At 40.8% G+C, this 114,622-nt stretch overlaps 1 protein-coding gene across 1 annotated transcript; it reads left to right on the top strand.

Moving 5' to 3' along the window:
* The first annotated feature begins 13,570 nt into the window (after positions 1–13,570).
* Positions 13,571–77,485, top strand: Nlg4 (Neuroligin 4). The gene is made up of 7 exons (XM_065223529.1): positions 13,571–13,790; positions 13,857–14,006; positions 14,083–15,145; positions 18,908–19,026; positions 19,114–19,374; positions 30,453–31,226; positions 76,653–77,485. The coding sequence occupies exons 1-7, from the start codon at positions 13,691–13,693 to the stop codon at positions 77,009–77,011; spliced, it is 2,826 nt and encodes a 941-aa protein (XP_065079601.1). The 5' UTR covers positions 13,571–13,690; the 3' UTR covers positions 77,012–77,485.
* Positions 77,486–114,622: the final 37,137 nt, after the last annotated feature.

Raw genomic sequence — 114,622 nt, 5'->3', positions numbered from 1 at the left:
TGCTGGAGCAACGTGAAAGCAGCCATTAACAGCGCTGCTGAAGGCGCCGTTGGGTTCGTGGAGCGGAATCGACGGAACAATTGGTTCGACGAAGAGTGTCAGACGGTTTTGGACGAGAAGAACGCAGCGCAGGCGGCGATGCTGCAGCAAGTAACCCGTCATAATGTGGAGCGATATAAACAGAAGCGAAGACAACAAACCCATCTTTTCCGGGATAAGAAGCGCCGTCTGGAAGAGCTGGAGTGCGAAGAAATGTAGCAGATGTATCGTTCTCACGAAAAACGCAAGTTCTACAAGAAACTCAACGCATCCCGCCAAGGGTTTGTGCCACGAGCCGAAATGTGTCGGTATAAGGGGGTATCTTGAAGGACGAACGTGAGGTGATTGAAAAGTGGAAGCAGCACTACGATGAACATCTAAACGGCGCAGAGGCGGAGGACCAAGGCGGCAGGAGGAATGGCTTCGTCGCTACAGCGGAGGAGGGAGACATGCCAGCTTCCACGATAGGTGAAGTTAAGGATACTATCCGACAGCTTAAGAACAACAAAGCAGCTGGGAAATATGGTATCGGAGCGGAACTTATCAAAATGGGTCCGGATAAGTTGGCCACTTGTCTGCACCGACTGAGAGTCAGGATCTGGGATACAGAACAGCTACCAGAGGAGTGGAAAAAGGGAGTAAAATGCCCAGTATATAAAAAAGGTGAAAAACTAGAATATGAGAACCATGCTTAGGCCGACATTACCTGCATTTCCCCTATGTAAAAAAAAGTAGATTTTAATGCTAGTAGTAAACTGTATTTTTTTTTTTGCGTTGTAAAAATGAGATGAGAAATGCTCACTACACATCTCGGAATTTAAGTGTTAAATTGGTTACTGTTGATTCAAATGTTAAACTTTACCTAATCTTCGCATATCTATAGTAAACTATGAGCCTACTCTATCAATTACTTTGAAGAAAAGTTATTACCAAATGAGCAGTTGGTGTGTACAACTGTGCATGCCAAACATGTCGACAACGGACCAAATTTTTACGTTGCGGCAGATCCTCCAAAAGTGTCGTAAATATCAAGTCCATACGCACCACCTATTCATCGATTTCAAAGCCGCTTATGATACTATTGACCGTGAAGAGCTATGGAAGATTATGGACGAGAACGGTTTTCACGGGAAGCTGACCAGACTGATCAGGGCTACGATGGATGGTGTACAGTGCTGCGTGAAGACATCGTGCGTAGCAATCATATTTCACATCCAACAGTAAAAACCTGTTCTGGGTGTATGACAACTGCGCCGAATTGTTTCAAAACTCTCATTTTCGAGTTATATCGAGCCAAGTTGATGAAAAATCACCTTTAAACGCGCTTTCGACTGCTATTTCTGAGCTACGAACCGAAATTAAGCAAATGAATACAAAGCCCATTGCGCAACTCCTACCAGCTACAAACTCTCTCTGGCCAACTATCGATCAACGTAGGGGAGCTAAACGTCCCCGTGAAATGGAATCAACTGCACGGAATCCTGATAACTGCCAAATTGGGGCAAACAAACGCAGGATAATGTTATGACAGTTCCCATTTTCAAAAACGGTTTGGAATCAACATTTTGGCTATATCTGTCCAGAATTTGCCCAGACGTCACTGTGGAAGCTGTGCGCGCCATGACGAAAGCCAATCACGAAATTGACAGTGATCCACCGATAGTGAAGATCGTGCCGAAAGACAAAGACACCAACACGCTTTCATTCGTGTCTTTCAAAATAGGACTCGATCCTTCGCTTAAAAGCAAAGCACTTGACCCTGCTACTTGGCTACTGCTACTGCTGTTTCGAGAGTTCAAGGATTGCGGGTCCCAAAAATTTCGTTTCGCTCTGAAGACCAAAAAACCAATCACGCCGTTAGTACCACCGGAAGCTTCTTCATCCCCGATTACTCCCATTATGGATCTGAGCTGATCTCTTCTAGTCCGGGACGCAATAAATCAAGCGATTTGGAAGACCTTCATCCCCCCACTACAGTCCAGCCCCTCCTGCCAGCGCTCTTCAGTCGTCCCGGCCCATACCACAGAACAAACTACGGCTACAGCAACCCATTCGATTCGTGTCTTCGTTTGTTCAATGTTGTCGGTGACGAATTCGATTTTAACTTGACTAAAAACTTTTTTAGAAATAGGATTAGTAGTAATTTCTAGTTTATAAGTAAAATAGTTCAATCTGTACGACTAGTCGAAGACGGTGATAAATAAATAAAATTGTTTGCGATTCTCGCATGGTTTTCTAATTTCATCGAGTGTTATCAAAGTAACCCCGAAACAAAAATCTGATGTGCGTTCATAAGACAATAAAAATAGTGCAAATGCAATAATTGCTGGTAAACGTGTTTCCAACGAATTGACTCTAGGATTCCCAGTACTTGTTTTAAAAAATAAAAATTTGAAAAGCATTCATTGTTGTAAAAACTGTTTAGAATATACTTAAAAAAAAACTTTCAAAGTTACCCCGTTTTACGGTACCTCTCAACGCGAAACTTCCAATTTTCAAATCAAGTCCTGGAAAGTTTTCCATAACCCTAGAGTAAATAAACAGCACTGGTTTGGAAACGGGAACCACTCGACAGTGAGCGCTCAAAATGGCCTAATTGCAATGTTCGATTCTCTTCGTCGATTTTCTCTTTTGTTAATAACTCTCTTGGATTAACATTTCTCGAAGCGTTTGCTGTTGCTTTTGACAGCCAATACAACCTGTTACAGCACTGTATTGGACAAATTTTAGAAAATTGCTTTCTAATCTTACACGTGACGGAATCCATCTTTGACATAAAGGATGAGACGTAAACAAAGATGTCATGTAAAATTAAGTGCTCCGTGACTGAAAAGTTCGAAAGAACGTTTGATTGAACTGATTTTTGCATCTATTATGACTCAATTTTATGGAAATCAAAATAAAGATATGTTCCAAATCTTCTCTCAGGATCAAGATTTTGAAACCATAGCTACAGTTCGGATGCATATAACATGTCCAATCTACCCAAAGGTGGATCTATTCTGTGTGTGTTTTTTTTTAGAATAACGGTTATATTATTATTCTTTTTAACGGTATGTTTTCATCGAGTCTCAGTCTCCACTACATTCAATGTACCTTAATAGCCTGAATCAACCATCATTATTTGCGCAGAGAGCCAAAACATTATCACTACCCAAATGGAAACCACAATAAGCCGCACCACACCACCCCCACCAGAAACCATCAGACGCCATTGCGACGAAGATATAGACATTTTTGTCGTTTATCGGAGAAAGCAACGCGTTCTAACCCTACCTGAGTAGATGTAGAGTCCAGTTGCAATTCGCTTTCTCGTTTTCCAGTTTTTATTTTACCTTTAATGTGAATCCCAACCCCAGCGCTTCTGCCCGAGGGTACCGGGTAACTGCTGCGGCTAGTGACCGACGCGGTGCGGTATTTGCCAAACGTGCAAATGAATTTCCCTCGGGAGCTGTCATTGAGCAGAGCAGAGAGCAATATCGGACATGGACAGTGAGTTTTTTTCTCCATAAAATCGTACCTCCGCGATCATTCTGACCACATTTTCACTGCACCTTTACGCCACTGTTCGAATGGGTTCCCATCAGCGCAAACCGCAGGGCACCATACTTAGATGGAGATGCTAATAAAATTTCATTCCGTTCCGGAGCTATCGGGTTCGGTTAGCGGGGAGCGCCACGGGGGTGTGAGTCGAACCTCGGTTCAACACGTGCAATACGGTAACCGCGGGAAGAGGGGCTCGTAGCTCGGATCGAAAGTAAAAGATTCCCCACCGGTGGGGCCATATTTTACATTTAAAGCTCAACGTGTCGGAATTTTTTATTTTCACTTTGCATCTCTCACGTGCCGTGTTCTATCTCCATTGCACTGGTTTTTGCACACCGGAGAATGCACATTGCACACGACGACGAACCTTGAGGTGTGCGAAATGACCTCGCCTTCGATTCACTATGTAGATGTGGTGGTGGTCGGTTTATGCTGCAGTGCGCCTGCTGCCGTGAGATGCCATGCAAACCGAGCGTAAGTAACGGAGAGGGAGACCATACGTTCGTTCAAGGCGTTAAATGCAAATGAAACATGTACTAGCGCTGCAATTGATCCTGGAACTCGGCGGGAATTTTCCAGCGGCTCGGCAGGGCGATCCGGTGCTACCGGGAGGGCCTCGCTCTCGGTGGGAAAAATGGAAATTAATTGAATTAGTGTTCGGACAGGAGAGAATATTGCATAGTGAGGAATAAATTTGTTTCCTTGTGAAGCGGCGAGCTACTCGCATGGTTGGGCGGCTACCGGATGCGCCAAGTGAGGGGAAGGTCAGTTGGTGGGCAAAAATTGCTGCCTGAAAGATAAATGACACCCTACCAGGGTGCTTTTGGGCGAATCGGTTTTGGGGAAGCGTTAAGAGGAATGGTCATAGTGTCGTTTAATTGACGGTTGAATTGGCAATCAAGGGCAGTTTTGCTTGACTGCACTACCCGTAGGGAATTGTATGGTACAATAAGGTGAAGCAGATGAAAAAATATTCATGCCCATTAGGCCGCGTCGATTTTTGCATACTTAACAAAGCTTCTTCTGAACGCTTGCCCGTCGCTACGCTCCTCTAGCTAAGAAAAATCACAGACAGGACAGAAAACCTGAGTAGCGTTAGACTGGTCGATGACCACCAGATCTTCGACCGCTACTTACCGATGGTCCAAGTCAGTGTTGGAAAAATATCAAAAAATTAATTCTCACCAAAGAGCAAAATCACGCTTGATTTTCGGTTTTTGACGAGAAAACCGCAGCGTGGGCGGCGATGCTGCAGCAAGTAACCCGTCATAATGTGGAGCGATATAAACAGAAGCGAAGACAGCAAACTCATCTTTTCCGGGAAAAGAAGCGCCACCTGCAAGAGCTGGAGTGCGAAGAAATGGAGCAGCTGTATCATTCTCAAGAAACACGCAAGTTCTACCAGAAACTCAACGCATCCCGCCAAGGGTTTGTGCCACGAGCCGAAATGTGTCGGTATAAGGGGGTATCTTGAAGGACAAACGTGAGGTGATTGAAAAGTGGAAGCAGCACTACGATGAACATCTGAACGGCGCAGAGGCGGAGGAGCAAGGCGGCAGGAGGAATGGCTTCGTCGCTACAGCGGATGAGGGAGACATGCCAGCTTCCACGATAGGTGAAGTTAAGGATGCTATCCGATAGCTTAAGAACAACAAAGCAGCTGGGAAAGAAGGTATCGGAGTGGAACTTATTAAAATGGGCCCGGATAAGTTGGCCACTTGTCTGCACCGACTGATAGTCAGGATCTGGGATACAAAACAGCTACCGGAGGAGTGGAAGGAGGGAGTAATATGCCCAATATATAAAAAAGGCAACAAGCTAGAATGTGAGATCTATCGACCGATCACTATTCTCAACGTGGCCTGTTTCCCAGATAATCTTTCGCCGTCTATCGCTGCTAGCAAGCAGATTTGTGGGAAGTTATCAAGCCGGTGTGGACGGGCGATCGACAACGGACCAAATCTTTACGTTGCAGCAGATCCTCTAAAAGTGTCGTGAATATCAAGTCCCTACGCACCACCTATTCATCGATTTCAAAGCCGCTGATGATACTATTGACCGTGAAGAGCTATGGAAGATTATGGACGAGAACGGTTTTCCCGGGAAGCTGACCAGACTGATCAAGGCTACGATGGATGGCATACAGTGATGCGTGAAGGTATCGGGTGCGTTATTGGACCCGTTTGAAACTCGCAAAGGACTTCGACAAGGCGATGGTCTTTTCTGTCTCCTGTTCAACATTGCGCTAGAAGGTGCTTTGAAACGTGCGGGCTTTAACATGCGGGGCACGATCTTCAATAAGTCCAGCCAGGTCATCTGCTTCGCTGACAACGTGGACATTGTCGGAAGAACGTTTCAGGCCGTGGCGGAGCAGTACACCAGGCTGAAACGTAAAGCAGAGAAGGTTGGATTAAAGGTGAATACGTCGAAGACAAAGTATCTGGTAGCTGGAGGGCTCGCATAGGCAGAAGCGTGACAATCGACGAAGATGAGCAACTACAGCAGAGAAATTCGTCGGCGTATTATTGCCGGAAGTCGTGCTTACTACGGACTCCACAAGACCCTGAGGTCGGGTAAACTTCACCTCCGTACTAATTGTACCATTACAAGACGCTGATAAGATCGGTAGTTCTCTACGGGCACGAGACGTGGACGATGCTCGAGGAGGACCTGCAAGCACTGGGTGTTTTCGAACGATGAGTGCTTAGGACCATCTTTGGCGGGGTATGTGAGAACGGTATATGAAGACGAAGGATGAACCACGAGCTGGAGCAACTCTATGGCGAACCCTGTATAAAGAAATTAGTGAAAGCTGGACGGGTGGGACACGTTTTAAGAATGCCGGACAACAATCCCGCAAAAATTGTGTTTGCCTCGAATCCGGCCGGTACAAGACGAAGAGGAGCACAGCGAGCAAGGTGGTTAGACCAAGTGGAGCAGGATCTTGGAAGTGTGGGACGGTCAAGAAATTTGAGACAAGCAGCCACGGACCGAGTGAATTGGCGGATCAGAATAAGTATGTTGATTTTCGAAGGCAAAAATCAACAAGCAAACAACTGCGGTTGATATGCAAGTTGTGATATCACAGCACGGAATATCAAGCTAACAAAACTCACCAGCTGCATATCTCTTTCTATGAAAACGAGGTGCAACAGAATCATTTATACGTCGATTCAACGCTCAGCCTCAACACGTTGTGAATAGTCTCGCAATATCAAAGGAGCTTGTAATATCAATATCAAGCATGATATTTTGCTCCAATATTAAGCGTGATATTGAGAACACATGAGAGCGGGAAAATATCAATATGCTAATGTATATTACCATTCCATTAGTGTCAGAGTAGTTTCAAGAACATCATCAGTAAAATTGGGAAAACTTATGCGAGGTTCAAAAAATTTCAGGAAAGCTTGTGGAACTTCTGAGCAGTCCCATTAACTTTACGAAACTTGTTGGAACCTTATAGCAGTTACGAGGATTGAAAGTAAATTAAGAAAATTTCAGGGAAGTTTCATCGACAGACAAACTTTCTATTCGGAATACATCTAGTAGATAGCTTTTTCAAATATGTCGAGGGAGTTTCAGGTCAAAATGACCACGTTATGAAAAAGAGCACTTTTTGATCATTTAGAAACCTTGCCTGTACTCACTCATCTGGTCATATCTCGTGAACCATATTTTCAAATAATTTTCTTTTCGGAAAACGTCTAGTGGATATGTTTTCCAATATATGGATGGAATTTCTGATCAAATAAATTTATTAAATTCTACATTATAGACCCATCAAAATGGTGGCTCAGCAAAACAAAAAAACTTGTTTGCATAGTTGAAGCTGCTTAACGATAAATATCAGACTTAAAGTGTTCATTTTAAACGATAGATGAGGAGATGAAAGTAAAAAGTTGATAGTTCAGTCCGCATCGTGCTCTCTTGCCGTGCGGATCTATTTGCTTTTTGCTGAAGGAAGTGTTACTGCTACCTAACGCTACAACAAATTTAAACAGCACTTTTCAGTGCTCAATATATCTGTAAATTTTCTACCTTGTTCGACTCTTATCGCTCTTCGATCCTTGTTTGGACCCTACCCGAGGTAATCCTGCTTGGATATCGATTTGGAAAATTCCTCTTCGATCCTTCAGATTCTAATAGTAATCTGCTTGTAAGTCGATATGGATAAAAGTTTTACTGCCGCCATGGCGCCTAAGCGCAAAAGAAAAGGGCAATCTCTTCATCCCCCTTCTGATGAAATTCAATTGAGCAATCAATTTGATTTGCTCACGGATGATGAGAATGATCCATCATCCAGCAAAAATTCTAGTAAACTTTCCCGGCTTAATGCCAAGAAGAAAAAGATTCCCCCTATTGTGATAACTACTTCCGATTTCCATGCGCTTCGCACGGAACTTTTGAACTTTGGGAAATTTTAGATTTCACTGCAAATTGGCCGTCGGGGTGAATGCCGTGTATTAGCTGAAACCTTGGACGGATTCAAATGTCTTCTCAAGTATATTACTGAGAAGCAGCACATTTTTTTTACTTACGACACCAAAGCTGAACGTGTGTTCAAGGTTGTCATGAAAAGACTGCCCAGTGGTGAATCCCTGGATCAGATCAAAGATGAACTGGCAAAATTACTTGGAGTTGTGCCGCTCCAAGTAATCAAAATGAAAATGAAATCCCGACCTGGCGAATCGCGCAACGGGATTTCTAATGATTTTTATTTAGTTCACTTCAAGTCTAGTGAACTAAACAACCTTAAGGCCTTAGAAAAAGCTAGCCTTATGCTCCATGTCCGAGTGAAGTGGGAACTCACCCAGTGCCGTAAGTGCCAGGGATAGGGTCACGTAACAAACCTTGCTACATGCCAGCTAAATGCATGAATTGTGGTGATTCCTCTCACGTAAAGGACGACTATCCTGTGAAGGAAGAACCTAAGAAATTTAAATGTTCAAATTGTGGTGAAAACCACAAATCCAATTTTTGGGAATGTAAGACCAGGTACAAATTCCTCTGCTGTTAACAACGGTCAGCGAGGAACAAATTCTACATTCGTACCCGTATTTACAAATATCACCCCTGCTTCAAATCTTTCATCTATACTTACTCCCCTCGCTACTGACAATATTCAGCGAGTAAATGGAGCTACCTATGCTGCTATTGCAACGGGTAGAAATCATAATACTACCCACCGTTATTGTAACGGAAATTTTGAAAATTTTGACTTAGGAAGCTTCCTGCTCCTAAAATGGAATTTTTACAGAAATCATCAATGGACATGATTACTGATATGCTTAAATTTAACTCCATGTTTGATGCTATTCAAACTGGAGTAAAATTTGCAAACAATATTGTCATGACTTTGAAATTCAGTAATGGATTTTTTTTAAATTAGAATGCTCGATCTCTTAAGGATAATGAAGACGAGCTATTTAACATTTCGAGAGTTCATAACGTGCATATTGTAGAACGGCAACTGGAACGTTCCTTAAACCTGACCATAAGGTTGACAGGGACGCAAATTATTTTATTTATAGAAATGATCGTCTTGATGGAGCCTGTGGTGGCGTTGCCATCATTGTTCATAGACGAATCAAACATAAAATTCTTTCTTAATTTGAAACCAAAATTTTTGAACTGTTGAAACAAAATTTGGACAACTTTTGTTTATAGCTGCCTATTTGCCATTCCAATGCGTAGGCCAGCAAAAGAATTTTCTCAAGGGTGACCTTCAGAAACTTATCCGTCATAGGTCTAAATTCTTCATTATTGGTGATTTTAATGCAAAACACCGCTCATGGAGTAATGCTCAAAGCAATTCCAATGGTAATATTCTGTTTGATGATTGTTCTGCAGGATATTACACTATTCAATATCCAAACAGCTCAACATGCTTTTCTTCTGCAAGAAATCCCTCCACTATTGATTTGATCTTAACTGATTCATGTCAACTTTGTAGCCAATTGGTTACCCTTGCTGACTTCGGTTCTGATCAGCTTTCAGTAACTTTTTAAATATCCCAAGAAATAATTTCTAATTCCAACAGCTCTACTTTCAATTACCATAGAGCAGATTGGGAGCAATATCGGACATTTATGGAATATAACTTCGATCCAAACATTCCTTTGTAAATCAAAGATGATGTTAATTATGCTCTTGAATCTCTGACTACTTCTACAGTTGAAGCAAGAGCTGCCTCATTACCAAAATGCGAGTTTAAATTCGATTCAATTATAATAGACGACAATCTTCAGCTCTTGATCCGTCTGAAAAATGTTCGCAGGAGACAATATCAAAGAACACCCGATCCTGCCACGAAAATTATCTGGCGGGATTTGCAAAAACAAATTAAAAAGCGATTCTCTGCACTGAGGAAATTTTTTTTTTTTTAAATAATGTTTCTAAATTAGATCCGAGTTTCAAACCTAAAAACCCTATTCCAGCACTTGAAGGTGGCGAAATTTTGATCACAAATTCGAAAAAAAGCCCAGAAACTTGCTAAGAAATTCAAGAGCTCCCATATTTTCAGTTTGGGTCTTACTAGTCCTATTGAGAATCAGGTTGCGCGGGATTATATGAATATTTTCTCTCGAAAACTGGGGGACTGATTTGGACGAAGTAAGATCTATAACTAAAAAGTTTCGTAATATGAAAGCTCCAAGTTATGATGGAATTTTCTATATCCTCATCAAAAAACTCCCAGAGAGTACCTTGTCTTTCTTGGTAAAATTATTTAACAGATGTTTCCATTTGGCATACTTTCCTGATAAATGGAAAAATGCAAAAGTTGTTCCAATTTTTAAGCCGGATAAAAATCCAGCTGAAGCTTCTAGCTACCGTCCAATAAGTTTGCTTTCTTCAATAAGTAAACTTTTTGAAAAGATAATTTTAAATAGAATGATGCATCAAATCAATACGAACTCAATTTTTACAGCTGAGCAGTTTGGATTTCGCCATGGGCATTCAACTAATCATCAACTCTTAAGAGTTACCAATTTAATTCGTTCAAACAAATCTGAAGGCCACTCAACTGGGGTTGCTCTTCTGGACATAGAAAAAGCATTTGACAGTGTTTGGCATGAAGGTTTAATTGCTAAATTGAAAAAGTTTAATTTTCCACTTTATATTATGAAATTAGTTCAAAATTATTTAACTGCCAGAACTCTGCAGGTAAATTATCAAAATTCCAAATCTAATCAACTACCTGTTAGAGCAAGAGTTCCTCAGGGTAGCATTCTTGGGCCTATATTGTATAACATTTTCACTTCGGACCTCTCTGATTTGCCTCAGGGTTGCCACAAATCTTTGTTCGCTGATGACACAGGCATTTCCGCTAAAGGAAGAAGTCTTCGTGTTATTTGCAGCAGAAAAGTTTAGACATTTTCTCTTCTTATTTACAAAAATGGAAGATTTCTCCCAACGCTTCCAAAACTCAACTTATAATATTTCCACATAAGCCTAGAGCTTCGTTTTTGAAACCTAGTAGTAGTCACATAGTCACTATGAACGGAGTTCCAATTTCCTGGTCAAACCAAGTGAAATATCTTGGATTAGTACTTGACCAAAAATTAACTTTTAAAGATCACATTGAGGCCATTCAAGCAAAATGTAACAAATATGTTAAATGTTTGTACCCTCTTATAAACAGGAAATCCAAACTTTGCCTGACGAATAAACTTCTAATATTTAAACAAGTTTTTACACCGACTGTGCCCATATAGCCTAGTTGTTGCACTACCAGGAAAAAAGCACTTCAAAGGATTCAGAACAAAGTTCTGAAGATGATTTTGAAGTTGCCTCCCTGGTACAGTACTACCGAGGTACATAGAATTTCGAATGTTGAGACTTTAGAACAAATTTTCAACAAAATAATTAATAATTTCAGGCAAAAATCGTTGCAAACCTCAATTCCAACGATTAAGTCCCTTTGTACTTAGATAAGATTTAGTTTTAGTTTTTAGTTTTTAGTTCTAAGATTTCAGTTGTTATACTGACATGCAGGCTTAAAAAACCTGTTTAAAATACTGAATTGCCAAGGTAGCAACAATGTAAAAACACTTAGATATATATTAGACTGATGCAAAATTTGAAATTTTCACTCCACAGTGTTCAAACGGTTTCAAATCGGGCCCTGATTAGCCTCCGAAAGTTTAAACTCATTTGATAAGAAACTGACTTGGCACAAACCATTTGAAGTTTATATGGAAATTACTATGGGAAAACAAAACTTTTTGTTAATTGTCTTCTAGCCTTTTTACATATTGTACTGTTAACAAATTCAAATGCTATTATAATGGGAATTTTTATCAGCTACAACTTTGCAGAAAATCGTTTTTCAGCCAAACGTCAAATTAAATAGTTATTAATTGTTTAAGAGATTGATAATCTTATGACATGATTGAGCAACTGTATTGTGGGCAACACTGTATTCTGCAGCGTGACATAGTGTCCATGATTTTTGTCCTCTATTCTACGCGCCATAAACACCAATGTTGCCTGCTGAACAGCTGATTGAGCATAATCATAAGACATCAGTGACTTGAATCATTAATAATTTTTGTTCCTTACATTTGGTCGAAAAGTAGTCTTCAACAAAGTTGTTGCTGAGAAAATTTTAAACAAGCTCAGTTATCATTTTATAAAGTAGAGTGAACTGGTGAATTTTGGGATATATATGAACCGAAATTATGGTTTCTCCATAGTAATTCCCATATAAACTTCAAATGGTTTGTGCCAAGTCAGTTTTTCACTAAATGAGTTCAAATTTTGGGAAGCTAATCAGGGTCCAATTTGGAACCGTTTGAGCACTGTGGACCGAAAATTTCAAATTTTGCATCAGTCTAATATATATATCATAACAATTAAGGCTGGTAAGTAACTGTTGTAACTGGAGCATCTAGGTTAAAATGAAATGAATTTATTTTGAAATTGGAACAAATAAAGAGTTTACAAAAAATGGAAATGTGGCTTTGGCTTGTTTTGTTTGGTACCAACTATGTGATGGCTCTGTTAGGAAAGACACCATGTGGTCTAAGCATATGTATGGGAAATTTTGATGCTTCCAATGTTAGTTTTTTTTTTAGGTATTTTCACTATTTGTACTGTACGCCAGAAAATTGCTGACTAACTACGCCGTCGAATGGTATATTGAATGACATAATTCACATTAATGCTTTGGAGAAATATGCGTTTGAAAACACCTCCTTTTTTCGTTACATGCCTCATTTTTGATTTCTTAATGTGACCTCCAGAATAGTAAAGAAAAACGTAGTTCTACGTCAAAAAATTCTAAAATGAGAGTGTTAAGATATGGCAACAATGTTATTTTTACAAAATAGCTTTAGAATAATGCGTGTCTCTATTTTCAAAAATATAAAAAATGACATTTATTTGAGCCCCCCCTTATTAAAAAAATCCAGATAAAGAAATTTGACCCACCACACGAAAAGTCTAAAATTTAAGACAAAAACACACTTGCGGGTAGTTTTTCCATCACATGACGGTCCTACTTATCCCACTTTGGAACTCCGAACCCAGATACCACCAGCTCCGGCTTGATCCGAAGATTCGAAACAATATTCAACATGAAAAGATCGTCAATCGGATCAGGACTCGAACCCACCACCCTTGGTATACTTTACAACCGAATCACATTATTTACGCTTACGACTATTAGCAGGTGGCTACAACTTAAAGCAACAAATGAATTCAAGCTCAAATTACCAAAAAGCTCCCCGGTTACCACCATTAGAGATACCACATAATTCCACCAGCGGGAAAAAAAATAAACGCTCCCAATAAAATGCACAGCTAATTATTGTCATTTAGTAATTCGATTATGTGATTACGCCAACCGGCCGTGTATGAATACATATCAATCATATCGGCGAGATCAATAAAACAAATAAATTACTCTCATTTCCCGTGGCACCATTATGCATAATTAATTTTTGCTTCCGCATTTTTCCTACCTCTCACCATCTCTCGCAGATTTAGTCCAACCCGAACGCCCTCGCCGTGGGACGGCGTCCGGATAGCCGATAAGTTTAGCCCGGTCTGCCCGCAACGGCTGCCGAATGTAAATAACGAAACCGCAGCTTTAGATAAGATGCCAAAAGGACGACTAGAGTACTTGAAACGTTTGCTACCTTTTTTAATCAACCAGTCGGAGGATTGTTTGTACTTGAACGTGTTTTCACCGGCACACGGTAAGTTACAGATAGTTCTCGCCCATCGAAGTCTCGAACTAATGTCGCAATCTTTCCCACCAACAGCCGCTCAAAGCGACAAGAAGCTACCTGTTATAGTATTTTTACACGGAGAATCATTTGAGTGGAACAGCGGGAACCCCTACGATGGGACCGTGCTGGCCAGTTACGGAGAATTAGTTGTAGTTACATTGAATTATCGGTTAGGAATCTTAGGTAATACCAACGCCCTGCACTTTCTGAAACCAACTTTACTAACCTTCTCTCATTCTCATCCCACCGAAATGCTCAGGTTTTTTAAATGCCAATCCAAGTCCGGAGATACGGGCCCGGGTGGCCAACTACGGTCTGATGGACCAGATGGCGGCCCTGCACTGGGTCCAGCAGAACATTGCCAAATTCGGCGGTGATCCGTCGATCGTGACGCTGGCCGGTCACGGAAGCGGCGCAGCATGTATCAACTTCCTGATGACTTCGCCAACCATGGTGCCCGGGTTGTTCCATCGGGCCATCCTCCTGTCCGGGTCTGCCTACTCGTCCTGGGCCCTAGTGGAGGACCCCGTGATATACGCCCTGCGGCTGGCGAAAGAAGTCAATTGCTCAATACCGGAAGATCTCATCAAGAACCACGAACAGATCGTGGACTGCTTGCGGGACGTCCCGCTGGAAGACTTATTCGCGGCGGACATCCAGCCTCCCAGCTTCCTCAGTGCTTTTGGACCATCAGTAGACGGAGTGGTGATCCGGCCGGGCCGAACCAATCAGGACATCGACGAAACGCCCATCCGAGGTACATCGAAACGGTCGCAAGGTGCAGCAGGTCGGTACGATCTGCTCTTCGGAGTGGTGACCGGGGAAGCTCTGTGGCGGTTCAGTGCCGCCGACATTCAGAGTGGCTTCGAGGGCGAACGCCGGGATCGAATCCTGCGAACGTACGTCAGGAATGCCTACACGTACCATCTGAGCGAAATCTTCTACACAGTAGTTAACGAATATACCGACTGGGAACGAACCAGTACGCATCCGATCAACACGCGGGACGCCGCGGTGGCAGCTCTATCGGACGCCCAGTTCGTAGCGCCCTTGGTGCACACCGGAGATATGCTGGCACCTACTCCGCCCCTTCCCGGACAGGAACCATCCGGTCCCAAGTGTTTCTTCTATGTGTTCGACTATCAAACCAAGGACGGCGACTATCCACAACGAATGGGAACGGTGCACGGCGAAGATTTGCCGTACGTGTTCGGTGCTCCGCTGGTCGATGGGTTCAGCCATTTTCCGCGGAACTACACCAAGTCGGAGGTGGCCTTGTCCGAGGCGATCATGATCTACTGGGGCAACTTTGCCCGGACGGGGTGAGTATTTTACCAGCTGTGATGACGCACTGCTAGTTGAATTCAATTCTTGAGCATTTCTACGCCAACTGATTTCCCTCATTCGTCATTCAAATTTGTTCTTGAATTTGGTAATTTTAATTTTTGGTTTATGTAGGTATCACAACGACGTTTTCGCTATTTATTTTTTAATAACTTCCAATAAAAATGTTTTAAAAAAATATAATATGGAGTCTTTCAAAGTAGGGTAATTGTCGACTTCAGCATCCATTGACCAAAATTTATTCGCATTGCATTTTATCACTAAATCACTTCGCTGAATGTGTTCAAACGATTCCTTAGAGTTTCATCTTCAATCTGATTAGGTTTTTACGATTGAGCAAACGCATTTTGTCAGATTTTTCTTTGAATAAAACATACCCACCACAAAATGCTGCTGATTTTGAGTTGCCGATAATAGAACAGTAGATTAACACGCAGTTAAAATGGAAAGGTTGCCGAAGAAAAAGAGGTGGCCGACAATAGTCACGCTCACCTGAGAAGTTTGGAGCGTTGTAAAAGCGATTCAAAATAGTGTTGGACAATTCTATTAATTGGAATGGATAGAGCAACATGCAGCAGATGAATGTAAACAAACAAACACAACCACAGCAATAAATTGGTCCTATCTTAAATTTCACACTGTATCAATCTTTTCATTATTGATTTCCAAACGAGGATAGAACATATATTTACGCAAATAAAACCATGACCCTAGGGCCACAAACTGAAGCACTAGTGCCAAAAGTAGAACACATACCCTAGTTTCATTAACATTAGAAAGATCACCTTCAAAAAGTTCTGAGAGCTTCAGGATAATTCGAATCATTTCAATGAAATTACGAATACTTCAGGGTTGTTCCAAACGCTACAAAACCGTCCAGAGCGTACAGAGAAGTTTTACGATCCTTTATATTAGGTTCCATAGGTGTCAGGAAAATTTCGAGTACCGTAAATCCTTGCCATCTAGGAAGTTGCTTTCTTCGGCGAAGTTGTTCAGTGGATCTAGACCAATATGCATGGAATATGGATATTTTCGGAATCAGTATGACGTCTAAAACCCGTAAATCGATTTCCTACGCCATTTTAAAATCCAATATGGTGGCTTCCGGCTTCAGAAAAAGTGGGAAATACTGCTAAATACCCTTCAATATGGATATTTTTGGAATCGAGATGACGTCTAGAGACTGAAAATCGATGTCCAGCACCATCTTGAAATCAAAGATGGTGACTGCCGATTTCTGAATAAGTGGGAAATACTGCTAAATACCCTTCAATATATATTTTCGGAATCGGGATGACGTCTAGTGACCAAAAAAGGATGTCCAGCGCCATGTTTAATTCCATAATGGCGGCTTAAGGTTTCAGAAAAAGTGGGAAATACTACTAAATACCCTTCAATATGGATATATTTGGAATCGAGATGACGTCTAGAGACCGAAAATCGATGTCCAGCACTATCTTGAAATCAAAAATAGCGGCTGCCGATTTCAGAAAAAGTGGGAAATAAAATACTCTACAATTTGTGTATTTTCGCAACAAAGACGACGTGCAGATGTCAAAAATTAAAATGCCGAAATGGCGTCAGCCATCAATTTACCGTCTTTTGTAGGGTATTTGACAGTTTTTTAAAAACATGACTGCCATCGTAGATTCCAAAATTGCGTCGGACATCGATTTTGCCTCTACATATCGTCCCCATTCTGAAATACCCATATTGTGGAGGTATTTAACATTACTATCCAGTTTATCTGTAACCAGATGCTGCCGTCTTGGAATTCAATATGGCATAGGACAGTTATTGCTAGTCCGTAGCTATCACCGCGAATCCCACAATACCCACATTCATGGGAATTTGCCAGTATTTCCAACTTTTCCTGTATCCTGTAGCAGTTTTTCCGAATCTGAGATCCACTGAACAACTTCGTCGAATAAAGCCACTTCTTAGATGACAAGGATTTCAAGATATCACAAAAACTAGGGCATCATTAATTCATGCACGCTAGCGCCGCGTAGTGAGAAAATCCGAACTTCTATCCACCAGCCTATAGGTATCCACTGAACAACTTTGCCCAAGACAGTAACCTTCTATATGTCCAGGATCGAGAGATATTCCATGTTGGTCCCTATTAGGTCAAATCCCATACGTGTATTCCATTTACGCGATTCCCTCGAGTAAACGGAATCATCTGAGACCAACGTAAATGGAATTCGTGTAGACCGAGTTTGCGTTTTTCGGGGGAAGAGTGTAGTTCCAGGATAATTAGGAAAATTTTGCGAGCCTCAGGGAAGTTTTGAGTGCTTCAGGTAAATTTCGAGGATTGTAAGGCAGTTCCATTCAAATCAGGAAAATAGCGATGGTTCAAATAGCAAATAGAAACTCCAATTTCCATATTAAAGATAGTCTAGAGAGCATCAGGGAAGTATAGATAACTTAATAAATAAAAATCGGAAACGGGGGAAGTACTGAAAACGATTTTTTTTAGAAACTTTAAAGATGTCGCTTGATGAAGCTCTGATAAGGTTTTTAAAAATTTGGGCACTTCAGAGTAGCTTGCAGAACTTCAAGCTAATGTCATAAGCTTTAAAAGAACAGCAGAAACTTTTAAAAGGTCTACAAACTTCAGGAATATCCCGAGACGTTAAGGGAAGTCAAGGAGCTCAGAGAAGCTACGTCTATAGGTCTTAGGAAAAACTCAGAGATCTCAAGGGCTGCCTCAATAGATTCAGTCCAGACTTTTGGGTATGTTTATAGATATGTAAAGGTTGGTTCCGATAAATTCTTGGCAGCTCCATGAACTTCTGGAAAATTTCCAGGAATCTTAAGAAATTCTGGAAATTTAATCGAAATTAAGAAGAACAAAAAAAAACTTCACGACGGCTGGGACTTGAGGGGAAATGCTTGATTTAACGGCTTTCTCAGTATTAAACACTCTTACGACTACGATGTAATCTGTCTATCGTTATCGTCAATAATATAGTCGTTGTTGTGGTCGATTTTTTACAAATTTTGGTTTCATTGGCAGGATTTAAGGGAAGGAACTACTTGGTCATAATTTTGATCACCACTGAGGACAACAATAATTTAGTTACGATAGTTCCTTCCCGTAACTATCATTAAATGAAACCAAAATATGTAAAATCGACCACAACAACGACTAAATTATTATTTTCCTTTTGAAAAAGGCCCCGCAGCAGATTACGTTGTAGTCGTTAGAGTGTTTAAGACTCAGAAAACCAAATGGAACTCATATTCGATTATAGTCAGCCTTCTTGCCCTACTGACAATCCATGTTATATAGTTTATACGTTGTCATGGACAAGTTGATACAGCCCATTTTTAGCATCTTGCTGATTTTGTTTCGATGTAGGAAAAATAAGGAATAAATTTAATGTTTGCCATGCCTCGAAAATCATACGTCCAATCAGTATACAATTCAGTACTGTTCTATGGGAATAAGATGCAAACATATTTAAACCGCTTGCACTAATATCTGTTCAGTCATCTTCAAGGAAAGTGCGTGAATTCTACACACATCCATTATTCGAGCTCGTCGAGCGGAATGATTCAAATAAGAATTAGTAATCACTCAAATGTCCAGAGTTTGAATCAGAACTAAATGTTCAACTGCAAAATTCACAGCACGAACAAGCCGATTTGAAACCCACTAAGTTCCCCCCACAGAAACAAAGGCCAGCTGCTGCACCCATGTAATCCGCGTACGAAATTCTCATTTTTCACAGGAACCCCAACGAGCACCACCGGCAGGATTCCATTCTCATGGCGTCCAAGGAGCGGAACCGCTTCCGCAGCATCAACTGGGACGAGTACGACCCGGTGCATCAAAAGTACCTCGAAATCGGTTCGTACGACAGCGACGACCGCATAAAAGCTCATATGCGAGTGATTTTTTTTCCACTTCTTTTTTTTTATTCACACACACACACAGGCATGAAACCCCGCATGAAGAACCACTTCCGGGCGCACCAGCTTTCGATCTGGCTCCGGCTGATACCGGAACTGCACAAAGCCGGCATGGAGGACGTGGTGGCGAGGCACAATCTATTCAAGAACCATGACGACCTGGACATCTACGAGGGCATCGTCAAACCGAACCCACTGAGCCGGTTGTCCTTCCTGGAGCAGGATCTCAAACGGAGGGGCATGGGCGGCGGTGGGCCCCAGTACGGACAATCACTGCACAGCAATGGTAAGTTTATCATGCTTTGATGGTCGAAAATCTTCTCAAAATAACGCTTACAATCTGGAAATTTGTAACCACTCCCGAGAAACAGAAATTATTTACACCACTAGGCTTTGATACTTTGTCCCCACTAGTGGGACGACGACAACATCAACGAAATCTGCACAACTTTGGTGTACCGGGAAAATCCTTCATTCCGACGTCGATGCCGGAGCACCACTTATGCGTACCAACGAGCTAGGGATGCTCACTTTCTGTCCCGACCATCAAACGCTTTTTCCAGCGACACATTGAACCACCCCTCTTTTACATAACATGAAAAAAGGAAATCCCATCATCAAGCATTCTTCGAGCGGAATTCCCTTACACACTGTAGATACAACAGTTTCGAAAATAGTTGCTCGCTCTGTCAGCAGCGGAGAAACAACAGAATTAAAAACTAAAAAATCAACAAAGCTGAAGGCACACTCACCCACAACTTTTTGCCTTTGCTGTGCACTTGTTTTGTACTTTAGGAGAAAAGCTTCTAATTTTCTGTTGCTCTTTGCCACAATAGACAGCATTTTCCGTGACATAGTTGTCCGCCCCCTCCTTTGCCCACGTATTTATCTACAGAAGTGTGTTCTTTGTTTTTTACCCCCGGGCAACTTGCTCTTCCTGTACCCCAACTCGATTGTTCGGAAATTCCAAAAGGGTTCCGTTTGTGAGGACGGATCGTGTAAGCATGATGGAATGTTTACTAATTCACGTGTACGAAGAGCAGTGCAGTGTAACGTGTAGCAAATCGTTTCCAAAGGGGATCGAACCGAGCGGAAACAAGAAGATTTTGAATTCCGAAAGCCTGGAGCATTCATAGGTTTGCAATCGAAATACATTTGAATAAGGCCAAACTAGCAAATCAAAGATTGTAGAATTTAATGTGATAGCTCAATATCAGGATTGAATTGAATTTTCTTAATTGATTACACCAACAACTCTCAATCTTTCGTTGATAGCCGCCTATTTCGTGAATTTTTCATAAACGTGTGACGAACCATAATCATCGTTCAAACTACTGTAGGGACGGTGTAAGAACGCCCGGTATGGTAAGACGGACCACAGCAAGTTTTATATAATTTAACTTATCATGTTTGTATTACTTCATGCGTGAAGTTAACCATTTACATAGCTGGAGATGCTTAACGTCAAATATCAGACTTAAAATGTCATTTTATTCGATAGATGAGGATAAGAAAGCATAGAGTTGATGGTTCCGTTAGTGTACGGCTGTGTGAAAATTGTATACAGACAGTAAAAAGCGAGATACACCTGCACTGGCGTGCACAGGGTGGGGCAAGGTGGGGCAATTGCCTCACCTTTTATAAATACGTTTACAAAATTATGATATAAAATTACTTTCTTGATAACTTGATTTGAAGGTAAAATAATTTCATTTCATAATATAAGGGCACTGGAAACCTTTTATTGCGTCAATTCCTTTGAGATGGTGCCTGAAAAAAATGCAGAACAAAGGAGCATGAAGGGACAAACTGCATACAAAAAATTTCTGGTGTATTTTTTTTTTAAGGTAGTTCATGGAGGGTTAAAAAAGAGGGTAAATTTAAGGTTGGAAAAATTCACCTTCGTGGTTGTAAATCGAAGAAAAAGCTTTCTATGAATATATCTGGTGTAAAAATATCATCAAGGTGTGCATGGAGGGACTAATCAAAATGAATAACTCTGGTAGAAAAATTGAATCACGCTAAAAATTTGGAGGTGCACAGTTAACTGAAAATTTCTGGTGGAAAGTGAATGTAGAAGCAAGGTTTATTCTTTTTTCTGGTACATAATTTGCCTCGTTTTGTTGAATGCAAGCTTCATTTAAAATTTATGGAGGAAAATTTATACAATTTTGGTGCATGAAGAGGCAAAGCCTGAAAAATGTACCACAAGGTGCATGGTGAAACAAACTTCACTGAAAATTTTTGGTGCACGTTCGGTGAATGGAGGAGCATGCTTTATTGAAAATTTCTGGTGCAAAATTTGTATCGCTCTGATAAATGAAATAAACAGAATATTTCTGGTGGAAAACTTGCACTCGTTTCTTAAATGAAGGCACAAGCTTTATTTAAAATTAAGCTGTATTGAAAATTTCTGGTGGAAAATCTGCACCGTTCTGGTGAACGGATGGGCAAGCTTTTTGGATAATTTTTGGTCTTAATTTTGTATCCTTCTGCTGAATAGAGAAACAAACTTTAATAATAATTTCTGGTTTAAAATTTGCACCATTCTGATGATTGGAGGGAAGCTGGTTTACTGTAGATTTATAATGAAAAATCTGAAAATAGGGGCAATCTTTATTTAGTGGAAAACCTGCAACATTTTGATGATAGGAGAAGCAATCTTTATTAAAAATGTCTGGTGAAAATGGAAAAAGGAAATCTGCACCAATCAGAAGATTTGAGAAGCAATTTTTACTAATGGTGGAAAATTTGTATCGTTCTGGTCAACTGAAATTTTCTGGTTTAAAATCTCCTGGGGGAAGTTTGTATTGAAAATTTATGGTGTAAGATTTGCAACAATCTGCTACATGGAGGGGCAAGCTGATTTGAAAATTCCTTATGTAAAAATTGCATAGTTCTGGTGAATGGAGGGGCAAGCTTTATTGAACATTTCTGGAAGAAAAACTACAACGTTTTGGTAAATGGACGGACAACTTAACATGGAGAAGAACCTCAAGGGTATTGAATTCTGAGGACAGTTCCAAAAGAAAAGATTTCTGGGGATGGTTTCATGAAAATTCTGCGAATAATTTCTAGTGAATCCTGCAGATAGTTCCATAATAATTTTGAAAATAATACCGAGAGAATCAAATTTTGAATGAAATTCCAAAAAGATGTTGAGGAAAATTTCAAGGGAATTCCGATAGTAATTTTAAGTTCATTCTGGGAAGAATTTCTGGAGAATACAGAGAAAATTCTTCTGAAACTTTGGGAAAATTTAAGTTCCAAGGTGTTCTGAGAAAAAAAAGTTCTTAAATATTCCGAAAAGAACCTCTAGGATATTGAATTTTTAAATCAGTTCCAAAATATTTCTAGGGAGAATTTAAAGAAAATTCTCCGGATAATTTCTAGTGCATCCTGCAGATAGTTCCAAGATAATTCCGAAAAGAATACCGAGAAAATCAATTTTTGAGTGAAATTCCAAAGGGATTTTAAGCAAAATTTCAAGCAAACTCCGAGGATAATTTCTAGCTTATTACGGGAAAAAATTCTGAAACTCTAAAGGAATTTCAGTTCCGAGGTGTTTGAGAAATAATCATGAAAAGTTCTAAGTATAATTCCAGTGGACTTCTGAGAAGAATTTCAAAAGAATTCTTAGAAGAGTTCTAAAAAAATCCGGGAAGAACCTCAAGGATATTGAATTCTGTGGACAGTTCCAAAGGATTTCTGGGGAGTATTCCAAGAAAATTCTACGAATAATTTCTAGTGAATCCTGCAGATAGTTCTAAGATAATTCCGAAAATAATACAGAGAAGATTAAATTTTGAGTGAAATTTCAAAGGGATTTTGAGGAAAATTTCAAGGGAATACCGATTAGCTCATTCCGGTAATAATTTGTGGATAATACTGAATTCTTCTGAAACTCTAGTTCCAAAGTGTTGTGAGGACTTCTGAGAAGTATTTCAAAAGAGCTCAAAAATTTCAAAAAGAACCTCAAGGAATTCTGAGGATGGACTTTACAACTGTACAAAGTTTAAAGACAGCTTTTGGATTCCCTAATTGAAACCTTGGTCTATTGTTGTCTTACTCACTTGTCAAAATAGTTTGTTCCAATCGTTACATATTTTTTAAACCTTTTTAATGATCCTATTAGCCTTGGCATTTAGGTCAAAATTTGAAAAAAAAAATAGAACTACAAGTTTCGCTGAAAATGACCAAGTTCAACGCACTCGCAACGGTAATAGTAAACTGCAACTACAACAGCATATAATACCCCGTACATACTATGGCTTCTATCATGTAATATAGACTGTCTTGCAAAGAGCACTCAAATATAGGATTTCCAGTGAAAACTAGATGTATGAGTGCTCATTGCAAGAAAGCGTATATCACGTGATATACGCTGTAATGTGAACGGGGTATAAAGGTGGCCGACCACTTCGTGAACATTCGGAAGGAGCGGAAAGTGTGCCACCCAGTTGGTGACTAACTACAATCCTGTGCTGGAAAACACTTGGCGGAAGGTGCCAAAAATTGCCAGTACACAAGTAACCGTGATTAGGTCGTTGCACAATGTAATGTTGCGAAAACCTTGCGAGGAAAACCAGTGGCAATCATTGCAGATGAGACGAACGATTGTGGCCACCACGAGCAGTTGGCGATTGTCATCAGGTATATTAATAATGATCGGTCGACGGAAACATTCGTGGGTGTTAGACGGATGTTGAAAACAAACGCGACGACCATCTTCAATAGCATTTCTGAGGTCCTGACAGCGATGCAGAGCGAAAGGAGAATGCGATTCTTATTGGTCATTCATGTCGGTTTGTTGGTGCTATCACCACCATCTGACATGACTTCAGCTGAATCCAACCACCAAGGCAACAACATTGCAGCAAATGTATCATTTCGGTTATTATTGCAACCATTTGACGAACCGATCATCCGACATCGTAGATGGGATTAAATTGCCAATTCCACTGGCTGTCTGAAAGCAGTTTGCATTGCACACGAAACGAAAATCAATTATTTTATTCATGTGTTTCACTTATACATTTTTGCCAAAACATCAGCCTTATACATTCCGTAAGAAAAACCACATAGGTCCTATAAGAATACATAAAAGGTATGTGTGACCGCTTGAACATTTCATTTGATACATGATCTTCATTAACTTTTTGCAAGGCGTCTGCTTATTAGTTGCCTTATACATTTTATGAATATTCAGCAATAGAAATTTGCCAAAAGGTATAAGGAGATTTCTATCCGTGCAGAAGATGAATCACCACCGGAGCAAAACATAAATAAAATTAGCTAAATTGAACAGTAGGGAAACAGTGGTGGATGGACAGCACCATCCACCACGCACTTTGGAGTACTTCCCATCCCCAGATTAAATGCACCATAGAAAAAAAATTGCCCCTCCTTAACAAGATTCCTGTGCACGCTAGTGTACACATGTAAACCATATTGAATCAGTTCAAAGACAGCTTTTACTGTTTGCTCTATGAAAGTTAGGTTGGACGACTTTACCAGTACCATCTTATGAGTCGCGATGTATTTTGATTAATTTAGAGGGGCTCAAAAAACGAAAAGAGTTCGCAATGGTAGCTTTTATGAACGATGTTATTGCGCAAAGAGTAAACTCCACAGAGATTTTGAAAAAATGAAAAAGCAAAAGCTGCTAAAAATGGACCTTTAAATAGAATGATGTTCTGTTATAACATTATAAGTCCAGTAAGAATGGGATAAAATTTTAACAAAACCTGTTACCCACATCCATCATCGTTCCCTCGTGTAACATAATTTTAAGTTACTTGAATATCCTTATGTTTGTGAGTAACGGACGCTCATTTATGCGTTTAAAATCGTTACTCATCCATTGAGTAGGGTCAAGGAGTGGTCACTCTACACACTTGTTTTGCGCCATCTTTTTTCTCAGTGTACCTCAGTGTGCCGCAGTTGTACCGGCAGTGTCAAAAAGTCATTGAACTGACTTTTGATTGCTTGTGAATAATGCCTTGTTTGGCAACCCGGTATTTTAACAGCTTTTATCTTTGTTTTGTTTTTCAATGTTTTCAAAAACGACACGGACTCCAGTTGGGACTACACACTGGATGCATCCGCCTCCAAGGATGCCTGCAACGGACGAGTTTCGTTGCTACACGATCCTTCCATCTTTGGCGGAAGGCCGACCCCACACAACGAACGTCAATCATTAGTCGACCAACCCTTCTGGGAGTCGGCGGAGGAAATGGATTTGCACCGAATTTTTCACCGCCCGAGTACCATCCGTCGGAAAACTGGAAACCAACACCGGCCAGAACACACGTCGGACTGATGAAGGACGCACCGCTGACCCGAAACGGACCAGCCAATTTTCCAAGCTGAACTACTTGTCAGAGTCCACCAACCCGTACACCCTGCAGGACAATTCGATCAGCTTCAAGGTCTACAGCGCCTCCAAGAACAATCGCTTCCCAAGCCAGCAATAATCGCATTCTACACTTCTTCAATAACCCACCCGTATGCCGTCCGAGGATCTGCTGCAGACTGCATTCATCACCAAAGGCTGCCACCCGTCGCAAGTGCGAATGTTCCCGCTGAAATCGGGAAGTTCCTCCTCCGGATTGGTCGAGTTCCCGAGCGTAGCCCTGGCGGTGAACGTCATCATGAAGTGCAACCACAGCGTGATGATCACAAATGCACAAAACTCCCGTTCATTATGAAGCTGTGCTTCTCCTCCTCCAAGAAGATGAACGGTGCGTGGAGCAACGAAAACACCGAAAACACGTTAGCTTTGAAAGAGCGGAAGCTTATTTTCTGAGAAAAAAAGGATTTTCCTTTTTCTGGGTAGTTAATGTTATGATTCGTAATTATAATTTCTTATTGTGTTAGTTGGAAGTGCAAAAAGGAACGAGAGTAAAAATTTGTTGAACTATTTGAGATTTTGCCAAGACGGTCCTCCAACATTATATGTTGGACGATGGAATGGTTGATGTAGCAGCCACCGCCATGGATGTATTCGAGCAGTTCGAATGGTCGGATGGTATAGATTTTGTTTGGTTGTTGACTTTCCGATTAAAACTCAAGCACCGCTTGTCGTGACCGGCCCAATATTTCCAGCGTCGACCACGGCTACACAAATTAGCGATGCAGCTCCCACGGCTGCGGCTGATTCCAATGCTGCTGCTGCTTTAGTTGCTGCTGCTGCTGTTCCTTCTGCTGGTCCGTCTCCTCTAAAATTCGTCAAAAAAGATAGACCAGCAGCAGCATTGGAAGCAGCCGCAGCCGTGGGAGCTGCATCGCTAGTTCGTGTAGCCATGGCCGGAAACCTCGGTTAGGTCGAGATACCGCTGTCAGCTGTTCTTCGTCTGAGAGGACATGTGGATGCGAGGATGCGACTGCCGTCACGGTTGTAACGATTTTGAGAATCCATGGCGAGACTTGGTGGAGATTCACGGTTGTTTTGAAAATAATTTGACTAGGAGTGGCAACGTCAATAACAAATTTTGACACATGCACACTGCGCAGGCACAGAAAAAGTTCAGTGTTGCCAGTAACTTTGAAGATCATAAAAATTGTAACCATGGGTGCCAAACAACGTCAATGACTGCAACCCGATGTGCCCCAGTTTGATTTTGGCACACTGTGTAGAGTGACCAACCCCTTGAGTAGGGTACATGTCCCTAAGCTCGATCTATTATACATTTTATGTCATTTATTATTTAATAATTGAAATGCAAAAGATATTTCACTGTCAACATGCAAGCTTAGATATTCTTATAATTTGGATTTTAATTACGCACGACCGAAAATTGTAAAACTCAGTACTTTAACATGAAAACTTTCCAGGTACCGTATGCGTGATAATGTTTGCACCATCGTACAAATAAGGTTCCCGTTTCACCTGTGCATACAATGCCTTGGTTTTCTTTGCATGCACGTAACCTAAAGCTCATACCGTAGTAGGCTGTGTATAAAAGAAAATGATTTACTTAGTTTGACAGTTGCACCATGACGAAGTGGCAGCGTATTCGTGATTTGTCCCACGCGCAAATGTTGCAAAAAGACATTTCAATCGCCGTGGGAGTGTCCCGGTGGACCGTCAAAAGGGTTTTAGACCGACAAAGGAAAGGATAACTATCCGCGAAGGTGACCACAGGTCGTCCGAGGTCAGCTCGGGTTCCGAGAGTTATCGCTGCTATCAAAAGGAAGATTCGGGTGAATCCAGTGCGTTCAATAGGGAAAATGGCAAAAGAACACGGGATCAGTGACTTTACGGCACGGAAGATCGTAAAGGAAGATTGCGGAGCGAAGTCGAGGGCACGGAAAAAACTCACATGATTACCAACCGCATCCGAGAGCTACGAGTCGAACGATGCAAGAAAATCTTGAACTGCCTTAAGCGAAAAAATCCGGTAATCCTGTTCACCTACGAGAGCATGTTTACCGTCGATCCCGTATCAAATTCCAGAACCGACCGGTATATTGGTTCTCTTCCGGTAAAAGACGTGGCCGACGAGCACAAGATCGTGTATCTGACCAAGCATCCTGCTAGCGTTATGGTGTTTGGATTGGTGGTTTCCGATGGCAAAAAAATGGACCCGGTGTTCATTCCAGAAGGCTACAAGGTCAACACGGAGGTCTACCGCTGGAGGTCTACATCTACCGCTGGATTACTCAATATGGCGCGTCATGAAGGCCAATACCTGTTCTAAACGCCACCCGAGTACAGCAAGCCTCAGACAAACATTGACCCGTACCCGAGAGAAATGGGTCCTGACTACATTATTAGAACCTGCCGTGCATTCCGGAAGCGTGTGGAGGCCGTAATTGCAGCAAGTGGAAACTCGATCGATGATTACAATGTTTAAGACTCTGAGAAACATCTCCCCTTTGAATAAATAAAAAAACTCGAAAACGATATTTTTGAGAATTTTTGTTTTAAATTTTGACATTGCTCAATGGTGCAAACATTATCACGCATACGGTACGTGGATGTAATGTTGGTCTACTGTACTCAAATTGGGTCTATAATTGATGCAACTACGGCCTATCGAAGATGTTAAATCTCGCTTTTTTTTCACTCCTTATCATTTATACATAACCACATTGTTGACGTCACTTACACTTCTCATGTAAGAACTGATGAGGAAGAAAGAGACAGTGTTTTCTTTCCAGTTGATCCAGGTAACATCAATCACGATGCTTCTAGGCTCTGAACCATTTGGTGATTGTTTTAAACTTTTGGTTAAAATTTGACAGATGAAAAGTTATCGATTAACCCTAAGAGGAAGAGGTGACAATTGGCTTCTTCCTTTTTTATTTCTATCTCTATCTCTATCTTTATATATCTCTATCTCTATCTTACACACATGAGTGCGATATACCCAGTCACTAAGTAGCCTCAAAATAGCGTGTACTCTTTTACCTCTATCTATATCTCTACCTAAACCTATCTCTATCTCTGTCTCACGCACTTCAAATCGGCCAATCACGAGCTGGTTCGTGACATTTTCTCCCACCAGATCTGGCCACATCATTTTCAAAGTTTTATTTATTTAATTTTTTTTTTCAAAATTTTTTATGAACCTCTCATCCTTCGTCTAGTCTCCTGCGGAAAGATGGAACTCCAACAAAAGTTTTCTCCGAACAAACCAAAATGTTCACACAAACATAACCTCCAGCAAAGAACGCTCATACAAGCACGTTCTCATAATTTCCACCCATCCTCTTCCTTTTAGACAGATTTCGGGAAAATTGCCAGCAGGAGACACACATAAGCTCTTTCGAACAAAACGAACGGCGAACCAGGCACGTACCTATTCTTTTCCATTCTCGGAAAAGAAACTCATCATCTCCCGCCGTAGTCCTTTGGCCATTTTAGAATGCGTCTGCACCATCCCATCGTCGCTAATTGAGGTTCGGCTCGGCATCGTCAACCAGCTGACTGAAACAATCTTTAATCTTTTAATATCTACTGGCCCACTCACCGTCGTTTGCGCACAACTCGATTGACTGCACTAATACTGCTGATACCGTTTCCGCCGTGTCTGTAGAAAATAGAGATTTACGTAATTATCGCGTAACTGTTCAAAAAGACCTGTGTAACATTTTCGCCGTATTGAGAAAAACGAAGTTGAAGTGCGACAGATTACTGAAGCAATGTGTGGCATAATTACGTTGAATTATTCAAACGACCATCTATCTTTCTCCCATGCAACATTGTTGCATGCTGCTTTCATTTTCAACAAACCTTATTTCAAATCCTGCTTAACTGACAAAACTCAAGTATGTCAATTAAAATATTTACCAAACACTTCAGAAACGCGTAACATACAACTATCCATATCACTTCCTTAAACCCATAAAACCTGAATACCGACGACTTAACATTCTTCTGCTTTAATCAACATCTTGGTAAAAGTAGAACAATGCCTTGATTTATTTTCCATTTACTAACCGAAAACAAGGAAACATGTCCAAGTAAACATTGCTGCTACGTTCCATCGTTATTGCTCCGTGCGCATCGATGTAACGTACCATCAATGTAAGTGGTTCATAAACACTTGAACCTCGCCACTCGTTTTAAATTCAAATATTGTTTTATACCGATGGAAGTTTGTAAATATCCCAAGCCTTCTACCAAAAATGCTGAACAATGAAGAATGCTCCAGAATTCTCTGTTTAGATTTACATACTCACTCTCACTAACAATTATTTCTTAAGTTTATAAAAACCCATCTCCGAACTTAATAAAGACACACTTCGTATTCATTTTTCAATCGTGTACCACACGACTTTGCCTTCTCCCGAAAATCCCACAAATGCAGTTTACCGTAGTCGGTGAATAATACCGGTGAAAATTCAGTAAATCTCAATTTTACATTGAATTTCATGCTACAATATGGGAAAAATCACAAACGTCGTTTTGTCTAGTCAAGTTGAACTTAGGACATGTTACATTGAACGTTTTACCTCAATGAAAGAATCAATGAGTGTTACATTGGACATTATGTTCTGCATTATACTAGCTTCCCTTTCACAGACTTCAGAATAGAGTACCCAATACCAGTAAAATGGATGTTATCATGTTAGGCAGACCAAATGTCTGAAGTAACAACCCATCATTCCAAAGTGTACATTGGACAATTTAGGATTTACAATTATTTTAAATAATTAAAAATATATTTGAATGTGTGTTTTGTATCACAAACAATGATAGAGGAGCAATAGCATGTATCGATTAACTCGATTTATTTAAATGTGTTACCTAGTACCATTTGAAAAGTTAGGCGAGAATTTATTAGACGATCTTACAGTGCAAAACCTGCCGTTTAATTTCTCTTACCGTCTATTTTGTTCTTCCTTTCATTGCAGTGGCCGGAATGACGACGGTGGAGCCATCGTTGCTAACGACTTGCATGCCAGTTGGGAACTACACTGCCTACGCCCATCCCACGTCAACCGTGCTGAATGCAACCACGGACACCCTGGCCGGTCTAGAAGCGGCCGGATATGCGGCATACTCGACCGCTCTCAGTGTGACCATTGCCATCGGGTGCAGTCTGCTGATATTGAACGTGCTGATCTTTGCCGGAGTGTACTATCAGCGGGACAAGACCCGGCTCGAGGTGAAGAGCCTGCAGAAGCAGTACCAACAGCGAGGCGGGATGCACCAGCAGGGCCCATTTGATCCGATTAAGCATGCCCACTACCACCTCGGTCACTCGCAGTCCGCCAACGTGATAGTGGACGTGGAAAACCACGACACCGGAGCGCTGATACTGGCCAGCGATGTGAAATCGCCCCATATCTGCTCCAACTCGATGCAGATCAACGTAATGAAGAGCGGGTCGCCGGGCAACGACGGGCGAGGCGGAGGAGGTGGACCGGGCGATGCTGGCTGTAACGTTCCATCGGGTCAAACCGCAAATAATGCAAAAATCCCACTGGCCAATAACACCTCGTACAAACCCCGAACCGAGCACATTACGATACCAATCAAAAATTCAACCTTCACCGGCGGGACCGGGATGATGACGCTGCCCAAACCGGGCACGGTGCACATCCCGATGAGCTACAACCGGAACGAGTGCATGACGTTGCCACGGAACGCCGGCGGTGGCATTAGCACGTCCAGCACCAACACAGGTGGGTGTGAAGACGCGAGTAGTAGTTGCTCTAATCGAATTATTCCTTTCCGATTGCCTACCTATCTGCTGGACGATGGCGAATCCTATCTGCTCTATCCCATTAATTCCCGATACTCTTAGAATCCACATTCGACCGTCAGTGAGTGCATGGTTGGCTAGGAGCAGCGATGGTTTTGTCAGAAGGGTTTAAATTTGTATTAACGGGGCTTTTTTTTCTTTTCTAGAATTAACACTTTAATAGAACCATGATAAAACAGGGTGGAAGGCGATATTTTGAAATTGTTTCACTAACTAAAATCTATTTAATGGAATCTTTAGAGTATTTGGATTACTTTTTTTTCTTAGGAAATTGATCCTACTTAAGTCTAAATTTAGGAATACAAAACTTCTATGGCAATGTCACTATATCTAGGGTAAGTATGTCAGTTTTCGGCTCCCAAATCTGCCCATTTACCCTATTGCATCTATATCACATGAAACAATATTTCCAACGGTTGACCCCAATCTGCTTCAGATGCATATCCCTTGCTACAAATTTAAAGTCCATGAAAATTTTAGAACTCTCACACTATGTGGCGCTACTGCGCACATGAACTTTCTTTATATGCTGTATCTCGAGATCATGGTTATATAGAAGGTTACTGTCTTCGGCAAAGTTGTTCAGGTGACCTAGACGGATGGTGTTCACATTAGTTCAGAACTCTTTCACTATGTAGCGCTGTTGCTGTGCAATGTGAGTATTTTTGGAACAGGTGGCCGTGTAGAGGCTAGATATCGATGCAAGACTCCATTTCGGAATCCAATAGGGCGGCCATCTGTTTTAGAAATACTGTCAAATATCCTACAATATGGGTATTTTCTGAACGGTGACGACGTGTAGAGGCCTACAATTTATGTTTGACGTCATTTTGAAATCCGGTCTTGAAAATTCTGATCTCTTATCACTTGTTGGTATTTTAAATAATATAGGATTCCTGGTTGATATTTGAGAATATCTTGAATTGTTGGATAGTTGAAGATCTTCAGACTGATGTCTGTTCAAGCTGAAGTCTTAAACAAATATCTTGAGGATATTTTGGAGATCTATGATCACCTGGAGGTCTTTGCAATAACTTTTGAGAAACCTGGTATCTCAGGAGGATATCTGGGCGATATGATTTGAATTGTTGTGCAGTTGAAGATCTTCAGAATGATACCTGATCAAACGGAAAGTCTTAAACAAATATTTGAGGACTTTTGGAGATGTCTGATCACCTGGAGGTCTTTGCAATAATTTCTGAGCAACCTGCCATTGAAGAGAATATATGTAATCTGAAATGTTGGATGGATTAAGATATTCAAAATCATACATGATCTAGCTGAAGCCTTGAACGAATATCTTGAGAACTTTTGGGATATCTGAAATCACTTGGCAATCATTGAAATAATTTCTGAGCAATCTGTTATTTGAGAGAATAACTGGAAAATGTTATTTGAATTATTGGGCAATTGAAGATCTTCAGAATAATACATGATCAAGCAGAAATATTGAACAAATAACCTGACGACTTCTGGGAGATCAAGATGTTTCTAAAGTCTTGAACTTGGTGAGGATTTTTTCTGAAGAATTTTAACTGTTCATCATGCCATTTTGGAACATCAAAGTTCTCCATTAAATTGATTGGATATTACTAAGCCTTGAATCAGGTGTATCAAGTATTATGCTGAAGATCTCCTACTATACAAAAATTGAAATCTTAATGCTTTAATATTCTCACATGTTACCAGAATTCTCAGAATCTATAATCTTCGTAATGCCCTCTGGATTTTTTTTTTTAATATTTTTAGAATTTCTGGTTGATCAGGATTTATGCTGAAGATAATAAACTGTCCAACGTCAAAAACAGTAATCGAACATCTCAATATAATCTTCTGGATATACAGTGAACCCTCATTTACTCAGTTTCTTCCTAACTCGATGGAAATCCAGGCTACTTGGACCATTCTCCCCATACAAATTTCCCAAATTTACCTCCCAATCTCGCTATCATTCCTATCTCAATGGTCCCTTCAATATCGAATTAGGAAGAAATTACTGTATACTAATTTGAATAAGATTTGCATTAAGCCCTCTAGATGTTCGTTCAAGACTTCCAGTTCACCAGGCATTTTTTTTTTTGAAGATCAGATTATGAAGGAATCCAAACTGTCAGGTATTTTTGTATAATAGCTAGCAATAAGAAATTATTGCTAGCTAATTTCTGTACCAGTCGATCATCATTTCAAATAACATTTATTAGATATTTACTCATAACGCCATGTCGACCATTCCGTCATCTTGGATTACAAAATGGCGGCGGACATCGAGTTTTGACATCTACACGTCGTCTTCGTTGCAGAAATATCCATATTGTTCACGCTAAGATGCACATACCTTAAAATCGGTAGAAATTACCAACAATCGAAGAAAGTGCGCATACCTAAATTATCGGTAATCATGGATTACTAATAATTAACGTTAAAAATTAAAAAAAAATAGAGTAAAAAGCAACGATTTTTATCGGTAAACAATATCGATAACTTTTTACCGATAATTATAGGTAGTCGTAGCTAAGAGTGTTGGGTATTTGATAATTTTTTGTTCTAAAATTGATGGCCGCCATCTTGAATTTAAAAATGGCGTCCAACATCGATTTTCAGCCTCTACACGTCGTCTCCGTTCCGGAAATGGCCATATTATACCCACAAGTTTTTTAGAAGCCCGATGGCCGTTATCTAGGTTTCCAAAATGGCGGCAGGCATCGAATTTTGACATCTACACGTCTTCCATGTTCTGAAAATACCAATATTGTACGATATTTGACAGAATTTTTAAACCAACGGCTGCCATCTTTGATTAAAAAATGAGATCCAACGTCGATTTTCGACTTCTACACATCGTTCCCCTTTCGTAAAATACCCATATTATAGGGTATTTGATAGTAGGTTTAGAACAGATGGCAGCCATCTTGGATTCTAAAATGGCAGCGGACATCGAATTTTGACATCTTCAAGTCGTCATCGTTTCGGAAATACTTGTATTGTTGAGAATTGTACAGAATTTCTAAAACCGATGGCCGCTATCTTGGATTCCAAAATGGCGTCCAACAAAGATTTTTGACACCTACACGTCATCATCGTTTCGGAAATACCCATATTGATGATAATTTTACAGGTTTTTCAAAAACCGATGGCCGCTATACGTTTGGGTATTAGAAAGAATTTTTAAAGCTGATGGCCGCCATCTTGGATTTAAAAATGGCGTCCAACATCAATTTTTGATTTCTACTCATCGTTTCCATTCTGGAAACACCTACATATATTGTAGGGTATTTGACAGTATTATAGAAAACCTATAGTCCTCTCCAGGCGGGTTCGTATTGGTGCGATTTGCGTGTGCTAGTGAGATGAAATTTTTTGTTAGCTGTGAGATTTTTTTTGTTTTGAAGTAAAAATAAACAACAAAACGAAAACAAACCCTACGCTTTCACGGTAACAGTCAAATACCCTTTTATGAGTCAAAGTTAACCCATTTTTAATAAAAGCGGCTTTACTCATTAATGAGCAAATTATTTTAACAATAATGAGTTTCTGCCAACAGTAGCTAACAGTTAGTACTTAATTGGTATAATAAATTACTCATTAATTAGCAATTTTTTTTTTTTTTTAATTCTTTATTTAAGAGATTTTTAGCCTTAGGCTAGTTCATCTCTAATTAATTAGCAATGTCACTTTTATCGACAATGAGTTCACTTTTACTCATAAATGGATGTTGGATTCTTACCGTGCACAATACAGTATACGCTAGCGTGTGTAAAATTATATTATTAGTGTAGTGTTCGTGAGATCCTGCTTGGAGAACTCAATTGCCATCATCTTGGATTTCAAAATGTCGGTGAACATCTAATTTTGACACATAAACGTCGCACAGTGGTCCAGCACTGCGAAAAGACGGTCAAAAGTCATTATCTCGTGAATCTTGAATTTGAGATAAATGGTGTTTTCGGAAAAGTTTCTCTGCCAGCGCTTGAATTTTGATGACCCAGTTCGCCACGTAATTTCAATCGTATTCAGCATTCCTCTAGTGGAATGATCGTCATTCCTCATCCACCGTTCCAGGTTCAATTAAATACCTTGACGTTTCGCCACTGCGCCTCGATCCACCCAGTTCCGATTCCCATTCGACTGTAAGCTCAAATTGCTCTTGGCAGCGTGTCTCGTCCGGCGGGTATTTGCTGACAGCTCTCACTTCCTTGCAGGACCAAACCGTTCCATAGATTTCTCTAAATCGAGAAATTCCATCAACCGAGACTTGACGACAGCTTGGATTTTGCGAGTGACTCTCGTTCCGGTTTGTCCGATACCCGATACCCGATATCGAAACATCCAGAGACCTTCATCAGGTGACATAGATTTTCAGAGATGATGTTGCATTCCAACCCGCTGTCTCAACCGATGCGACATTCGCTGCCTTAGGATCAAAACTTGAATCGATTGGCCTTTGGTGATCCATTCCAACTACTTCTTCCTTCGCCCCTGAAGCACAGCAGCGTGTGGTGTCGAGCCTTGCAGTTCCGACACGAGAACCTTGACAAGCAATCTCGAGCTAGATGTTTGAGACAGTTTCGGTAGACTGAGTATGCTCGTATGAACGACTCCCTGCTGGATAGCGACATTTCCATGAAGCCCATACATCTCCGTACATGATGGGCACTTAGTGGTATTCCATTACACGGCATTGCGGCTGACCTTCGGAGAAAACGGCTTCCGTTTTGGTTGTTGATGTTCATATCTGGATTCTACCTTCGCTGGTGGAGACTCGGGGATCTGAAATCTCCGTTGAAGAAACTCTTTTAAGTCTTTCAGCGTGTCAGCGGACGTGTGTTCCTCCCCTGCCATGTCAAGTAGCTGGATTCAGACGAACACTGAGCAGTTCTACCAGCAGCAAATCCCTGTATTCAGCTGATTCGACGACTTGATCGAACGTTTGAAACGCACGATCGAATCCATCCGCCAGTCTGTGGAGATCCGTGATCGGTTCCTTGCTAAGTGAAGGCAGTTTCACTAGCGCTTGCAATTGCTTCCTCTTCAGTAGCTTGCTGCGGTTCCACTAGTGACTTAGCTTCGCCTTCTAAGCAACCCTTGATGTAGTGGAATTTCTCCACTTTCGGAAGAGCTGGCTGCCGTGACCGGACCGAGGTTTTCAGCCTCAGCCACGGCTACACGAATTAACGGTCATGGTAATTCATATTAACCATCCATCAGGTCATGGTAATTCATATTTACCATCCATCAGGGCATGGCAATTCTATCTACCATCCATCAGGTCATGGTAATTCTATCTACCATCCATCAGTTCATGGTAATTCTATCTACCATTCATCAGGCCATGGTTATCTACCATCCATCAGCTCATGGTTAATTCATATTACCCATCAATCGTACCAACTGCGCCATTGTCGTGACCGGACCGAGGTTTCCAACCTCGGCCACAGCTAGACGAACTAATAATGCAACTCTCCCACGGCTGCGACTCATGTATCAGAGACGTGTAGAGATCCCTAAAACTTAGCCAGTCATCGATGGCTCCATCGAAAGTCTGGAGCTCGTGTACTGGTGGCATCCGCACTCCGTGTGGCCTGGTTTAGAACAGATTTATCCTGGAACTCCTTGGCCTTCTCCATCAAGAACAATTTAGTATCGTAAAAGCGGTTCTCGAACTCAAGTTGCTCCTTTTCGAAACCTTCCTACTCTTCGTAGTCATCATGTGATTCGATCTCCCAAGAAGTTTCGCTAATTTGCTCCCACAACAAGTCTACTTGTTCGTCCGCCTGACCTGAATAGATGTCGTACCCTCCTTATAATACCTAACGAACTGACTAATATTACTCAACGACAATCTAAGGCCCTTCAGTTTCGATGTTAAAACCTTCCAGGTGTCGGTTGACATTGTAATCTTCGTTGACATGGTTGCTGTCGGAGGAATCACGGTACGGAAACAAAGAACCAAGATCCAATCAGTTGGTAGGTCCTAATGATGAGTTTCTCCACTTGAAGTTTGGCGAAACAATGGGTTATCCAAGAATCGAAAAGAATCGGCAATGTAGTATACAAATTTGTCTACTTCTGCTGAACATATAGAGGAATTGGATGTAATGTTGGCCTAAATGCCCCTAATTTGGACCCATACATAAATTCAGCAATCGACTTAATTTTCAATGGCGGCCAAAAATAACCATTAGTACCGTCCCAATGACGCGTTCATCTTCATAAAATTGATAAATAGCAGATTTTTAGCGATGGTCCCAATCTTAGAGCCATTTCCCCTATTGTTCAGCTAACCTGTGAGAAGAAACAGTAGTACCATAGAGGTAACTCTTAGACCAGAAGGTCCCGAAGAAACGTGCTCAACTTTTTGCCTCAGCTCTGGTACTCTCTTCGGTCCCAAGCTAATCGATTCACCCCTCAAAACATAGGAAAATCCACGAACCACTCTTTTTATCTGTCAAACTCTCATAGCGAATCAAAACAAACATAGTGTAGTACTAGAATTTCGACTAGAATGGGGCACGTTAATCGATTTGCTTGGGACCAATAGGATAGTCAAGTAGTGAGCCAATTTCAAATCGTTAGTTTCCACCGGTTGGTAGTACTACCAACAATCAATACGAAACTAACGATTTTAAATTGGCTCACTGCTTGACTGGCCTATTGGTCCCAAGCAAACGATTAACGTATCCCATTCTAGTATAAATTCCAGTACTACACTATGTTTGTTTTGAATTCGCTATGAAAGTTTGACAGATAAAATGAGGGGTTAGTGGATTTTCCTATGTTTCGAGGAGTGAATCGATTAGCTTGGGATCGAAGATAGTACCAGAGCTGAGCCAAAAAGTTGAGCACGTTTCTTTGGGACCTTCTAGTCTTAGAGTTAACTCTATGGTAGTACTACCGATGTCGAATGGAGCAAATTCCAAAGCGATGCACCTCAAAAACGTACAATCCGTAACCTCAGATTCGAACACGAACGAGTGAAGAGCGAAGGAGTGGAAAAGCGAATGAAGTATACTATTTTTGAGCTTCGGTTGAACATGTACCGTTCGTCTTACCCGTGTAAGCGTTAGTCCCAACCAACAGCCGAGTTCAAAATTGCCTCTAATCACGATATTGTTCAACAGGAAGAACGTCTCGATTGTTTGATGGTTTAGTCCAGTGCAGCGGAGAAGAAAAGGGCTAATGCAATATAGCAAAATGGCCTGCTTCGGTAGGACAGATAGTTAGTCTCACCTGAAGAACTAAAGATGGTGCTGATCGTTGCAGAGATCGATATTGTTTGAGTCCTCAATCACCACCGAATTTCACGAATGGTGCCCGAAACCAAGTTTTCGCGAACTGATGGTATGTTCTACCTATCTAGCCTTGTAGTAGAACAACGCTCTGGTTGTCCTACAATCCTTTTTGATCCAAATTCCACTCGAAAATGATCGGTTGATGTTGCTACAGACGATTTAGTCGAAGGGCGATGGCGGATATCCTCACCGTCGATCTCTGTTGTGTTTCAAGGTGAGTTGATGATTTTCAGCAATAGTGTGAGTTTCCCGATGCCGGATAATAGGTGGTGCCGTTGGGCGGCAATTGATTCTTTCGCTATCTTTGGTGATGGCGATCGGATCCCTTTGATCCAGTTCAAGGATGGCAATGGGTTTCTACTCAGGGCACTTAAGTATGGCGTGCACCACTTGTTGCATACGAGACTGGTGGTTGCAGCTCGCTCGATGGCGTAAGGTCGATGGTTTTGGCTAGATTGTCGAAATCCGACCGATCCGTAGCCCACCGGCAGAAGGATATCCGGCTTGAAGGACCAAATTATGACGGGGAGCTTCCCAACCGATTGAAGATGATCTCCACTGCCAGGCGAACGTACCTTTTCCTTCCTTTAATCCGTATCCTTTCACGTTATCCTATCTAAGATTCTTCCCTTTCCAATCCGGTTGCCTTACATCATCTGTAGACCGTCCTTCGCGAACAGTACACTTAACGACAATCGTAGTTCATTTATTCTTATAACTAAATATTCAACAGTCGACCGATCGCGATGATGTTCTATCTGGACTGGCTATAATTTACAATGTTTACATTCGTCTTGCTTATTCTACTTCCCACATAAAGTGTATCGTAAAATTGAGCGCACTCCCTAGTGGATTTGTTTTTTTGACGTAGACTACTTCTTATGGGAAGGTACTGGGTGTGAATCGATAATCTAGAATTGCGACCGTCACAAAAAGGTGTAAGGTTTTGAACGCTTATAACTTTCTCATTTATAGATGAAATTAAAATCCAAATACACCAATCGATAGAAAATTACTCTCACAATCTGCTACTTTAAATGTTTTACCAATTTTCGTTACTGAAATCGTTGAAAATGTAAAAATAAAAAGAGATAATGTTATCACTGTTTCAATGAAATAAACGTTCTTCCTAAACCAAGTCGTCATAATCGAGTACCATTTGGTTGCGCATCGTTTTGCTTGAACCTGTAAAACTATGCTGCTGTCGTTCCTCCGCTCATGAAAACTTCGGACGGCGTGGCAAGTAGAACCAGCTAATCAGGAAAAGGTGATTGTTTCCCTCTGCCTCTACTGAACATTACCGCAGTCGAACTTGAGTGCTGCTGATGTGAATCTGCTAATTTTCGCATCGACGGAAGATGTTGCAGCAGTCAGTGTGATCACCTTAATGACAACCAACGATGGAGTGGAGAGGATGTGGAATTTTGGGACATCGAAAAATTGGTCCTTTTCAGGACCACATATATTTATTAGAAACAGTTATTGAGACTATTTTCGGTTCCGTTCAAATAATATTCCTTCGGAAGGGAAGTAAAGCCGTTGGTCCCGGCCCATGTGTGTTTGAATGGGTGCGATATCCTACGCAGGTGTGGAAGCTGCCTTCTTGCACATTCGTTTACCGTCAATGGATGGCAATCGATGTCTGTCGGTGATTGGCACTAGATTGCGGAACAGAGACCGACGTTGAATAAAGGAAAGGAAAATTTCTGGTACCTCTTTATTATATCATACATTAACATCTGAAGTCCATCCTTTTTTACATATTCTGCACAAAAGATACTTTCTGTCCCACCCCATTCATAAAAAACGGTGGGAAATCCTGTCAGAGGCGGGACTTAGAAAGTATTTTTGTGTGCAGAATATGTAAAAAAGGAGAGACGTCGGATGTATTTTTTTTTTCTGCATAATATGTAAAAAAAGGAGGGACTTTGGATGTTGCATACTAATTACAGATGCAGTACTGTAAGAACTGTCAAAATCCTATAAATTTACACGCTAGTGTTCGTGAGATTCTGCTTGGCGAACTGAATTTTGATGATTTTGAGCCGTCCCTGTGTTCATGTGGGATTCAGAGGGACGGTTAAAAATTAATTTATATCATTGAGTAAAGCTATATATTGTTGGCTGGACAAAACTCATGCTCCAAGTGCATTAGCGCGTTTCTGGGTGGCACTGTGTTTAGTTTGGTCCAACAAAAATTAAACCTCTGAAAATGCGTTGGAGCGTCTTTGTGTAAATGCAAGAATGGCAAAAAGTTAAGAGATATATTTCTGAATACTTGTAGTTCTAGTTCCTCATTATGTGCTTAAGAGGTGGATGAATTCGGACGTTAAGCTATCCAATGATCATTTAGAATTATGATTCTGCATGGATGGACGAATTTTTGATTGCTTGAAGTAGCAAATTATGATTAAATGTTGAACTCAGGGTCACATGGACCAAACTTTCTAATTTTGTGAAAGCACAACTCTGAACATCAAAATTTCGATTATGCTGATGGAAAGAAAGTGAGGGGGCAATCGCAAGTAACCAATATGCCTGCTTAGTAATAATCCGACTTATAATGCACCAAAGCCCTGTAGTAGTCGTATGTTAGCTTTATATAACAAAATCAATCCAAATTAGCGGGCTTATTGGTTACCTCCCAAGTAACAGTTTGGGTTTTATAAGGGTACTGTAGACCATGATTTAGACTTGTAGAGTGCTTAAAAAGTTCAATAAAACTTACAATGTTACTTGGGCTGAAATGTGCTATACGTGCTTGTGAACGGTTTCCCATGTATTCCACTGCGATCAAGCGTTTGGTTAAAAGTGTTATCCATAACAAATGTTCAGCGGAGATGGGATGGTCATTGGAGTGTGCACGGGGAATATATTTTATAACGGAAGATTAAAGACATGTGTTTCATATGCGGAAATATCCCTTACGGAAAGTCCAGAAACAGTCAGAAAAATAACTAATAGAGGTGAGGAAATTGACATGTCAAGGAGAGGAAATGGAGTAAATTGAAGAAATAAGTTACTTCTACTGTTAAAATACATCAATATCAAGAAAATGCACGAGAGGTCCACTAAACATCTCAACGTAGTCTACGTCAACCATGTGGTCGTGTCTTGTACATAATCCCACATTTTTTAGAAACATTGTAAATAGATATATTTTTTTAATCTTTGCTGGTGGTTACGCAGATATTTATTAATTTTTCGCTATATGAAGTTAGATTTATTTTAGTAAAACGCTCAATTTTCACCATTTTACGTAATGGACGAATTTAAGAAAAAAATAATGCAATATCAATGATCTTAATTATGACTAAAAATGAGCAAAATTCCAGCAAAGTTTAGTTCATTGTATTTTACGATATTAAGGTATTTCAAGAAAAAAACGTTTTTCTCAAATAGCTCTTACTTTTAAAACACGCAACCAAATAAACCCAATACTGTACCAATAATTGATAAATTTATGATGATGCAGCAATCAAAAATTCAGAAACGTATCTCTTTAAATTGGCCTTATACAGCTGTTTTTCTAAAATTTAGGGACATCTGTACGCTCAATTTTGATATACACTGTATATTCCACCGACGATATCTCTCATTCTCCGTAGAATATTTCGTAATAGTGAGTGACCGTTCAGAACCGGTTCACTGCCACAAGCCACTTCAACCGATTGGTAGCATCATGGAGTACCTAACTCCCAGGTGGTGCGATTTTGGTTGGTTACATCCCAAGTAGCAATTTGGATTTTATGAGGGTTCTGTAGGCCATGATTTAGACTTGTAGAGTGCTGGGATCATGTTGCTCGCAAACAACCAACCTAATGGACTTGGTCACCTGAACAACGTTGCTCAAGACAGCAACTTTCTACATGGCCAGAATCAAGAGGTTTTCTGAATATGTTGGATCTAAATTTCGTATAAAGGGTGTCCCAAATCAAATTGCATCATGAAAAAAACGCTGTAGAAAATTACTCATTGGGTATTTTCTCTTGAAAATTTGAGTAGAAGTAGTTTAGAGTGTATTGTTTACACCGATTTTTATCGCTGTCAGTTTTTCGAAAGTTGAAAAAAATGGCGTCACCCGGATAGCAACGTCGCGAATTGACTTTGCGCAAGCACCTGGAAAATCTCAACTCTCTCATCAGGACATCGGAAAACAACTCGGAATCGTGCAGTCGTGCGATGAAACGTTACGACGAAACTATGATCATCGAACGGAAGGAGAAATGCAATCAGAATGGATGTTCTATTAGTGATAAGGATCACAAGCGTGTCGTGAAAGCGTTTAAGCGGAATCCCAATGATTCGGTCAAAAAGTTGAATCCGTCCAAGTCTTTCGTTCAGAGAGCCAAGGACCGGGAGGGACTGCAGAAGGCTTCAAATCGTGACGAACGGCAAAATACGGTGGGAAAGTCACGGACCAGGAAACTGTACACCCAGTTGTTGATGAAGCCCCATTGTCTCATCATAGATGATGAAACTTACGTCAAGGTGGACTTCCGGCAGCTTCCGAGGCCACTGTTCTTCACCGCCCAGCACAACTTTGATATTCCGGAGGAAGTAAGGAAGCAGACATTTTCAAAGTTTGCCAAGAAATACATGATTTTGCAAGCGATCTGCTCATGTGGCAAACGGCCTCCGTGACTACCGGGACTGTAAACGGGGAGATCTACCTCAAGGAGTGTCTACAGAAGCGTCTGCTTCCTCTGTTGAAGCAACACGAGGGCCCTACGAGCTTGTTGGTCTACTCCAGTGCAACAATTTTTGTCGAAGAAAGCATAGCTTTATATATTGAAACAAATGAGATAATCCACCACAGCCCCTATTAGTGAAAATCACATCAGCTGTGGAAGGATTCCTGACTGTAGTACAAATCTGGGTACGCTAGGCTATATGCGAATGTCCGATAAAATTCCCCGGTAGGTGGATTAATTTGGAGCTTTATTCAATGTTACACAGGATTGACTGATTGCAAGTACGGCACAAAAACCACTGGTTTTTCGTCAAAAGGTTTTCCCGTCATTAATATTTCAGAATTGATTTAACCTTCATTTCGTTTGAAGGGTACCGTAATTCCCGGTACTACTAATGTTCCTCGCAAACTGGTAATAAAATACCCATAAACATCATCATCATCACCATCATCAATCCCGGCTGCAATGATTGCCGATTTACCAACCCCAACCATCAAGCATAGGTACCATGGATCTCCGGGTCCGGTGCCACCCCATTCATTCTCCGTTACTGAGCGGCCGGCAGCAGGAACCGGAAAGCAACCAGCAAGTCAGCAATAAAATAAATAAATTGCTCTGGCCCCCAGTAGCCGGTCGTCCCCGGTGCCCGGAATAAATCAAATTCATTCCGGAGAGTTGATGATGGGACCCGCTAGGAGCGGTGCTAGAGCAAATTGAATGCTGGCTGCTGACGCGATGAGCTACACCAGTAATTTGAACTCTGGCTTTGAAGAGCTTACAACTTTGCGGAACAGCTTGAAGCTCTCTACTATCCGTTGTCTCCTGGGGAAACTGAGGGGGGGGGGGTGAAAAAAGTTGGAGGAAGTATAACCGAGCTGGTTTGGGAAAATTCTTATGAATCTCAACATCTGATGGGTGCTTTCGACACGGCATCATCAAAATGACTGCGATGCCTGGAGTAATGGCAACAGTAATGGTCATTAATCGCAATTGTGAAAAGTGAGAGATTGATCACAGAAGTTAATTCAAAAATGTTTAATTTAAAAATGAATTAATGAAATCAATAAAAAAAAATACGAATTACCAACAAAAATCTTCAAGATTTTTAGATTACTTAATATTATTTGGATAGACATTAATTTTCAAGAGAGTTTTCATTCGGCTGTCGACAGAAGCAGACCACTCTCACGAATACAGATTCGTAAATGCTTTATGTTTATTGTTGACAAACATTCAGCTTTTTTCGTATAAAAGCCATCCGTAAATTTATTATTCCGTGACCCCGTGATAAATTGGCTTACTTGAAGCATATTCGTTCGTGTGAAAATCAGTTTATCAGTGTTTAGTGATACATTTCGAACGTTTTTGTTTTTCGTCATTCGTGGTGATTGTTTCCATTGTACTACTGTACTACCGTGACGCTTTCCAAATCTTCATCTACTTAGCTGCTCGTCGATCAACTTGAAAGGATATCATACGGTCTAAGCAAAGGCGCATTACCATGGCAAAACACTGCGCTAAGTGCTCTGATGCTACTACGGGCATCGATTTCGTAGTCTGCCGTGGCTACTGTGGAGCGATGTTTCATATGAACGCTTGTTCAGGAGTAACACGTGCGTTGCAATCGTACTTCACGTCCACCAGAAAAAAAAACCTTTTCTGGATGTGTGACAAATGTGCTGAGTTATTCGAAAACTCTCATTTCCGTGCGATCTCGTGTCAGGCCGATGATAAATCTCCTCTTTACACGCTTACGACTGCGATTACTGAACTGCGGTCCGAGATAAAGCAAATGAACTCAAAGCCCGTAGCCCAGTTTTCACCAGCTGCAAACATTCGCTGGCCTGCGGCTGACCAACGTAGAGCTACTAAGCGACCTCGTGAGTTCGATGTTGGTGCACGGGCCCCTGAAAATTGCCGAGTGGGAAGTAAAAAGGCACTGGGAAACGTTGTTCGGGTCCCAATTTGTAACAATGACACAGATCAAAAGTTATGGCTATACCTGTCGAGAATTCGCCCTGATGTCGCCGCAGAATCCGTATCTGCTATGGTCAAAGCCAATCTGGAGATTGACAGTGATCTTGCCGTGGTGAAGCTCGTCCCGAAAGGCAAGCAATTGGATTCCCTTTCTTTCGTGTCTTTCAAAATTGGGCTCGACCCCTCGCTTAAAGGAAAAGCACTGGATCCATCAACATGGCTTGAGGGATTGCTGTTTCGGGAATTTGAGGACTACGGATCTCAAAAATTTCGGGTTCCACTGAAAGTAAAGAAGCCAGTGACACCGCTGCTCCCACCAGAAGCTTTGTCATCCCCAATTACGCCTGTTATGGATTTGAGTTAAACTCTTCCCGCCCGGGACGCATCAGCTTAAGCCATTTGGAAGCCCCTTGTCACCCCATCACAGTCGTGCCTTTCCCGCCAGCGCACAGCAGTCGTCCCGGACCTGTGTTTTGGTATGGAAACGGGGTCTTCCAGTCCGTCCCTACAGGCAAGTACAGTTCCTTTGCATACAATTGCGTACCTGATACTCGATACGTTTCTAGCCAAATTTCGTCACCAAACAATTCACCATCATATAGTCATCACCAAGGAATCAAAAATATCTCCAAATGACAAAATAACAAGCGATCAACGAACCGAATAATAACGCTATGTCAGAAGTGAAAAGCAATAATGATATAATCTTCACCGTTCTTTTTCATGACAAGCAGCCCGTGCGACACAACTCATTCGGGGCGGTAGAAGGAAACGAGCAAATTGTTGGCAAGCTGCTTCACGAATTAAAGCCGAAGATGATACACGTGTGTTAATGGGAATTTTTTTGTTATGTCTTTTCCCGATTCATATCAAGCTATGTCCTCATCCGTGTATATTGCAACAAAGCAGGCAAGCAATGTATCATTATCCTTCTACCAGAGCGTTACAGAGCGAGTTTGTCATGGTAGTCGTAGCAACCGTTTTGTCTGTATCGTTGGTTGCTTCATGTGTTTGGATTCGCTGGTCATCACCTATGTATCCGGTCATCAAAATTTGCAGATAACGGAATGCACGTTAAACAGCATGATGGAAGCCCCTAAGCCACCCGACACAGTCGAGAACTGCTGCTTTTCTGCTTACTATTCCTGCCATCCAAGCCGTTCCGTTCCTGTGTTCGGAGTTGGTGAGGGGGCTTCCAAGTTGCTAACCTAGGCAAGTACGATAATATTAGCGCTTTGTCGCTTCCTGAAATCTGCCTCATTGACAGCGCCGCTTTTATGAATGGAGTGGTTGATACTGTACCACGCCCAGATGCTCAGCAGTTACCGGTCATCGAACCAGAGCAAACAGCATCAGCATTCCTTCCAGCCAGTGGACCCAATGCCACTGCTTACGCATCCTTCCTGACTTCTTCCTCCGCTACTGATTTCGATGGCATTCCAGATCTTCGTCCAGGTAACGCTAGAAATAGTGTATGTCCAGCCGAAGCTGTGAATGGTACTGCACGACAATCAAGTAGATCAAATTTCAAGAACGGTTCTTCTGTACCTACTCCCGTTACACTTGCTTGCAACGAACCGGTCTCAGATGCTAATAACAAACTAAGGGTGTACTACCAGAATGTTCGAGGAGTGCGTACGAAAATTGACGACGTTTTCTTGGCTGTTTCGTCATTATGACGTTATAGTGCTTACGGAAACATGGCTTGATGACACAATATTTTCACCACAGCTTTTCGGAGATTCCTACACCGTTTACAGAACAGATCGCTGCAATATTAACAATCATAAATCACGTGGCGGTGGAGTGTTGATCGCTATTTCAACTAATTTCAATTACATTGATCCCACTCCGGTAAATGTATCTCTAGAACAGCTTTGGGTTAAGTTGAAACTGCATCAATGTTCAATCCTTTAAATTTGTCGAATCTTTTAACGGAATCCCTTTATGAAGAGCTCCTCCTCCCATCTATAGTTAAACATGTGGATAAAACGTTGAAAGAGTGCAAGAGTGCGTTCATTGGCAACACTACGAATCAATTGAAAGTTTCAAACCCTATTCTACCTAGGATCAAAGGTTTACCAAAGATTCACAAACCGGGAAACGAAATGAGGGAGATTATCTCGGCTGAAAGATCCCCCACTCATAAGCTTGCCAAATGGCTAGTAAAGGAATTTCAAAATATGCCTAAACCCTTTTCCACTCGCTCAGTTAACAGCACACAGGAATTCGCAAGTCAGCTTCAGGCATCAGGAGAGATTCGGGAAGATGAAGTCATGGTTTCATTTGATGTCACAGCACTTTTTCCGAGTGTATCAGTAAAGGAAGCCATCAGCCTTTTAGAGGACTGGCTTCTGAAGCAACGTGAGGATTCTACTTGGAAAAGCAAAGTTCGGTCATATCTCAAGCTTACTCGTCTTTGTATGGAGGAAAATTATTTAATTTTCAGAGGAAATTTTTATAAACAAACTATGGGCAATCCGCTTTTTTCCATTTTTATGTGAATTGTTCATGGCTAACCTAGAAAATACTCTGGAGGATAAGAATTTGTTGCCCAAATGTTGGTATAGGTACGTGGATGACATCTTCAGCATCTTTAGGAAGATTTATCAAAAACTTTGGAGGCCACAAACAAATTTACTGACGAAGAAGAGAGAAACGGCAAACTCCCCTTCTTAGATCTTCTCATCATCAGGGAAACGTCTTCGTTCAATTTCGAAATCTATTGGAAACCAACAAACACAAAGAGAGTAATACCAAGCACTTCAAACCATTCCCATCAACACAAAATGGCCGCTTTTCACCACATGGTTCACAGGATGCAAAAACTTCCTCTTAGCGATACAGGCAAATCAAAGGAAATAGCTCACATTTTTGAAATCGCTAGACTTAATGGGTATCAAGAAAAAAACAATTCAAGCAGTAATCGATAAAAGAACAAGGGATCATTTTAGGCGTATTTCGACAACTCTTACACCAGTAACTGAGGGTTTAAAATGGGTAGCGGTGAATTTCGACAAAAACATTACCAAACCATTGATTTCAAAGTTTAGAAGTTTTGGCCTAGATTTAATATTCAGCAGCAGGGCAAATCAGCTGAAGTCACTATTAGGGTCAACAAAAGATTCAATAAATGTCTTAGGGAAAGCCGGAGTCTACAAAATCTCTTGTCCATATTGCAATAAAATCAATATTGGTCAGACGAAAAGGACTTTGGAAACAAGATTTAAGGAACACATCGCAGAGGTAAAAAAGGCTAACAAAGAGATGGATAAAGGACTTCATTATGAATTTAAATCCAAGGTTGCGGAACATATCGTTACAAAGGGGCACAATTTGACTAAGGATAACATTAATATCCTGCGGACTGTAGCTTCGACTTGGAAACTAGACGTAGCTGAAAGTTTAGAAATATTTAAACATAATCCATCAACATTGCTTAATAGAGATCAAGGAAACGGATACTCGAGACTCTAGCATGCTACCTAAAACAACACATCGTAGCATGCATCTACCTGTTGGAGTCTGAATTTAGGTACCTGGTTAGGTAAATTTTGACATGGCAGTGGATACCTGCTGATTTTTTAGTACCTATTGATTAGTATATAACTCGTAGATAAAAAATGGATTCTTCAGTGCTGTTGAGTACTTGGCACTGATGAAGTCAGCAAGTAGTAGACGAAATACGCGTATCTGTCAAAAGCAATTAGAGCAATTATAACGGAATTTAAAGGAAATAAACCAACCCACAAGCAGCGATCGCCCTTCCGTAGATGCATTGCAGTCTCACATCTCTCTTGCTTGCGCCTCGTTACTCGATGGTTTCAATCTGCATGGTCTGTATCAAGTTAACTATATTACTAATCAGAACATGCGAATCTTGGATTTCGCTTTGGTGAATGAAGCAACGCTCTCTCGATGCCAGATTGAAGCAGCTGTAGAACCACTCTCTTTTCTTGATGCCGATGATCCCGCTTTTGAAGTAACTATTAGTCTCGCACAGCCTACTGAATTTGAGAGTTTCCCGGACGAACCTGGACTTTACATTCACCGCGCTGATTTTGGAGGATTACTTGAAGCGCTTCGCCAAACTGACTGGCACATCCTTGAATCCACTGAAGATATTGACATTGCTGTAGAGTACGTCACCAGTGTGTTGAAGAGTTACTTGGTTGATTTTGTTCCACTGCGCAGGCCATCTTCGAAACCACCTTGGGGAAATATACATTTACGACGACTCAAACGTCTAAGATCCAAAGCACTCCGAACCTACTGCCAGTTTCGTTTTCCTTTTTCCAAGCAACATTTCGCACGAGCTAGTAACAATTATCGCACGTATAACAGTTATCTGTACAAACGCTACTGCAAACGAACTCAGGAAAATCTACGGAGACATCCACGACATTTTTGGAAATTTGTCGACTCTAAACGGAAGGAGAATGGGTTACGCGTTGAGATGTTTCTGGGCGATGAAGTCGCCACCTCCGCTTTGGAAAAGTGCAATTTGTTTGCCAATCACTTTAGAAGGGCATTTAATGATTCTACGTCGTCTGCACGTCAAATCACAGAAGCATGTAGAGATACACCTAGTGGGGTCTGTTCTCTGAGAAGCTTTGCGATCGCGTCGAATCAGGTGGACTCCGCAATAAACAAATTGAAATACTCTGTGTGCAGTCCAAATGGCATACCGTCATGCATCCTGAAAAAATGCGGCGAAGAGTTGATTTTCCCTCTTACGACACTTTTCAACAAACCATTACGGAAGCGTAGTTTTCCCACAAGCTGGAAAACATCGGTCATGTTCCCCGTGTTTAAAAAGGGGGATCGACAGAACATCGAGAATTACAGAGGAATAACTTCGTTGTGTGCTTGTTCGAAGGTTTTCGAAATCATAAATCGACTCCTGCAAGAATTATATTTCTAAAGATCAGCACGGTTTCTACAACAAAAGATCAACATCTACCAATCTCGTCCAGTTTACTTCGTTTTGCATACGCAACATTGATGCTGGTGCTCAGATCGACACCGCATACACTGATTTGAAATCAGCTTTCAATAGAGTTGACCACGGAATATTACTGAAACGTCTAGGAAGAATTGGTGTATCTGCGGATCTTGTTAGCTGGTTTGGATCATACCTTACGGATCGTAGCCTCACCGTTAATATCGGATTTGAATCTTCGGAACAATTTTCAAACTTATCTGGCGTGCCACAGGGTAGCAACCTGGGTCCTTTGTTATTCTCACTCTTCATCAACGAGCTTTCTCTCGTACTACCATCTGGCTGCCGTGTGTTTTACGCTGATGACGTCAAAATATACATGATCATTAAAGGTATCGAGGACCGATATGCTCTACAATTGCTGCTCAATAGTTTTGCTGATTAGTGCCCCCGGAACATGCTGACGTTGAGCATTCACAAATGTAACGTTATATCGTTTCATCGCGAGCTCAACCCGATTACGTATGATTATTCAATTAATGGTCAGTCACTTGAGCGTTGTCTTCAAGTTCGTGATCTTGGTGTCATCCTGGATTCAGCGCTGACCTTCCGATCGCACTACAACGATATTATCTGTAGAGCCAACCGACAGCTGGGATTTATGTTCAAAATATCCTGCGAATTTACCGATCCTCTCTGCCTCCGGTCTCTGTACTGCGCACTGGTGCGATCGATTCTGGAACCCAACTCTGTAGTATGGTGCCCGTACCAGTCAACCTGGTAGGATCGAAGCAATTCAGAGAAAATTTGTGAGATGTGCCCTACGACGCCTTCCGTGGCGAGATCCGTTAAACCTACCACAATATGGAGATCGATGCAGATTATTGGGACTGCAGAGGCTTGAGCAGAGACGGAATGATGCCCAAGCGGTGTTTGTAGCTAAACTTCTCACAGGAGAAACTGACACACCGGAGTTACTAGGTCAACTTAACCTTTACGTTCCTGAACGATTACTTCGCCAACGGAACTTTTTGCTGCTTGAGCCTCGCAACTCCTTGTACGGCCTTCATGATCCTGTCCGCTTTATGTCGACTAGGTTCAACGAAGTCTACATCCTCTTCGACTTCAACTCTACTGTGCCAACATTTTAGCGTAGACTGACTGAATTGCATTAATGGATCGAGTGAGATTCGTTATTGTGAACACAGCAAAAAAATAATTTTGATATCACATCAAAGTGGATGCACTACAATCATGTCGAAAATTTCATGTAATTTTTATGACCACATAAATAAACAAATGCAGTAAAAGCAGCGTAATGTCAGTTCATGCATTGTATTAATGATAATTTTGTCCTTTTTAGCAAGTAATATTACACCATTTTTTTCGACATGATTGTAGTGCATCCACTTTGACGTGATATCAAAATTATTTTTTTGCTGTGAAAGGTGAGTAATATTCCATTGCTCCTAAATTGTAACGATTATGCTACCTGTATCCTTTTTTTTTCTTCTCGATTCACCACTGCCGACGAGGATTGCTTCGGATGATGGATGTCCAATGGAGCTGATAGAATTATAATTTTTTTATGTTTTTGACTACAGTTGATATTTGAAGCCATGTTCAGTTTATGTTATGTTCACGGATGTTTGTGTTTTGTAATGTTTGTACTGTATTGTGAAAAGATATGGGGTTTTAGCTTTGCGGAGCCGGAATTTATTGTTTAGATCACAAATTTACTTAAAACTATCGTTAGTTATGCGGGGGCCGATTTATCGCGGCAATCTCAAGGTTAGGGGTAACAAATTGTAACAAATGGATGGCATGGTAGGGATTGAGAACGCAAGGTTTGGAGAGCAATGTGCTCTTGATCTCGAACTTAGCGACATACTGATGAAAAAGGCAAACATGGGAGTACACCGATGGGCAGCTTACAACTTGGGGGAACACAAGATGACACTTACTACTAAATTCTCAGATCTATCCGTTTAAAAAACCATAAATTAAATTCAAATAGTCTAAATCTCGGCTAGCCAACACATCTCTACCGGGTTTCGCGGGTGGTTTTCCTCGGGCTCTGAGGGATGTGGATAACTCAGATCTGACAACACGGTGTAGGGTACATGACCAAACAACATGCTCGATATCATGATAACCACTGCCACACCCACATAAATTGCTGCCTGAGAGCCCAATTCGATAGAAGTGCGAGTCTAACGAACAGTGATTGGACATAAGCCTTGACATAACGCGTATAAAGTCGAGGCTCATGTCCAACCCTTTGAACCACGGTTTATTGGACACCTGTGGGAGAATAGAATGTAACTATCTTCCCAAATCACCATCATTCCTTTTTTGTTGCCAATTGATGAGGACTTGCTGACGAGCAATGGAGAAAAATTCGTTCAAGGCAATTCGTCGCTCAAAAATATCGCCTTCCATAGCGCCCACGTTAGCCAACGAGTCCGGTTTCTCATTACCCGGAATTGAGCAATGAGATGGGACCCAAGCGAAAGTGATAGTATAGGAGCAGTTGGATAAAGCACTCAGTTTAGATCGTATTTCAGGCAGGAAATACGAGGAGTGCTTCATCGGCCTAATTGAACGAATAGTTTCCAATGAACTAAGACTATCTGTAAAAATGAAATAATGATAAGAAGGTAGTGAGGCAATTCGCTCTACTGCGTAAAATATGGCTGCGACGTATACGGAGCATGGTTTTTGCAGTTTATAGGGGGCGCTATGGAATTGCTTATATACACCAAATCCAGTGGAAGCATTTATGGTTGACCCATCTAATCTAATCTAATCTAATCTAACACCAACACAGCCAGTTCTTGAAAGCATCCTGGAAATGATACATACCTACATCATTTTTCTTGTCTAATTGATGTATGTTTCACATCGAAGATGCGTCACACATATCAAATCGGCCAGGCCTACTGTGCAGCATTTAAGGGACAAGATGATTCAGAAAAAATCGAGCCTGTTTAAATCGAAGATTTAAAAACGATGCTTCACAATCCAATAAGTGGATGAAACGTGGACATCTTGTACCGTACTTTCCGATTTTGATAATTATATGATTAGTTGGTCGTTGGAAGCATCAAAGCTAGAAAGGTTAAGTGATGCTCGATTTTCTTCCGACGATTGGAGCATGAGCACTAACTCTTGCCCTAGCCTTTTATGACTTATAGCTATAGCGCCATTACTAGCTTTCTGAAAAGAGCAGAGGGAAAGGAAAAGGAGAAGGACAAAGAGAAAAGGATTATGTGAAATCTATGAACATAAACAATATTTTTGATTTGAAATATATAATATAGAAATGCATAACGGCGCGGTGGTCACTACCCGAGTCTTCCCAAATACTACAAAGCAACTATAAAACAGCATTCATAAAACTCTGGTCAAGGCTATTTTGTCAATAATGCATCCACCAAAACCTCATTAAAACTAGCATATGTCTAGTTGGTCCACCCTGGAGAAGGTTCTGAAGGGTGTATTCTCGAAGCTCTTCAAGAATGATTTACTGCAAAAGGTTGTATGACGAACGCATTGAGAACCATTTGAAAGCTACAACAAAAGCTATTTAGCAACAATAAAAACCCTTTCCGAGCCATTTCCCCTAGCTACTTGCTAAATCCGCAATAATAGCATCAATCAAGATAGAAAAGGATTTATGAATCCGATCTTATCAAAATAACTAAAATAGAAACTGATGGTATAAAAATCTTGTTGAATATCAAAATTTATTACAATAGTTCCCATTAAGTGGCCTTGTTTTAAGTGCCTTATTTAATTTTATGTGAAATGTACGTGAAAACATCGAAAAAAATAAGTCCACCCTCGTAGAACGTCGATTTGACTAATTATTTTACAATGACAAAAATAAATGATTCTTCAGATCGAGCTAGTCGAGATTTTTTTTTATGACTTTCGCATTTAAATTGCTAAATTTACCAAAATATAGTTGTATTCAAGGAACTATAGATTGAAAATCGAACATTGTAAAAAAACAAGCAAACTTATTGTAACATGGCGGTGGCATAAAAGTTGATTTTCATGGGTCATTTGTGAAAAAGTTGTTTTGCTTTCAAGAAATCCTCATAAGGTTTTAAAATGGCTTTTATGAAGAAAACTTGCAGGCTGAATTGAATTTATCTATAGCCATTTTGCTTGATCCTAACCCGTTCAGGTTGATGGTAGCATTTATGGAGGCGAAGTAGCCTGCAAAAAGTAAAACGTCAAAGTTTGTTTATCTTGCGATATTTGCACTGTGGGATCCAGGATTCTTCCAGGCGGTTTTGTCCCGATGGATTGGGAGCAGTTACTCAGATAGTTTGCGATACTGTTTTACAACATTTCACATTTCGAACAATTGGAAGCGCAATCGTTCCCGAAAAAGATCCCCTTCTTCCGCATGGTTACAGAAGTTCGCCATCCAACGATGCAGGGATGTACGCTTGAATGAAATTTTCGGAGAGTTGATTCTTTCGCCGAATAAAATCACTGCTATGAATCGGAAACCAGCTATTCTCCGCTAACTAACAGTTTCAGTGGTTTGCTGTCGGTTGTCATCTATTCGCAAAATCTGGAGAAGGCTGGTATGTTTTTAAACTTCCGACGCTCACTTTACTCTTCTCCACATGGTCAGTCGGTTTTTCTAAAGAAGTAAATTTTGCTTAAATGGACTTGAATTTTTTGGCTTTTATTAACTACGAAAAACCATCTTTAAGCTCAATTTATAAATAAAATAATTGGGGAGTCTATGATGCACTTTAAAAAGCCTTAAAAGCAACAATAAATGCTTTTTGCTCTAATGCAAAATTTAATTGTTTTATGGTTGCTTTTATAATGATAGAACACGTTTATAAAGAATTTTATCAAGACATTCATAAACAATTTCTAATGACGTTTATGCTTGAATTACAGAGCAGTTTTCAGGAGGGATTGAAAACTGTTTTAAATTCATTTTTAAAACAAGGCAGTTTTTGACTTTCTTGCCAGAATATAAAAGGTTTTTAAAACAGCAAAAAGCTGAATTACTAAGCAGGAATGTTTTACACTTTGAAATGCTGTATTTATACTAAATGGATTGTTCATTGCCGTTATAAAACCTTCAAAAATCAGAGTGGATGCCATATGGTTACTATATTGTTACTTGGGTTGTCACTATTATCAATTCATAAAAAGTAACAACCACTTAAATGTAATCCTTTGATTACTGGAAAATCCTGATTCCACAAAAAGGTGATCTCCCAACGTTACTGGTTTGAAAAGATAAAAATTTACAAAATGGAACGAACTCACCAATTTTAGCAAATTGGACCTAAAGGCTGCTTGACATGTGTTGATGTAGAAGTCCAAATTGTAGACGAAGCTTTTTTTTTAATAATTCGTTTATTTTTCCAGGCTCATTTGCTGTAGCTTTGCGAAGCCGATATTCATTGTTTAGATAACAAAATTACTTAAAACTAACGTTAGTAAAGCGGGGCCGATTACTCGCGGCTATCTCGAGGTTAGGGGTGACAAATTGTAACAAATGGATGGCAGGGTAGGGATTGTGAACACAAGGTTTGGAGAGCAATGTGCTCTTGATCTCGAACTAGACGACACTCTGATGAAAAAGACAAACATGGGGGTACTCCGATGAGCAACTAACAACTTGGGAGAACACAAGATGACACTAACTACTAAATCCTCAGATCTATCCGTTTTAAAAACACATAAATTAAATTCAAATAGTCGAGGTCTCGGCTCGCCAAGACATCTCTAACGGGTATCGCGGGTTGTTTTCCTCGGGCCCTGAGGGATATGGATAACTCAGATCTGGCAACACGGTGTAAGGTACATGACCAAACAACATGCTCGATATCGTGATAACAACTGCCACACGCACATAAATTGCTGCCTGAGAGCCCAATTCGATAGAAATGCGAGTCTAACGAGCAGTGATTGCACATAAGCCTTGATATAACGCGTATAAAGTCGCGGCTCATGTCCAACCCTTTGAACCATGGTTTGTTCGACACCTGTGGGAGAATAGAATGTAACCATCTTCCCAATTCACCATCATTCCATTTTTGTTGCCAACTGATGTAGACGAAGCTTGACGAAGATCAACATGAACTAGTCCGGTTTATGTTAGTTGGGCGGAATGTCTTCCTTCGATTTGAGATAATCAAATGTTCGGATGTATGTAGTCGATTTTTGATGTGCATTGGCAAGCCTTTTCGTGGTAAATAGTCAGGTTCAACGCTGCAACTCAACGAATGATGGGACGAATGATGGGACGAATTATGGAACAATTATGCCGCATCACAACTCAAGTCGTCCTTCAATCCAGGACCCGATGGCGTTCCATCCGTATTCCTGAAAAAGCATATCGCCAGCTTGCTGATGCCCATGCTTCACCTATTTCGATTGTCCATCTCGAGTGGTACATTTCCATCTTGTTGGAAATTCGCACATATGTTTCCTATCCACAAAAAGGGCAGCAAACGGGATGTGGATGTGGATTATCGTGGAATTACGTCGTTGAGTGCAGTTTCCAAGTTATTCGAGTTAGTCATCATGGAGCCTCTACTCTCTCATTGTAAGCAGTATCTAAGTGGTGATCAACACGGCTTCACTTCCGGTCGTTCTACTTCCACAAATCTGCTGTGTTTGACATCGTATCTTACGGAAAGCATGGCAGAGAGGACTCAAATAGACGTCATATACACCGACTTGTCAGCTGCCTTCGATAAGCTAAACCATGCCATCGCGATTGCCAAGTTGCATAGACTTGGGGTCAGCGGCAACCTCTTGCGATGGTTTCGTTCATATCTCACTGATCGGCAACTGATGGTTGCCATTGGTGACAACCGGTCCAATATCTATCTAGCTACGTCAGGAATACCTCAAAGAAGTCACCTGGTACCTTTGATTTTCTTACTCAACTTCAATGACGTGAACTTGGTCATCGAAGGCCCACGACTATCGTATGCAGACGATGTTAAAATCTACCTACAAATCCACTCGATTGATGACTGTCACTTCCTTCAACGTCAGTTCGAAGCCTTTGCCAGCTGGTGTAATTTGAACCGAATGGTGATTAACCCCACTAAGTGTTCAGTGATCACTTTTACTCGGAAGAAAGAACCAATCACATTTGAATACAAACTTATCGGCTCTGTAATCGACCGTGTGAACCATGTGAAAGATCTAGGTGTTATTCTGGATTCTCAACTTACGTACAAGCAGCACATCTCGTACGTTGTCGACAAGGCGTCTAGGACACTGGGATTTATCTTCAGGATAGCAAAGAATTTCTCCGATATCTACTGTTTGAAGTCACTGTACTGTTCCTTGGTGCGATCTATTCTGGAATATTGTTCTGTGGTCTGGAGTCCAAACTAAAACAATGGTGCTGAGAGAGTTGAGTCCGTTCAACGCCGTTTTCTTCGATTCGCTCTGCGGAAGCTGCCTTGGAGAGACCCATCTGCCCAGCTATGAAAGGCGTTGCCAGCTGATTGATCTGGAGCCTCTCCGAACTAGAAGAGACACCTCTAGGGCCCTGTTCATTGCGGACACTTTACAAGGTAGAATTGATTGCAGTGTAATCTTGGGGCAAGTCAACATTAACGTCCAACCCCGTGAAAAAACAACCGTCAGGTTCGATCACGCGCACAGCCTACTCCCGAAACATTTATGGTTGACCCATCTGTGAAAAAACTTTTGTCATTACTTACATGGTGGTACTTAATTGCAAAAATTTAGGGAACAACCATCGACCGATGGTGATCTGGTAGTCCACGGATTTCTTGCAACATGGTCAGATCAAGACTTACAGAGGAACTATAGAAGGCTTGAAAGCAATCACGATTGGAGATTAATGAAGAAAGGCCAACCTCCAGCGTCATGTACTCATAGTATAAACTCATGAAACTTGTTTGAGGATTTCGGTCGAGCAGCTTCTCACAGTTTTCTATTACCAAAGGATTCATTACTTCACAACGGATGAGAAACCGGAAAGACAGCTCAGCGAAACTGTCAGTGGAAGAACACCCGCGAGTACTTCGAGGCTTATCGTATGAGTGGAGTGCATACAGCCTAGCTTAAGGATGTGTGTTTTTGCTGCAAAAGCTGTCGTACTCTAAAACCGAAAGGATGGTTGTTCGGTACAACCTGATCAGATCTTCCGGGTGTGCTCCCCACCAAGTTCCTGTATTTGTACGAAGAAAAATAATCCTTTGCTGGCAGTTTTGTTTCAGATACGCAATATGTTTTCCCCATGTGCATTTGGAATCGAACCAGACACCTAAATACTTGAAAGATATACTTTGAGTGATTGTTCTACCCTTTAGTTGAAGCAGTAACTGTGCAGGATGATGCTTCCTAGAAAAAAACAACCAACTCAGTTTTCTCCGGAGAGAATTCGATACTCAGCTTCATAGGTCCTTGCAGGTCCGGTGCACTTGGCTCTATAGCGGACACAACGCCGTCATCTGCGTTTTCATCAATTTTCATCAAGACAACCATCAATGCCTTTTACGTGAAAATTTTAAAGAAGGGCGCTTAAACATGCGCCCTGGGGGAGACCCAATGCAAGGTAATAGAATGTACCTCACTAATAATTCTCAAACTCTTAGAGAGCGAGTTCCATTTATATCTCAAAATGATAAAGTTCAAAAAGCTACCTTACAATTAAGTCCCAGATGATTATTACACAGTTTTGAACATTCCATACTTGATGTAAAGACTAGAAATGGTCTTGAAACTAAATTCCCAATGCATCACTGGGAATTTTTAATTTACTACAAATCAAAAATCAACAACCTGCTGGTCTGAAAACTTCCGAGCACCACCGTACTTGTTAGCGGGAGTGGAGTTTATAGAGTTATTAAATTCTGTCATTTGTTTCCACGGAATCGAGGCGTATTATGTTCGATGCTTGTTAGAGTTTTCATTGTAAATATGTTATAGTTTTCAAATGAGTGGCATAACTAATGAGTGACACTGCTGGACTTCCGGGGTCTGGATGATTCCGATTAATGTTTGGACAGCAAATCAGGATGGTCGGCGGAGCTGCCATCAATCATCAGTCCAAGAGAGGAAGAGAGGAAAACAATGCGGCATTACCGCACGATTTAATGAAATCTGTTTCATGGATCGGAAGCAGCGGAGCAAAAGTGGATGGGCTTAGATTTCTGGAGTAATTAACTTCGGCGGTTGCCACAGTATCGTATTTGGCAAGGATCGGCAAAGAGGCGATGAAAGGGCTTATTGGAAAATGGTAATTTAAGTTGATTGCGGTTGAATATTGGCGTTGGGAGGGAAGTTCGTTGTGGCAAATCATGGTTGATGGAAATGTTGTTTCAAATTACAGTTTAATTGGATGTTTTGAGATGGGTGGTGTTGTTTGAATTATTAGGACAAATTAATTGATAGAAGACATCAATCAATCCAATTTATAAGCGTTACTTCATGAAATCAAGAAACATGGAACACTGATGTGCTTAATATCACTCACATATAGGTATATATTTATAATATTTTGAAATGGCAAATGTGATCCTAAATATTTCGTCTGACCACCAATCACCTAGTATTTGCCTTCTCATATGATGTGATGTGCCGCATGATGGGTTTTGACACATGGCAGAATCTGGCCACATCCGCAGAGGTACCAAAAATTCACGTTTTTGTTAATATATCCGGAACCGTATGTCCGATGGGGATAAAATTCTATAGGGCTCTATGGAAGCCAGAAATACACAAACTTGTTCCACTCAAATCGGCTCAGCCATCGCCGAGAACATCGAGTGAGTAACATACAAACATACACACACATTTGACTCGAATCTCGTCAAACTGAGTCGATTGATACACGACACTTGTCAAAAATGTGTTTTTCTAGCCTTTCGACTTCGATGAACGAGAGAGACAAATATGTATAGCAAATAATGGGTAAACATGTGTCTGTTAACTCTTTTTCGTATGTGCCAAAAATAACTTACGTTGTCTGTACCTGTACCCAAATTCAAATTGCCATATCTCAGCAAAGATTCAAAGGATTTTTGAAATTTCAAATGTTTTGTAAAGTAAATGTAATGTACTTTCAGTTTAAATTTTTAAAAGATTATTTTAGGTGGTGGACCTCCCATAGGAAGAGGCCATTGTTAGAATATACCCCATGGTAAGGCATATTTTGGTGATAGAGATGTTTATATCACGAGATCCCAACCAAATAGGAAATTGCTTCCTTCTGCAAAGATATTCAAGAACACAAGGTCTTCAAAATTTGGATAGTTTATGACAGAATTGACTCACTAGACGAAAATGTTCAAGTTGATGATATAACGCTATCTACAGTTCCTGCTCATATGAATGGTTCCCGTCTTCAGCAAAATCCTATCCTATCCTAAGGAAAATAGTTTAGAACAGATTTCACACACCAGGCAGCGCTAGTGTGATATTGATTGTTGGAGAGTAGCAACAGGAGCGATGGGAGAAACAAGGTTCTCTCGCTCTCAGCCAACCAAGAGGTAAAGGGGCTCAGAGGAAAATTCAACACCGATCGACACTTGCACGATTTCCACCGATACTGGAACCGATCAACAAAACTGATGGCATTACTGAATAGTATTGGTGGATAGGAGCGATCGGATTCACCCATGTGGATTAGCTTGAGGACATTATTTTTCGTTAAACTGGTTTGCTATTTGATCACTGAAACGGAAGGCATCATTTGCAACTGCAACGTTGTGACCGAAGGAAACTCGCAAGCCATTCTTTCTTGGCAAACTTCACACCGTACTCCAATGACTTAACACCTACTACATTTGCTGGATCAAACACGGGATATGGAACCAACCGATTTAACTCAGGCGGAATGTCTGTTTCCGCAGGTAACTATTATTTAGTGTGTGTCCAGCCGAGGCTACACGGAATACCACTAACACGAAATTTTACGATTTCCAATCTACTGCAAATCACCGATCCGGAGCGATCAACCGCACTGTTCGACAAGAGTCATCCTACTGGATACATGGAAATCTAGAACTCGATCATCTATTACGGAATGGTTCGGAATTGAACATGGATCACTCAAAACATCTGAACAACGTTCACCACAAATAGTACATCCATCGGTTGGAACGATTCTAATGAACCACAGGAAGGACACCCATGAGCTACGGTCACCGTCGCTTGGATCTCGAAGTTTCATGTTCGATCAAAGTCGGATGTCGTCGTACACGGATTCACGAAGTTTCGGGCTATTGAAATCAATCATCCTAGGAATATCTCGGATCAACAAGGTTCGGAGCAGCTCGTATTAAATGTTACTTACTCCCACTACGTTTGGACTTCCCGGATTGCCGAAATAGCACCAACACAACTATTCAACCCAAATGGACGGAGGAAAATCGAATTAGATTGTCCAGCTGTGCCCCTCTTTAAGGTATATGCCTAGCCAAGCTAGGACTACTTGGCAGAATACTACATACACACCTCTCTTTTTGATACCAACCAAATCGGCTGTTATGCCATCCATCGCCTCGGAGACATCAAACCAAATACCGATAGGATGAATTTCATCTCTCATCTTCGGAAGGTTCCGGCTATCAACGTTACGTTGAACACAGCTACGGTAGCCACCTACACCTATACTCCGACACTTCGACGACAAGATACTGAACGGTGCACGATGACTGGCAAGGTTAAATCTTCGGTTCATTCAGCCTCCAACGGTTTCAGCACGCAAAGGGCAGTCTTGAATATTTGGCAATAAATCGACGGTTCCATTGATTCCCACTTCAATCCATGGTTCCCAAAACTTCCCTCCAACGGACAACGGGCACACTGGGTGTCTGTTTTAATTCCTATGGGTCACTAGCACACAGGGTGTCAGACTCCAATCCAACGGATTACGGACATTTAAAGACCGATTCCAATTCCATCGGTAAGTGGGCACATGGGTGTCCACTCTACCCAACTATGGTACACGGATACAATGGGTGTCCGATCCTTACCCTTCCGAACGGACGCTAAGGGCGTCTGTTTTCATCTCCTATGGTACACGGGCACAAAGGGTGACCGTTTCCTAACCCCTACGGATCAGGACACTAGGCGTGTTCGCTTCATACTCCAATGGTACATGGCTTCCATTAAACAAGGAAAAGCATATGGCATAAAGGCAACGGACGGGTGTTCGTTGTCTAACATATGTAACATAAGTCCTGGGAAAAAATCAAAAGCATGCCATTTGAAATCAAACAATCTAAATTTAAAATCTTCTTCAGGGTATTTTATTCTATTTATAAATTGTTGAAAAATTTATTTACAGTACACTCAATGCCCAATGGTCCATTATCTTCGATTTTTCACAGTGTGCAGCGAAATTGTTGAATCAGGGTTTGGACGGTGTCTTTGACGATTTCTTTTAAATTTTGCTTGATTCGATCAACCAATTGTTGCTCAATTTGAGCTTCCCAGCCGTTGTCGTACACTGTAGCCTTGAGTATTTACACCCGATTGAACGAGCCTGAGGCACATTTGATGGATTGTCCTTTTTCGGTACAAATCGAGGGGGACGACTCTATCTACGATGCAGGAAATATTGTGTTTTGCTGTGGCTAGCTGCGCGTACGCTGGGTAGATAGAAAGAAGCTTTATCACGATTTTGACGATTTCCTGCAAAAAGATGATGTGCGATGCAAGTAGATGCGAGAAATTAAAGAAGATTTTTCGAAGATTTATTCGCTAGTGTGAGATGTTTTGAGCATCTAGTATTGAGATTTAGATGTGTCGCCCCCCTCGGTACAAATGGTATTTTTTGCTCAGTTCCAAAATGATGCATTTTCCATTCGCCAAAGGTTCGCGACGAAGTGCACGGCAATATTTTGGTATTTTTCGAGTTGTTGCTGTGTATATTTTGGAGCACGATGACGTTTCCGATAGATTATGTTGATTTTTTTTTAATCCGATGGATTGTCATGTTTGAAACATGAAATTTTCGTGCTAATTTGCGTGTTGATTGACCAAATTTGTTTTTAGCACACAGCAAAAATATAATTTTGATATCACATCAAAGTGGATGCACTACAATCATGTCGAAAATTTCATGTAATTTTTATGACCACATAAATAAACAAATGCAGTAAAAGCAGCGCAATGTCAGTTCATGCATTGTATTAATGATAATTTTGTCCTTTTTAGCAAGTAATATTACACCATATTTTCGACATGATTGTAGTGCATCCACTTTGACGTGATATCAAAATTATTTTTTTGCTGTGCACTTGACAACATTTTTTGGTTGTTCTGGCACTCAATTTTGTTGGGCGACCGCATTTCTTTTTATATTCCGGTTCTTTACCATCACGACAATCCTTCAAAACACGAAAAATAGTTGATTTTGATATTGGCTTGTCTTTGTACACGCTTAGAATTTCACTTGTACTGAGCCGTCCAAAAAGTTTGGCGACTAGTGCACATAAATCCAGCTTGTACGGCATTTTAAATGGAAACTACTGCGCAATTTGAGTTTGATTGTTCAGTAGTAGTATAGATAAGCGTGACAAGTGCATTCCGGCATTTGTAACACAATCACCATCCAGAGCATCCAGACACTAGGGGTGTCGACACGCTAACCAATTAGCACTGGCAACCGCTCACGGATGATTGTACACTGATGCAAAATATCATGACACTCACGTGACACTCGTCTTCGCATCAACCGACTATCGCTGACAGATCGTTTTGTCACGCAGTGAGAGTTAGAGCCATGGCAAACAACAACCACCAGTAATGGTCGCTGCTCACAAGCAAAACGTTACACTCGCTGCTGATGATGAAAAGCACGACGAAAACAGTGAAGACTTCTGCAGTACGATCATGCGAAAAAGCGAAACGACAGAAGAAAATGAAAACAATGCCTACACATTCCAAGTTCGTCTCGGCAGGCGCCACTGTGTGAGTTACAAACAAAGCAGGCAAAATGAAACGGAAGCTGTTGGTCTCACTCACCAACACACTCACATGAGCAAGCAAAGCAGCAACTGCTTGAAAACGAGCACAGATGAGTGTCGTGATTGTCGGGAATGATCAGATCGGTGATGGATCACAACCGAAGACGACATTCACCAGTTGCTTTTTACTTCTTTCGTCAACTTGATGAATGGTCATGGAGAGAGCTTCGACGAGCACATTGATAGGAATGTACAAAGCGTTACTACCATCAGCTGTTTGGCGATCGTGATTGTGATAGGTCGCAACTCTGATTGTAAGCCACCAATCCTATCAACGCTCATGAACAAAGGACGTTCACTGAGGTCTATACCAACACAATCCGATTGATATAGGATATTCATCACGCCATGAACGCTAGGGGTGTTCAACGGAATCAGGAGCATAGGAATTCGAATCGCATCTAAGTCGCTCAGCCGTCAATCATGCTGAAGACAATCGACTCGCACTACAACACCAACAACATATTTGATTTGATGGGTTCATCTACTGACAAAGGGAGTCAGGATAATAGTTACACGCATGTCAATAGGATCCAACCAACGCTCGATAATAATTCGATCGTGATCAATACCAAAAAAACCTACAAGGCTAAGAAGACTAAGGATTTCCGTTGCACTTTGCGAAGACATATTCAATTGAAATCAACCGAACCATCTTCAAGTAACCACAGCTGAAACCAATTCGAGAGGTGGGTGTAAAAAAGAGTATCAACGCAGGGGGCGACCCCGGCGTAGTGGTTAACATCCATACCTCTCACGCCAAAGTCACGAGTTGAAAACTCACCCCCGAACAAGTCACGAATGACCCAAGAGTGTAAAAGTGACTATAATAATAAAAAAAAAATAAAAAAATAAAATAAAAAGTATCAACGCATTTGTTCATCTCCGATCTCCAACGAGTGGATGGACTGAACCAGGTTGAAGGAAGTAAAGGAATAGGACATAGCAAGGAACAAGGATAGGGATTGGAAATTGCAAGGGTGGATTAAATATCGGATGGACGAACCACGAGTCAAGGCGGACCATGATAAAAGTTCAGAAATCAGGGATTTCAGGGTGGGTGAGGATGTTGGGGGCCTAGTCAGTAAAGGCACGGTATTACCAAGCCGGAGGCGGCGGGTTCGATTCCAGGTCCGGTCGAGGGAATCTTTTGGGTTGGAAATTTTCTCGACTTCCCTGGGCATAGAATGCATTGTGCTTGCCACACAATATACAAATTCATGCATTGGTATTGGCATCGAAAGCTCTCAATTAATAACTGTGGAAGTGCATTTAGAACACTAAGTTGAGAGCACGCAATAAGCTAATATGCGCAAAGCAATAAGCTTGAAATGCGAATAAGAAGAAGAAGAAGAAGGATGTTGGAGAGTAGCAACAGGAGCGATGGGAGAAACAAGGTTCTCTCGTTCTCAGCCATCCCAGCATCCAAAGACAGCGACGATCATGGCAATTAATTGGATCTTTCCTTTATTTAACGTCGGTCTCTGTTCCGCAATCTAGTGCCAATCACCGACGGACATCGATTGCCATCCATTGACGGCAATCGAATGTGCAGAAAGGCAGCTTCCACACCTGCGTAGGATATCGCACCCATTCAACACACATGGGCCGGGACCAACGGCTTTACTTCCCTTCCGAAGGAAGACGTGACCAGAGATTTTTATGCCTCAGAAAAATCCCCCCGACCTCGGTTGGGATTGAACCCTGACCCATTGGGGTGTTAGAAAGCAGTCACGCTTACCACTACACCACCGGCGCCGGCTAATTAATTGGATCATCAGTGCCGGTTAGATATCCAAGGAAGATGGATAGGCTACCGTGCAGAATTTTAACGCGTTCTTTGTTAAAGTCCACGCACATTAGATCCGGATCCGACGCGTTGCGGCAAAGTAACAGCTAAATCTATTGTCTAACTGTCAAATATACGTCAACGCAACGCATACGGACCTAATGTGGGTGGCCCTTTACTTGTGATATATGTAATTTAATTAAAATATATGTAGTTGTTTTATGTTTGAATATAATTAGTGGATAATTACCGTTGCCTATGTGTTTAATGTCTAAGCAGAAAGTGATCGGTCCTGAATATCAGCATGAACACTGTGGAGTGCAGTATTTTCCCTACATCAACCGATCCCAGGTGACGCTAGTGTGACATAAATTTTTCATAGTTTGCCCTATCTTAACATACGGACTAGATAGAAGATTGTCGTCTTCGGTAAAGTCGTTCAGATGGACAAGACTTTTTTTTAATCTAGTTCGTTTATTTGTGAGGCTCAATCGCGTTAGCTTTACGGAGCCGATAGTTCATTGTTCTTTGTTTTTAACAAAATTCACTTAATTCTATGTCTAGTAGGAGTTGGGTCGAATACTTGCGGCTTACCTGAGGTTAGTGGGGTACATTGTCGAAGGATAGGAAAAGGGGAGGAGCTTGGGGTAGGGTTTCATTGTCTCATCAGAGCGATGTCGCCAGTATGAATGGTAGTGTGGTTCTAGATTCGTCTGGAGTTCGACCGGCTATGGTGATCAGTGGGCGACGATGAGACTCATCGAGACGGGGGGACAGGACAAACAAAAACTATTAAAGAGATACAAAAGACAAACGAATTAAATTCTTATACTAGACATTTGCAGAAACACATAAATCGATTGCATATAGCAGAGATCGCGGGTACCCAACACGTCTCTGATAGGGATATACAGGGTAGGCCCAAATAAGTGACGCATGAATTAAGGATCGGATCTCCCAAGGAAAGACAAATGGTTTTAATGGTTCTGTTCTATTCTCTTTATTACATTTTATAGTTAAAATGTACATGTTTACTTTTCGATTCTATCGCCTTTTGCTTTAACTATTGCCCTTAGTCGCTTCGGAAAGGCATTACAAGCGGCACGCACCTGATTTTCGGGAATTTCATCCCATATCTTCTGTATAGTAGCTTTGAATTTTTCTATACCCATTGGCTTAAGATCCCGAAAATGTGCTTCCATGATTCCCCATATAGAGAAATCCAGAGGGTTTGCATCTGGCGAAGAAGCTGGCCATAACTCCTTAGGAATGAAATCTGGCAAATTTGCGGTGCACCATGCTTGGGTAATCTTTGCTCCATGGGACGGGGCAGAATCCTGCTGGAACACCCATTTGCGGTTACCGAACATCGTTGAAGCATGCTTCTTCAAATGGTATTCCAGAACCTCTCTTACATAGTAAGCCGCGTTGATTTTCACTCCTTTGTCAATAAAAAGCAGTGGTAGACGACCTTCTGCAGAAATCGCTCCCCACACCATGACAGAAGTATGATTTTGGAATCGTTGAACTCCGCGAATTGAAGACGGGATATCCTGAATCGTCGCTGCATAGACCCTGTCGTTTTGAGCGTTGAAACTTTGCTGCAATACGAAGTTTTTTTCGTCCGAAAACACGATCAAGGAATCACCGTGCTGGCGAAGCAGTTCACGACAGCGAATAATTCGGTTCTTCTTGTTAGCTTCTGAAAGTCCATGAATTCTTCTTTTCTTGTACGGCACCAATCCCAAATCGTCTTTGAGAACTGATCTGATAACTTTCCTGGAAACCGCCAGATCCTGAGCGAGTTTATATGACGAGCGACAAGGATTTCGTCGAATTCGTTCTCGTACTACCTTCACAAGTTGTTTAGTGCGTACGCTGCGTGGACGACCAGGTTTTTTCTTCGGAACGATGGTCCCCTCCGTCCTCCATCTTCTCAACGTCCGGTCAATTAATGTGCGACATATTCCTTCCTTCCGGGTCTCAGCCAATATCTGGTAGGGACGATTACCCTCCAAATGCAACTGCAAAATCCTTTTTCTTTTGAAATCCATCTCTAACTGAGGCACTTCCTGTTAATGTAATATAGCGCACAGTAGTTTGTTTACATTTTAATCAGTCACTCTTTCATGTGTTAGCCACCAGATAGCTCTCGCATAATCCAGAAGAACTTTACACTGAAGCAAAAAAGTGCGTCAGTTATTTGGGCCTACCCTGTAGAGTTGTCTTCCTTGGGCCTCGAGGGTATTCAAAAGTCGCTCTCTGGCAGCGTCATTATCCGTACATTGCCAAACTGCGTGATCGATGTCATCGTAACTGCACCCTTTCCACACCGACAGATGTTGCTGTCCACGAGAAATAGAATAATTGAGATGCGCATCTAGCGAGTAGTGGTTGGACATAAGTCTACTCATCACGCGAATGAAGTCACAACTTAAGCCCATTGTTTTAAACCACGCTCTCGAGGAATAATTGAATGTAACCACCGTCCAATATTTCCATTGTCCCAATCGGTTTGCCAACTCGAAAAGGTACTCTGACGCACTAAATGGTAAAATTCATCGTGTGAAATTTGCCTGTCATACAATTCGCCTTCCTGCGCGCCCACCTTAGCGAGAGAGTCCGTCTTCTCATTGCCTGGGATTGAGCAATGTGAGGGGACCCGTACAAAGGCATATATGATCTTTGCTCCCTTACCTTTGAAAGGAAATAAGATGAGTGCCTACCTTGTTTCATCGATCGAATAGCCTCGATCGAACTGAGACTGTTGGAAATCATCCGCAATGCGAAGTTGATTGCTGCCAGCTCAGCAAAATAAACGGAACAAGATTCCTGAAGTTTGCGGAAGGCGCTAGAGTTTTCATTGAAGACACCGAAGACAGTGGATCCACTGAGACGAGATCCGTCTGTAAAATATCTGTTCACGCAATTGACGTGTTGGTACTTTTTAGTAAAAGTAAAAACGTCATTTTATAAAATAAGAGCACTGAAAACTTTGTATTGCGTCACTTCCTTTAAGATGGTCCCTGAAAATTGCACCACAAAGGTGCATGAAGGGACAAACTCCAATGAAATTTTTTGGTCAATAAATTGCACCACAGTGGTGCATACAAAAAATTTCTGGTGTAATTTATTTTTTCAAGGTGGTTCATGTAGGGTTTGAAGAAGAGGGTAAATTTAAGGTTGAACAAATTCACCTTCGTGATAATAGATCGAAGAAAAAGCTTTTAATTGAATATTTCTGGTGTAAAATATCATCAAGGTGGTGCATGGAGGGACTAATCAAAATGAAAATTGGAAAAAAAATGTATCACGCTAGAAATTTGAAGGTGCACATTGAATTGAAAATGTCTGGTGGAAAGTTCGTTACACTGTGGTGAAGGTAGAAGCAAGATTTATTCATTTTTCTGGTGCATAATTTGCATTGTTCTGATGAATGCAAGATTCATCGAAAATTTATGGTGGCAAATTTGCAGCATTCTGGTGCATGAAGAGGCAAAGCCTGAAAATTGCATCACAAAGGTGCATTGTTAAACAAACTTCACTGACAATTTTTGGTGCACCGTTCTAGTGAATAGAGGAGCATGCTTTATTGAAAATTTCTGGTGCATAATTTGCAACGCTCTGATAAATGAAATGAACGGAAAATTTCTGGTGAAAAACTTGCACTGGTTTGGTATATGAAGGCACAAGCTTTATTTAAAATTAAGCTAAGTTGAAAAATTCTGGTGGAAAATCTGCACCGTTCTGGTGAACGGATGGACAAGCTTTTTGGAAAAATTTTGGTCTTAGATTTGCATCTTTCTGCTGAATCTAGGGGCAAGACACCTTTTAATCATGAGTAATATGGAGTTAATTTTGAGTAGCTCTGAGTAACTCGAGTTGCTCATTATTGAATGGACGGTAGCCCAGCAACCTGTTTGTGTACGTGTTTGTATCCCAAATGTCGCCGTCAGATGTTTGGCGAAGGAAACATTTCAGCAGTTTCAAACCCATCACCATCCATTGACGTATCATACTGGATCACTACCCTCAAATCCCTTAATCTTCGTAGATTTTTGTTAAACCTTACTAAGTAGTTTACACCTGAATTGAATGCAGACAATCATCATTCAATGATCACCATCAACATGGAGAAGATTCACGCTGAGATGCACATACTTAAAAGTCGGTAAAGAATACCTAGATATCGGTAAAAATTACCGATAATCGAAGAAGGTGCACATACCTAAATTATCGGCTATTAGAGATTACCAATAATTAACGTTAAAAATGTCATAATTTAATGTAAAAAGTAACGATTTTTATCGGTAAAATAACCAATAATTTTAGGTAATCGTAGTTTAGAGTGTTGCATTCGTAATAGAAATCCAAGTATTTTAATGTCTCTAAGAATAGTAAATTAAATTGTCATAATATCTCTAACAGAGTAATATTACAAAAAAAAAATCTTAGTTTTATTCTAGGTAATGCTCCTCGTCAGGCATGGCAAATCATTAACATTCATTTCGTGCATTCATTTACATTGATTAGCCTCTTACTTTTTTTTATCAACAGAATTCCATGAAATAATGTGTGAAACTTTTGTAGGTTTTGATATAAGCTACAACTTTTCTGAATAACTCAAATCTGTATATCTTATGCATGATGAACCGGAACGAACAGAACTTACCAATGTTTTTCAGTGAATGTAAATTACATTCTCTGAAAGATAGTAACAAGTTCTGTCCGCTCTAGTTCGTCATGCATAAGAGGTACAGATTTGAGTAAACGACAAAAGTTAGAGTTAATATCAAAACCTACAAAAGTTTCATATATTATTAAACGGAATTCTGTTGATGAAAAAAGTTAGAGGCAAGTGAATGTATAGGAATGCATGAAATGATTTGCCATGCCTGCTACTGGTTATTTTTTTTTTAACATAGATTTTCCATCGAAAATCGTTTAAAAAATGTTGTAGGTAACCCATTACTTCTCTGGTATAACATCATGTGGCATCATCATAACTATAACTTACACTGAGAAAATTGTGCATATAACGTTTATGTGCCACACTCATAGATTTTTGCAGTGTGATTGCACAAATGAAATTTATGTGTGAGGCACATAAATTGCTTCCAATCGACATTCAATTAATTTTATGTGTGATCACAAATGGGCATTATGGGTAGTGTTGAATAGATTTCATTTGTCTGTTGATACTTTTTATTGTTTATTATATTGAAATTGATGGATTTAATTTTTAACCAGAATGATATAATACTCTAAATTCAAAGCTTCTCCATATATTTCATGTTCATCGGAACAGCAATTCGGTGTATGTATTAATTATACACCGAATTGAAAATATTATTGTTCTTCATGATTTGAGCTCTGGATGCTTTCATGTTCGGGTATTGCCAATCGCTTCATTATATGCCGAGATAGTTCAGGATTTACAGTAATCTTCCGTTTCAGCCTCTGCACTTTTTCTACTGATCGCACAGTGCTTATGGTGTTGCGACCGAGGTTGTGACAAATCAAATATTCGGCTTGTCGATTCCCATTCCAAGTGCACCGCTCGTCACCAATCCAATTCTGGTGGGTTTTTGTGCAGTGCGTCGGATCCGTGTTTTAACCGGGCAGCTCTTCCATCTCTCTCTGCAGCAGCCAGCTAAGATCGAGGAGCAGATTTCATCTGGTTCTGAAAATATTACAGTTAAATATACGTTTCAACATTTTTCCTCATATTTACCTTATAATTATGCAATTGTTCTTCTGGAATATCAAAATACTAAACATTCACAAACTAGTTTTCGGTCTTCATTTTGAAATTCCACTCTCCATCGAGTGTATATTAGTTTTATGTGTGCTCGCACATAGTGTTTTACTATGTACCATTAAACATGCTGTTCATTTGGGGCACACATAGTTGGCATAAGTAAGACACATGACGTTCATATGTTGGTTTTAACATTTATGTGTGGGTCGTTTTATGAAAGTTATGTGTGAAATCATATAAATAAAATCTTTGCTGTTTATCAGTGTAGTGATACTAAGAAAATAACCTTTGTATTTATTTACGAATGCCTGATTCACATCTTGGATTCACGTGGTTTTCTGGAATATTAATTAAAAGAAATTCCATTTTCTAGTAAGTTTGTCACGGAATCGATGGAAAAGAAGCTTTTCATCGTATAGGCATATTTGTTTATTCAAAACTTTATGCTAGGCAAATTCAAGAAGGATATTGAGTTTCCTTCTTCATAAATTCGATCTATGTAATTTGAATTACTGTAGTTTACAGTTACAATTGTAGACCCCAAATTTGCTTTAAACGTCCATCATTATGCACACCTTTCTGGATGTTTCGACAACGAGTTCACATGGCATCTTCTGTGGAGCAATATATCTATCTAGATAGTTTTCTATTTTATTTTCCACTCTTACCTAAAGGCTTCCGCTTGACTCTACAATTCTCCAAGTTAATCATCCAATCCAAGCTAAAATATCTCGTAGCGACCCTCACACGGTTTCGCAGCAGTTTAGGCGGATTTGTGAATTGATTCATTTGGATTGGATAATCTTAACGTCACACAACCTGAACATTTTTTTTTTAAGATTTAGCATATCTGGCTAATGTGCTGTAAATGAATTAAATTTGCATGGTTAATATTACTATCAATATATGAAAATATTACGAAAAAGATCACTCTGACAGTTGATGTTTATTAAAACAGTTTTTAATTCATATTTGTTGATGACTGTGCGACTACTTTGATCAACTTTGAGTAATCATGACCTACTCAAATTTACTCGCTGCAAAAATATTAACTCTGAGTACAGTTGGCTGACCCCTTGTGCTAAATAGAGAAACAAACTTTAATAATAATTTCTGCTGTAGTTATGATGAAAAATCTAAAAATAGGGGCAAACTTTATTTGGTGGAAAACCTGCAACATTCTGATGATAGGATAAGCAAGCCATATTGAAAATGTCTGGTGGAAAATGGAAAAAGGAAATCTGCACCAATTAGAAGATTGGAGAAGCAATTTTTATTGAACATGGTAAATTTGCATCGTTCGCATTAAATGAAAATTTCTGGTGTAAGATTTGCAACAATCTGCTGCATGGAGAGGCCTGAAGTAAAAATTGCACCGTTGTAGTGAATGGAGGGGCAAGCTTTATTGAACATTTATTGTAGAAAAACTACAACGATTTGGTGAATGGGCGGACAACTTAAACTTGATTTCCGAGAAGGACCTCAAGGGTATTGAATTCTGAGGACAGTTCTAAAAGAAAAGATTTCTTGGGATGATTCCATGAAAATTCTGCGCATAATATCTAGTGAATTCTGCAGACAGTTCCAAAATAATTTCGAAAAAAATACAGAAGGAATCAAATTTTGAATGAAATTCCAAAGGGATGTTGAGGAAAATTTCAAGGGAGTTCCGAGGATAATTTAAAGCTCATTTTGGGAAGACTTTCTGGAGAATGCATAGGAAATTCTTCTGAAGCTTTAGGGGAATTTCAGTTCCAATGTGTTCTGAGAAAAAAAAAAGTTCTTAAATATTCCCAGAAGAACCTCAAGGATATTGAATTCTTATGACAGTTCTAAAATATTTCTTGGGAGTACTCAACGAAAATTTTGCAGATAATTTTGAGTACATTTTGCTAATAGTTCAATAGACAATTTCGAAACAAATACCGAGAAAATCCAATTTTGAGTGTAATTTCTAAGGGATTTTCAGTTCCAACGTGTTCTGAGATCACGAAGAGCTCTAATTATAATTCCAGTGGACTTCTGAGAAGAATTTCAAAAGAGCTCTTAGGAGAGTTCTAAAAAAATCCGAGAAGAACCTCAAGAATATTGAATTCTGAGGACAGTGCCAAAGAATTTCTGGGGAGTATTACAAGAAAATTCTGCGTGTAATTTCTAGTGAATACTGCAGATTGCTCCTAGATAATTCCGAAAAGAATACAGAGAAAATTAAATTTTGAGTGAAATTCCAAAGGGATTTTGAGGAAAATTTCAAGGGAGTACCGATAATTTCTAGCTCATTCCAGGAACATTTTTTTTTTGAGGAAATTCTTCTTAAACTCTAAGGGAATTTCAGTTCCAAGTTGTTCTGAGTAAAAGTCAAGAAGAGTTCTAAAAATAATTCCAGCGTTCCAATTTTATTAGGTGACATTTTCTTGCCGAGAGAAAGCAGAAAGGTCTCCCGGATGAGCACCCCACCATGTGCCGCCAATTGAAAAAGTTGATCCTCTGTTGACATTTTTGCTTCAAATACGTAATATGGGTATTCCAAGTGCACTTTGAATCATATGGACAAGACTTATCCTACGGTAAAGAGTTCAGTTCAGAACTCACTCACATTCATTTTGAAATGTTGTCCTAACTTTTATATATGGACTAGATAGACAGTGGTGCTCATCCAACGGCCCACGGCTAACATATGTGGCCTGCCGAGTGAGTTTGTTCGGTCGATGGGATGCTTCAATCTGTGGATGTATACCCGCACACTGACTAAACTCTTCAAAGGTGGTTCATGTGTTTTGAGATTTCATAATTGTCATTATGCCCAGAATTTACTTTGAATCGTCCAAAGAACTTCCTGATGATTTCCTAGGAACTTGACTTAGTATTCCTTAGGTATTCTGTCTAAATTCGATGCTCTTTATAACTTTCTTTGAAATTTTTTAATCATTTCAATAGACTTCGTTTAAAAAGTTTGCTTGGAATGTTTCCAGAAGTTCTTTGATATTCTTCTTCGAATCTTTCTCATGACTCGCAAGATACTATCATTCGAATTGGAATCCGCCTTAAAATTCCTTTGAAACTATTATCAGATTGAAATTCTCTTTAGAAAACCCTCGATTTTTTTTCAAAATATCTATCGAATTTTTCATAATATACGTAGGTGTTCCAGTAATAGTGGTGTACTTATAGTTGCGGTTTGAAGGTTGTGCCGGAATAGTGAGGAGAACCCGGATAAGATTATTTTTCATCGGTAGTTGTCCTAAAATAAAGCATATTTGCATATTTCAAACTTAAAATTAGCCCAAAAATTACAGAAAATCATTAATTTTCCTTAAGATTTTCACTCCTGTGCACCTATAGTTGCGGTAGTGTTCCTATAATAGTGGAACCCATAAGAAACCAACGCCCAATGCGAAATTGATTGCTGCCAGCTCAGCAAAATAAACGGAACAAGATTCCTGAAGTTTGCGGAAGGCGCTAGAGTTTTCATTGAAGACACCGAAGACAGTGGATCCACTGAGACGAGATCCGTCTGTAAAATATCTGTTCACGCATTTGACGTGTTGGTACTTTTCAGTAAAAATACGTGGGATAATAATAGTTCGAAGTTGACCGGGAATCCTATGAGTTGCTTGTTTCATGGTCAGATCTTATTCAATTGAGTAACTGCTAATGGTGAATCCTTATATTCTTCTGTAAAAAAAAGAATTTTGGAATTTGATGCTACTACGAATGAGCCTTAATAAACACATGTTGTCTTGTCACGATGCGATAAGCAATAAGCCTGAAAGACGAATTACCTAAATACTTTACTGGTCTCCGAACTAAAATAACACACTGGAGGCAAACTTCTGCCCATGACTCCATGCTGGGAATTATAGCCATTAACCAGTTGACGAAATACTAGTTTTTACAGATGATTATCATACGCCCAGGTCTGAATAAACAGCTGCCGTTCTGTTTGATGTGTGGTCAACTCTGTACTTGGATAATCATCGGACAGAATTCCACTCCAAATAGAGTTTAGCACCTCACAGTTAGATGGTTTATGGGAGTCGCCAATATTTTAGGTAGACTTGACTTACTCCAGTCTTGACTGATAGGAAACAGTTATATCAAATCCAGCTGAAATAAACATCAGAGGTCGATCTGCGGAGAGCGGAGACATCTGCTCAACAAACTGTAAACCACAAGTTTTTTGTGGTTCCAGGATTATCTCAACATTCCATTTCGACATATTTACAGCTTCCAACTCAAGCCAACCTGGAGTGCCGGACCCAGTCTGAACTTTGTCATGAAAAATCACCTTTGATGGTATGCTCAGCTGGGCCCAAATGTCCTGTCAGCAGAGAGAAAAAATACAACCCATCATTGCCAACGCCAGACTTCATTTCTCAAACCTCAAAGCTCATTAGATTGTGTATAGCCCTAATCCAAACCGAACTGCCCACACAACCACCAGGGTTGGTAGTGTAGCAGCTGCCTAGTGACCCACCAACCCACAAAAGCCGGTTGTCATGCTGCCCTGGCCGGGAGGGAAGAGATATGTAGTTTCATATTTTATTTGTCCCTGTTCCTGTCCGGCTCTACCTTCATTGATGGTAACAATTTTATCACTGTCGGAACCTGTAGTGAAATTTACGACCCAACGAAATTTGTCAGTTTCAATTTGCGCTCTTCCTCTGCGTCGACATGGACCGAATGGTCGATGGTGGGTTTCCGGGCAGATACGTGTGTTTCTACCTAGGTACAAATGATTGCCGTGTCCGCAGGGTGCCCGACCGAACACTCACTGACTTTCCCACGTTTCCTCATCCCCAACCCATCAAACCAACCCATCCACCAACCCGCCATCCAAGCGAAAAACCAAACATTATCATTATCTAATTACTTCTAGAGGCTCAACAAATTAAACTACCGCCAAACGGAACTGCGATCGGTATCCACATGCGTTCGAACGCGGCGGCCACCCTCGGCAGGCCGCAATCCTGTAGTAATAGTTCACCGGAACAGCACCGGCTGCCACTTCACTCGTCATCATCGACATCGATGCAGCATCCGGGTGGGGTCGCGCCGCCACCTCCCAGCATCGCCGCCCACCAACACTCGCATCAGCATCATTCGCATTCGCATTCTCACTCACAGCAGCAACAACAGCAGCAGCAGCAGCATGATCCCGGGACACAACTACAAAATCTCAAAGGGCAGCAGCAACAGCAACTGCCCCAAGCGGCCATGAGTGAAATGCGTGTTTGATTGCATTTTGCCTCCTCCTGCCCTGACTGACAACGACAACGAGGACAACTTCCGATGACGGCAGTGATGGATGATGACTACCATGACGACGGTGGCGACGGCCACCATGACGACGGCTACTACTACTACTACGGTGATGATGGTGAAATTGTTTAATGTTTTATTTGTAATGCCCACGGGCAGCAGTGACCCCGTCCCCCGCCCCCCTCGTGGAGGAAAGTAATGGGCGGACACGGTGGGCTTTCATTACTGCAACTTCCTGGTGCTCTTTTCATTGTTCATCTAATACACGCTCTATCACACTCACATACACACCCATTTCCGAACTCTTGTTGATTGATTATTGGTGTTTGTTAAATGGGGGGAAAAACGGGTCAATGTGCAAGTGGGATAGGTGGACAGTGGGATAAGGAGGTCAAAATGTGGTCACATTTATATCCGAAAGAAGTGGAAGTCAGTGTTCTCATTTAGATAACAGCCAAGAGGTAAATAGTTGAAATGATGAGGCATTTTGGTTCTTCAAATTATCCTGGAGTTAAGAACTTGAAGTTCTGAAGACTCAACACGGTAATCTACGATGACTACAATGATTTTTGGAGCTCCATAATTTCAAAGTGGTAATGACAAAGTATTTTAGGGTCTTCAAATTAGCCTGAAGTTCAGTTCTTGAACAGGCTTAACAAAGTTTGAATTAATTTGACATACAAAACCGTAGAGCTTCATCATTAGAGATAAATAGTGGTGCTCCGAAAATATCCTTGAGTCTCCAAAGCATCCAAAACTTTAGATCTTGATGATTTACCGGACTCATTGAGGTATTGTTGATTGTCCTGACTAATCTGTGAAAAAGTATGAGAATGAGATAGCGGCCACTGGAACCTCCAACCGGGAGTTCGTAAATCGAATCCCTGCGTAAAACGTTTTTATTTTGGATTAACTTTGTGAAAAAAAAAAGTTTTTTTGGTAACATTATCAAATTTCACACAATATGGGTATTTTTGGAATCGAAGTGACATGTGGAGATTGGAAATCCATGTCTGACGCCTTTTTAAAATCCAAGTTTTAAGATTTTAATTGATTTTTCTCATGTACTCCATCTTTTCTAATTCTGATCATTTTTTTAAAGAAGGACAGACTACAACTCGTTATAACATTCCAAGATAGGAAAAAAGTTAGACCATGAAAACTTTTTCGTTTTCGCACTGAATGAAATTTTACAATATGAAAGCGAATAAATTTCACCCAGACCTCTGGTGCAAAGCTTTGGACTACTAAAGCAAGTTAAGCCAAGTGTACATTTTTGTTTCAGTGCAGAAATGAGAAATTTCCATTTTTTCACGAATAACTTTTTTCCTGTTAAAGTTCCCATCTTGGAATGTATGAACGAATTTTTGATAAATAGTCTGTCTTTCTGTACAAAAAATAATCAGAATTTAAAAACGAGTGTGTTGAGGAAAATCAATTTAGAACTTTAAAACATTTGTTTTACAGTGTAGGAATGTGTTTTTTTTTTATTGATTTCCTTTTAAAACTCAAGAAATGTTCTACAACTCATTTCTTTGTTAAATTTATTTTGTTGATGAAAAAGCTAAAAAATAACTTATTTGAAAATCGTCAATTACAAAAAAAAAACAATGTTAAATAATATTTTTCTTGTGAAAGTGCTCAACTTGGGATGTAAGAACGAATTCCAGATAAATAGCCTGTCTTTCTGTGAAAACAGTTTCAGATTAAAAAAAATAAGTATTTTCGGAGTAATTTGAGATTTGGGTGCAATTTCATTTGTAAACAAACACGTAAATCGCCGATTTTTCACGAATAACTCATACGGAAATAAATAAAAATTGTTCTAAGATGAAGCAAATTCATATAAGAAGACTTCAGAAGAGAACAAAACATGCACGTTTCTAATTTCAGAGTTTTGTATGACTTAACACATAAAATTTAAATGATGTTATATAATTCTTATAAAAAATACTTTTAATGAGCAGCGAGGTAATTTGAAAGTAATTTCAATAAATTTGTTTAATTTTTCATGAAAATATCCCTTTTTCTTAAATTAGTTGTGATTCCCCATTTACAAATGTGTATTTTTTATGTGGAATCCGCCATCTTGAAATTCAAAATGGTGTCGTACATCCAAAAATACCCAAATTACGGGGAATTTACAATATTTTTTTTTTCAAAGTTTTTCTGTAACCACAAGCTGCCACATTAGATTTCAAAATCAAAATCAAAATTTCCAGTCCGTACACGTCACCCCAATCCAAAAATACCCATATTGTTAGGTCTTTAATGTATTTTCAAGTTTTGATGTATCAAAATGGAGTCAGACATCGATTTCCGATTTCTACACGTCACCCCGATTCCAGAAATGTCAATAGTGTGGGGTATTCGACAGTGTTTTCCATTTTTATCTGAAACAGGAAATCATCATCTTGAATTTCAAAATGGTGTCAGCCCCGATTCCAAAAATGCCAATTTGATAGTGTTTCCAAGTTGTTTTCTAACCGTAAGCCGCCATCTTGCATTTCAAAATGGTGTCAAACATGAATTTCCAATCCATACACGTCCACGCAATTTCAAAAATTCGATTATTGTGGGGTATTTGAGAGTATTTCCCAGTTTTTCCAAAACGGAAGCTGCCATCTTAGATTTCCAAAAGGGCGTCAGACATCTATTTCTGGCTCCTACAATACCTATATTTATGGGTATTTGGCAGTATTTCTGGTCCTGATCCTGGGCTGGCACTATTTCTGGTTCGTACACGGCTCCACGATTTCTAAAATACACATACTGTGGGTTATTTGACAGTATTTCCCAGTTTTTTCCAAAACCGGAAGCCACCCCAACAAACAATTTTAGCTGCAGCTAAGCTTATACAGGCAAAAATTAGCTGCATAAGGCAAATTTTGGCTGTATAAGCTAATCTGCAGCTAAAATTGTTTGTTGGGACCATCTTGGATTTCAAAATGGCATCAGACATCTATTTCCGGCTCCTACATACAACTCCGATTTCAAAAGTACCCATATTGCGGGGTATTTGACAGTGTTTAGCAGTTGTTCTGTGCCTGGAAGCCGCCATCTTGCATTTTAAAATGGTGTCAGACATTGGTTACCGGTCCCTACACTTCACCCCGATTTAAAAAAAATTCCTATATTGTGGGGTGTTTGACAGTATTTCCAAGTTTTTCTCTGACCAGATGGATTGGTTTTCAAAATAGCCGTTACCGGTTCCTACATGCCACTCCGATTTCAAAATATTGGTATTTCAAAATATTTTCCAGTTTTTCTGTAACCGGAAGCCACCATCTTGAATTTCAAAATGATTTCAAACATGGATTTCCTATCCATACACGTCAATCCATTCCCGAAAATACACATACTGTGGGGTATTTGACAGTATTTCTCAGTTTTTCCAAAACGAAAGCTGCCATCTTGAATTTCCAAAACGCTGTCGGACATGTATTTTTGGCTCCTACATACCACTCCGATTCCAAAAGTACCTATATATTACGGGATGTGACAGTGACAGTGGTTACCCATGGTTCTGTATCCGGAAGCCATCATTTCGGTAACCGGTCCCTACACTTAACCCCGATTCCAAAAGTACCCATATTGTGGGATATTTGACTGTAATCCAAGTTTTTCGAAAACCGGATGCTGCCATCTTGAATTTCAAAATAGCGTCAGACATCGATATCCGGTCCCTACACGTCTCCAAGATTCCTAACATTCACATACTGTGGGATATTTGACAGTATTTCCCAGTTTTTCCGAAACCGGAACCCCAAGTTAACTTGGATTTCAAAATGGCGCCCGACATCTATTTCCGGCTTCTACATACCACTACGATTCCAAAAGTCGCTACCAACATTTTTACCACCTCTACCATACTGTTTCAATGATGCTCCTCCTGCACCAGTCAGTATAGGTACTGCTAGCCGAGCTATTTCTTGTCTTCGTCCTATGGATGTTTTTCTTCGTCCTGTTTGTGTTCCCCGTTCTGCTGGTGTTGTGCTAGATGCTGTAGGGTGTCCGGCCATTTGGCCGAATGCCGTTTGGCCGAATGCCGTTTGGCCGAATGCCGTTTGGCCGAATGCCGTTTGGCCGAATGCCGAAAGAGATTTCCAATTTCTGAACACTACTGGAACCTAAATGGCAGTCCTGTGGACTTTTGTTTTACTTTCCACAATTATGTTATTATAATATGGTATTATAAATATGGGATTTTCGGTTAAATTGTATATTGTATAAAACTAAAAATTTCATACTGTCGATGAATTATTTATGCTTATAACGATGATCTTTTAGTTATGCAATTAGTATTTTTTTTAGCCAAATCAGACAGACAAATCAGAGTTTAATAAAAATATGAGATTTTTCCTTCTTTCAAACATGAGATGTTCTTTTGAGTTTTGTTGTTCGGCATTCGGCCAAACAGCATTCGGTCAAACGACCCAATCGGCCAAATAATATTCGGCCAAATGACCCGGATCCCTGTTGTCATTCCGTGTCCCTTTGTCTTACATACAGGCTTGCAATTGCTCATTACAGCTAAAATGCTATTTTTCGTAATTATGAAACTATGAGATACTATAATGGTAATATGTATTTGTAAGAAGCAAGAATAGGTGGTAAAGTTTGTGTATGACATAAATTTTTTGTCAATTTTGCTTTCAGAAGGTCACAGCTAGCGATGGTATGATCGCTGATTGCTCGCTCATCACGTTGCTCATCGTTACAGTTAATCACTATTGTGACCCTCAGAATGCTAAATTGACAGGTTTTATATGTGATACACACACTTTACCTGCTCTACTTGCATCTTATAAATAAGAATTATCATTAAAATATTTCATAGCTTCATAAATCCGAAAAATAGCATTTTAGCTGTAATGAGCGTTTGCAAGCTTGCTTACATAAAGATAATTTATTTTTATTCCAGTCATAGAATATTTTTCCCTTCCTAGTGAAGAAATTCAGTAAGGAGGAAATCTTCTTTTTCATATTCATGTATACATGTGTACATGTTGAAGCCAACTTTGCAAGGAATTTCTCCCCGAAGACGCGATTAGCTTTCCCGTATTTCACTAACGCGGTCAGGATCGCTGTCAGAATCGCTGTCAGAATCGCTGTCAGAATCGCTGTCAGGATCGCGGTCAAAATCGTGGTCATAATCACGGTCAAAATCGCGGCCAGGATCGCGGTCAGGATCGCAGTCAGGATCGCGGTCAGGATCGCGGTCAGGATCGCGGTTCAGGATCGCGGTCAGGATCGCGGTCAGGATCGCGGTCAGGATCGCGGTCAGGATCGCGATCAGGATCGCGGTCAGGATCGCGGTCAGGATCGCGGTCAGGATCGCGGTCAGGATCGCGGTCAGGATCCCGTTCTGGATCGCGGTCAGGATCGCGGTCAGGATCGCGGTCAGAATCGCGGTCAGGATCGCGGTCAGGATCGCGGTCAGGAACGTCCAGTGGTAAATCGTAAACACGCACTTGTAGAACGTACACCTCCTCATATGACATGCATACCTCCACTGCCTTTCCGCTCACATGATGGAAAATTACGGTGAACGTCAATACGTCGATTCTTCTGACTAGAACATCACGAGAAGTGCTTTCTCCTCCACAATCCGGTAAGTTGCTTCCATCTGATTGAGATTCGCATCCGGTGCTTTCACGAAACTGCAACTCATGGTGAGTTTCGCACTTTCGTTGGCGAATCTGAACTTGATGGTATTCTTAATTTCACACATGTTTGCTTCCAATGGCAACGGCTAAAGCAACCTAAATGCTGGCAATGAACACAGCGCAACGAAACAATAGCATAGAGGTAACTCTAAGACTAGAAGGTCCCGAAATAACGTGCTCAACTTTTTGGCTCAGCTCTGGTACTATCTTCGGTCCCAAGCTAATCGATTCAGCCCTCGAAACATAGGAAAACCAATCACCCCTCATTTTATCTGTCAAACTTTCATAGCGAATCAAAACAAACATTGCGTAGTACTAGAATTTCGACTAGAATGGGGTACGTTAATCGTTTGCTTGGGACCATAGGCTAGTCAAGTAGTGAGCCAATTTAAAATCGTTACTTTCGTATTGATTGTTGACATTAGATGCTATCGAATATTACAACTGCTACTGTCCACTCAAAGACTGAAAACGAACTCACTCTGGTTGTTGTTCACTACTCTGGATTGATTTATGTGGTTGCGACTCGAGCAGTGATGTCAGTTCTTCGGAATTTTTCGCGGAATTGTGGAATCGTGGAATTGTGGGTCTGTGAGCTTTCTTTGAATCGGCTCTGATTTTAGTGTAATAATTAGAGATCATATATCTGGGAAAGTTGTTGAACAGATAGTTGTTCAACCATTGGTTCAAATATTTTATAAAATTCGGCCATGCTGGATCTTGTAAAATTTTCAAAATAACGTCATTGATTTTTTTTAATTGTGGCGTGGAAATGTCATTTCTAGATGAAATTACGTCTGAGTTCCAATATGGCTGGATGTTTTGCAAAAATGTGAACCATTGCCCATTGCAAACAATTATGCAAAGTTTCATGCAAATCGGCGATGGTAAAGTTTTTCCGTTTCGTCATTTGGCGTGGAACTGGTCTGGAACCATTCAAGGCAATATTTAACGTCATAAAGTTCTTGAAAATATCTGTACAAAATTTCAAAAATCTAGAGGTGAACTTAATTTTTAAGACTTAAATTTCTCATTCTGTTGCGTTAAATTAAACTTAATGAAATTCTACCATATGATATCTTGAAATAATGTGACAAACACCAATCTTTAAGCATCCCAAAATATCTATGGATCATTGACAGAGCAATAATTGCATATTTATTTCGATCTAGATTCTATATTCAACTTCAACAATCAATTTGCAATCGCTTACAAAATATAAAGCTATTTGATGAATATTGCACCAAATTTTGACCATATCCGACTGTTCCCTCGCCCATTGTCCACCGTTGACGAGTGTATTTGTTCCCATCATTTCAAACGACCGGCAGAGGCCACCAACCAGGCATCATCGCTGCAGAAAGGATAGTGTTTGATCCTTAAACAAGTGCTGTTATTGATACTAACATCAATAGCTTCCAGGCAAGGCAATTGACCATATGTTAAATAGCACTTTTACGACACCAGAAGTGGATCACTACAATTTCTAGTAGATCAGAGTGCTTCGGTTGGACCTCTCATTGGTTTGAAACTGAAACAAATCACCTCAAATGTTTGTTCTGGATATTTTCAGTCATAGCTTTTATCTGGTTCAAAATCAGAAGTCAAGTTAATAGTGAATCAAATTCATTAAAATCGTTAGATAATCTCACCTAGAGAAATGAAGAATAAAACAGTAAATCATCCATCTGAGGTACCCGTACATATTGACTGGAATTCTTGAAGACGATGCGAAGCGGTTCGAAAGTATTCGGAGTTATCGTTATCATAAGGAAAATGAACAAACAAAACAAGAAAAACACTTTGTAAATTATTTTTTTCTACAAATCAAAAAAAAATTAAACCAAACTATAGATAATATTGAAATTTAGAGAAGGAAAAGTAAACAGTAAAGTGAACCACACAAATCTTGGCGCGAAGAAAAACAAAACATGATTGGACCACCAGAACGGAGGTCCGGAAATCAAAAGACGCAAGATGGTATTGCCATGCACTCTCACACACACACACACACACTCACAAATAGATAAATCTTTACAAACTAATGAAGAGAGAATCACGGCGACGACCATCGAAACGGAATCGGTGGCGAATCAAAAGAGAAGACATTCATAGACAAACCAAAATGTAACAGAGAAAGATAAAAAAACCACAGGCACTGTGAGCAAGAGTCGCAGACTAATGTTAAATGTTGATTGAAGCTAATTTAATTGATTACCAATGAATGTAAGTCTCGAGGTAAAATACTGATTTTAATGAAAATGAAAAACTGTTTTAAAAGAAAAGGTAAAAGAAAACCAAAAACCAAACCCGGGGAGAGTATCGGAAAAGTGAGCGCGGGAGGGAAAAGTTATAGAAAATAAAGAGAGATACAAAAAAAAAACACACACACACTGTAAAAAGTAACAATCTGAAATCATGAAATGGCTGGTGTTTTATTTGCTTTTGAGTTGGATTGCGGCTTTGGATGACATTTTCCTGTCTGCATTCGGGAAGGTAAGTGAAGGTTGTTTCCGATGTTGTCTTTTTCTGTCGATAATTGGGTTAGGCTTAACAGTCTTCGAAAAAAAAAGCTTTGCGGAACCGAGCGACGTTGAATAATTTAGCAATTGAAAGAAAATAAACACTATTTCTTATTGGGAGGGAATTATATTGATTAGTTTAGAATCACACTCAACCCACCGTTACTAGAGTGCAAGTGGTTGATGTTTCTGTGCTCCATTGTCAAACGTTTATCTCCTGACTATAATCTTTTAGCTTCTTCCATCTCCACCACCTCTTGTTCCTGCACCTCTGTAACTTCCACTGTTTCATTGTTTTTGCTTGTCCAACACCCTAGGCGAGTAAGAGAGGTGACACAGTCGGAAGAAGTGTTAGTTTGTTTACTAAAATGAACCGCCCATTTTGTTATGGCAAGTTTTGCTATAAGAAATGCTCCTCGTGTTTATTAGCGAAATTCACATCAAAGATTGATTGATTGCGTAGGAAATCAGTTTGGCACGGCATTTGTGACCAGCATACACCTTCCGGTCGTATAAAACAGGTCAAAAACTGTCCAAATCCGCAGATAAAAATTTTTGTTTTGAATTTCTGTATGGCAAAATAGTGAACTTTTCGTGAACATTAACGGCAAAGAACTCACCAACACTGGGAGACGGTGAGTTCCTGCCCACCTGTCATTTCCCATCTCGGTTTCTGGGCTCATCCGATTGAGGCAAAAAAATATTCGGTGCCCCTCAATCTTGCATAAGAATCATTTGTTTTCTACCCCGTCCACCACACGCACCTGTATGCATTTCGAGGTCAAATTCAGCAGGATATTTTTCTCGGTGACACGCTTAACTTTCCAATATTTCCCCAGCACCTACGCACACAAACCGGTGCCTTTCCATAAGCATAATGGAACGATTGATGGCTGGGGTGGTTACGAAAAGCGTCGGTTTCACAATTTCCGCGACAAAATCAAAAATTTTCTACGGCAGTCCCAACGCCCGTCGAGAACCCAGCAACGATACATTCATCGACCGTACAGCTGTACCGAGGACGAATCAACTGAAAGTTGTTGGCCCGGTCGCTGTCCTTCAAACACCATTGCAAGATATTCAAAACCATGTGCGACTCTAGGCTGCGGATCTTGAAGATGATCGGGGTTGAACTTCCGCGAGGGCAACGCGATTCTCTGTTGTGTATCGAATCAGCAATCGCGTCGCGACTTATCTACGGTGTCGGCCTCGTCAGTAGAACGAAGGATTCGGTGGTACAGACTCTTGCACCCATCTACAACCGGATGGTCCGGTTTTCCTCAAGGGCGTACGTCACCAGTCCGATTGCAGCGATTATGGCTGAAGCAGGCACTTCGATTTAATGGTTATGCAAGCCATAATTCGTGCAGCAATTCGTTTGATGGAGAAGGATTCCAGGAATATCGATCTTCTAGTTGTGGAACGAGCGTCCGATCGCCTGGCGGTGGTTGATGTAGAGCTTCCAAACATCGCTGTACGGACACGTCTCGCCAACCGAGAGTGATATGAACCCAAGCCGCATATTGTTTGGGATGTGAAACGGCAGGTGAAAGCTGGAGATCCCGCTAATACAGTGCGTCCCATCGTGCTGGCTAACCGGTTTAACCGTGATTTAGCTATTTATACGGAGGGTTCTAAATGCGAGAACACAGTTGGAGCAGGTGTATTTAGCAGCAGCATTCAGCAAGCAATAGGTCTTCCGTCACAATGTAGCGTGTTTTCGGCGGAGGCCTTTGCAATCAAGTCGGCCGTCATCGCTGCGAGAGCATCAACCGAATGTGTTATCATTCTGTCTGATTCGGTCAGCTGTCTTTCGACCTCCTTGTTTGGATCCCTGGTCATGCCGGAATTCACGGTACCGAAGAAGCAGACCATCTAGCCAGTGAAGCACGAAACAGTCCACCAATCAACGTCGCCGTACCAAGGATTGATTCCATCAAAAACATCAACCAAGTTTTTCGTCAGCTATGGGGAACACGTTGGGCACAATTGACAGATGTCAAGCTGAAGGGAAACGAAGAAGTGGATCGATCAGTACAGCTCTGCCGATCAACGCGTACTCACTCGTCTGCGCATTGAAGAAAACAGCTCCGCCAGCATGTGAATGCTGTGGGACCGTTGTTGACGTTTGTCACATTGTTCTGCACTGCAGGACATTTGAAGCGGCCAGGATGAAATACGGAATCGATTTCACAAGCCTTTTACGGCGTTACGCAACGACGAGGATTCTGAGAAGCGGTTGCTGAAGTTTCTGCATGAAACCAAACTTTATCGAAAGCTTTGAAGGGCGAAGATAGAATGGAAAGGAAAGTGCAGGATGAAGGAAGAAAACGGAGCGGAGGAAGACCGCCGAAATAATGGATGAAGAAAAAGCAAGCGATGCAAAAGAAACAACGAAGTCTGAATGGAAGAAGATGTCGGACAGGAAATGGAAGAAGATGCAGTGGAAGAAAGTTACCGATGAATGTTGAAAGCAAGTGAGTTCATAAAGAAGATGCTGAATGGAAATCGAAGAAGATGGAGTGAAAAAGGATGAAGAAGAAGCAGAAAACGAACGTACGACAGAAGATGTGAATGAGTATGAAGATGCAGAAGAATGGAGATAAACATGAAGCGCAAGGAAGGAACGGAGATATCGAAAAATAATGTGGAGAAGATATATGGAAGATCATGAAGAATGAAGATGGTGAATATATATAGAAGAACGAAAGAAGAAATTTATGGAGAAGAAGTGTAAAACATGAGATGAGCATGCAGACGATGAACCAGAACGGAAGGAAACGAGCAAACGATAAGAAAACTAAGTGAATTTTGAATTGTATCGTAAACACTAACACTCCCCCTCACATCACTCTGAACACACCCACACACTGTTTACACAAAAACCAATTCAACTGACATGAATGCATCCGCAGGATGTAAAATGTCACTAATAAAGAACAACAACAACAACAACAACCACGTTTAGCAGTAGTTTCAATAGTTTCGACACAGACAAACAGACATAACACATTGAATATTTCTCACTGTAAAACATCGTCGCTAAAACATTACTGCCATCTGTTGAGTACACTGTGGTGGGCACTGCGCTGAACAGATGGCGGTAGTGTGTAAACGTCAAACGCAAGGGAATTGCCTATGCGCGCCACAGGTGGCGGTACTACCAACTACGATACTTTTATATTGTCCGTTAAATGCTTGTTCGATGAACTATTTGCGAGAGTTATGTCTGTTTGTCTGTGGTTTCGATATTCACATATAATAATATTCCACTCTATTTACGTTCTATGTTCGCTGACAGTTCGTCCCAGAGCTGGTGCAAACGTTGATACTCTTCTATTATCAAATCTATAGATACTATACATTCCATAGACAAGTGGAGGCACAAAACGTTGTTTTGGCAACCCTGAAAAATAAATGATCTTACTGGCATCCGTGAAAAAAGTTCATGCCATCATAGAGCTTTTCGTTGTGCAGTTTTGTTTTGTTTCGTGCGTAAAAATTCAAAATGAAATGCAAAGCAAATCTTTGCAACAATGAACCGAGTAATGGTTTGCTTTATCTTTTCTTCTTCCGTTGTCCGCGAAATAAATCGGAATGTGGAGTGTGGAAAGCTTTTTGTGCTCATAATATTACAATACTTCTCCCTCAAACAACACCATGATGACGTCATGCTCGTTTGGCTACACTAACTGACAGTTCGTTTGGCTACATTATACTTTGTCTCCGCTTATCTATGGAATCAAAAGTATCTATAATCAAATCTGCTCCATTCCATTATTGCATGGCCGGACTGCCAACTGGTCGGCGCTTGTGACATCCCCTGTGGCAAACCACAATTATTGTTACTTGAGCACGGTCCCCTAAACAACAATGGTCGCTCTAATATTCCTTGGCTACTCCCACCTGATTGGAAGGACGTGGCTAGCGCCATTATTGTTCTTCGTAATGTATGGAATCACTGAAACATGTACAATGAGAATGTAAGGTACCTCCCAACCCCACTCATGGTACAATTTCACTGGTTCTGATCAATCACGGAGTGGCAACCATTGATATGTGCAGTCAGTATAAGCTAATAAATCCAACCACCAATTAAGCACATATGAAATTTGCCCCACTGAATTCCTGCTTCCAGGCAATGCAAATTAAAGTTCGACATAAATTCACACACGAGCAGAAATTAATTTAACCAATATGACTAATGCACAGTATTTATGATTTGTGTGGTGATTTCATTTATTCACCACCAGTAGGCAAACGTAGGAACCACCACTTCTGAGGGTGAACCCGGTGCAGCTTTTTCCTTCTCTGTCAACGGCAAGGAAAAACCACTCTAAATACCCCTCAGCACAGCACACAGCTGTGGATGACTAAAAACAACGAGGAAAATTGTTTACACATCGTTCATAACTCGGGTGCACTCAAGCATTTTCACAACATTTGCATGCAGGCTGGGGTCGATTTCAGACCATTTGAATGCCTTCGCAGAACCGGTAGACTGGTCCGAAAATGTACTTTCGAGCAAGATCTGCGTGCAAGTGAATACTTTACGGAAGGTAATCACTTGACATGTAGATGTCGCTAGCTCGGAAATTTTGAATTTTCACGTATTGTGAGCCTAGAAATGGACAAATAAAACAGCAATAGTACCTGTGCCAAAATGTGACCCTCTTGCAATCGCTCCGATACATTTATACATTATGCACACATTTCGTCTTGCCGGCCATACCAGAACACCACCGGATCTGGATGGGAACGATGATGAAAAGTGTGTTTAGTGGAAGGGAAAATGCTTTTTGCTGTAGTGCCTGTTTTTCTCACCGGCAGCAAGCATTGCCTAGATCTTTAACCTAACGTAAGCTAACACGGGAACAGCAACAGCAACAACAACAACAACACTGTCTCGAATGCAAATATTAGTCGTCGTATTTACGACTTGTGTGTGTGTGTGTGTAGAAATTTATGGCTGCCGCCGTACATTAGCCGCGGTGTGGCTTCGCTGTTTAAATTGCGTATCGCATAAATATTCATTTCCCACGTGGGGTGAAAACTATTTCGATTAGGGTTATCAATTTTGCGGTCGGATATTTTTGGACGGCTGAGCTATGATTTAGTGTTTCCAGTGGAATCAAAGTGCTTCGCAGAGAGCCCGGAGCTGAGCAACAATGTTGCAGGACAATGTGCTCAATTCCATGCAAAACAGAGCACCCAAAAATTACCGGCTCGAAATGAAGTCCCACTCATCAACTGCCAACGTAAAACTTTAATTACATTTGCGTTGCATTGTTATTCACGGTACGGGATTTTCAGTTTCCATCTCACTACTGGGTCAGCTATGAAAACACGTATCACGAGTGCAAATATGTATCAATACAAGGGTGTGCACTAGGGTGGGTTAACTTATCAACCCCCTACTCGCCATAGTTCTTTCGATTCGCATTGAAGTCCCCAACAACTGTGCGAAATTTGAATGAATTTGAATGAATTGCATCACCTTGAAAAGTTTAGGGGAAGTTCCGTGAGCATTCGGGTAGGGTCGAAAACTTCAAAACAGTTCCATTTACTTGAGGGAAATTGTGGAAACTTTTAGAAGTTCTGAGGACTTCTGAAAAGTGCAGTAGACTACACAGGGGTCAAGAGAATCTCGAGGAACGTTGTCTTAAGCCTTTTTTTTTTTTTTTTTTTATATTAATTTATTTGTACAGGCTCAATCGAATAAACTTTACAGAGCCGAGTTATCATTTGCATTATACATGAATAATGTCTTAAATCTAGAGTTAAAGGAATTGAACCGATTACTCGCGGTCGTCTCGAGGTTAGTGGAGATTTACAATTTTTTGGATGGGGAAAGGGAGAAGGAGGTTTGAAATATGATTTATTATACAAATATTTAATTAATCCTAAAACATGAACTTATTTCTATTCATCTTGAAAACAAACATTAAAAAAAAACTACATGCACAATACACAAACTAAACACACGGTTAATCAAACTTACAATCTAAGGTTAGTATTCTTAAAGTAAACATATATGAGTTTCATAAACTCCAGATCACGTCTAGCCAAAATATCCCGAACTAGAACATTAGGTTGCGTGCCTCGAGCCCGAAGGGAATCGCACAGCTCAGATCTGACTCCACGATGCTCAGCACAAGACCAAAGGATGTGATCGGCGTATTGGTAACCTTGTCCACATTCACAGAGATTGCTGTCTCCCAGCCCAACACGAAACAAGTGAGCGTTTAACGAATAGTGATTGGACATGAGGCGAGACATCAGACGAATGAAGTCTCGACCCACATTCAACCCCTTGAACCAAGGACTCTTCGACACCTTAGGGATGATCGAGAATAGCCATCGTCCCAAACTTCCTTCACTCCATTTATTTTGCCAGCTGGCGAGCGACTGTTGACGATAAATGAAGAAAAATTCATTGTAGGCGATTTGTCGATCGTAAATATCGCCTTGCATAGCGCTCACCTTAGCAAGTGAGTCCGCCTTCTCATTGCCTGGAATCGAGCAATGAGATGGGACCCATGCAAAGGTGATGACAAAAGATCTTAAAGATAAAGCACTCAGAAGCTCTCGTATTTTCATGAGAAAATACGAAGAGTGCTTTACCGGCCTCATGGATCGAATAGCCTCGACAGAACTGAGACTATCCGTAAAAATAAAATAGTGATCTGGTGCAAGTGAGGCGATCGTTTCTAGCGTATAGTGTATTGCCGCCAGTTCAGCAACATATACGGAACAAGGAGCATGAAGCATTCGAGAGGCGCTATGAAATTCGTTAAAAATACCAAAACCAGCGGACGACTCTATTAGTGATCCATCTGTGAAGAACGATCTTGCGGAATCAACTTGGCCAAACTTTGCAGCGTAAATTGACGGAACAATCATGGAACGATGATGTTCTGGGATTCCGCGAATCTCCCGCGTCATAGATAAATCAAAACTAACTGAATTGCCGAAGTCGGAGAAGCATACACGATGGGGATTATGCTGTGAAGGGCTGACATCCTGAGTTATGTACACGTAGTACAATGACATACAACGAGTTTGAGGGTTTAGCTCAAGAAGCTTCTCAAAGTTTTCGATTACCAGTGGGTTCATAACTTCACAACGGGTGAGGAGCCTGAGGGACAATTCCGAAAACCGATCCGATAGTGGCAACATGCCCGCCAACACTTCGAGACTCATCGTATGAGTCGAGTGCATGCATCCTAACGCGATACGAAGACAACGATACTGGATACGTTCCAGTTTGATGATGTGAGTTTTAGCCGCCGACTGGAAGCAAAAACTACCGTACTCTATAACCGATAAAATCGTTGTCCGGTACAACGTTAGAAGATCTTGCGGATGAGCTCCCCACCACGTTCCGGTAATTGTTCGGAGAAAATTGATCCTTTGTTGGCATTTTCGTCTCAGATACTCAATGTGGGATCTCCAGGTGCATTTGGAATCGAACCAGACCCCAAGATATTTGAAAGACATGGAATGAGTGATCGGCTTACCCAAAAGTTGAAGCTTCGGTTGTGCTGGGCTATGCTTCCTAGAAAAAACGACCAACTCAGTTTTCTCCGTGGAGAATTCGATACCTAGCTGGATAGCCCAAGTAGACAAATTGTCTAAGGTATCCTGTAAGGGTCCTTGCAGGTTGACCCCTTTGGACCCTGTCATAGACACTACGCCATAATCTGCAAGTTGTCTCAACGTGCAGTTGTCACTTAGACAATTGTCAATTTCTCTGACATAGAAATTGTACAAAAGGGGGCTTAAACATGAGCCCTGGGGGAGACCCATGTAACTAAATCGAGAAGCTGTAGAGTTCCCATGAGAAAAGCTCATATGTTTCTCTGACAGCAAATTGTACAAAAAGTTATTAATTAATGGGGAAAGGCCACAAGCGTGGAGTTTGTCTGAAAGGACTTCAACCGATACTGAATCAAAAGCCCCCTTAATATCCAAGAACACTGAAGCCATTTGCTCTTTTTTAGCAAAAGCCAACTGGATTTCTGTGGAAAGCAACGCGAGACAGTCGTTCGTTCCCTTACCCCTACGGAAACCAAATTGAGTATCTGAGAGTAGGTGGTTCGTCTCAACCCATTTGTCGAGGCGAAAAAGGATCATTTTCTCCAACAATTTTCGAATGCACGATAACATCGCGATGGGACGATACGAGTTATGATCTGACGCGGGTTTTCCAGGCTTTTTAATGGCTATAACTCTCACTCGCCTCCAATCATCTGGAACAATATTGAACTCCAGGAACTGACAAAACAAGTTCAACATGCGCCTCTTAGCGACGTCTGGGAGGTTCTTCAACAAGTCGAACTTGATCCTATCAGCCCCCGGAGCCGAATTGCGACACGAAAGGAGCGCGAGTGAGAGCTCCAGCATTGAAAAAGGCTGGCTGATTTCGTCTACCGAATTCGTCGTTTCGCGAGGAATCATCTGTGCCGGCACGGAATCAGGACATACTTTTCGCGCGAACTTGAGAATCCACCGATCCGAGTACTCCTCGCTCTCGTTGTTTGAAGACCGGTTACGCATCCTTCGCGCCGTGTTCCAAAGCGTATTCATCGACGTTTCGCGCGATAAACCGTCCACGAATTGCCGCCAGTATCCGCGTTTCTTGGCTTTGATGAGGCTCTTGAGTTCGTGTTCAAGAGTCGAGTACGCTTCGAAATACTCGGGTGTTCCGCGTTTCCGGAAAAGCTTAAACGCGTCGGACTTATTGCGATAAACCTCAGTGCATTGCTGGTCCCACCAAGGGGTAGGAGGTTTCCTACGAAAAGACGTTCCTGGAACCGGCCGAGTTTGAGCTCGAAGCGCGCTGTCCAAGATCAGATTGGAGAGGAAGTTATATTCCTCCAACGGTGGAAGCTCTTCTACCGACGACACGGCTTCATCTATCGCGGTCTTGAACGTTGTCCAATCGATATTACGGGTGAGGTCGTACACGACGTTAACGGATTCCGACGAATTGAACCCACTGGCAATCGAAATGCCGATCGGCAAGTGATCACTACCGTGGGGATCCTGGATCACATTCCACGTGCAATCCAACGATAATGAATTAGAGCAAAGTGTGAGGTCTAATCTACTTCCATTTGAGGATGGACCAGCCAGACGTGTTACTTCTCCATTGTTAAGAATTGTCATATTGAAGTTATCACAGAGGTCATATATCAAAGTAGAACGGTTGTCATCATACAGTTCCCCCCAGCCTGTACCGTGGGAATTAAAATCTCCCATAATCAACCGTGGAGTAGGAAGAACTGAACAGATATCTGAAAGTTGTTTTTGACTAATCGAAACTCGGGGAGGAATATACACAGAAGCAATACAAAGGCTCTTGCCTTTAACAAAAGCCTGACATGCGACAACTTCAATACCTGGAAATTGTGGAAGATTCACTCTATAGAAGGAATGGCACTTTTTGATCCCCAAAAGTACTCCTCCTCCACGCGAATCCTCACGATCCAGTCGAATAATGTTAAAATCATGAAAAGGAAGATCGATATCTGAAGAGAGCCAAGTTTCACACAGAGCAAATGCATCACAATCATTATTGTGAACCAAAAACTTAAACGATTCTATCTTAGGAATAAGACTTCGACAATTCCACTGTAGAACAGTGATCAAATCCCCGACCTCGTTTGGAAAATTATCCATCGAAGGAGATGATTGCTGCAAGGAGGGGCCACTTTAATGTCAACTGCTTCAAGAGGGTTTTCACAGTAGGAAGCATTGCCAGAACAATGCTTTTCAGAGGATCAGAAATATCGAGGTAATTGAGAATACTGTCCACAATGTTATCAAATGAGAACAACCCAGATGAAGAAGGGGCTTGTGTTCTGAAAATTGGGGCATCGGGGGTTTTGGATGTCCCCGGGAGAGGTGGAAAATCCTGGATATAATCAGTTCTGCGGAATCCAGGAGGAGTAGAAGTCTCCTTTTTTCCACCACTCCTTGATTTGGGCAAGCTGATTTGGGGTTCTTGATCTGCAACTTTCCGCGAACGGATGCGTTTTCGTTTCCGGGCAGAACCTTCCGGAAAACTGAAAGAAACTCCCTCCTCAGCCAAGTCAGAGCCAGACTCGTCATCTGACAAAAGAGCGAAGGGATTTGTTTCGTTGGTCGATGGCTTGGCTGTCTTAAGCATTTCTGCAAAAGACCGCCTGGAACGTTCTTTAAGAGAGCGCTCTAGTTTTTCCCCGCGTTGTTTGTACACCGGACACGACGAGAGACCATGAGGAGGAGATCCTTTGCAGTACACGCATTTTGGTGCCGTGACTGTGCAGGCGCCATCCTCGTGCTTCTCCCCGCATTTGGAACAGCGTGCCTTGCTGCCACAGTGGGACGCCGTATGTCCCAACTGCTTACAGTTTTGGCAGTTCATGACCCGGGGAATGAACAAGCGCACAGGAAGTCGAAGTTTTCCCAGCTCGATATACTGAGGAAGGGCTGAACCAGAAAAGGTCACGTGAAACGAGTCTGTGGGGGTAAAACTCTTTTTACCCTCGCTGACAGATACTGAGCCCAGTTTTTGGACATCCAATATCTTCACCGGGTGGAGCAAGGGGTTCTTGAAACGGCCAACCGCCTGCTTCTCCAAGATCTCGGGGGTCAGACTCGCTTCGGTGACCACACCTTCGATCTCCACATCACGAGCTGGTATGTAAACCCTGTACTCAATCGTAAAGAGCTGGGAGGCAGCAATCTCGTTAGCCTGCTTCAGGTTAGAAACGACAACACGAAGTTTATTATGCCTAACCTTCGTGATTTCGGTCACGGCCGAGTATCGCTTCGTCAGATCAGTGGAAATTTGCATCAAGTTCAAAGATTTGTTTTTGGGCTGAAAGTAGACAACCCATGGCCCAGTCGAGTCATCTGGATAGGCTCGCGATCGGGGGCTTTTCTGAGACGAACCATGAATGACAGGACGTTTTCGTCTTTTCTTGCCATCGAGTGGCAAACTGGTGTCATCTTTCGACAAAATGTCCATATCTTTTTCTGACGAGACGTCCATTTTGCCGTACTAGTGGGAGCGGTAAACGTTCTACCACTGAAACGATGCTTAAAACCACACAGACACAATAAACAGAAAAAAACTACAAACACAAAATTAAATTTAACTGATGGGCGAGAGAAAGAAACAGAAAAAAAAACTTATCTGCTATACTACTACCACCGAGTGATTACACAGCAGCAGCGGAGCGACGCGCAGCGTGGGTGACCTTCGATGCGCGTGTGCGGGCGATCTTTGTAGTGGTGTGCTTGTATTAGGCTCGGCACTCAGCTGGACACACGATGATGGATGACCGGTATAAATGCGGAGGTAGATGCTGACACTCGATGACGATGATCTGTGTGCAGGTATGCGTGATCACGCACCGATGGCAAAATGGTTGGCGAATTGGCAATCGCAAAAACAATTTTCCTTCCGATGATGCCGAAAACACACTTTCTTCTCAGAAAAAACTCACTTTCAGATAATTGTTTAGCCGGGTACTATGCCAGTAATCACTAAGCGAGAAAAAACTGATAATTTAAACCAACCGAATACCGAGAAAACTTCCGAAATACCGGAGCGCGAAACAAGTCGACTGTACTTCTTGCTAGGTCGCAGTGGGATGTTGTCTTAAGCCTGTCATGTATTAATTCCACTATTTTCTATCTGGCCAAGTGAGCTTCACAACCAAACGATATTTTCTCTCTATTTGAATCGTTCGGCTTTTCATTCCATTCAACTTTTGTCCCCTTATCATCAATCGACCTTTTACCCCTCTTTTAATCATTCGACGTTTTGTCCATTCGACCTTTCTATTTTGTCTCTCTTGGAATCGATATGTCACCTTTCTCTTCATTCGACCTTTTGTCCATTCGACTTTTTGTTCTTACAACCTTTTTTAATACGAGCTTTAGCCTTTCGACCTTTAGGCTTTCAACCTTTTTTCATACAATCATTACTAAGTTTACAATGAGGGGAAGCGGAGTATGAAAACCTTTAAACAGTGTGTACGAAATTATTGCATGAATTCTTATTTGATTGGATTCATGGACAAAAGGTCGAAAGACAAAAGGTCTAAAGGGACAAAATGTCAAAAATGAATAAAGGTCGGAAAGGACAAAAGGTCGAAACACCAAAAGCTGATATAAATCTTCTAAAATTGATTTGTCATGACTTCAAACAAATTCTCAAAATTAAAATATGATTTTATGCTATTTTCCTTTCAAAGCCGCTCGTCCTTAAAATTTGAGTTTTATTATTATTATTATTGTTATTATTGTTATTACTCTTTGCTGAAATGTTGAATAAAGTATTAAAAATTACAGTCTGTTCAAAATAGCCTTCTTACAAAGTTTAATCGAGAGAATTATTTGAGTTACTGTGATTGAAATTTACATTTAGAGCTTTGTGTATTTGAAATGTACACTTCGAACTTTGGAAAACTTGGAAGTTTCAGGATTTGAATTTTTTTTTTGAGGAATCAATTTTTTTTTTATTTTTATAAGATTTTTCCATCTTTTATACATGACCAGTTCTTTCGACAAATTTTGAAAACCAAGATGAGATACTAGCATCGCATGTTTTTCATAGGTTTTTCTATCGTGTATACAGGTTTAATACAATTTACAATTCTTTCAATTACACTCATTCTTTAAAAAAATTGTTTTGGGATTCGACCTAAAGTCCTATCGACCTTTTATCCTTTCGAGCGTTTGTCTCTTTCGACCTTTTATCCTTTCGACCTTTTGTCTTTTTCAACATTTTGTTCTTTCGACCTTTTGTCTTTCAACCTGTTTTCCTTACGACCTTCTGTCTTTCGATTCATTTGATTGATAGTTTTAGTTGAACGCAACGCTGCCCACAGAAGCTCAAAATAGAAAAATGTAATCAAAAACAATTATTGCTGAACATTTCGGACCATTCACAGGGTGTCAGTTCTTTTCGATTATCAAATAAATTTTAATTGTATATCAATTAAAAGCTACAACCCCTGAAGACACCCCCTTCCCTTTGCACAACTTTGTGCTCACACAGATCCCAGATTGAAAGCAAACACTAAACAAAATCTGTTTCACAACTTGCACCAATCTGTCTCTCAGAGCCCAATCCCAACAACCCTGGTACCTTTCTCTAAGTCGTCATCCCCCTGCCGGGAAGCGGTATTTATTGGAATGCACAAAGCCATAAAAAGTACAACATAAATTACACAAGTGCAATAAATCTGCGATAAAACTAAATCGGAGAAGTCAACACGAAAACACTGAACTCAACCGGATTTCACCGTTCTCTCACGCTACCGACTGCCCGAGCAGAAAAGATTCGGTGAAAAGGTTCGCTACTATTCGTCATTTTAAAGTCACTATAAAATAGATTACACTATTATCTCTTTAAGAGACCCTTTAAAATGCCGATTAGAAGCGAAAAATGCCAGAGGTGGGTACGAGTCTTTTTTATATAAAAAATGTCACTATGAAAATGTATGGGTAAAAATGTCATGACATTTTTTCCCCATATAATTTCTATGGTATTTACCACCTCTGAACGAATCTAAGACAATAGGTCGAAAGACAAATGGTCGAAGGACAAAAGGTCGAACGGACAAAAGGTTGAATTGAACTTAGAGGGACAAAAAGTCCAAGTGGACAAAAAACCATCATCAAAATTGACAAAATATTGTTTAGAAAATGATCACTCAGAGTTTAAAAGAACTAGATTTAAACAAGGAATATATTCTACAGAGAGGCAGTTATTTATCTCTTAAATTTTCGTGACACGTAGGATAGCTATTTTTTATCATAATTTATCAGAGAACTGGTCATGATTTTTAAAGAAAAACAAAACTGTTTGTGAGTTAGCCGCCCATTTTATTCTTCACCAATTGGACCAGTTTATCCATTTCGATGTTTTTTTTTCCATTTCTACCTTTTGTCCATTCGACCTTTTGCTATTTCAACCATTTTAATTTTTTGTCTTTTTTGGCCTTTAGTACACTTCAACTTTTTCTCCACTTCTATCTTTTGTCCCTTCGACCTTTTGCACCTTCGACCTTTCGTCCAATAAACATTTTGTCCCTTCGACCATATGTACATTTCAACCATCTGATCAGTTTTTTCTTTGGTCAATTTCGGCCATTGGTCCACTTCGACCTTTTGTCCCTTCGACCTTTTGTCCCTTCGACCTTTTGTCCCTTCGACCTTTTGTTCATTTCAACCATGTGTTCAATTTTACCTTCCGTCAATTTCGGCCATTAGTCCACTTCCATCTTTTGTCCCTTTGACCTTTTGTCCCTTCGACCATTTGTCCATTTTGACCATTTATCCATTTTGACCTTTTGTCGATTCGGTTCTTCGTCCATTAAACATTTTGTCCCTTCGACCTTTTGTTCATTTCAACCATGTGTTCAATTTTACCTTTGGTCAATTTCAGCGATTGGTCCACTTCGATCTTTTGTCCCTTTGAACGTTTTTACCTTCAACCTTTTGTCCCTTCGACCATTTCTCCATTTTGACCTTTTGTCCATTCGATCTTTCGTCCATTAAACATTTTGTCCCTTCGACCTTTTGTTCATTTCAACCATGTGTTCATTTTTACATTTGGTCAATTTCGGCCATTAGTCCACTTCGATCTTTTGTCCCTTAAAACGTTTGTACCTTCAACCTTTTGTCCCTTCGACCATTGTCCATTTTGACCTTTGGTCCATTCGGTTTTTCATCCATTAAACATTTTGTCCCTTCGACCTTTAGTCATTTTGACCTTTTGTTCATTTCAACCATGTGTTCAATTTTACCTTCCGTCAATTTCGGCCATTAGTTCACTTCGATCTTTTGTCCCTTTGACCTTTTGTCCCTTCGACCATTTGTCCCTTTTGACCATTTATTTACCTTTGGTCAATTTCGGCCATTAGTCCACTTCGATCTTTTCTCCCTTTGATTTTTTGTACCTTCGACCTTTTGTCTCTTCGACAAATTTTCCATTTTGACCTTTTGTCCATTCGATCTTTCGTCCATTAAACATTTTGTCCCTCCGACCTTTTGTTCATTTCAACCTTGTGTTCAATTTTACATTTGGTCAATTTCGGCCATTAGTCCACTTCGATCTTTTGTCCCTTTAAACGTTTGTACATTCAACCTTTTGTCCCTTCGACCAATTGTCCATTTTGACCTTTTGTCCATTCGGTCTGTTGTCCATTAAACATTTTGTCCCTTCGACCTTTCGTCCCTTTGACCTTTTGTTCATTTCAACCATATGTTAAAATTTTACCTTTGGTCAATTTCGGCCATCAGTCCACTTCGACCATTTGTTCATTCAACCTTTTGTCCATTTCGACCTTCTGTCCATTCAACCTTTTGTCCCTTCGACCTTTTGTCCCTTTAACCTTTCGTCCTCCGACCTTACGTAATCCAACCTTACGTCCTCCGACCTTACGTCCTCCGACCTTACGTCCTCCGACCTTACGTCCTCCGACCTTACGTCCTCCGACCTTACGTCCTGCGACCTTACGTCCTCCGACCTTACGTCCTGCGACCTTACGTCCTCCGACCTTTTGTCATACAACCCTCTGAACGTAGGCTCTGCTTGATTGAAATCACATTAAGAGCGGGTTTTCTGCTCGGGTCACCGGTCCGTCGTCGCCGTCGTCAAGCATACGTGCAACCGTTCCACATGCAACTTCCGCTGAAAGATATTCTAATACCTTATACAGCCAACGTGGACCCACTCTTTTGTGAGTTGCTGCTTTATATAGTACGAAAATCATGGGATTTCCTGTTCCTCTCGGTGAAGAGTGCATTAAAGGCAACCAAAAAAAGAAAAAAATCACCCCGACTAACTATTTCCCGTGTTCGCACGGAAACTTCACGTCTAATCAGGCTTCGGGGCCAGGTGTTGAAAAACTTAATTTATACCTGTTGTTGTGCTTGTCGGCGTTGTTGTCGATGGCTTACGGTTCTACTCGGGGAAAAGCTTGTGTCAGTTTTCGGAAGGGAAGGGGAGGATTAGTTCTTTGCCTTCTACAATACGTATGGAATGGGGAGAAAGTTTCTCCGAAAGTTTACCGAAAGTCGGTAGCACCGATGGTGAATTGAATGTATGTTTAATGAAAGGATTCGATCGACTCGTGGGAAAGTGAAACTCGTTGTTGAGCGTAGGTGAAGGTGAAGCCATATTTAATCAAATGGTTTACATGAGAGGTACGTTTCATCGCTATACTTTATCTCTATGCTCTATACATTTTTAGTTTATGAATTTGTGTGTCGGGGTGTTTTGAGACTCAGTAACTTCAGCTGGGTTTCTCTTGATAAAATTTAAGGCCTTAATCGCGTTTTAGGTGTGTTTTGGAGCAATATATCGTAATTTTCGTTTTCTCGCTAAATATCCAAATTTATCCACCGAGCAAAGTAAATATAATAGGGTGCCAATGAATGTATGGGAAAAAATTACACTCGAATTTCTAAAACCGACCATTTACAAAATGTGTATTGCCTCGAATAAGGACCCTGTATAAAATTTTGGCTCAATCGGACATGATTCAGGGGTGTATGTGTATGTATTCAATCTAACCTCCACTGGCCGGCAGTGGTATTATCATAGAGGTAACTTAAAGACCAGAAGGTCCCGAAGAAACGTTCTCAACTTTTTGGCTCAGCTCTGGTACTATATTCGGTCCCAAGCTAATCGATGCACTCCTCGAAACATAGGAAAATCCACGAACCCCTCATTTTATCTGTCAAACTTTCATAGCGAATCCAAACAAACATAGCACTAGAATTTCGACTAGAATGGGGTACGTCAATCGATTTGCTTGGGACCAATAGGCTAGTCAAGTAGTGAGCCAATTTTAAATCTCTAGTTTCCAACCGGTGGTAGTATGGAAGAAATTTGCTTACAACAAACCTTGATATAATAATTTAAAGCAAGTTTAGTCCGGGTCATAGAAAGCGATAGATCTACTACAGATTCAACAACACATTTCAGAATGCCTGGTAATTCACGTCCATTCCGAGGTTACTTTCACATACAATAAGCCCCGCATATAAATACTATCATTATCATATGAATAATGGTACTGAAAACACACTTCCAGATTTTGAAGTGTGATGTTTCGAAATCTGGCATGTAGTAATATATGGAAATATGCATTTATGATTGGTTTATTATCAGATGGATCTTACGAAATTCTGCCTCCGAAAAAGCACCAATTTGTTCACTCGCGGTAGTCGAAAAAATCGAACAGTGTGTCATGAACACAGCTGGGCACACCTGGGCACACTTATTGGCACTGTGTGGCACCCATGGATAGATATTGTCGCGATCTTCAAACTGGTAACTAACAATGTACTATTTGTGTGCCTGCGCAGCGCATGTGTCAAATCATTGTTGTTGACATATTGCTATTTTAGGATGTGGATAAACTCAACCACGCATATTCGTCCAAGACCCACCATAGATTCCCCAAAACCTAGTTGAATTTCCCAGCAGCGCACATCCAAATGCCTGTCCGAAGCAGTACTCCATCAGTTGCAGTAAATTCATCAAAACCAGGGCAATCGGTTCTGCGCTGAGAGAACAGCTGACGGACTAACGTTCGGAACGTCAAATTTAAAAAAAAAAATCAAAACATTCGAACTACGATCAGAATGATGGGAGCGACTCGTCGGGAGCATTTCATCGTCAGAATAGCCATTCCAGTTGCAATTACGATCTTGGAAAATTCATCCCGGTGCTGTACTGCTGGTATGGGTATTATCTTCTCGGGATTTGACAAGCAAACCTCTAGCGGGGTGCTTGATGCTTGTTATTTATATATTTAAAAAATTGTTTCAATGGTTTCAGCTTTCATGCTTTCTTCTAAACTATGTTTAGATATATCAGTACGCCTCGTGTGGGAGATGACGAAAGTAGCAACAGCTACATCGGGCAACACAACAGCATCGGGGATCACTTTTGGTAGAACTTTTTGAAAGCATCCAACTGCTTCTCGGTGACACCGCTGAAGCAACTAGCTTTTAGCAACAGGAACACTTTCGTCACATTCTTCAGTGTCTCCGTCTTTAAATCCGCCGATGTAAGCATCTGACATTTGGTAGATAACAAGCTTCTTCTGTCGCGTTGTCCCGGTTCGCTGCCGGGTACCTATCGTAGATCTCGGCGCCGATTTAGATCCCCAGAAGAGCATTTTCCATGCCAGATCGATGACAAGCTTCACGCTTTCGTCAATATCATTGCCAACAATCTTCGCGGCAGCTTGCCCCAGCGGCTGAATATTTAGAATGCCATCAGATGAGTTTCGATGTCAAGCGGTTGAAGGAACTTGGTTGCCTTATCAAGGGTCAGTTTTTCCAGTATCAGCTTGTCCAGCTGGGGTGTTTCTGAACCATCGTCTTGGCTTCGTTCGGATTCTACTACTTGTTGTCTTCCATAAAACGCTGTCCAGACTGGAGGTTTATAACATGTTATAACGGTTGTCAACTAATTGCAACACAGAAACCACCATCAAGATAGCGCTATAACATGTTATAACTCTGTAGTCTGAACGTACTATAAAACATTCGAACTGTAATTTGACCGGGTTGTCAGATATACATTTTTTTTTCACAAACAAAGAAAGACATAGTTGAAGATGCTAATTTCAAATAACAGACTGTAGTGGTAATTTGTATACGATAGATGGAGTAGATGAAAGCATAGAGTTGATAGTTCCGTTAGAGTACGGCAGTGTGAAGATTGTATATAGATATTAGAATAGCGAGCTAGGACAACTCCCAAGTAACAAATCTAGAGCTGCTTGGCTATATTCAAAATTTATAAAGGTTTTATTGCAGCTGCAACCATTACCTACAGCTTTATCACGGTCATATACAATGCAAGTCATGAAACATTCTTATAGCTATCTACAAAACCCCTATAAAGCTAATTAAAAAACCTACTGATGCTAATGCTATTTTCACTAATGAAAGGTTTTATGATTGCTTTGAAGTATACAAAAAAGTAATATGAATTGCCCTTATAAAACCCAAACATGAATCCTTTTGTTGCTTTATAAGTAACCGCAATAAAACTAGTTGGCCCTGAAACAGTTATTTTAAAACAATTATAAGCATTCAGTTGCAACTTGTCAGAAATGTAAATAGGTGGTTTATTTTTACAACATAGAAAAGAATAAAAACTTTCCGGTACTTCCAAGCGGAGCGCAAAGAAAATCAACAAAATTGTTAGCATGAGCATGAAAACATTTCATGTATACGTATACGCGACGTAGTGTGCGTAAGAAAAACGGTCGAATCTTGGTCGAAATACATGGAATGGTGACAGTCCTAGGGCAAAAAGGTAATGTACCATTCAAAACTTTTCTAAATGTTTGTAAAATTCATCGGTTGCACCCGTAGAATAGGAATATACATTTGCCCTCAAATAAAAAAATGAATTCAAGCTGAACATTGCATTAGGTCCTAAGTAATATTGACAGATTCGCTTCGTCAACTTTCTCTTTGCATCCCCACGGTCATGCAAAGACATTCCCAGGTATTTTCTGCACATAAATCGATAAAAGAAGCTTTTATCTAGCATCCAATACGACAAACACATCAAGAAACGGTTCTGTGAATAAGTTATTAACGAAAAAGAAAGTCGACGAAGAGAATCGATCAATGTTACTTAGGACCTAATGCAAAGTTCAGCTTGAATTGCTCTTGTAAAAAGAAAATAGTTCTCGTAATAAAATCATGCATTATGCTTTTCTGTTCTGCTTTCATCCCATGCACACTGGGCCAGGAATGCAACCTAGCGGAGCAAAATTAATAACTCCGAAACCAAGCATTTCCGCGACTTGGTGTCTTGGGCAAAATTTCTCGTCATAATAAGGACCATCTATTGACATAAACAAATAGTTCAAAGTTGTTTATCTTGACAAAATGAACAGCTCTTTCAAAGACGTTAAATTTCCACTGTCTACTGGTTCCAAGTTATATGGAGAAAGAAAAAAATGTCGAAAATATGGTTTTTTTTTCTGTTTCAGTTTTTTTGCTTACAGCTTTATAATGTTATATTTTTCTCTTATGCAAATACATTAAATAAATGGCTTTTGTGAAGAAACATACTGGATTTAGCTTCAAATTTCAAAGACAAAAAAACTGCAATCTATTTGCAAAAAATTTTCAAGAAATCTATACGGCATTTTCTGAAGAAGATCGCGACCGCCATTATTTTGCATTTTTGCCAGAATTTTCAAGGGACATTGGCTTCAATCAACTACAAGTGCAAAATCCTTTAAAAAATTTAGACGCCTCGAAAGGTCCTGGACCTGACGGAGTTCCTCCAGTATTTATTAAATGTCTAGCAATGGAACTCACTGTTCCATTGTTCTGGATTTTTAATATGTCCCTGGAATCTGGAACCTTCCCAAAAACTTGGAAAAGCTCATTCCTAGTTACTATCTCTTGCATTCCTAAACTTTTCGAGGCAATTGGCAACGAAAAATTAATTCTCCAAATCAAAAATAGAATTACTGACATGCAACACGGCTTTTTCAAGGGTCGCTCGACCTTGACAAATTTACTTGAATTTATAGACTATTCATTGAATGCAATGGATAATGGAAACCACGTAGAAGCTCTCTATACAGACTTTAGCAAGGCATTTGACCGCATAGACATACCAATGCTACTTTTTAAATTGCAAACAATTGGAATTGAGTCAGGGCTCCTAAAATGGCTTGAATCATATTTAACTAACCGCCAACAAATAATTAAATTCAACGGAAAGAAATCGAGTCTAATTCAAGTCACTTCAGGCGTCCCCCAAGGCTCTCATCTGGGACCTCTTCTTTTTATTCTATACGTAAACGACAATTCTTTCATTCTCAAAAAACTTAAATTGCTTATTTATGCCGACGACATGAAGCTCTGTTTGGAAAAAAGAAATGAAAAGATATCAATATATTCCGGAATGAAATACACATATTCTACATATGGTGCAAAAAAAGTCTACTAGAATTGAATGTAAAAAAATGCAACTTAATATCATAATACCTCGTCGAATCCGCCATCAAGAAGCTGAAATTTTCTAATGCTGCTGGCCCTGACGGGATGCCCTCAAGCATCCTGAAGCGATGCTGTTCAGAGCTTGCAACACCGCTTTCGAAGCTGTTCAATATTTCATTACAGCAGGGGGAGTTCCCTACGCGTTGGAAATCGTCATTCATGTTCCCGATCTACAAGAAAGGAGACAAGAGAAACGTCGAAGATTACCGAGGGATCACATCACTCAGTGCCTGCTCTAAAGTTTTCGAAATCATCATCAACGACGCATTATTCTCTAGCTGCAGAAATTACATTTCACAATTACATTTCTCCTGACCAACACGGTTTTTATCCCAAGAGATCAGTTTCAACAAATCTAGCTCCGTTCATTTCTTTATGTCTTCGGAGCATGGAAGCTGGAGCGCAGGTGGACGTTGTATATACAGATCTCAAGGCTGCATTCGACCGGGTTGACCACTCCATACTGCTAGCTAAACTTGAAAAACTCGGTGTATCCTCGGGTTTAACTCGTTGGTTCAAATCCTATCTGACCAATCGGGAACTTTGTGTTAGAATCGGATCAGAGCAATCGGACTATTTTACAAACAGCTCCGGTGTTCCTCAAGGTAGCAACTTGGGACCATTGCTATTCTCGATTTTTGTGAATGAGGCCGAACTGATCCTCCCAACTGGTTGCCGATCGTTCTACGTGGATGATGTGAAGATCTATGTGATTGTTCGTAGCTTCGCCGATTGCTTGCGGCTTCAGCACCTAATCGATACTTTCGAAGAGTGGTGCTCAAGAAACTATCTCACGTTGAATGTACAAAAATGTAATATTATCTCATTTCATCGCAAGCTGAAACCAGTGGCATACGATAAATCACCAACTTCTGCAACGTGTGGACAATGTTCGTGACCTAGGAATCACGCTCGACTGCGCCTTAACATTCAAGCTTCATTACTCGGGCATCGTTGCGAAAGCTAACAGACAACTCGGGTTCATTTTCAAGATCGCTGACGAGTTTCGCGATCCTGCCTGTCTAAAAGCTCTATACTGCTCTCTAGTGCGATCGATCTTGGAATTCAGCTCGGTAGTATGGTGCCCGTATCAAGCAGTTTGGATAGCGAGGATTGAATCTGTTCAAAGGAAATTTGTTCGGTATGCCTTTCGTCACCTTAGAGATGAACTAGCCTAAGGCTAAAAATCTCTTAAATAAAGAATTAAAAAAAAAAAAAAAAAAAAAAAAACTTTCGTCACCTTCCTTGGAATGACCCTGTGAACCTTCCGCCGTACGAAAATCGTTGTCAACTCCTGGGTCTTGAAACACTAGAGCATAGGCGGACGATTAGTCAGGCGGTGTTCGCAGCGAAAGTACTTATTGGTGATAAAGGGTGATACGGTCAAAATTACCGGAACGTGGTGGGGAGCCCATCCACAAGATCTTCTGACGTTGTACCGGACAACGATTTTATCGGTTTTAGAGTACGGTAGTTTTTGCTTCCAGTCGGCGGCTAAAACGCACATCATCAAACTGAAACGGATCCAGTATCGCTGTCTTCGTATCGCGTTAGGATGCATGCGCTCGACTCATACGATGAGTCTCGAAGTGTTAGCGGGCATGTTGCCACTATCTGATCGGTTTTCGGAATTATCCCTCAGGCTCCTCACCCGTTGTGAAATTATGAACCCACTGGTGATTGCAAACTTTGAGAAGCTTCTTGAGCTAAACCCCCAAACTCGTTTTATGACATTGTACTACGTGTACATAACACAGGATGTCAGCCCTTCACAGCATAATCCTCATCGTGTATGCTTCTCCGACTTCGGCAATTCAGTTAGTTTTGATTTAACTATGACGCGGGAGATTCGTGGGATCCCAGAACATCATCGTTCCATGATTGTTCCGTCAATTTACGCTGCAAAGTTTGGCCAAGTTGATTCCGCAAGATCGTTCTTCACAGATGGATCACTAATAGAGTCGTCCGCTGGTTTTGGTATTTTTAACGAATTTCATAGCGCCTCTCGAATGCTTCAAGCTCCTTGTTCCGTATATGTTGCTGAGCTGGCGGCAATACATTATACGCTAGAAACGATCGCCTTACTTCCACCAGATCACTATTTTATTTTTACGGATAGTCTCAGTTCTGTCGAGGCTATTCGCTCCATGAGGCCGGTAAAGCACTCCTCGTATTTTCTCATGAAAATACGAGAGCTTTTAAGTGCTTTATCTTTAAGATCTTTTGTCATCACCTTTGCATGGGTCCCATCTCATTGCTCGATTCCGGGCAATGAGATGGCTGACTCACTTGCTAAGGTGGGCGCTATGGAAGGCGATATTTACGATCGACAAATCGCCTACAATGAATTTTTCTCCATTTATCGTCAACAGTCGCTCGCCAGCTGGCAAAATAAATGGAGTGAAGGAAGTTTGGGACGATGGCTATTCTCGATCATCCCTAAGGTGTCGAAGAGTCCTTGGTTCAAGGGGTTGGATGTGGGTCGAGACTTCATTCGTATGATGTCTCGCCTCATGTCCAATCACTATTCGTTAAACGCTCACTTGTTTCGTGTTGGGCTGGGAGACAGCAATCTCTGTGAATGTGGACAAGGTTACCAAGACGCCGATCACATCCTTTGGTCTTGTGCTGAGCATCGTGGAGTCAGATCTGAGCTGTGCGATTCCCTTCGGGCTCGAGGTAGACAACCTAATGTTACAGTTCGGGATATTTTGGCTAGACGTGATCTGGAGTTTATGAAACTCATATATGTTTACTTTAAGAATACTAACCTTAGATTGTAAGTTTGATTAACCTTGTGTTTAGTTTGTGTATTGTGCGTGTAGTTTTTTTTTTTAATGTTTGTTTTCAAGATGAATAGAAATTAGTTCATGTTTTAGGATAAATTAAATATTTGTATCGTAAACCACATTTCAAACCTCCCGCTCCCTTTTCCCATCCAAAAAAATTGTAAATCTCCACTAACCTCGAGACAACCGCGAGTATCCGGTCCAGCTCCTTTAACTTATATATAATATAAGACATCAATAATGTATAACGAAAATGATAACTCGGCTCTGTAAAGTTTATTCGATTGAGCCTGTACAAATAAAGTAATTAATAAAAAAAAAAAAGAAAAAGAACAACTTCAAATATTTCAATTGCACTAGGAAATCAAAATGTAGAAAAATGTGAAAGAGTTAGGGATTTAGGAATTATCTTAGACACTAAACTAACTTTCATAGACCATTACAACACAATTATTCACAGGGCAAATAACATGCTAGGCTTTATCAAGTGCTTTTGCTATAACTTTCAGGACCCATACACAATTAAAACACTATATAATGCCTATGTGAGGTCAATACTGGAATATTGCAGCATTGTATGGTCTCCTTTTTCAATCACGCACGAAGAAAGATTAGAATCCGTACAAAAACAATTTCTATTATACGCTCTTCGTAAATTAGGTTGGACATCATTTCCTCTTCCATCATATGAAGCACGCTGCATGCTTATAAACATACAAACATTAAAAGAGCGTAGTGAATATGCAATGGTTTCATTTGTAAACGATATCGTTTCGCAGCGCATTGACTCCACAGAACTTTTATCAAAATTAAATTTCCATGCACCTACTCGGCAACTCCGAAATCGAAATTTATTTGCCTTAAAACATCATTGCACAAATTATGCAAAATATGGGCCATTAAACCGCATGATGGCCTCTTACAATCAATACTGCGAAACCATTGACTTTACAATGTCTCGGCATAAACTAAAACAATATTTTTACTCCATAGGGCATTATAACTCATAAAAAAAATAGGAAAGCTGACACTTCTTAAATTATACTTTTAACTTCTTTTCCAAAGTTGGCGAAATAAATAAATAAATTTAAGAAAACAAAACTGTATTCGAATATGTACTAGTCTACGTTGGTTGACGAAATAAATAAATAAATAAATGAACGCAGTGATGAATATACCCAAAACGGAAAAAAGAGAATCGATCAATGTAGATTGGTCTATTTGAAAAGTGACGCGAGAATCCTGCTCACAAATGGTTGAGAATCTCAATTCTCGCTTTAAGTTGGTGAGGAAGTTGCTATTTTCGGTAAAGTTACCTTGAGCCTTCCGAAAAGCCCCAGATATGTTCAAATTCTCTAGCTACGTGGTGGCAGTGTGTGTGTGTGACCTATATTTTGAGATCCTGGGCATCCTCTATTGTTAACTCTAGATTTTTTCAAACCCACTTTCGATGCTTGTATCAGATCTACCCGTCCCTGATGCTTCCAGGGTTAGAAATTTTTTTTTTCTCCAATTTTCCTTTCCCATACGGGTTGTTTTTCATCCCGTTTAAAACCTAATGAAAAACATCTTTCCATCATCGTAAACACGCTCTTTGTTATATAAATGTTGCTTCTCGTCTCCCCCGTACCGCGCCATGCCGGTGGGTTGTTCGTGTGGCAGAGTATCCCTTCCTCATGATCAAGGGCACCCAGCAAAACACTGAGCTGCACGGACAGGCACAACATGCACACGCACACGCATTTCTGCTTATTATTTCTTACAAACCATTTAGAGAGCACATTCCACACGGACGATGAAACCGACTCGAAAGTGAGTTGAATTCGACGCAATTTTGTCAAAAGTGAGTTACTTTTTCCGAGATTTTCCGGGAAAAACTACTCGAATACTTACGAGAGTTTCCACTCAGTCTATTAGTTTATACTCCTAGACTGAGTAAAATTTTCATCGATTTTCTTCATATTCCTGGAAAATCTTTGAAAGCAAATCCACTTTCGACAAAGTTGAGTCGAATTCAACTCACTTTTGAGACGGTTGCATCGTCCGTGCAGCAGTTAGTTCCCCATCCGTCGCGCCTCCTCTGATGGTTGATGGCCGTCGTTGTTGATAAAACAGAGGCGTTACTGTAACGATGTTTTCTTCTTCTGCTTCAGTAACGAGCGATGATGAGCTTTAGCGAGCATGTATGCCGTAGGCTTTTCCGCACTCTTTTCCATCATCCGCGGTGGGCGCTGGGTGATGGAATGGATCTTCCATATTTTTATGCGTTGAGCAAACAAGTTCATAAAAGCTTGCAAGCGTAAATATTCTTGGGCGTGGGTTCATCTCTCGGAACTGTAAATACATTTAGCACTTCATCCGACTGATAGGTTTTAATTGGTATATGCTAGTATCGATTACAATCGTTCAGTCTGGTGCACTGCCCATAATCACATATCAGTCCCATCTTAGCTTGCCTGCCTATTCATATATGGGACAGCTATGCGATTATGGGTATCGAACTGTTGGCTTTGTTGCAGAAGAGATGAATTTAGTCCTGGTAAGTTCGTTAAGGGAAAATGCCTTCACCAAAATAGCAACCTAATCGTAAGCTTTTTATACTTTTCCCCGTTTCCGATGGAACTCCAGTCCAACCTGTAGACAAGCATCACCATCGTAGATCTATCGTCGATGATGGTTTTATGTGTTGTCCTCGGGAACTTTTGCTCCATCACCAGAGAAGGAAAAGCAATGGGAGGAAGAAAAAAACACCCAACAGCCAGTAATGGGCGCGACCGACAAGACTCAGTCGGTTAACAGTATTCTCCCCATTAAGGTGATTGGCACCAGGCTTAAAAACTCTAACAATCCAGGGGCTATTTGAGAAAGTTGTTCGTTTCGAATCCATTGGAATAGCTCCAGGACGCCACCGAGGGCAGATCATTCAATCATTCTAAAGCACATTAATCGGAACATTACTGTACGGAGCAACATCACAAGTCCACCTAGTTCCCGGGCTGATGCCATCATGGACCGACGAACGTTGCGTTCGTTCGCTCGTTGATGGGTTTCAGCTAATGATTAGTCTTTTTATTGCTGTTGGGTAACATGAGATTTTCTGTGCTGGACGTTGTTTCTCGTTGCTTTATGACTCAGTTTTTTCTAGCGTTGGATTTTTCTGGTGAAAATTGGGTTGGGTTCTGGTTTGCCATTTGATGCCTAGAAAAAGATACGCCGAATTAGAAAATTAACCCTGTCGAATTGATTGTTTGAATGGTTCATCGTAAACAGGGCTGATAGCGAGTCTTTGTAAGTTCCTGTTTTCGACAAAAGTTACTAAAGCCATTTTTTTTTCGACATTCCTGCTTGATTTGCAATGAAAATTTCGTGCAAAGAATAAATAAAAGTTGCTACAGTATGCATAGTTCCTAAAGGGTGTATTCGATATAAATGGCACACACATATTTACTCACCAAAATTAAACCGATTGTCGGAATTTCTTGAAATGTTCTGGGAATGAAAAACTACTGATGAGTTATGATTTACAAAATTTATTCTATTCAATTTCGTCTCCCATCCCGAATGCCCGCACCTTCCTTTTCACTCCACCCATCAAATTTTGTACAACCGATTTTCCCAGTGTTTTTGTTGTTTTTACCCAAATTTTCTTCAACTCCAGCTCTATTTTTTAATAGTTTCGAGATCTGGGGCGCAGTAAAACCCCTCCTACTGGGCTCATGACGATTTAGTCGCGGAAATGCACCGCATAACCAATACAAACCATGTTGTCCTTGTAAATATTATAGATACTATAGATTCCATAGATAAGCGGAGGCACAAAAAGTTGGCAACCCTGAAAAATAAATGAGCTTACTGGCATCCGTGAAAAAAGTTCATGCCATCATAGAGCTCTTCGTTGTGCAGTTCTGTTTTGTTTCGTGCGTAAAAATTCAAAATGAAATGCAAAGCAAATCTTTGCAACAATGAACCGAGTAATGGTTTGCTTTATCTTTTCTTCTTCCGTTGTCCGCGGAATAAATCGGAATGTGGGGTTTGGAAAGCGTTTTGTGCTCATAATATTACAATACTTCTCCCTCAAACAACACCATGATGACGTCATGCTCGTTTGGCTACACTAACTGACAGTTCCTTTGGCTACATTATACATTGTCTCCGCTTATCTATGGAATCTATAGTATCTATAGTTCTATACGCCTCGCAAAACCGGGAAAGTGCTACGGCAGCGGGCTCTCAAGTCAACATGCACATGGACAAATTACTAACAGGAATTCATATTCTACTCACGACCCTTTATGCTGCTGTTCGAATGAAGATGATGTGGTGGATGAACAGAACGGGGTGGCGGTGAACCATCCGGTTGCCTTTCCTCGGCGGAAACAGGCAGAAAATGCTACAGATGACTTGCTGAATGAGCTGATGAATGTAGTGTCTACACGTGGCCGTATCGGTCTGCCTAGGGCGCGTTTGTAACGCTCGCGGCCCTCGTCCGGCGTACCCCGGGTCTCCTTGGAAACTGACCGTGGGGTCATAAACGGTCACTAATGGTTCGGATGGCGTGTCGGGCATAAACAGCCTTTGCCAAGAATCTGTACAGAAAGAAACCGTTGCACATGCACGCGTTACCCTACTATCGCACACACTAGAATCTAACACATTCTTTACCTGCTTCTCCAAATCACTTATGCACTTACACACCAATACACGCTTATACACCGGTCGGAAAAGATCCACATGCTGCACTAATTAGAAACCCTCATGTCACTTGTACCTAGGAAAACACAACACGGCGCGAGCCTACGGGTGAACCACTCCTGCCTCTTCCACTGTTCTGACCAAAGTAAACGAGACAGTCTTGCAAATCCTCAGATTAGCCGCATTATCGCAATCTTCGGCACCGGAAATCAAGCAAATCTAACGAAGTTAGATTTTCGTCATATTCCGAAAATTATCCTCACTCTCTTGTCAATTGCATCTCTCGCTATCGGCATCAAAAACCCAAAAACCGGAAAAAGGTCAAAAAATCTTCAAAGGATTTGTACCGGGTCGATGCTACACGGCGAATGAGAACGACCCAAATTTGAGTTTAGTTCACTCATAATCGCCAAAAGTGCAGGATGTTAAATTTGTCTCATGGTTTCCTGTGGAAAACATAAAAAAACTGTCGGGAAATGAGGAAATTGACGAAAATTTTATTCAGTATCGGAGTAGTACCAATAGACTGAGTGAACCCAATCTTTACTTTTCTCAAATTCGGGAATTTTTCCCTGGAAAATCCTGGGAAAACATGAGGCAAATTTACTCATCGCTGAGCTCCTGCACTTTTGGCGATTATGAGTGAACTAAACTCAAATTTGGGTCGTTCTCATTCGCCGTGTAGGCAAGTAAGAGAGGTGACACAGTCGGAAGAAGTGTTAGTTTGTTTACTAAAATGAACCGCCCATGTTGTTATGGCAAGTTTTGCTATAAGAAATGCTCCTCGTGTTTATTAGCGGAATTCACATCAAAGATTTATTAATTGCGTAGGAAATCAGTTTGGCACGGCATTTG

This window comes from Ochlerotatus camptorhynchus, unplaced genomic scaffold (assembly GCF_037179485.1).
Source record: "Ochlerotatus camptorhynchus isolate MF236.1 unplaced genomic scaffold, CSIRO-AGI_Acam_v1.1 ptg000193l, whole genome shotgun sequence".
Taxonomy (NCBI): domain Eukaryota; kingdom Metazoa; phylum Arthropoda; class Insecta; order Diptera; family Culicidae; genus Ochlerotatus; species Ochlerotatus camptorhynchus.
This window is presented reverse-complemented; position numbering and strand designations above follow the sequence as displayed.

Bases quoted from the DNA above. Each gene is read 5' to 3' on its own strand.
- Nlg4 (XM_065223529.1), top strand. From the start codon at position 13,691: ATGCCAAAAGGACGACTAGAGTACTTGAAACGTTTGCTACCTTTTTTA. The intron at 13,791-13,856 runs GTAAGTTACAGA...TCCCACCAACAG, and splicing joins CGTGTTTTCACCGGCACACG to CCGCTCAAAGCGACAAGAAG. The intron at 14,007-14,082 runs GTAATACCAACG...CGAAATGCTCAG, and splicing joins TTATCGGTTAGGAATCTTAG to GTTTTTTAAATGCCAATCCA.